The sequence below is a fragment of the Apteryx mantelli genome, chromosome 4 (assembly GCF_036417845.1).
Source record: "Apteryx mantelli isolate bAptMan1 chromosome 4, bAptMan1.hap1, whole genome shotgun sequence".
In the NCBI taxonomy this organism is placed as follows: Eukaryota; Metazoa; Chordata; class Aves; order Apterygiformes; family Apterygidae; genus Apteryx; species Apteryx mantelli.
In genome coordinates, this window is record NC_089981.1 from 73,585,753 (window position 1) to 73,707,648 (window position 121,896).

General features: G+C 37.9%; 1 protein-coding gene across 1 annotated transcript; it reads right to left on the reverse strand.

The window, feature by feature from the left end:
• Positions 1 to 48,409: 48,409 nt before the first annotated feature.
• DICER1 (dicer 1, ribonuclease III) lies at positions 48,410 to 121,143 on the reverse strand. Its single transcript, XM_067294923.1, has 29 exons — positions 121,064 to 121,143; positions 103,167 to 103,232; positions 102,154 to 102,254; positions 95,299 to 95,491; positions 93,531 to 93,693; positions 92,938 to 93,068; positions 90,842 to 90,976; positions 90,118 to 90,278; positions 88,848 to 89,016; positions 86,140 to 86,612; positions 81,961 to 82,093; positions 81,291 to 81,533; positions 81,024 to 81,178; positions 78,835 to 78,967; positions 78,297 to 78,372; positions 77,035 to 77,174; positions 74,365 to 74,544; positions 70,603 to 70,816; positions 70,056 to 70,209; positions 66,840 to 67,022; positions 66,434 to 66,539; positions 66,154 to 66,329; positions 65,068 to 65,851; positions 63,535 to 63,690; positions 58,735 to 59,614; positions 56,423 to 56,691; positions 53,704 to 53,866; positions 53,541 to 53,616; positions 48,410 to 53,246 (listed from the first exon to the last, which is right to left on the reverse strand). The coding sequence occupies exons 4-29, from the start codon at positions 95,440 to 95,442 to the stop codon at positions 53,081 to 53,083; spliced, it is 5,763 nt and encodes a 1,920-aa protein (XP_067151024.1). The 5' UTR covers positions 95,443 to 95,491; positions 102,154 to 102,254; positions 103,167 to 103,232; positions 121,064 to 121,143; the 3' UTR covers positions 48,410 to 53,080.
• Between the last annotated feature and the right edge of the window lie 753 nt (positions 121,144 to 121,896).

Genomic DNA, 121,896 nt, shown 5'->3' on the forward strand with positions numbered 1-121,896 from the left:
AGAAGATCTTGCACTTCGTCCAGCAATGCCAGCGGGGACTGAAAACACCTCGGCGTGCTCCCCATCGCTTCGGATCTCATCCTAAAAAGTCTAGGCCCTTCTGGCTGTGGTCAGTTCTGAGGCTGCTCACTCAGCACCTTAGAAGAGGTGTTGCAGAATGAGGCCATTAGCCCATATTTACATTGCCTGGTAATTCCATCAAAAGTTTTACTTCTGGTCATTAGCAATCCATTCTTCCTGCTTTTCCTTTCCCTGAGGAAGTACTCTACACAACCTGTCTCATGAATTCTATTTTTTCATTATTGTCATAGTTTCCCCAGTTTATCTTGCTCTTTCATTAGCAGCAAACCACAGATACAGTTTCAATCTAACAGCCTGTTTGCAAGAAACTAACCATTCAGGAACAGGAACACATCCCTTGCACATTCTTAAAAATTCATTTAGCTTGATTCATTGCTTTATTCTTTGCTTAAAGCATGTTTCACTTACTTACATTAATAATATTTCAGTGTTCACTTATAAATTCAAACACAAAAGGAATTGCAGCTCTCCGAATGGTCATATACATAAAATACTGGAACATTATCACTTTCCAAAGGTCAGCTTTTCTTCTTTCCTTTAATTAAGATTCAAGATTTTCAACAATAAGTCATTGCAGAAGAAGCATCATTCTTTTATGTTTACTAACTCACATCTGTTTTTTCACTTTGCAAAGAGGAAAAAGGAAATGATTTTAAGTGAGATAAGTATAATTTTTTTTCTAAACAAAATAAGAAGAGGAAGTTCCAAATATGGGGGAAACAGAAGTAATTAGTGATCCAATTCATTAAGAATTTATACAAAAACTAAAACCCATCACTTTTAGAAGTGTTTATCAGTATAAGTCCCACTGGTGTCAAATAATATCAGCATCCGATCCCCTGTGTCTTACATGCTTGGATATGCAAGTCAGAGTTCCTTATAATGGAGCTCCAGTCATGAAATGGATGTACTCACATCTAAAGTGATGATATAGTACTGATATCTTGACAATTAAGTCATTTTATGTGTTCTTGCAGGAGCTGATCTTATTTTTTACTAGGTAAAATAAAAGATACAATTTTATTATGGAAATATACTATAAATTGTCAGATAATACCTGAAAAGAAATAATTATTTTTTGGGGGGTGAAAATGGCATGTTATATCAAACAACCTGCCTGAGAGAACAGAAATAAATGTAGTGTACAATGTTGCTTCCTATACTCCCTACTTGGCTGCATTCAAATGTAAAAATCTCAAGCAATGGGGACCATGTCCTTTGGGTTTCACAACAAGCACCATTTAAAGATAGAGTGGAGAAATTTTGTAAATGTATTGCTGTGAAAAATGTCTGCTTTAAAAAAAAAAGAAATGAAAATGGGAACAAGAGCAAGTAATCCAAACACAAGGTGACATCTTACCATGAAGAATTTTTTTCTTGATATTATTCCTATTTTTCTAATTTCATGCCTATAAGTTCCTGGTATTTCTTCTAACCTGGCCATGTTATGAAAGGAGGGAGTTGTTTGGTTTGGTTGCTTACCTGGACCTCAAGGCTTGGGCTGGATTCCTGGCTCTGTCAAAAACTGCCTGTGTGACCACAAGCAAATGGCTCTGACTCTCCCATGTCTCCATTAGCCATCTGCAAAGCAGTGACCATGTGCTGCTTTGTATCCCTGGGCTGCCCAGGTGGGCAGCAGCCCCCCCCCCAGGTGAATAACTCTCCTTTAGGTGCCATCCCTGCTCGCGGCAGCGGGGACACCTGCACCCTGTCTGCTCTTTGGGGCTCCCTGCACCCCAAAAAGCCAAGCTCCTGCTCATTAGTTGGTTCAGTGCGGTTGTCCAGACATGAGCATGGTGTTTTAGCAACCACAACTGCTTTCTCCTTCTCCAGCCCGGGCACCAAGCATCTTGCAGGGGACGGCGGCACGGTGGCCCCTGCTCCCACGTGCTGAGGTTTCCAGCCCGCAACAGGGACTGTGCAGCTGCTTGGGAAGCTGTGTCTAAACCACAGCAGTTTACAGCCCCATGTAAACCAACCCTGGCTTCAATTTACCTTAACATACCAGTCAAAAACTGTGCCAGTTCTGATGCGAGTCAGAGCCCTGAGTCACCTCTTCATTATTTCTTAGATACAGATTTTAGGTGCTTTAATCCTTGCTCCTAATTCAATTCCCCTGGATTCCCAGTCACTTTAACTTCTCCTCTTTGAAGTCCTTCCAGTTTATCTAGATCCACTTTGGTAATAGGGTGCCCAGCAGTGAATGTAATTTTGTTTCCCTATATATTTTTTAAATCCTAGCTCTTAAAGCATTAGGGTTTTATGTACACATATATATTGTATTATATATAATAGTATATCATATTATATATAATGTGAAGAATTTGCCTTCATATCAGTGATACCAATTTTATTAGGAGAGAAATATTAGCAGGATTTGATTTTAAGTCACCAGCTGTTTTTTCTTTAAAGATGTTTCTTTCCTCTTGGTGTCCCAGTGAACGTCTAAAATGTAAACTTAGTTAAGACTTAACAAAACACTGGGATGATTCATACGAGCATAAAATTATATTGGTCTAAATTTTTCTGAAGTCTCTCCAGAATGGTTTGAATTTACTGGACAGATTTCAGACTGCCATCACAAGAATCCAAAACTGGGCTAAACCTTCTCAGGGCTAAGGTATGAGCCATCTCAAAGCTGCCGATGATACCCATTTCTTCTATCAAAATACTCTTACAGCTAAACTTGGGCAGAGGGCAAACAGCAGCAATGGTCACAGCACCACCTACATTTTCTAGCATCTGCGTAAACACTTTCACTGCAGGTCTGAGGCAAAGATCAGTGATATTAATAAGAGAATTTCAAGTGATGTCAGTGGGAATTGGCCCTTATACACACAGAAGAGAAGTGTATATATGCATAGACATGCATCTCACTACGATATCCAGCATACACTGACCCAGCAGAGGTTTGTGCCCTGATAAGAGAGCTGTGTCAACATGGGCAATATAGGTGGGAAGGCTTAAGAAGAGCTATTTTGGGGGGCAGGAGGGTGGGGATTAAATATGTGACAGGGGCCTATAGGTCAGTTCTGAAGGCTACCACAGACTTCCTTGGTGATACTGGGCAGTCTGTTTAATCTGTCCCCAAATCTCCATGATAAAATGGAAGTTTTTCTCACTTCTTCCAAAGGGGAGAGCAAAAGAGGACCAGCCCTTGCCGGCTCTGACTGCGCTGATTACGGTAATGGAAATAACTGACTTCAGGGTCTTGATATCTGGGATTCTTCATTAGCTTTTCTGTGGTTGTTTGGACAGAAAATTTTCCAGGAGAGGACTGTCTTCTACTGAGTACCTACACAGTACCAACCACACAGAGGTCTTGACCGGGTCCTACCCAAAAATGGGGTTTGGTCAGTACTGTATCAGCCAGGCAGCCCCCAACACAGTGAAATGACAGCAAGGGCCCCTCATGCACAGCCCATCTTTTGCTGTAAGAACAGAGCTCTGCATCTCCTCAGGCTGCCAAAAGCCAGCAGGCAAAACGTCAAGGGACATTTCAGTCACTGAGGAATGGCTGGGAGGTGGAAGCTGTCCTGGGCTCCCTCTGGAGCAACCATCCAGTCAAGAGCAATAACCGACAGCCAAAATTCACCTCAGGTCATCTCCCTGGAGAGAGCTTTCTGCTGGTAGCATGAAGCTATTACAAGCCTTGCTGTGAAGGTACCCTGCAATGAATTGGAAATGGAAACAATTCACCACTACACAGATCTACAGAAATTTGGCTGGACTGTCCACACACCAAAAACAAGAGCAACTTGCTATAAACTTGTAACGTAACGCTGGGAAAGGACTTTACAAACATAGTGATGTATTTTAAAATAGTAGCATTTCATTTTCAGTTAGCTGAAAAAAGTTTCTCAGTTGTCCTGGACCTTGTGAAATAATCCACCCAAAGGCTGACCGAAAGCAGTTTACACTAGTGTTTCACTGGTGTAAGTGACAGCAGAAAGCAATAGAAAAATCACACCATGTACCAGTCTAAAAAACAGACAAAAGTCCATTCTTCCATTAAACAACCATGGCTGTAAAAAGGGATTTGTATAACCTCCCCAGTCCAATAACATGCTATATGAGGTAAGTATTATTATTTAGGCTGGAAATGTTCATCAACCAGAGATAACAGATGCTGCTGTAACCTCTGGGAGATCAATTGGTGCTGAGCTAGGTATATTTTTTGAATGCAGGCTCCAAAGGATTTAAGTGATTATATTAAAAAAAAAATACCTCTTTCCTTTGCAAGCTGCACAGCTACATACTGTTGCAACCCACTCTGGAACTATTAGGCTACAGGCAAGAAATAAGAAAACATGAGGGCTTTTGAATAGTGAGAATTTGCAGAGGGAATCAAAGAGGTTTCAAGTTCACTTAGTGCAGATGTTTCTATAATTGAGACACACTAGAAAAATGCATTAATGCACAATTCAGTCTTGCCTACAGTTATCTGAACCATAAAAAAGTGACTATAGTCAGGATATAATTCCCTACTAAATCCTATAGGATAGTTTTTAAAAAAAATCACATAAGTTGTTTTCCTGTTAAACTCTCTAGGACTTGATTTCAACAGGGGAGTCCAGAGGGAGTACAAACAAACCTCAAATCTGTTGACCAATTCACCCCTAACCCCCTTTCATAAACTCACCCACAGATATTAAGGACCTGAATTTTAATGAGGCCAGCTAAGTGCAGCTGGTGACCTGAAAGGTTGTTTCAGGTTCTGCTCTCACTCCCATTTAAACCAGTAAGACTTCCTCTGGAACTGGCTTGAGCTCCCTTTACTGCATGTGCCCAGTTAGCCATCCAACTCAAGCACAAATTCCCACGTGCAAGTGCAGGAATTGCATCTGCAAGTATGAAACCGATGCAAAATGCACAACCATTACACAGGGCTACACAGGGAGAAGAAGGGCTCTCTCTGGCTTTGGATTTCTCAAAGCTGTAACACTTCAAGTGTGGATATTATTCAAAGGAAAGAAAAAGCCTCATGCAAATCTGATGCAACCTTAAAAGAACAACTGGGTCCTCATCTTTCAAAATATGACATAATCCCCCACTTTTATAGTCCCATATATATAAAGAGAACAGGCACGTTCTTCTCAGCAATAAACTGTTCCCTGCCAAAATCAGCAGGGACCATCTATGCCCTGCTGCAACATCCTTCAGGAAAGATTTCCTTTCTGGAAGGCTAAAGCACCCCCAAGGAGCTCCTACTTGCACACCTAGTCACTCCCCAAGATCTCCTCAGGCGCCCAGGCTCCCATTGGTACAGTAAATTTTAACAAGGATCTCCTAACCCCAAATCCAGAGATTAATTAAGATTATCAGGTTCTGGTTCCCAGCTGTATCTGTTTACCCTGCATTACTGATCTAAAAGAACAACAAACATTACACTTCTTTTTTTTTTTTTCTCTTCTTCAAGACCCTGATCGCCTTGATGGGTCAAAATAATTATACAAAAGAGAAAGAAATTGTGTCTCTCTGTATCTTTATCTCAGCCCAGCAGGAGGCAGATGGATAAGTACGAAAAACAAATTATCTTGCAGTGGATTCCACTAATCAGCCCCAGGGCTGGGCTGGTTTACCATGAAGCAATTCTTTGCTTTTTGCAGTGCTGGTTTAGTACTTGAGCAGAGGACCTATCCGTAATTAAGAACCTGAAACAAATTGAAAACAGCTGTGAATAATTAGACAATTTAAGTGCTGTTAAGAAGGAATAATTTTTGTAGCTATCGTAATAAATCTTATGCTGTCCGAACTCATACGTTTTACGTGAACTTTTTTCTTCTGGTGGGTTAGTGCATTACTCATAAAAGCAACAGTATCCCTTTTGTTTTGATTGGGCCTGTTTAATAACAAAAGAGCATATCACTATAAGTGGAAGCATGATGACAAAGAGAATAGCCTTTACTTTCCTTAATTTTCAATCGTTGTGGTTCAAATCCTGTGTCAGATTCCTGGCATGTGGATTTGGTGAAAAAAAAGAATTCTTGATTTGCGCTGTAAATAATACCTGAGTCTGATCTACTTAACATTTTTTAGATTTTCGTGGAAAACTACATGTCAGGAAAATACTTAAAAATTTAACAAATGACCCTTTAGCCTTCTGTAACAGATAAGTTCTTGAAGAATTAACTAAGACTTCAAGAAATCTATTTTTCTCTGAAAATGTTCACCCTTTTCTTAATCTTCCCACTTGTCTGGAACTCAGTTAAAGTGTTTCACAGAAAGTAATTTACAGAAGGAAAGCTTTCATCACGTACTGTCAAATTTTACAGGGCCTGATTCAGGAACCCATAACTGATTTGGCTAGAATTTAGTTCTGCAAACACTTAAATATATATTTAATTTTATAGATTATGTGCAGCTTTTTTGAAGGCAATGCATCTGCTCACACACTTATTGCTAACAACATTCTTAAGTCCTCACAGGATACAGGCTTTGCATGAATAATAGCACTACCTGCAAACAGGATATGGAATGAAATTGAGTATTTATAAGCATGTTTTGACTTTACTACTATCTTAAAATAACACACATTCCTCTGATCATTTTCATGGGCTTATATCACTTAATTCAGCTCTGGATACAGATTCTGAATGCCCAGTTGTTTTGGAGGATTCATGTAATGATGTTTTGTTTTGGTTCCACTTTCAGATAGCAGAAAGCAGAGCTCATCAGAGCAGCCATAGGTTTGCAGTATTTGCAGCCCAGCCTGCAGAAATGCAGCTGTGATGATACACCTGAAGATGCGAAGTACCTGGCTCTGCACTCCATTACTCTAGATTTAAGTATAAAAAAGAAAACAAAATAAGCATTGTACAAAGCTTCAGAAAATGAGCTTTATGGAAGGAGTCTCAGTGCGGGTAAGGGATGTAATCTTTCCAGCTGGTAAAGCCACAGTTCAGCCCCTGCTATACCCCTTTACGCTGCACGTCCTACAGCACCTCTCGCTGTCATACCTCTGCCTGCAGACGAGATTGTGGCAGTTTCTCCTGTACTTGAAGCTCTCCCAGCTCTTGACAATAATTAGGCAGGGTTTCAAGGACCATTTCTTTGAGTCTGAATTACGTCTTGTATAGCTTATCCCCAAAGTACCTACTCTGTACAACCTCATCAGGATGCTGGTGTGTGGTGACTCCTCTTCTTTTCTTTCCAATATTTCCTTGAATCTACTTCTGTTCTCACACTGGTATTTGGGTTTTCTTCATGTGTAATCAGTGGCCCCTCTGGGTATGTGGAGTTGAGATTGACACTGAAGATGTCACAGCACCAAGAAGCCTGATGACTGTGTTTAGTAATTACAGCTTCATCCTAAATATATTTCAGAATTCTTGTACAGAATTTAGGATGTTGCAGATGCATGAAACTGAGGTCTTTGTTAGATTTGTTGAGTAGAACCAATGTAAACATTTCTATCACTATAAAGTTATTAACAACATTCACATGCCTTAAAAAAAAAAAGAGCAATTATGTTTTAGATCCTAATGACACTTTAAAGAACAATGGCAATATAAACACAGTATCTCTAATTTCCCACATTTCATTTTTCTTTCACATATTTACAAGGTCATGTATGAATTTTCTTTTTCTGAGAAGAAAGATTCAATGTCCTCTTCAAACAACTCTCCAGCAACTTTACCAGAGCGAACTAGTGAACATGTGATTAGGAAAGAAATGCTAATCAGCAAGGAAACAAATTCCAGTTTCCAGTTTTAAGGAGTTATTAATAAGTGGCATGACAAGGGCACAGGAGAGAAAGATTCTGAAGATTACAAAGATAACTTTGCACTTTCCCTTAAAAGAAATGAAAATGGAGTTAAGGGTGATCTAATGTTTACCAAGGTCTGGTCAGAACATCTCCATACTTAAAGGCCTATTAAGCAAGTGCAGGGACAAGTCACAGAACTGGTGACTTGGGACACTGACAGCCAGAAAGGACTTAATATAATGCTCCCTCATCAGGCAGGAACACAGGAAATGTCAATAGACAATATCTATCTATTCGTATATGCTTCTTCTCCTCTTTCTTCCCTATCAGGTTAGTTTCCTCTTTGAAGGACTGGTTTCAGATGAAGAATCCTAGAGGTTTTCTAATTTTGACCTGGAATATGGCTAGACCTTACAATGGCCAAAAAAAAAACATTTAATGTCTCAACATTACATCCTTTGGCAACCATTTCAGAACAGTTCCCACAAAGTATTTGGTATGTGGACATGGACACATCAGGCGATGGGGAAAGGAATTAAAAAATGAAGTGGTTTCAGAATGGAAGTACAATCCTTTCTGAAGGAGTTTAAACCCTGGGCCAGGCACCCCAGCTACCAGTGGAGAAGACCTGGGGCTGTGGACTTCAGCAGAAGCTAATAAGCTGAAGATGCAGCTGGAAGTCCTGGCTGTCTGCACGGCTGTGCTGAGGGCACTGGGCCTGCCCAGAGCCCCACTCAGCCATAGTTGCCTGGTGGGACACCAGCTGCCACTGCCTACCCATGCCCCCATGTCTGTTGTCCTCACCCAGGAGCCCACCAGCCCCAATGGAGCCCTCAGTCCCTGTCCACCCTGCCTCAGCTGCTTACCTGCCCACAGCAGCCTGACCCACATTTCCACCCTGAAGGTGGCGCTATGATGTTCATGTGCAGAGTTTAACCACACCGACCACTCGGCATGACTAAGCTGGGCCTGGCCTGACCCCCTTCACCCCATGCCGGGGCAGGGGCACCCTGCAAAGGACAGCTGCCCTGGCACGGCCAGCACCGGTGGCATGAGCCACGCTGTTGGGTCTCAGCCAGGCTCAGGGCTCACCATTACCCCCAGGGACAAGTGGGGCAGAGTTCTGGGTGGGCCAGGCAACTCCTTGGGGGCTGACAACCAAAATTAGTGGGAAACGGATTCAAACCAAAACCAGCTTGGGGAACGTGGGAGCCGCTTCGGCCACCACATCTGCCTGCAAGCAGCTGCCTCTGGCCCTTAGCTTCTCCTTCTATAAAATGGGGCTAATAGTTGCTTCCAGTATAAGTGGCTGCAAGGCTTAATCAACAAAGGTTTATAAGGTGCTTTAGGAGCCTTGACTGCAAGGTGCTGCAGACTTGCTAATTACATTATTCCAAAATAAAGTAAACACATTTTATGCAATCTAAAGCAAAAAAAAAAAAAAAAAAGCCAAAAAAAAAGAAAAGCCAAAAAGCCAAACCCACCCTAACATCAGCTCCTCACAACTTCTCCAGCATACATTATGCTGTACTCCATAGACAAGGTTTTACAATTAGACTTAGCTGGTAGGCCAAGACTTTTTTTTAACCCTGGTGTTTATAATTCCAATTGGTGTAAAATTTCCTGATGGTTAACACATCCCGTTACAGACACTTTTGAATGAATGACTCATTCCCAAATAATTGACTAGCTTTGTAATTTGGGAAGTAAAAATCACATTTATGAGTCCCTGGGGGGAGGGCCTACAATGTTGTGCATAAAAAGTAGATAAATCATAAAACCTGATTTTTTTTTTTTCTTTTGTAAAAGCTTCCATTAGCCTTTGTGTGCACATTAAAGCAATGCCCTCTAAATGTGTGCAGCTGCTTTAAATCACTGGTGCATTTTAAAATCAAGTCTTTTTATATCTTGATGTTAAAATTACATGTTGGTTACTGTAATTCTGTCTTGTTTTTTGTGGGACATCCTTGGATCAGATCTGCTGCTGGAAAGACCTCTCCCTTTGCACTAAGTTTTCTAATCCATGTAAGCAGAACAAGTCTAAGCATTTTGCAACCAGTCTAAATGGTGTTTATCATGTAAACAAGACAAACAAAAAGGACCAGTCACTGCCAGTGCAATTAAGGACCCCATCCTTACTTAGCAAATGCATACATTTCAGATTGAGGTTTCAAATAAATGTGCAATGTGATTCTAATGGGATTTGACAAGGGTATGTGATGGCTGCAAGGCAAATCTATTATTATCTACAAAATATCTGGTTACAAATCTAACCCCCCCCAAGGTGGTACTGAAACTGCATAATATTCAGTCTCCTTAGCGAAATGGCCATGTTACTTGCCTTGCCTTTGCAGTCTAGAAGTCCTGTATACCTTTATGCAAGCAAGGTCTTTTCCCACATTTTCAGAGTGCTGTAAATTAGTTTAGTATGCTTGAAAGAACCTGTAATTGTAACTGCTCTTGTTGACACATCAGCTTGATGCCACACAGAGCACGACTGGGACTGTATCCCTTGGTTTTGCAGCTACAGTGCATTTCAAGTGCTTGACAGGTCCAGCGCTAAGATGTTCTGAATTAGATTTGAATTACAACCGCTAAATGCCCTTGTCAAAGCTTGTTATGCCTGAAACTAGCCATATACATTTAACTGACTGTTCCTATGGAAGGTATACTGCTTAAACAAAGACATACTCCAAAGTTTCATACAGAATTGTCAAAATATAATTGAGTTAAAAAAACAACTAAAGCATAAGAAGAGCAATCTTTACTGCCTTTTTTTCCCCCTTCTCCTTCTTTGAAATAAATCCAAAGGACAATTTAGTGGAATCTTAGTATAAAATAAAAAGAGCATATGCAGTTTCCAGAGACATTGAAACCTATACGAATACCAGATTCATCCATACAAGTTGATCCTAGTGTCATGAAAGGTCATGGCAAAACTTCAGGATCTTGCCCTGTAAGAAAAATTTAGTATCAACTTGCTCACACTGGAGAGTATCTGATGCTTCAGGAATACAGTGAACTAAAACTAATACATGTAAGAGAACCAGGATCAGGTCTTGAACTCCAAAAGCATCCAAACTTGTGCTTCATGAAATAAGGGAAGCAAAATGTTTACATACAAGTGTGTGTGTGTGTGTGTGTGTGTGCGCGCGTGTGTGCTTATACCTTTATGCACATATGCAATATGTAAGCCACATATGCAATGTTTACATAGTTTAGCCACACATAGATAATAGAAACTTTCTTCTAACTTGAATATTCATTAGCTATCATGTACTAGTTGTGCGAGATTGTAATCATACATTCTCAGGCTAGAAAATAGCAACAAAAGAGCATGAAATAGATTTAGTCTGTACTCATCTATAGATCCTCAACATGGAGATCTTAGTAGCTAAGGGGGGGGGGGGGCTGCATTATGCTGGCTCTCAGGGGAGCTCCTCGCTGAGTCCTGGGCAGCTGAAGCTGCCTCATGCTTGCCAGTGTGGTCTGGTGACACTGCCTTGGCTGGAAGAGAAAGCGCTAGGGGTAAGTGTTAGAGGCAAGAGAGCTGGCCTAAAGCTGAAAGAAAAGAATGAGGATGGCTCATGCACTAGCCAGCTATCTCAAACCTTAATCGAGGTAGCAAGAGAGATTTCATTAACCTAAACCCACAAGAACCTCACACAGCACAGAAGAGGAGCAGATTAACACATCCCTGGAAGAAGAGACAAAAATACACATACTTAGGTATGTGACACAGACACAGACATCTTTGTGAACATCATGGGCTCCTCTTCCTCCAAAGGTCTCCTTTGGAGAAGCTGACCATGCATGAATGAAACAAAATGTCTTGGGCAAAGAGCTGTTGCTTCATTACAGATTTCCTGGTTGATTTTGAAAGACATCATGATCTTGGAAGTTGTCTAGACTGGAGGGCAGTTGTATGCTAAGATGGACTTCTGCATCTTAGTTCCTCAGCTGACCTAAACAGGGATGTCATCCTGGCTTGCTGCCCTTCCCTTACCACCTCTCCTTCTCTTCTGACGGGGACCACAGAGCACAGGAGGTTCTGGAGGTGGGTAGGTGGGCCTTCCCCATTAGGGAGACAGTAAATGGCAGAGGCATATGTTCAGAAGGACTTTCATCTCTGCTGATTTGGATGTAGCCTCCACCTCAGTCCTCTGTTTCCAAAATAAGGATAATGGTACCTCCTCTGTTTGCCTTGGTTTATCTATTCAGATTGTGGTTTCTTTGGGGAAGAGACTTTCCCTCGCTGTGAGCGCATAAAGCACCAGCACAATGGCATGCTGTTTCATCCAGGGCCTCTAGAAGGTACTGTAACACAAATGGAGAGTAATCCTACCTTCTAGATAGACAAACGTTGGACCAAGACCAGGGCAGCTGCCTAGGTCTGTGTCTCTGGTGGTGTGGCAGTGTAAACATATTGGGATTGCACAACTAAGATTTCTCTCATCTGAAGTTGCCCTATGTGTTACCCCAAAAGATGAATTTTCCAACAACAAAAAAATTTGAATGCCATTCTGAGAGCAAAATGTGGCCTGAACTGGTCAAAACCTGCTGACAGCCTTAAGCGGCATGAGAAACCTGTTTCATGATAGCAGTTGGTTATTTTAAAAAATGAGCTGAAAGATTAATGGTGAGATTTTCAAAATATGTAGGCTCCCAATGACAGGAACTGACAATTTGCTCATGCAATTTCCCATCGCTATGTGTGCAATAGGGAGAAATGGGTGGGCAAAATGACACATGGCTATTCTGTGCCTATACTTTTGCTGGAAACCTTAGCTCTAAAAAGCCTATAAGCAAATAAGCAGAGTGTTTAAGTGAAAAGCACAAAGACTTAGGCTAAGAGATACATTGATATTCTTTGTTAATTTTTTTATTCAATTAAGAGGCACATGCTGATTATTTTTAGCAGTGTCCCCCTGATACAATTCAGATGTAAATCACATTTCTATAGTCAGCTGCTGCTGTTTAAGCAGAAATATTTTGACACAATAATTATAGGGTTGAAACTATGCTTTACATTAGTGTATAAAACACTCATTAAATTAAAATTCTTCCATGAAATCATGAAAATAAACAGTCTGTCTGAACTAGCATCAACAAATTCACAGGATGCTTCTGCGTTTTCTCAGGGCTGGCCTTCAAGTGACTGTATTACAAGGCCCTTATTTAATCGTGAAGTGTTAAAGGTTCACATTCTTTTGAAGGTCCCATTCTGCTTATTTTTAAAATTATTGCTTTAACTGTTTTTACAACTTGTAAGATTTTAAAGCTATTAAACCTCAAAGTTGTGGGAAAAATTAAAATGGTGATTATTATAACTTGCATAAGTCTGTGAGATGGCAGTGGCACCGCATTTTTTTCCTGAGTGGATTAAATCCAAGAGGTCTGTGGCACCGTATGTGCCATGTCACCCTGGTCTATTATGGCTGAGAAGCAGGATGTACAATGTAAACACAGTGCCTTGTGGGATGGAAAAGAAAAAAAGGCTCCGGGTGGTGGATGGTGTTAAGGGATTGTTCTTGCCCTTTCTTGCTCCCCATCTTCCCCCTGCCTTTCCGCCCCTTCCCATCCATCACCCAGCTGACAGTAGCGCAGACTACAAGGCCAACTGTCTGTGCCCTGGAGCAGACAGGAGTATTTAGCAGGAACTGTCAGAAAAGAGTACACCGACTACTGCAGGTTTTTAGTCCATCCACATCATGAGACAGGGAAACGGAATAGGCGTCATAGCTCTGCCCTTCCAGCACCAGAATTAATTCCTCGGTTCTGTCCGCTTTCTTTTACTCCTCTCCCAAAGGATGAAAGTCCCTTCCTGGTTGACCATCCAGGTGTCCCAAACCACAGTCTCCACACCACCAGCCACGTTGGAAATGTGCTCTACGGTGCCTGTGAGAAGTCTCTGCAGAGGGACCCACCGGGGTCCAGCGCCACGGCTTGGCTCTGCCCGCCCCAGGGACGAGGGCTGGACCTCAGCCTGCCGGGGAGGCCACCAGGGCCCAGACCTGCTCCCCGGGCGCGTGCGTGAGCCTGAGTGCACGCACACTAATCCTTGCATTTGGTTTGGGTCTTGTTCATCTGTACGGTATCATTGATCTCTGCCGTGTACCGAGCAAGCCGTGGTTTTGCTGGGATCGGGGGTGAACGGCACGGGATCTTCAAGACGCAGATGATGTAATCACAGCGGTCTGAAACATTTTTGTTACATCTATATTCCATTGAAATCCACAATTATGGTTGACTTTTCTTTGACTGAAGGGATTCCAGAAAGATGGACTGCAATGGTAATTGCACCGTTTTATCTTAAGATACGAATCTGAGACTGATCCCTCTGGTCTTATGAAATTACAGTCAACATGTTATTTTCTCCATTTACACAAAACGTGTATACAACGGTGGTTGCAGCAATGTATATTTAGTCTTAACTTGTCAGAACCATCAGCTAAAAAATATTCAAACCCTCCAACTATTTTATTAACCAGGATTATGTCCAAAAAAATCTGTTTCAGAGTGTAAGTTTTCATACACATTGTAATTTAATAGTAAAGATTTTTTTTTAATGCCATAGTTGTCTTTTCCTTCAGCAGCCACACTGATGTTTTTTTGTCCAGCATTACTGGTATTATGGTTATCCCTCCTCTCCCACAGGACAAGATTTTCCACATTGGTTTGCAATAACTTTCTTTTCAGAGCCTGGATACTATAGTCCAGTGAATTCAATTAAAGTTTTCCCTGAGGTCAAAAGGCATAAAAATATTTTATCACTGAAAAACATTAAATTTTGATTATAGCTTCACAGAATCCTGAAACTTGTGGGGGACATTTAGTGTTCATTTGAAAAAGCCCACTAACAACTGAGTAGAAGTTAGCCTGTTATTTCTGTTTCAGATCATTCCATAAAACATTTTTAGTTCTCAAATTAGATAACTGACAGATAATTTTGTTATGTAATATATTTATCCAGATGAATTATTGTAACTCTTGATTAACTGATTTTTGGGTCCTACTCTGTATCTCATGAGAATTCCTTCAGATTCTTAAGTATTTTATACAGAAAGTTTAGTTATGGAATAGGAAAAAAGGCCAAAAAACAGAATCATTTATTTTTGTTAATATAGGCTTTTTTAGAAGAAGGAAAATTAATTAAAAATGTAAATGTCCTTTCCCTTTAAAAAATCATTTTCAGCACAAAAAGTCAAATATTTCTTATGAGCAATTGTAAATATCCAATGTTATATTTACTGAACTCATTACATATTACTACCTCTATTCAGATTAACACAGGATAGGCGTTAATGCATATTCTTACAGTTTACTTTCCATTCATATTCTCTAATATCTGCTCAACACGCATTTTTCCTGAAAACATCACTGTTAGCAAAGTTAGCACTGTAGCACTGTCTACAGTATTTGTAGAAAGCAAACACAGCTGAAGTGAACTCAGGATTTGGCTTAACAAAAATATTCTGCTAGAAATTATTCACTAGACCCATCTCTTATTAAGGGATTACATACATAAAGTGTGATTTAGTGACAAGTAAGTGGTGACACATTAGCATAAAGTGAGTGTAAGCTCTGAGGACAGGGAGACATGAAGTGACTTAAGATGGTATAACTAAATCCAGAGATGACAACATAAACAGACACTAGCAAACACTTGCAAGGACCAATTCCCAAATAAATCAGGTTGCTCTGCAGTGTGTATGTTTATACAAACAGATGTTTTGGTGAATTTAAGGCACTTCAGATATGAACCTTACATTTCAGAGCTGCATGATCTCCTGTCTTTGGTAAAGGAGTTAACTGTCTGGCCCTACCTCTTCTGGCAGAGTTTCGGGAATATTTTTTGAGTAACGTAAATGGAGGCCACAAATGAAACTCCATACGTTCCTTTTTCCACCAGCTATTCTGCCTTCCCATTCCCCCTCCCTGAGTCCAGAGCAGCTCCGGGGATACTCAGGGAACATGGAGCTACTCCCAGGGGGAAGGAGAGTGATCACTGGTCACCATAACCAAATACCCAGCACCACACATTTCAAGAAAGGGACTTTGGCACCCATTTTGTATTTAGTTTCAAGTACCTCCAAGTATACCTTCGCCTCCCTTAGGCATCCCCCCACCCCATTCATTTCTTCTACCCTACAGGGTCAGGCTGGTCCATTTTTGACCCCTCACCTAACTAATGGTGATGGAAACATCTCAATTCCTAGCTGCCCAAGATCAACAGATGACACACCATGATCACCATCATAGGCTCCATCTTCTTGCCCATAATTGTCTTACAAGTGGAAGTCCAGCAACTTGCAACCTTCCCAGCTTTCCCACAGCTGGGAGGCACCGTGAAGTCCAGCCCTTATGGTAGTATTACAGCTTCACTTACTTCCTGCACGTCCTTTCAAGACCTGAGCCTTTCCTTATAGCCTCCAGAAAGAATTGTCTCTCTCCTACCATGTCATGTAGAAGACTTGAAGGAGTAAAGTGGGGTCTGATTCCTCCCCCTAGTTAGCATTCTAAATTATTACAGCTGCAACTGAGTGGCTCAGGCAGATGGGTCATCACCATTACCTGTTTTTGCTCTGTAGCCAGCCAGCACAAGAGACAAATAGCTGAGATAGGTGGGATGAGGAGCTATGACCAGCCAGCTACTCATCCTCTCAGCAAAGTAGCATTCCATAGGGGATCTAGTTTTACTTTTTAAACTTGAGGAATCAGCTGCTTCAGTCCTGCAGCAATACATCCTCTAGCCCCCACCAGAAGTGCTTGGTAGAAGCCTGAACCAGTGGTGGCCAAGCTGACAGTCAGTCTCTGGAGAACATAAGCTTATGGCCCTGATTACCATGACAGCAAAGACTGTTAATAGATGACCAGATTTCTGGTGATCAGTTTTACAAATGGTAACAGATTTAAATTTAATGCTCAGTTTTTTTCTGAAGATGGGAGAGGAGTCCAAGGCACCTCTTCTTCAGAGGCTCAGGAAATATTCTGGAGGCAAAGAGGACAACTCACTCCCTCCTGTGCCAAGGGCTCTCCGTGTGCTCGCTCCAGGATATTTTCAAAGCCAAAGTCCCAAGCAGAAACTCTGCCCAAGCATGAGGGGAGAGCAAGGCTTCAAACAGACAAGCAGTGTTTTTTTCCTCTCATTTGATTACCCATTGCAAGACAACAGAAACAACCCAAACATTGGCTAACAAGCTCTTAAATGCCACTGTTTGTCAGAGAGGCCAGCAAGGTGCTTGGTCACAGGGAGCGAGGCTGGCAGTGAGACCCCGTGACATCCTGGACAGGCGGAGCCCAAGCCTTGCATGGAAGTGGTGTTTGCCCCAGGGGTGCAGGTCTATCTGCCAGGGTTGACCCCTCCCAAGCAGACCATGTTGCAACCCTTCTCCAGCCTGAGCATGGATTATGAAGAGTTTTCTGTGTAGCATCCAGCAAAGGTGAGTATTGCCAAGGTTCTGCTGGCAGGTGTTCAGCAGCAGGACTTCAATGGCCATGATCATCTCAGCTCACTGTCTGGTAATGAGAGTAATGAGTTCACACCCCGACTACAAAATAAAAGATTAGATCAAAACATTATTTGTTCTTGTTAGCAGCTATTGAGAATCCCTTCTCTCCACTGCCTCTGTCTGTCTTTCTCTCACACCTCCACACACTTGAAGTCTCTGATTGTTTTATTACTTCTGGGGGAAAACGTGACTTGCCATTTGCAAAGCTCTCTGTGCCTTCCTTTACATCTCCCCTTCTTCGCACCCCCAACTCCTGAATATGTTAGTAGTACTAAATAAGCAGTACTTCAAACGTTTTTGAAGCTTCCTCTGGCAAAACCATAAAATCTGTACTGGTAAAATATATATATATTTCTGTCCCAGATTCCCAATCTGTTTCCTTTAAATCCAATAAAATTTATATCATAGGGCTTAAGGGCAGAGCGCTTCATACAATTGAAACTGATTCAGTAAATGCAAAACATAAAAATAAAGTATTGGTATTTGATATTCCTATATTTCAATATTGCTTTGATATTTCACTATGAAACTTAAACTGTTGGGGTTTTATGCATTCTTTCCCCCGCCCCCCGCTTTGATTTCCCCCATTTTTTCCTTTGAATCTGGTCTCTTTAATCACTGGACCATGGATCAGAAATACTTGCAACTTGTTTGCGGAAGGCCAGAGTCTAAAGCAGCAGCTTGTTTAGAGAGTTATTTCACCATCTGTTCTCTCTTTTTCCATTAGATGACTGGCTTTACATAGAGATTCATTTTATCGAGACCTCATTCTCTCTGTGTAGTACATCATTCTTATTCATTCACACAAATGCTTACCTATCTTCCTGTTTGTATGCAGTATCTATTTATACAATGATACATTGAGAACACGCATGCCTCAACAGGCAAAATTCTCCACCAACTTTCACTGATACCATATGTACCTCTTTGAAGCCAGGGTACAATTTTTCTAAAATTGTATAATAGATCCAAAGATCTGATGGCTAAAAAAAGCTGTTATGATCATCTAGTCTGACTTCTGATGTAACAGAGGCCATAAAATTTCATTTCATTAAGTGATTCCTGAACCAAACCTATACCTTCTGGTTATGCTGGAGAACTTTAACAGCGATCTCCAGCTTGGGCAACCCACTACAGCCTTGGATAAATTGTTCCACCAGTTCAGTGGTAACTGACTGTTATAACCTCTGTTCTGATAAATTAAAGAGCTGCCTGATATCAAAAATCTCATCCCCCCAGGGACAGTGTGGACCACAACCTCATGGTCTCGCTGCTGGGCTCGGGGAAGGCACACAGCTGGGCTGCCTTCGTAGCAGCTGTGAGCTGCAGGAGTTGTTCCTCTGCCACCTGCCACTGTGGCCCAGACTTCTGTTTGATGAAATAAATAGATTGGATTTCTTCTGACTTTCACTATAAAGCAAGTTTTCAAGACCCTGGAGGGTTTTGCTAGACTCTGTCACCCCATATTGCATTTCTGAACACTTCCCAGTCAAGGCTTGGTAACGGATAGGTAAGAACTGATGTAAAGTGCTCTCCACACTGGATTGAAGAGGCTCTTTTGACATCAAGGTGAATGAATCACTTAATTCCTGCCTATATCACTGGGAGACATGAGCTCTTCTGTCTGAAAACAAGGAGAGATGGCAATCTGCACAGATCACGCACTTTCTGATTATTTCAAATCGTCCTCCTCAGAGCTAGCTAAAAAGAAGTAGATTGCACTTCATGTAATAGATAAAGCTGATCCCACCTCAGTGGAGAAAGCTGAAATAGTTAACTTCTTGAGTTTCTTTCCAGCCCTATTTTCCATGAGTTTAAAATATATAAAATTCACAAGATTGTAATCAATGCTTTTCATCCACCATCACTTGCATTCAGTAAGCAGCAATCTCCTTATAGCTTTCCCAATCTCTAAACAACTTCAAACCACCGTTTCATATATATATACACACAACATATTAGAAAAATCTTTTCCTCCTTTTTTCCAAAATTTGGGACTCTATACTAATACAACCATTTCTTGACATCTAATCTTGTCAAGATTTAATGTGAGATAGTGACAGTTTTTCCATGTGTAAAACTGTCATAACCAGAAAGCTTGATAGCTCACAGCCCTGCAGGGCCAGATGCTGGAGCTTTGTACTGCTGAAAGGATGGGTAGAGCTTTAGCATACCAGGGTGCATCAGTCTTATCCCAACCCTGGAACCATCTAGGGGATTAGACATTAAAACCTAAATGGTTTTAGGTTTAGAAAAATTAATTTTAGTACAGTTATTTTATTTATTTACTTAGTATAATTTTCCACCCAAAAAAAGCAGTATTTTTCAGTGAGCTTTTTCATAACATCTAGGTTTTATGCTTCTCAAGGAACTCTTGGTAAGGGGAAGATTTGTATTGTTCACTGCTAAAAGGGGAAAGAAAAATAATCAGGAAAGTCCTTCTTCAGATTTTTTTTCCCCTATTTTTTAACTAATTCTTATTTCAGGATAATTCCCTCACATCTCTGGTTTATTTAATGTAACTAAGTATTATTAGTGTTACCAAGAACGGCTTTTGGACTATGATTTCTTCTTCTGTGGCAAAAGGATATATGTCACCTTCCTTATTCTGCTAGGTGGGTGTCAGTATTTTTCAGGGTTTTATCTGATATACATTTAATCTTGGCAATTCATTTTTCATATATGCACAGGCATTGTAGGAGGGGAGCTTGAAAGGGGCAGAAGTCATGTGGAAAATCACAAATTCTGAAACATCTTTTTTAACAGCCAAATGGCTGACACCTGGTTATTGGGAAGATGCTCTGGATAACTCAGCCCATTCTGTGGTCCCACTGTCATTTCTAAGTCATATCATGCCTGTTTGTTAGCACAAATTGCTTAACACATCCACCCTTTTTAAGACAGCAAGAATCAGTTTGACAAGCATTCATTATTCTGAAATCACATATTAAACAGAGAAACATTTGCAAAAGTACCACAACTATTAAGGGAGAAGAAGAACTTATATGAGATATAACCTTACTGTGCAGTGGGTAACAGAAGCATTAATAGGAAAAAACTAAGTGGAAACAGTTGACAAAATAAATTAACGCACAGCTCTCCCTTGAAAAGTGACTAAAAATGGCATCCTAGGGTCCCATGTTTGTTATGTATTACTGACTCCAGATCAGATTTTGCTCAGTATACAAATAAGAGGTGAAATTATAGCTGGGATAAATTCAACTGGAGTTTTTCAGATGAGTTCAACTGGGCCAGGATTTCATTTTAAAAGATTTTTTCTTTTTCCTTTTTGAACAGCCTTTGGAGATTTGACTTGGAGGATCACAGAGCTGGTTGAAAAGTAAAACAGAAAAATCCTAAAAAATTTTGAAATTGTTTCCATTTTGTAGAGTTGAAAATAGGCCAGCTTTTCAGTTTTGTGTTTTATGGCTGAAAATTTTGCATACAATGTTTTTAATCAATGTTCTTATCAAAAATATCACTGACATGTTTATGCATATTCTTTTTTTGCCAAAAATACAGAATTTGGAAAAATGAAAATGCAAATGATCATCTTGGCATTGATCTTAATAATGCTTGTCCATGAAAATATCAACAAAAAAAATAAGCCAAAACATGAAATGTGAAAAAAGCCAGTTTCCCCTAATGAGGTTCGTCTTAAGAAAAAGTCAGCTTTCCGAAGAAAGGAAGAGGGAATGGCTTTCTGAAATGGGAACTTGCTTTCCCCAAGTGTTTCGAGCACCAGGACCAGTTTTGTGGATGCCTCAGGTGACTTCTCGTCCCGAAGCCCATTGGCTGTTCGCTCTGGGCTTTTTTGGGGCAGAAGCCTGTGGGTATGCATAGCGGACTGCGATTCCCTCCTTGCCTGCACTGACGGGCCATGGGAGCAGGACTGTAGAAGGAAGTTTGTTTTGCCATTTCCCATGCTGTACTCATTCTGCAGTTAAAAAGAGACTCCAGACTCCAGAGCTGTCAATCTGGCACTTTTCACTAGCACTTTAAAACAATTTCAAAATCTATTAAAAAAAATTACATCCCAAACCTGCTATATCTGAGCAGACAACAGCAAAAGCTATATCAAGGGCTTTGATCGTAGGCGAGGCTGCCTGGAGAGAGGCAGTGCTGTGTGGATATTACATTTTATTTTTGATAGCAGAGGACCTCTCTGCTTCTGTCATGTCTAAGCTGTCTGTTCCTATCAGGGAAAGGTCTTACAAGCACAAAACACATGGGCAGCCTTTCGGCCCTGTTTCAAATTTCTGCAACACAATAAATCCGTTTGTTTTTATTTCTTCTTTCTGTAAACATTTCTCCATCTAACATAGTAACTGCTGTTTATGCAATGCAGTAAAAACACTGGTCAGAGAACAATAAGATTATAGTCTTACTTCAATATGTCCAATCCATAATAAAATAAAACCTTACAAAATATCCAGAGGAACAGTTTGGGGTTCTCTGCGTGTTAATGTATGTCGTATGGGAGGGTTCTACTGGGGCATAATATTTTCCACAGCTGTCAGGACTTATTTAAAAGGCAATATCCTTTTTCTGGGATTTTATTTAAGTTTTGTTTATACCATGTGTAGGATTGTTAATCCCATGATGTATGACTCAGTGGTGTATGATTACTTGAAGGTAATATGTACAAAATGAGCTAAATATTTTGGGACAGATCCTTGGGATCTGACACACTGGGCTCACAACCAAGGAGAGGGGGCATGATAGGGAGGAAGCAGAAAGGTAACTGCAAATGGCTTTTATACTGTGTGCCTAGCACAAAGGAAAACTGCATCAATCCTACTCTAATTTATTCTCAGTTTCCTATGGCTCCTGCGAGTTACTCCACAGGGAATAGCTGAGGGCCAAATACTTTGGTCTTGAGTCCTTTTTCTCAGTCCAGTTACATGTCTCTGTGCCAGGGAAGGAAAGGGCTCTTAACCTCCCACCCTGGCTCTGCTTCACTAGTGCATTCATGAACAGGGGAAAATCCCTCAAAGGCCAGCGATGTCAACTTTCATGGGTGGATTGCACCACGAAGGACAGAAGCAGGCTGAAATAGCTTTACAAGGCTATTTGATGTGAAGTGTGAAACATAGTATGTCTTCGGATTTAAACAGCATGAAACGGGTTCATTTCACGGACTGTGTGAATGTACTGGGATGTGCTTTCTATCAGCTGTGAGTCCTTTCACACGGAAAACAGAGGCATACGTAAACCCACTGAACTAAATTTGTCCCAAGTGTAACTTCATTGGCCTTACATCAGGAATGTGTTTGGCCCAGTGACCCTATATGTATTTTTTTTTGCCGCTTTTAGTCAGGTTCTTTCCAAGCGAATGGAAATGAAAGGAAACCATTAAGAGACTATAAAGAATCCATACTATTAGGTTGTTAATTTTCTCTCAGTTATTTAGTATGTTTGGTAACTAGGTCATTTGGTTACCAAATTTGCAGGGACACCAACATCTCTTGTGCTTGCAACCTCTGCGTGTTCCTGGAAATAGATCAAATATTTAGAGATGAAACTTGTTAAAGTGCTGACAAACCAGAGTTTCATAAGTATTTAAATGCTTAGAGAAGCAGATAGACTCCTAAGGGGATTTTTAAAAGTGCCCATATGCCTGACTCCCCCAAATTACAGGAGTGTGAGTGAAGAGGGGAGGAAGAGGTCAAACATATGAGTAAGATGGCAAACCAGGAAGATTTAACAGCTGAGATCCAACTAAGTATTTCTGCCACTTGAATGCATGTAATACCCAGTTTTGAAGGGCATGAAGCAAGGCAAGCCTCTCTTGAAACAGAGGACCTGAAAAGGACTTCTCAGTTGCCGAGTGCATCTCCAGGAAACATTAATGTGAAACCTTGAAACTTCGGTTCTTGTCAGGCCTACAGTTATCTTGAGCCGTACTTTTCAGCCCCAGACACGTTGCTATTCTTAATGCAGTTAGCAATTGCATTAAACCATGAGGAGCTACACGTGCTCAGGTTCAGTGGTCAAGGTCTCCTACGAACAACAACATGGCAAGAGCCGTCTCACCACATCAAACTGTGACATGGGGTTCACCTCTGCACAGAGAAATGCCTAAGCAATTTTATTTCTTTAAATCTTTTTTTTTTAGTGGCTTAAGCAAGAAAGAAGTTTTGATTTTCACTGGGGCAGGCACGGACTCCAAGGTAGTGTCTCTTAGCACCCACCCCAGCAGCCTTCACAGAGGAGTCTGGCCAATTTATGTGACTCACTATGGAAGAGCCTAATGCCATGACTCAACCAGCATCCCTTTTGTGGAGCTGCTGTCCTGCAGAGCTCCCAGGTCCCCCACATTGCTATTTAGTCTTACCCTGTCACCCATGGCATGTGGGGAACATGGCATGGGGAACTCCACTGCTTTAAACATAAGTTGGTACAAAAAAGTGAGGACATTTTTAAGCCAGATCAGTTGCTTGATGACCTCATGACCAGCCTCAGTGGCATAGCCAAGGGGCATGTAGGCCAGGAGCAAGCCAGCTTTGCTTATAAGGACCTAGCCTTTGCAGGGCTGATGCACAGAGCAATGGAGGGGGAAGAGAGGAGAGAACTGCAGGTGAGAAGGACTCACTAACCTTGTGAAATACCAGCGAGGCTTCTTCATGGGAAGACATGAGGCCAGGATTCTCAGGTATGTTACATCAGCGTGGAGAAGCTGGGAAGAATATGGCCCTGTTTCAGAGAAGATAAATGGCATTTAGGCACCTTAGTCACTTAATGCCAGATTCAGCAATATTTATATATCTCTAGATGGAGATGAAACCTGACTAGAAGGGAAGGTTGGAGGACAGCCAACCTTACACAGCTGTTGTAGGCTGTGTTTGTACACATGCTGGATGAAAATTAACAACCAGACTCGGATCTTCTCCACCTCAGTTAACTCTGCTCTAGCCATACATGTAGCCTGGACAGCATGCCTGAGGACAGTAACTGTATAAAGTGGGGAAGATGAATATGAGAGAGGGTGGGGTGGTGAAGGGCACTCAGTTTGATGTTCATGGACATGGACAGCTATTTTGCCACAGCGTTACTGTAGACACTTACAACCAGTGCTTAACCAGCAATGGAAGTCTCAACCTTAGTTACATACTACAGTATTGACCACTTGGATGAAAAAGCTTTTAGTGGGGTGAATTGGATAACTGCAGTTTTCCTGAAAACTATCAGTAGGCAACTTATTTAGCAGAGAAATGGCTGTTAAGGGGAGTGGTAGAGATTTTCTCATATAGGATATTTAACATTATAGTATGCTGCATGGGATGCTACTGAGTTGGCTGTAGGTGAAAAACTCAACCAGACTGTGTGTCACTGGCCACTGGTTATCTATGGGGCACCTGCTGGCTCCTGCAAAAAGCTGGCTGGTCACACAGTGAGGATGTCTTCCTTCCTTATTCCCAAACGCTATGTTGCATTAAAAGAAATATGCGAAACGTGAAACTGTGCACAGTATTACTTTTCCCATGTCAAAGTGTTTGCTGCAAAAAACACAGGGAGGCAGTGAGATTCCAGAGAGGGGGCAACAGTCAATGGAATTTATCCCCCCTATTCAAGAGTAGCAGTGCAGCCCCTCAAAAATCAAGACAGTGACTTAAAAATAACCAATGAGATTGATTTACTTCTAAATGCAGAGCTACTGCTGGCTGCTCTTCTCCTCTTCAATCCTGAGTAGCAAGCTTGCTTCCAGTTTTTAAGCTGTGTCACCATGACATCTAAAAATGTACATTTCTTGATTTAGAGGAAAAGGAATATTGTTTGGTTGGTTTTGCTTTTTTTTTTCTCTCTGCCACAAAGTAGGGCATTATGCAGTATACTGAATATCACGATACTGGGTAGTTTTTGGCATAGTGTCTCCATTAATGAACAGTCCACTGTTAGAAAAAAATTGAGAAATCTTAGGTACACATCATAATCTGACAGACCTTTCCCATTTCTCATTTCTATGGGCCAAATATTGAAGATATTTATTAGTTACAGATAAGATCCTTGTTTATTTTTTAGTGTAGATAAAAGACCTTGTCTCAGAGCAGGCCCTTCTTTTGGATATGGTACAAACCTTCTTTTTAATTTAAGGAAAAGAACATTTACGCAATGTTCTCCAGGCAAACATCAGCTCACTCCACACATGCTCAGAGTCGGCTAAAAGCAATGGGGTCAGATTAGTGCAATGTTATGTCTATGCTAACTGCTTTCCTAATAATTAACAGAGCTTACTGGTGCTGCACTAGCCATAACTTCCAGTCAAGACAGGCCACGGCAGAGAAAACTTGCATTTCTCCAGAGTAAAGTTAAAATTATTCAGAGCACGGGCAGACCAAGCCCACATGCAGACAAGCACTACAAGTGGTTTGCAGAAACTGGTAATTTAAGTAGGTGAAGAATGCAGGATTTTGTGCTGTGACTTAATAGCCTTTACACATAAAACAGGCTGAAGATGTTCTGAAGCCATAAAGGTCTCTGGTGAAATCGGTAGAAAGCAACAGAAGTTTTGTCTAATCTTGCTGTGAGGACTATTTGAGGATGAAGGGAAGACCAAACTGGCATCTAGGGTTGCTAATTCTTGTGGGTTTTATAATGAGGCCTCACAAATCTTTGGAGTTTTCTATCCTCTAAAAAAAAAGTTTTCTAAAAGAACACTTCCCCATGCCCCCTACTGCCCTTCCTGCTTTTCAGGAGCTGATTTACCTTTGATGAGGAACTTGCCTGGAGAGCTGATAGGTGGAGACTGACACGAATGACAACGCATTAGACCCAGTGAGGAGACATAGCTTTCAATTTTCTGCATTGTGCAACACCTGAGAAGGCAAATTAAACCTCCATGTTTGTATTTTTGAGGGAAAGAGGTTCCTTGCCAAGTATGGCATTCAATAGCCAGGGCTTTCCTCTAATTCTCATTATTTGTGACAAGCTCTGGCTGCATGTAAATAACTCCTGCACACCATAACACTATTATCCAGTAGTGTCTTTTTCTTGCCTTTCTATATCATTGTCAAGTTTATTTTACACACTCCCTTGCTCTTCAGTTAACACCCTTCCAGACATACTATTTTCCTGCTCTATAATTATCAAGCCATTGTAAAGCTAAATTGGCAGACACTATATTGTAATTCTGGCACTTTTAGCCTAATTGGGGATAACCACATCAAAAGAAGATGGTCAGTGTCAAATGAGCTTTTTTTTTCTCTAAAAGATAATAGGTAGATGCTTCAATCACTTTTTTGACAGCTCAACATTTCTTTATCTTTTTGAACATTTATTTCCACAAGGAGAAAGCTATTACCAATAAACCGCACAAGCATCTCCTGAGCTATTTCATTATTAAACCTATTTCATTATTATGAAAGAGCTTTAGAACGTATGGGCAATACGAGCAGCCTTCTGGGTTAATATCATTAGCACATTCAGCAGGACCTTCAGCCTTCTTCGCCCAGTGAACCAGGACCAAGCCCTGCTAGACGGCTTGCAGACCGCCAAAGGAATCACTAAAGAGCTTAACAGCCAAACCAGAGAAATCAGAGACTTCTTGTGGGGCTCAAAATAAACATATGATAGAAGCACTTTAAAATCCAGGGCTGCCATCCTGGGATTAAAGGGCTTTTTCACACTTTGAAAAATATTTCATATCATTTGTGACATATGAACCTCGAAAGGCATGCAAGTCTTGTGAGACGTTAAATTTAAATACGTAATGCTGTGTGGTGACAAATGTACCCAGGTAATGGGGCTGTATCCCCCACTAGCACTGCCCAGGCGACTCGTGTGATGCAGGTCGCACTGTGGCAGAGAGGACATGGCAATGCAGACCTCCTTGTCTGCCCACACCATGGCTGCCGCACCAGACAGCTGGCCTTCTTTCTCTGCTGCTCCCTAATTCACTTAGCCACAGATGAAAGGTATGGCAAGAAGCTGCTGATCACTGCTTCTTTTGTACTCTTTTGGGAGTTCATTGTGAGTGCAGCACTCAGGGAGGCTCCACAGACTCGAAAGCCTGGAGGAGTCAGTGGAGACATCTAACCTGACCAGCAAAGCCACCATGTATCCCCATGGACCGGCAGAAAAGACTTCAGATCTTCTGGAAACTGCTCGTGACGCTGCAATGGCTGTCGGCACGCAAGGAATCTCCTGCTCCTCTTCTTGCCTCAGGCCAGCTTTGAAACCCCTTCAGCCTGCAGGAAGATACTCCAGGAACCCAAAGTGCTTTTGATGAGCTGCTCTTTCATTTCACTGTTGTTTGCTGTCTAGAGCAGGACAAGAATAAAAGAGCTCAACTCTTTCATAGGTTTTTAAGCCAGGGTTTCAACCTACACGTGTTTGCACCTCTCTCAAAGTGTTGCTTATTCCATCTCCAAATTTCTGCATAATCTATCCATCCGTTACACTCAATACCAAATGTTTTGCCTTGTCATCTCCTTGTAAACAGAGGGTGTCAGATACATGGCCAGCTCATAGGACACAGCTAGTGAAATAGTTTTATCTTCCCAGCGGAGTAGTTAAAGAAACCATCCCAACTAGTCAGTCAACTCTAGCCACACACTTAATCAGCACGACTGGAAGCAGGACACTTGCAATACACATGTACTGGGAATGGGAAGGACATGCAGGACCTGGTCATGTGTTGGGAATTCATGTCTTTGGCAGCTGTGTTGCCAGGAATCCAACTGTGGGACTTCGCCTGAGAAAAGTGGCCCTGAATATTAGGAAGACATTAAAAAGTCTGTGATGGACTCTCCTGGTGACTGCTTTGGGGAAGACAAATCCTCTGGGTTGAGTCCAACTGGAATTGTATTCATTTTTCTTCCAGTTGACAAAATTACTACTATGTTTTGGGAAGTAGCACTACAGCTGCAGTCACAAGCAAGGATCCCTGCCTACGAAAAGGAGAAAAAAGTTGTCCATGGAAGGGAAGACCACTTTTTTGTAGATAATTTTGTAGTATTGTTCAAAAGGTACTGTATTGCATTGAATCCCACCATGCACCTGTTACAAATTCTGAGTAAAGAGGGTCTGATAACCTAGATAATGGAGATTCTTCTTTTCCTGATCTTTGAAGAAGTTTTTTGCTGCATGTTTCTCTTTAATCCTCCTGCAAGCAAAACAACTCCAAAGCAAAATAATCTATTGCGACAATATTCAAAATGCATAACAAGCCTAGAATTTAATTAAAAATCATTTATTTCAGTACTTCTATGCACAAGATAGTAATCCTTGAATTTTTCATGAATTAAAAGGCTTTTTTTGAAAAGCCTGGGGATTTGGTAGAGAAAAGAATGGCAATCACTTTTCAGCACTGAGCAGTGCAATGATACTAGGTTTTTTGCTGCTGTCTTCAATGCTTAAAGGGAGACAAAACTAGACCAACAGTGAGAGACAACACTCATTTTCCTGTGTCTCTGGTGACGGTGCAGAAATTATTTCCTTTCTTGTCTTTCCTTTAGTCCTAGAATTGTAGTGGACTTCCCTATTTTTCTTCTGCATCCCTACATGAAAGAGTATTTATTATCCTTCCCTTTATATTTATATATATTATATAATATAAATATATTTTTATATACAGTATATATGTGCATAATGCATATCATATATGTATATTTTATATAATATATATAATATACATTATACATAATATATAATATAAAAATAAATATACATATTATAAATATATATGTATATTTTTTTCATATTTGCCTTACCAAAACAGCCCTGCTTGGAAGAGGAAACAACAACAAAACTGTTCTTCCTAATGTGCTTCAGGGATGGTTCCATACTTAATTATAAAGAAGACTTAATTATATTTGTGTTATCTCCTTTAATTAAGTCAAAGTGCAAAGTCCTACCATATTCAATAGAAACCTTTGGTTTGGAAGTGTGACCAGATCCACAGAAGGAAGTAGCATCTCAGAGTCTAGGAATTCAGCATACTAATCAGTGTTCAACAACTCAAGCAACTGCAACAGAGGTGCAAAAAAAGTAATATTGAGACTGCAACTGAAAGGACTTGAACTGCTTCTTCATTGATGCTCAGCCACGTTTCTGCTCCTACCCATGTTCAGGCCAGGACTTGAGAGGGGGTGAGGTCAACTGGATCAGGGAGCTGATCTGGCTGACAACAAAACTTACGGAAAAGGACAGAAAAATCCAGCATAAGGGGCAGGAACACATTGCCAGGGTGAAGAGGAGGAGGCGGCTGGTTGTGAAACTACAGCCAAGTACCACATGGAAAATCACATTTAAAATATCTGATCCACAAGTATTTAATGCTGCACATTGGCAGAATATCCTGCTAGCAGAGAATAAATTCACTCCAGAGTTCTCCTGTCTCAATCCACCAGAACAATTGTATTTTTAAATTCCCAAGCACCTAAACACAAATGCATTTCTTTGAAGGGTGAAGTCTGCTTGGAATTCATAATACATGTTCTTGTATTCTGAACTCTGATATTTATTTTAACTTTTTGGAATACCAGGAAAAAAAGGTTCATTTATCAAATGATTTGGTGCATTTCAGCAGGAGAAAGCTGCTTCCATAGAGGTGTCTGTCTGCTGCTGTTAGGAGCAGAATGGCAGCAGGTCTCAAAACCCAGGGAGTTTTGTCTGTTTATACTAGAGGTCTCAATTAGGTCAGTGTATCTCATTTGCCAAAACAGGCTGCAATGAGATTTCCAAGCTGACATTACTAAAATGCTGTAACAGAATGAAAAATTATCTGACTTGTGAACTGAAATGAGGCTTTTGATAGCTGCAGACCTAAAATACATCCTATTCATCAGTAACATTCAGATGGGCTACATGATGGACCACTGCATAAAACACATGTCAACATCGCTGATTAGACTTCTGCCAGAGAAAGGCAAGCAAACCTCATAGGAGAAGACATTCTTCAATCAGCAGGGCTCATAGCATTCCCCGTGGAAGCTGCTCCATTATAAACAGCTCTGTTTCCTCTAATGAAGGTGTGGTGGAAACATCTCACTTCTATTTAGCTAATCAGACAACCATTTCTTTGCAAACTGAAATGTAGCATAAAATATTCAGAATAAGGTCTTTAAAAAGCTTTCTTGGACAATTTTTAATTTTAGACCTCTGAGTCTTGTTAGTATCCAGCCAGAGCTTGCTAGCACTTTGAGAGTGCCAGTTTCCTTAGTGTTTGAAGTGACAGCTACATGAACTGTGACATTTTAAAAGCATGATGTCTGCTAGGCATGTCTCAAAAGTTGTATGTGTTTGTTAAGCCCATAAGTCTTGTTTGCTCACTTGTTGCATTACAGTTTTAAATTCAGATTCCAACTTTTGCTTCTTTTTGCCAAAAAGTTTGTATATGTCAGTGTTTAATATTTCACTGTAAATTTATTATAACTGGAAGAACTCATGTAGTGTGACACTCTCAAACGGAGGGGGTGTCTATACTGCAGCTTGGAGGTGTGACTGCAACTTGAGCAGACAGCTAAGCGAGCTTTCATGTAGCTGCTGAGTACTGATAACAGTGTAGTCATGGCAGCAGAGGGCTGAATAACCCACGAAGAACCATGCTCCTTGTCATGTTCCCAGGCGGTCTGAGGTAGCTAGTTTCAAGCTAGGTTGGAGGGCTTTCATGAGCTGCAGTCCCCTTGGGATTATTACATGGATAGACAAATGGACAAGGAAAGCAAGGATATTATTCAAAGAAATTATGCCAGTGACTGTCATGGCTGTCAGATGAGCGAGTCTGGAGTTTCAAAAAAGGTCAGAAACCAAGAGAAATCATCCTCTTCCCCCCACAAACCTAGGCTCTTGAGGGATAAGAGCCAAGCTGCTCTTGTAGGTTAATAAATGGCTAAAATAAAAGACATTCAAAAATCAGTGAGAAAGTGAATGGACGAAAAATCCTTCAAAGACTATTACAACAAAAGATACACATGCAAACTCCCTGCTAAGAAGTTTCCAAGACACAGACTGACATAAAATGGAAAGTATATACAGAAAATATCACAGTATATCACCTGATTCTTTCCCTAAGCATTTACAACAAGCCACTGTCAGAGAGGCAGAACTGTGGGTAAGATGCGCTTCTGGTCTGAATCAGAATGGTTATTGTTTCTTTCTTGTGAAAAATGTAGAAGAAACATTTTCCATTATCCCAATGAAGAGAAAATACCCACAGGGAGTTGCCTGAAGGAGTTCTTCCTGGACCTCAGCTCCTTAGCAGGCTCCAAAGCCGTTTAGGAAGGACATCCTGGACTCATTGTGGTTTTGTCCTCTGAAAATATCAGCTCTGCGATTAGCATTGGTCTGAAAGGCAAACACAAAAGGCAACAAGAATTATGAGGGCAGAACTAGGGAACACAACTGCAGAGCTCACTGTCCCGCTGTACAGATGTATGGTTCCCCCGTGTCCCCACATCGTGAATCCCAGATGGTGTTCTGACCCAGTCTCTAACAGTATGCAGTAGAAGTACAGAAAGATACAGGGAAGAGCAAGAAAGATATGGAAAAAAAAGTCCACTGAAGATAGTAAAACGCAAAGATGGATATTCATCTTTCATATAAGGAGACAGTGGAAAATGTTCCTTTACTGAAAGGAAATGACTGTGTGTTGGGGTTGGGCGTTGTAGGGAGATATAATAGAAATGTATAAAATCACAAATGCTACAGAGAAAGTAAATAGGGAAAGCTTAGATCTGTAACAAGGGCAAGGAGAAAAGAGAGCCAAGCCTACTGCTCTTGGGATACAAGGCAAAATAGAGGTAAATATTTTCAAGCCCCTGTATCTCTTGCTGAGCCCATCCAGGAAGAGGTGCTTTGGCTTTTCTTTGGAAGAGGGGAGTAAGGAAGCACCCAGAGGCTCTAAGATGTCCCATCTGCAAAAAGAAACTGCAAAAAGAAAGGTGATAAGTTGGGAAGAGGCAGGACACAGAATGTGTAGGAGATGCCCCTGGGGCAATAATGAGCTGTGGCAATGACCATTCACTATCATTCTACCCATGGGAGCTAAGGAAGCAGGCTGAGTAGGCTCAGAACAACCAAAAGGAGGCACCTTCTCACACAAGGTCTGATTACATCAGTGGAAGTCACTGCCACAGCACACACAGGAGGCCCAAATATGAAAAAGGTTCAGAAATAAATTAAACACTTTAGTGGCTATTAGACACAATGTTTTGGACACAGCCTCAAGCTCCAGGAGTCCACAAGCCACCAAGTGCCAGAATCAGAGGTTTACCAAGAAAGATAATGCTTACTCCATTGCTTATATTCTTTCCCCAGACACCTTCTACAGATCACTGCATAAGATGCATCCTGGGCTGGATGGCCTTTCAGTTTGACCTATTCTGGCAGTTTTATGTTACACCCTTATGTAGTTCACTTGCTAGACAGACTCCTTCCTTCACACAACCTTTTTCTTTTCTAACGAACAACTTGCCAGTGAGATGAAGTGACAATGAATCATTCATATAATGACAATATACAAGAGTGACAGATCTGGGATCAAATAAGATTTTTTTAATCAGTTGAACATGCAATTATTTCCTGGAGCACAGTAGGAACCAGAGTGAATGCAGCTCCATTAGCTCTAGAGCACATCTGCAGTACTGAACATTTAATAGGAAACATGTTTGCCAGAGTGGATCAGACCAGTGCTCTAACCCAGCCTAGTATTCTGCCTTCATCAGCTGCTATTCCCAGAGGGACAAGACATCCAATAACAGACAACTAGGAAATAATTTATCCATAAGAAAATCATCTTCCTAGCCCATTTTGGTTAATGATGTCCTCCTTACTTTGAGGGCTGATACCTTTTCCACTTTGGACCTCTTATTATTCATATAAATTCCTAACCCTGCAGAGCTGTTGGCCTCAGTAATACTTCCTGGCAGAAAGTTCCACAGGTTAATTATGTGTTAATTATTTCCCAAGTTCCCTTTAAAAACCCTGTATCCAAGTCAAAGAAAATCCTCACCTCCCTTTTGTTTCAGGAGACTCAGGGGTTCTCATACCTTGGCAGTTGGGGGTGGCATTGACAAGGTGGTAAAGAATCCAGCTATGCATGTAGTTTGTGTTAAATGGAGCATACTACAGCTGCCCCCATCTTTGATAGAGATCTGAGAGCTGCAGAGATTTAAGGTTCCCCACAGTGATCCATCGTGATTTGAGAAGCAAACAGAGCTGCTTTCTGGGATGTGTAGCTCTCCATGGAGCTTTTTCCACTGCAACAAAGAAGTCATTGTATAGGTAATGGTTGGGCAAGGAGGTGTGAAGGAGCGAGTTACAGCACACAGAATTTTATCCTCCAGAAGTATTAAACAATCTTCTATCTCACCACCAAAGCAACTTTCCAAATGTTTAGTGTATGTGACATGATCACACCAAGACAGCAATTCAACCTGTGCCTCTGTGCAGGCTCAATTTCACACCACGCCTAGTCTGACCCAACCACTGACTGCTTCTGAATGCAATAGTCTGGCCTTCCCTCTCCTGTTCATGGTCATCCATTTCTGCTGCTTGCTTTGTGTTTGGGACTGTGAAGCTGCACAGAGACAGACCAGCTCATTGAGTAACTAATGCATCAGGTCACAATCTGATCCTGTTCATTCTCTGATATTTAATGTGATAGAAGACACAGGGTGCAAACACATGGCCGGGGGTCTCAGCAGCAACTTGCAATCAGAGGAAGCGCAGATGGGCATTAGCCTGTGTTTGTCAGCAGCCCTACGTTCCCCCTTGTGTTGATGCCTGTGCTCCTGAAGTTATGCAGAGGGTAGATGAAGGACCTGATCCAACTGAAAGCTTACATGACCAGAAAACAGGGAAATCCCAAAGATACACCGCGATGGGGATAGTTCCCTCCTCTGGCTCAGTGTGCAGTCTGAAGACACTGCTGCTGGCACCAGGGAAGGAGCAGGAGCACACAGGTGAGGAGGGCAGGAAGGCAGCATTGAGCAACAACCTACACAGACGCTAGCTTAAAAGCATTGAGAAACTACAGCTTTTTTCACCTTTTAGTCCCTACATTTGGGAAACCCTAAACTTCTTTCTGACATAGCCAGAAGGCTTGGGCTTGCATAGCAGAGGATGCTGGTCCATAGCTGAGGCTGAGCACCTCCATAGAAAGCATTGCATTACTCCCACACACACTCTCCAGCTGAAGGGTCCGAATGCAAAGGGGAAAGTGAGAATCAACAGAAATCCAGATAAAGGGACCCTGCAAAGAAAATGAAAACAAGCAGCACAAGGGTTTTAAGGGACAAAACATGAAACGAGAAGAGGGAAGGATGAAGTAGAATAAGATTTATATTCCAGGGTACACAAACTTTATCACAAGCTCCCTGAAACTTTTTAAGTTCCCTGGATCCCTCCCTAAGGAGACAGTAGCCACAAGTACCTGGGGGAAGGCGACACAGTGTAGACTAGAGTCTCCCACACAGGTCTAAGAGACCAGACACAATGTCCCTGCTAGACAGGATGGACTTTTTTTGGAGACCACAACACCAAAGCTATTAGCAGTGCTTAATGTCACCAGCATTTCAGTCTTATCTTAATGGATAGGAAGGTCCTATTTTTAGAATCAGTCAAAAATCTAAAAGATCTGCACATACTACAGTTTCCTTTAACATTCAGATTACATCGCTTTGACTTTGAAGAAAGAGTAAATCCAGAAACCACATTTTCAAAATAGAAACAAATGAACAGGGATATTTTAGGATATAATTTTCACAGGTCATGGAGTGCTTGATGGATGTGACTGAATGTGTGCTAGCATTAGAACTACTGGGTCCTGACCCAGTAGCCATTTCCTTCCATATTTCCAGATGCAGAATATTTTTTCCATAGCCTTATTGCTATGTTATGGAGGGCAACCCAAGTACAAGGAAAACTGACTGTGCACCTACTGGAGATTTCCTAGGGAAAGAAGCAAGGACAAATTCACCCATTCTAGCCTCCAGGATAACAGGACAGAGTTTGAAAATCTGTCTTTTGTTCTTTCCCTCACTACATGTGAAAATGGTTTCTTTTAATAAGTTAAAAATTATGGCACCTAAGTACTTGGAGTAGAACAGTCATTAAGAACGTTATAAGCACCTCTGTTATACCTTGGCATTAGTAATGACCTCTTTTTTTTTTTTTTTCCCCTTTAGAAACTTCTGAGTGGCAGAAAAGTGGATATTAAAGAAGAAGAAATAGTTAGAAATTGTACAATATTTAAGCAGACTGTAATAATGTTAAATACCATTTTAAAGCCCCTAAACTACTTTAAAAACAACAAAAAAAAAGGACTGATTTACAACCTGATTCGCAGTTGAAGGGTGGAGTTCAGTAGTATTTGCCTTTGGATATGCTAGTAAAATAACAAACCTATATTAATCCAGCCTTTAACATAACTGCCAACATTTTGAGTGTATCTGTCTGTTAACATTATAGCAAAGCAGTCAAAACAGACTTTGTTTTAGGAAGGAATAAAAATATGAAGGCACCATGAAGACAGAAGTCAGTTATTCATTATAATGTTTTTTGCAGCAGTGCTTAATGTCAGAAGCTGTGGAGCTGGTTGTTTTCTTTACTTTGTCATCAGATGGCTTGACATGCAATTGATACACAAACATCTACAGTAAAGATTAAATTAATAAAACTTCTTACTCCAGGGAAGAAGAATAAGGTATAGATGCACATGCCAATGCACAAAGAAAATCATACTTGGGTCTTGATTCATGGGCACACTGACAGAATAAGATCCCCTACCATGTATCCCATTTTGACCAGCTTATCCCTGTGATCTAACTCTGTCACTAGTTAATGGTCATTAAGCAGGAAAGCAGCTGTTTTCAAAGTCATTAAATGTAATAATATGTTCAAATTAAAATACTCCATGGTAGGGCAAAATCACCATTGGACAGCGAGAGAAAAATGGGGAAGAGTTACCCAATATCAGCTGCTTCAGCATTGGGAGACTGCCCCATAGCAAGGTGGGAAGAGCCATGCGGCTATGAACAAAAGAATGACTCCAGTGAAGTTTCTCTGTGCAACTCAGCTGATCAGACCATGGTGCTAACAGGCTTGCACAAAATTGCTAACAGATTCGTTGATTATTCACACCACACAGAATCTTATGGGGACTGAGCTGAGACACCTCTTATGGAAACCATTATAGAACAAACAGTTGGGCCCTATCTTCTCTGTGTAAACGAGCAAAGCTTGACCGAATCAGCAGAGCTTCCCCTTTCTACAAGGGCAGGGAATGTGGCCTCCCTGCTTTGAACACTCAGAATATGCCAAAACTGTCACCTTCAAGAGCTGAATGATCAAGGTTTGGCCTTTGCATCCAAAAATGATTCTTTCAGCAAGTCCTTGAACACAGGTAAAGTAAAATACAGTAATTGAAACATTCCAATCCATACTTAAAGAAAATTCAAAAAAAAAAAAAAAAGATGACCAACTTACAGCAAGGAAAGAGGAATGAGCTTGATTCTTGGTGCCAAAGTTGTCCTCAGCTTCAGTGAGAAGTTTAACTTCTGCATGTTTGGCAAGCAATTGCAGACAGCACGGCTGAGACTCAGGCCTGCCCCAACACCAACCCATGGCAGCTTGCACAAGACACGGGATAGGAGGGAAACACCTTTCTGTGGTACAGTGACTTATTGTTGAGCCACACTGCTCCATCATTGCTATTCGTTTGTGAATAAATAATAGTATCTGGAGATGTCAGACAGTAATAATTTTTCACTGCCCAAATGCTGTACAAAACATGAATGAAGAAACTGTCCCTGTGCAGGATAGCTTAAAACACAAAAAGCAGAAGTCTAAGAGCGTAAACACAGGCAACTATAAAATAAAAATGCATTTTATAACAAACAGGTGACCTACCCACCTGTTCCAAAAATGAGCTGTTGGTCAACCCACATGGTCCCATGCAGAATAGCCACATTTGGGGTGGAAGACTGCCATCAACATGCTATTGGTTTTCCCTCCTAGTAACAAGAAGTAGCTCTCCACCTCAGCACCAGTCAACTTTCTACTGGTACATCCACATTAAAGTCAGGGTGACATGGGCACCGGCAGCTAGGTAGCTCAGATTCTGATAACAGTGACAAAGGTTTCAGCTGCCAAGGAAGTCCTCAGGCTGTGTGCTGGGCTTTTCTGTTCCTCACTCCATGCCTTGGTGGAAACAGCACAAGACGAGATTCAGCATCTCTAATGGGCCTTCCTTGGGAGGGAAGGACCTTTTCTTTTCTTTTTTTTTTTTTTAAATCATGTGCAATAGAGCCCACAGCACTAAAATAGGTCATAAGCTAGGCCCCTGTACCAAGGCTGAAATATACCCCTAGAAATGTTTTTTATTCCTTCCCCCCTATTTGTCCTGATTTTTAATGCTCTTTGGTTTCCCAAAGTGTGTCAAGAGTTTCTATTGCAAAGCCTTCTCCAATCCTGAGAGGCCAGAATGGGAAGGTAAGCAAGGACTCCACACCTCAGCCAACTTCTACAGTCTTTTCAGAAGCAGTTTGAAGTCCGCAAGCTCTACCAAACCTTTGAATTTTCTTGAGCAAAGGTGTGCTTCAGTAGATGCTTGCACCATTTACTGAGTGAGGACCTGGATAAGCTCCAAAATTCTCTCATTTTAATGAGGAAAGCTTATAAATATATGTTAACTCATCCATGACTTGGGCTCCTGGGTACTATCTTCATAAAAAGCAAAAATTATGCCACTGAGTCCCTGACAAGTTTGGAGTCAATGGGAGTTTTGCCATTAGCTTCAAAGAGTCAGGATTTCAATCCTTTTTTCAGCTCATTCTGCATCCCTGTCTGGGCAAATCACTTAACAAACCATTTAACAAATTTTGCCTTTTGAAAAAGTTACTTATTTCTTGCTGCCTGTGTTTTCTCCTCTATGTAACAGGCATAATAACACTCAGAGCTTTATGAACCGTAATTAGTATGTTTTAAAGGTACTCTGAGATCCTGAGATAAGAGCACATTACAGGTGCAATACTGCAGGCCAGCGGTCCCTGACCTAGGAGCTGCAAATCCATAGCATACAGAGATGAGTTGCAAGCCCAATAGTAGTACAAATGGCAAATTAGTGCTCGCAAGTAGAAACTGTGACACAAATTCAGAAGTGGTATTGAAAGTGACATCATGAACCTGGCAGGGAAACCAGAAGGGTCATCAGCTTTGCTAGTTCCAGAATGGCTAAAAAAGCATGCTGATAAATATGTTTCCACTCAAAGCTATAATGCAAAATCTCACAGACCTGTTTTTTTTTTTTTGAGCTCTCCCTCAAGAACAACAACAGAAAGTTCCGTCTATGCCAGTGATTTACTCAATTAGATTTTACTTCAATATGTGTTAAGAGATTGAAATAAGATTTTAAACAAATGTTTACTCTGAAAAGGCCTTAACAGACTCAAACCTATATTCACCATGGGTATACATAATCTGAATAATAATAATAAAAAACCTCTGGGACATACTGTGAACATCAGATTGGCTACAAACTTCACTACATGGAAAACTTTCCAGCAGGTGGTTGTAATCCTTCTAGAAAAGATCAGGGCAGGATCAACAGAGCCTCAGGGAGTTAGGTGCCCATCTTTTATTGGATTTACACAGTGATAATCTAAGCACAAAACCGTTGCCTCTTGGGTTACTTCATTAAAAATTGAATTTTTGTTTTACGACGCTAGGTCTAATCTAGGCACTTTACTGTAGTCATTTTATTATTTTTTTAAATTAATGGTAAATGACCATTATCTTCAACTTTTATAAAGCTTAGTAGTTCTTCCTGGGCATTTGACTCTTTCTTTGCCCTAAAAGACATATTTAATTTTTCAGAAACATTGTGTGTTCTGGAAAATGTTTTTTCATAGGGCAGTAAAAAAAAAAAAATCCCACCCCCTAAAAGGTCTTCGTTTGTCAAATATAATTTATGCCCACATAAGATTCATTCCTTAAAATAAATACTGAACCCTTAGAGAAAACCCTTGTGCAGGATTTGTAAAGAAAAAAAGTACCAAATAAATGGAAGTGGTGGTTAACTTCGTCCTGAGTCCTACTGGTATTCTCAGTGAGTAGTGTAACAGACTGGGGGTTTTTACTGGCCTCTATTGTGTCTGTTGAACTGTTGCTCTGTCTTTAGTAAAATCTCAAGCAACAGAAATCTTCTATTAAAACCACCTGCACGGCTTTGTCAGCTGAGCTCTACGCTGTCAAATAACTTAGCTTCTTAAGCCAATACAAGTCATTAAGAAGAAGGTGAATTAGAGATTTAGACATTGCCGATAGTGACTATCTATGATCAATTGATATCTTCCTCTGATAAAGTGGCGTTCCACAGCCAGCCCCCTCCTTTGCCTCATCCATATAGGCCTCCACCACTGGATCTAATTATGACTGAAGAATACCAGGCCCTAGTCAGCGCTGAAAGGCCATCAGTAGGCCTATCCATTAATAACTCTCCTGTGCGCTGTACATTGTAATTGTCAGACTGCAATTTACAGTAATCCTCCAATGCAAAAACTTAAATAGCTGCAGCTGATTTGAAATTCATACAACCAGTTGAAAGAGAGAAAAACAAGATGCACGGGTTAAAAGGCCAAATTGTGCAAGTGTGTGCGCTGAGTGACAGACATTTTAGTACTAGCCTGGGACCATATTTTAAAAGGTCACTGAAAACTTTTGGCTTGGGCCCTCTGACAAACAATGAACTTTCCATATATTTATTTGCCATCTCTTTGTTTTTACAGCAAGCAGAATAAATGAGTTAAATGACGTTGTGCAGGTCTGCACATTGTCAGCACAGGTTATAAGTCATTATTAAACTCCATCAAATCAGACCAAACCCAGTCTAGGCAATGAGACTAAAAGTTATTTGCATTCCTTCTGTCATAAAAAATCATATCCCCTTACCCAAGACTTTCGTTTCTTTATTAAATGCAGCCACAAGAGTATTTCAGGTCTGGCAATGTGAGCTCAGGAAAACCTACTCTGTATAACTCAGTGTAACAACTTAGAACCGATTCCACTAAAATGTCCCAGTTGAGTGTATCTGGGCACTCAATCAAGACACACATATTACTTTTAAATAAGATTAGCCTTTATATTTTGCTGCTTAAGTTAAAACTTTTCATGTCATTCTCTCATTTTATGTAAACTCCAACATAATTCCGTTTTAGAGAATACTTCAAACAAATTAAAACCTTCAACTTGAACGTGTCTAGCAAAACTTGCCTAATGGCATAGCAAGCTGTTTGGTGACACTAAAACACTTTTAAATAAGATGAATTTTCCCTGCGTTGCCCTGGCTTTGTAATTACTGCTGCTGAGCAGCATACGCCTTTGGTTACAATGGCAAAAGTAGCGGCTTGTGTTCTGAAACTTATTTGACAAATAACTTACAAGTGACCTGCAACATCTGTTTAAAAAATCGTCCTTTGGTATCTGCCTCAAGTCGAGTTCAGCATTAATTATGAAATGCAAACATATCGTCTGGGGCCAAGGGCAGCTTTTACACATCCACTAGTCACAGTACGGGGAAGGGGAGAACTGCAAACACGTTCCTTATACAAGTCAAGTGGAAAAAAAACGTTTAAGTAAACCTCCATCTGAGCTACCAGCTTGTAACGCTGCACTAGTGAGGTTCAGTGCCGCTTACTGAGGGGCCTGGCGCTTGGTGAGACATGAGTGTGCTCTGCGCCTTGGAGCCCGCGGCACTGCAGGACGGGGCTCGGGAAAGCCTGGTTGCGATGCCGAGCACCTTCAAGGATGTCAGCTGGAGCAGTGGGAGCAGCGTCTCCAAAAACCCAGCCCTGAGCCTCATTTGCCTGGAAAGTGCCAGTAACCTCTATGGAGTTTATGGAGCAAGTCATAACAAACCCCCAGAGCTGCAAACACCTACGCAAGCGTAATAAGCAAAGGGCTCCAAACCCCAAAGAATTCTAGCAATAGGCATTAATAAAACTAACGACAAGTGAATTTACACTCCCCAAATCCTATAATGATTGAGAAGATGTGTTCTTCAATCACTACATTTTAAAACCTCTACCCAGCAACCTATCTGGATAGTTTACTGCTGTACTGCTTGGTGTAAAGTCAGCTCAGGATGAGATTCAGCTTGTAATACAAAAGCAGATGGAATAATGGAGCAGATTTCTCTTCTTCAGAAGAGGGGAACATTTTTTCAGGACCTTATAAGCCTTTTTTTTTTTTTAAATAAGGAAGTCAGTAAAAAAATACAAATAAGAAATTCCAGCCTTATGTAATCCCGAATTGCATTATTTTGGAATTTATTTGAAAACTATCAAGCAAGATTTGATTCAATTAACGTGTAGTACAGATATCCCTTCACATCAATAAATATTAATACTGTAACTATTGAATATAAACTTTTAGAGAACTATTTCATCATTGGAATCAAAATAAACTGCTTCTAACATATATGGAAGCACACAAAGTACTGTTGGACAACACTAAAGCTTTTGATTTCTGCTACTTTAAAAGATACCTGCTTATAAGAGATCAAAAACAGATCTAAAAGTTTACTTCTGCAGGTCTCTCTTTTCTGCACTGTTTTTTCATTTACCTTGTTATATATGGACTTAATCACCAACCAAGCTCAGTCATTAAGCAATAACATTTCCGCAGCTAATTGTAGTATATTGGAGTCCAGTATGGAATATTATTAAACTGTCTTATAATTCACATTTTGTGTGAAAAACTGGGACTTGAAAAACACCTGCCCAAACAATTCATAAACACACTGCATAGCAAATACCCATGGTAATTCACTGGATTTACAACTGTCATATTATGTTAAACATACAGTATCAAAATTTATCACCCATTACATGGATTCCTGTTTTAATAATATCTTGTACTTGTACAATAGCACCTTCTTTCCCAAAGGATCCTAATGCACTTTAAAATCATACATACAGGAATTGCTTCATTTGCTGTGGAAATACAGCCGCCTCTGGGGTGGAATGCGAGTTAGCAGAGCAGAGTAATTGTACACAACAGTTATAAACACTGACAGTCTAGAGAGATGGCTTGGGACAGGGAGTGGAGAAAATTATACCTACGTCTCAAGAGCATAATATAAAAAGCATAACCCCGTTACAGGCTAGGGAGATGTGTAGCCAGCCTCGCTGGGACATGCACTGGTTCAAGGCACCCTTGCGGTAGCTGTCACTAGTGAGTGGTCCCAACCACAGGTCCAAGCTACAGGCTTCTGCCCTGCCCCATAGGGCTGTGTAGGCTCTGTGGGTTGTGAAACAAGGCTCTGCCTCCCGGCACAGCGCAGCCTCTGATGGCTGAGGGAGTCGAGCTCTCGGCCGCAGCCCTCGCACTGCCTTTATCTCTGGGATGCGGGTGTGCAGCATAACCCACAGCACTCCCAGTCTCTAGCACTGTCACGCTGAATCCTCCAGATTCCCAGAAGATGATCCCAGCTGCACTTCCAGGAAACCAAAGGACAATGTAGTGGCAGGGGCCAACTGACTGAAGATCTGCGTGGCAGACAGCCGAGCAAAATTGTCCAAAAATAACACTATATTAGAGAAAAATAAGGCAAATATGTAGATTTATGGTTAGGTCATTGATCCAGTTAGAACTTGGCCATCAAAGACCACTGTTACACAGACTGTTGAAAACCGTTCATGTTCCTGGGTTGATTGTAATCACAGCTTCTATCTACTTCTTCATACTTGCTGTTTACGGGATTCAAAATAACCTCCTGTGGCTTCAAGTCAGCACTGAATGCCTTCAGTCTGGCCTCACTCAGGAACTTCTCAGAACCTCTTTGATCATGGTGAGGTGTCCATTTCTTCTGAGCATTTGGTTAGATTTAGCTTTGCAAGAGGATCAGCCACTGGTTAAAAAGCTTAAAGCTGTCCACCGAAAATAACTACAAACGGACTCAGTCCTGCCTATTAGACTTCAACCAGACAACTGAAACCCTAAGCTGCAATTGCTTCTCTCTAGTTTGAGCCACATAATTTGAGTGAAAGCTCGGCAGAGTTGCTTTTTCAAAAAAGATAGAAGATTATGCCAGTGTAGGGGATGCTGAAACATAGCCTTCAATATGAGCACTCACAACGAGGTGAAAATCATTAAAGGATTTTGAGATGAGTGATGCCGGAAGGGTACAATTGGACTCCTATCTGTGACAGCAAAAACACAGTTTCCAGCCTATCCAGTACAATCTTTACCATGCCTGCTGACTTTGAAGTGGCTGGCACTTCTCTGATGTTTAACCAGCCACAGAAACTATACTTTTACTGTTAGCACAGCGCCCAGGCCACAGCTCTTCTCACCACAAGCTTCTTGGCAGCAGGTTTGCTTTGGATGCAAGGCAGAGTTTTCACTATTGTAGTTAAGACTGAGTCTACACAGAGGTGACCTTTCACCAAAAAAAAAAAAAAAAAAAAAATCACACACAAATGCCTTGGGAGAAGGCAATGTTCGGGTAAGATGGCCTCTGGACAACAAGACATGTTCTGGACTTCAGAGGACTAGGTTACATCTTCAGAGTCAATTGAAGCTTACAGTGTGCTAGAGATAGCGAAAACTATTAAGTTACTTCTGCGGTAGCCTGGTGGCTGAACTCTACCTCTCTGATTTTTGCAAGACTCCTTCAGCTGGCTTCCTTCTTTCCAGTCTCTCCTAAAGTTGGCTAAAAGCTTGATGCTCGAATAAGTGAACTTTGGCTCTGCATGTTTCCACTACTGTCTGTCCCTCATCCATGAGGCTCACCTCTTTCTGGGCAGCTGATTTATGAGCTGAGTTGCCCAGGTCTGTTGCTTTTCCTCTCTGTATTTAAGCTGTCTCCAAGTCTTGGCACTTCTTACTTAATATTTTCAGCCTACAACTTTCTCTATTTGTTGATACACCTCAAGCCTTTATGCAGGCCCCCCATCATTCCTTGCCTCAGCCTCACTGCCGTTTCCAGGATTCCCTGACACACATCAATGCACTGTATCCTATACAAAAAGCAGCTCCTATATAACTAGTATAGATTATATACTAATGTTTACCTTTGTTGCTGTAGCTGATATGCCATAGGCTCTTTTGGATGTATTTAACTGCTGCATTAAGTAACTCTTCACGTTAGCTAAATTGCCAATAAACCAACGTTACTTTCCAATGTAACCTCTACAGAGGTTGCTGTATGGTTCTTTTACACTAATTTAGTGGCTTGTAACTAAACCCTAAGTAAAATTAGGAGTACCCTTGCAATGCACACATCCAAGGACTGTGCACTTAATTCAGCTCTGCAAGTTGAGTCAGGAAGATCTCAGTTCCCCATGCCCTCTGCCTTTCTGTATCTCCTAGGGAAACTGGATCTCTTTGGGAACTGAGCCCTCTGTGGGCACACAGCATTCAGTACTCACATGCAAAAACCCATTTAGCTGATGGAGTCCACAGAAACAGCAACTTTTTAAAGCCCAACAAAGGACTTTGGCCAAGGACAAAACAGTTGCTACATTTCCCAGGCATCACAAACCCCTTCCCATCTCCACCACCAGCAACCACAAGGCCATTGTTGGAGCAGTCTTGGGGAACTTTTGCCCTTGTTTAAGTGAGCTTTTTGCTGGCACAGCCCTGCACCACAGCCAATTGGCTAGACAGCGAGTATGGTCTCCTATGGCTGCCCACGCCACACGTATTTATATAATGAGATCTCTTTTGCCTGGAGCACATGTAATTATGTAAAGCTGAGAGAAAGGTGATGAGTGTTGCTGGCAGGAATGTACTTCCCTGCTATTCCAGTTAAAATCACCCCGAAAACAGTAATTTCTTAACTTAAAATTTGTGCTTCAAAAATACTATTGATTACTATGGGTGTGTGAGGATAGGGCAGATCTTAGCAGTCAAGACGCTGAGGTTCTACTGAATTCAGGGAGAGTTTTGTTCTGAAAACAGGATTTTGCCTAAATTCAAATTACTGGAGACTGAACAGCATGGAAGCAAAAATGACTGGCACAGATATCTGTGGCATAAGAATGTGAAAGCATATACCTATACATAACAGCATCTATCTTCACTGATGCTTGTGTTTAATATTAGTAGCTGTAAGCTAAGGCTGCTCCTAATAACCAAAACTGTTCCTCTGCCTATGTTGCGCAGATTCTCATTTAGAAAACAAAGGCAAAACCCGTACCCTAAAATTGCCAGCACAGCAGCACCAAATTATGCACATGAAAGCTACTTTCTTAAAGGAAAGTCCAGTTGGGGACTGGACTGATGATGTTGTACTCCCTTCAGATAACTCAGTGCTTCAGAGCTAGGTAAGTGAAGTCCACAAACTTAGCATCAGTTTATTACAAACACTGGAATAGCTGCAATGGTTCATACTCACCCCCCTGCTTTAGGCCGAGTGGCAGTGGACCAGAGGGGGTATCATCCTTACCTTGGCAAGAGATAGGTGTGATCCCACCTGGAGTAGCTAGTGTCTCACTGGCCATATTGCAGCTAGCAGAAATGTCTTCTCCTCCTTGCCCCATCACTTTTCCTGAGTGGAATATTTTCAGCATTTAGCTACAAGTTGGGATTCATCTGCTCAGGTGAGAACCAGTCCCTGAGTGGGGAGGAAGGGGCCCCTCTCTCATTCAACTCACCTAATTTTAAAATGGCCATTAAGGTAAACTGAATGATGCCCTGCAGGTGCTGAAATGTCTTCACTGACAACAGAAAAAAGAGGGGGGAGTTAACCCAAATGTAGCTCTCGGCAGTGTGCACACCTGAAGTTAGCTGAAAAATCATAGGTGTTAATAAAAGCTCTGAGGAAGATGGGCTGTGTTCCTCACCTCTAAATCTCTTCCACCTGGCACAAGAAAAATGGAACAAATGGATAGATATTCACCAAAATAAAAAGGTTATCTCAAAAGATGACAGCTGGCTAACATGACACCCTTTGAATTTAAGGGCCTGAAAAATAAAAGCAAAACATGACAGGTTGCCTTTGCATATTGCTTAACTTTTACTTAAAATTTGGAATTTACATTTATTATATCTGAAGGACTTTTGTATTAAGCCAAAATGCACAGAAATTACAGAGCCCAAGTGGATGTCTTCTCAGTGACTTCAGTGGGAGCTGGACTGTTTTCAAAAATTTTCAAGTCAATAGAGGAAAATTACTTCAATTTAAGAGTTAGCAAGGGGCTTCCAATAAAAAAAAAAAAAAATAAAAAAAAAAGAGTATAAACCAGGTAAGTGGAAGATGGTTTAACTACAAAGTAAAATACAGTGTTTTCATAACACATGGAAGGTCCTTGGTTATTTTACTCACCGGAAGGGAAGTATTGTTCGTATTCTACAGTAAGGATGGACATAGTCATAGTTACGAGAAAAATAACTCACATGTCAATATTATCTGCATCCATTAACACTGAGATTTCCTCTAAGGAACAGATCCTGCACTTGGACCCTAGCAAAAGAGTTAGAGGAAGCCCAGCCAAACACCAGCTCTGCTCCTCTATGTTTCTGGACTCAAAGTTACTATTACTTTCTACCTCTTTTCAGGAGAAGCTTATTCAAGAACTTACTCCTCTCAGTTTTTACTCAAATTCCTTTTTCTGTATAGTTTTATTTAAGAATAGCAGCTAACCAAATACCTATCCTAGCTCTATTGATATAATTATAAAACACATGCATTCCTGTATTAAGGAGCACGAGGAACCAGTATCTGTAAACTCTTTTAGATAGATGCAGAGGCATTTTTTTTTTCAGTTCCTACAGATCAGCCACTAAGGTTTGTCAGGATGTAACTATCTTTCATGTTTTTATCTTGATGTTAGCTCTAGTACCCAAAAGGTTAACTTTTCCAGAGAACTGACTAGAGAAGAGCAGCGTCTCCATTTGTCAGATTTAAAAATGGCCAATCTTTAGATTTGCATACCGTAGTGATATTTTGTGACTGTCTTGAGTCTGAGAGTTACTTGGATGCTCTCATATTGGCAAAACAATACCGTCAGCTCTGTTTGAGGCAGAAATATTCTATTGTTTTCACACTTTGACTTTCTGGAGATCTTTGGATGCTTCATATTACTACCCAGAATGGGGTGGATGACTTCCTTTGAGACTCAAGTTTGGATGGCAACCCCACATCTTACTCCTGCAGAATGAACATGAAGATTATAATGACAATTATATTTTCAATTGTTCTTTATTTTCAGGCACGCTTTCTTGCAGAAATTTTTGTGAATAGAGTTTACTGGTTTGACCAGCTTATTAGAACATGGGGAGCAGTGCCCTCATTCCTTACTACAGCTTACTAGCCTACATACCAGAGCTTAAAGGGCCTTACCTATCAGCAGCAGTGCCAAAGTGGAAACTAGAGGGAAAAAAAGCTAGAAAGCCAATAAAACAAACAAGCAAAAAAGCCCATAAGCTTTCCTCAGGATTCTCAGCTGAGACTTGTTTGCTTCACTACAGCTGAGACAAAGAACAAACTAATGCTGTTGCAAGTCTTGGGCAATTGGGCCCTCTTCCAGATCCCAGAAAAAGGCAACACCACACCTATTAGCAGCTCACAAGGCTTTTCTCTATAATCTAAGAGAAAATGTGGAGTAGTAGGAAATGCCCATTGCAGATACCAAGAAACACATTTTATTGGGAAGTTTTTCTAGAAGAAACATTGACATTGGTGCAAAAGTCAGAAAACTGTAGAAACGTTTTTAATATTCAGGATAAGCAAAATACCAACATAAAAGGAAAGAAGTAATTAAAAACAATTTTATTAATTTTGGGACTATTAGCAAAGATTAATAGAGGTTATTCTTAAAAACATGTGCCGATTGTGCAATCAAACCTGTGTTTCTGAACCCTTGTGCTCTGGGGCCTCCCAGCTTCAACAGACATTTTGCAGGTATAATGGTCAACACAGAGATCAAATTGTAGTAGGCATGCCATTTTTAACCTGAGTGTCCCTTAAGAGTATTTTTACATAGCTATGAAGAGAGTCCATTCAGCAGAGGAAGGAGACAAGTAGGCTTGTATTTAAACAAGGCTAAGAAATAATGTTTTCATAATTTTTTTAGTTATTAAGACTGAAAAGTAAATTCTTGTAAACTACAAAAGATTTTTGAAAAGATTAATGGGAACTAAAAACAAAAGAAAAAAGACAATACAAGGTGAACAGACCATAACTTTATTGGAGATATACTCAGCTACAATTATTACAAAAAACTATTAAAGGTAATTGTGATCCATAAGGTGCAGATTGCAAACTTCTGCAGCATGATTACAGTATGAATGAATTACATTTTATGTCCCTTAAAGACAGCTGCAGCATGTGATGGTAGGTATTTTATTGTCCATCAAATTATTCATTATTCATTCTACAATGTTATTCATTCTGCTTGATTTTAACCATCTTTTCAAACTATTTACAATAAAAATGCCTGCAATTTCCAATTCTTGTTCACAAACACTTTTTTCTCTATAACTTGCTGCTGCAGTAAATTCTGAGCGCATCTACAAAGCAATTAAAGTAGTCTGTGGTTGTCAATCAAAAAAAAGAACGAAGAAACCCAAGGGACTTATTAGATAAAATTTATTTAAAAAGTGTAGTTAGCTTTGACAGAAGTTAATTTTAACTGCTAGTGGAGTATACTACAATGACCTCTAGATATTTGCTAACTTAATTCAGATTGAGTTACAGTTGATATTTAGATTACATTTCATGGTCATGAACTGTAGTGTTTAAAGTTTTAAACCTAATATGAAAGAAAAGAAATTTAACTTTAACTTCTTGAAAATTAGAGCAGTTTAAAAAGGATCAATGTCAGTAATTAAGTACCAAAATTCAAATTCCTTCTCACTTTACTCATATAATAAATAGAGATTTCCATGAGAATGCTTTTTGAGGGAACACTGTCAGACAGAGGCAAGTGTAGTATCACAGCAGATCACAAACCTATTTGCCATTTTCAGATTATGCGTGCTGCTGAGACTGGAATACATGCATTTATATAGAAAATAAAAAATCTTTGTAACATACTTATGTCGTATGCAGCAACATAAAAACCACATTTTTCCAGTTGATGATTCTTTATTTACTTACAAGGCGAAAAACCCCAAACTCTGCAACATACATACATAAGCATGAGATCTTCAGATAAGTAAAATCAATTCACTTCTACAGATTAAAATGATACAACATCAATTTGCACTAGCTGAGGATCTGGCACCTCATCACTGGGCCAGCATTATATTCCTCTCCAGCACTGAAATTGGTCTGGATTCTTGTTAAATTCTGCACTCTACAGTTAAAACACACCATTGTGTAATGAGACTAAAAAATAGTAGGCTTTTTCGGTATGAACTTCAGCAGCATCAAGCTGAACAAACACTTCAGAAGTCACTACTGGGCACTCAATATTCAGAATGAGTGGAGATTTAGTTGAGGTTGACCAAATTACTACAGGCTGTCTTCTTGCAAAAACTACATTATATGCATAATATGTTGGTTTGTTCAGAGATAATTACAGGAGTGTCAGAGGTCATTCTAATTTTAATTACTTCACATAACAGTAAAAATGATGTCATAAAAAAACAATAGTTTAAAAATACAATCAAGAGTTTTGTTACACATCTTTGTTGTATTTTTCCACATACAGTAAAAATGCCACAGACATTAAAAATGACCTATTTAAGTTGTGCAAGTAAATGACACATTGCAGGCATTATAATTTTCTTTTTCAAATTCAGTAAATCAAAACAGCAGCAAGGCCAAACCACATTTTTCCTCTCTGTTAAGCATTTTTTTCCTTGAAATGAGGTAAAGCATGGTACCAAGTGCAATGCTTATTTGTGCTACATGAACAGAACAGCGCAAAAAAAGCCATAAAAATAAAAACGCAGCATAGTTAGGAGGACTGTTTAAAGTACAGTATAATAGGATTAAGAAGATAAAAAAAAACAAATTAAAAAAAACAAGGTTCATGCCAACTAACCCCCACACTACTTATGAGGAGCCTGTGTGGTTGCTTTTGAAGATGGGTTGCAACAGTTCACTTACACTTGTGCTTATAGCATGTCAAGTGATTTCTATCCCAACCTTCAAATGATCAGATTTAGGTCTTTAATAGCATACATTGTTCAATATCAAAATCATATCAACTGAAGGGTAAAACACACAGATGCATAACATGGAAACTAATATGACTTTTCTATCTCAAAGGATACAAAGTATTTCAATGAGGTCACACTGGAAAAAAATGCGGCATTTAAAATACATTTAAAAACGCATCAGCAGCAGAAACTACTTTATAGTCAGCCACTACACATTTCAGATTTCCAATTCATAGGCTCTGTCTAGTAACAAAGCGATCATTAAACAATTCTGAAATACAGAACAAATTCAGTTAGTTTTCTTTGCATCAAAATACTCTGCAGCACTTTACTCCTAACCATTACCTGAAAACCCTGAGAATCTATAACCTTCTAACAATCAGTAAGAAATTTTAGGTGTTAAAAGAGTAACTTTTAAATTTTACAGTTGTTCATAATGTAGTTAAAACTATGCAAGACTTAGTCTGATTTTATCTGCTAATTGATCTCTGGCCAGAAAGACAGATTGTTAACATTAATGATCATGTATTTTCCCTAAGAATTTCACTCCTATCATGAAGAAATAGCTATAACATAAATCAGCAATTTTTAAACAACTAACTCAAAGCAATTAATCTTTGAAAACTTAGTCTGTATGTTTTTACTGTTTCATTTCATTTACATTTGTTTTGTACATATAAAGACTTGTCCTTTCCTCATATTTTTTTCATGACTGAGTACCAAAGAAATGCTAGAATTTGTTTACAAGCTAGTATTAGATTTCTTGGTTTGACTCCTATAATAATGCTGTTTCCAAATACAAAAACTGCTCAATTCGCAAAACAAAAAATGGTTAAAATAGAAAATATATAAACTTTTGAAAACTGTATTTCAGAAAAGCTTAATGCCTACCCCTTGCCACTAAGGCATTTTTATTTTCTTGTTGTTTTTTAAGAAAGCTAGAGCTGACAGTTTTTGTTTTGTTTTAGTGTGCATTTGTGAGGAAAGGAATAGGGTTTTAAAAGCAGGAAATACAGTATTTATTTGTAATTTAATACATAAGACACAGCATCAAGTTCAAACTATTGTGCTGGAAAACATTAAAACACCTTGCTCTGCTTTCTCAAACTTCAAGCATAATTAAACAGGGCAAAATTGCAGCAAACCTCTACTGATATTGGTGGGAATACGAGACCCACAGCTTTTTAAAAAGGTAAATTAAGAGGTATTATAGTTACAGTGCAAAAAATTAAAATTTCAAGCATAATATATAAACATAGCACCAAAACAGAAAAAAAAAAAAAACAATGCATGCAACAAAAGAAAGAAAAAGAAAAAGAAAAAAAGAGAACTGAGGTATTTAAGTGAAGAGTGCCTACAAAAATCTAATTAAAGAAGTATAGGCAAAGCCTAAAAAATAAAAGTATGATTTCCCCCCACCCCCAAGTAGATCAAAACACCAATGAGCTAGTTTCTCTAAATTAAGGACCTAAATCACAGATGTATCAAAAGTACGGCAGTTTTATCTCAAACATCAACTTTCATGGCATTTAACAGCACAGCTTTGGTAGGTGAAATATGCATGCAACTCTGAAAAGTACAGTAAGAAATTTACATGGAAATATCTCTAGGTCTAAAGGTGCTCCATTTGTTAAATACATAACCAACTGACTATAAAATCTGCAGCATATTTTAGGTGTGATATGTCTAAGGTTATTTTGTTAGTGACAGTTTGTACTGTGCAATTATTCATTAATGTCTCCAGTATCGGAACTATCTAGCTTGCAGGTTTGTGTAAAATTGGAATTTTAGCCAAAGACCATATTTTGTTTATGGTAAAAAAAACCCAAAAAAATCTGTAGACTAACCACCTCCTCTGAATTGTTAAAAATAACCTAATTACATATATATGAATACAACTTCTATTATAATCCTGTAATAAGTCACAGCTATAGTAATGAGTTGTACTGTAAATATAGAGCTGTATCATTGTAAAATGCATAACAAAATGACGGGAATGTAAAATAGTTTGTTCCAAAAAAGATCAGAAATTAAAGATTATTAATGAGGGTTTATTTATTTTTAAGGCAAGAACCTTTTTTTTTTTTTTTAAATGCAAGACTATGTGGCATAAGGAAATTGAAATTTCATTCTACCAGTATGCCAGCCATTTCAATTAAAATCTGTCCCAAACAAATAAGTGCAATAATGATTGGGAATATCATCTTAATGCAAAAAGATGACATGGAGGAAAAAAAAAAAAGAACAATACTGGCACACTTATTCTTTCTTATACCCAATCATCCAGTACAGTTTACCAACTGCTTTATGACTGGCACTAGTGCACAGATTGAAGAATTTCAAGATTACTATATATAAATCTAGCAACTGCATTAGGCATAAGCTCCCTGGCCTTCTAACACTAAGCAAAGCTGTACTGACAATAAAGTAAAACAAAGACCTGACAACAATTATTCTGAACACTTGCTAAATGTCATCATTAAAGCACTCTTGTGATTAAACAAAGCAGAAGTGAGGAAAGAAGACAAGATTGTGTTTGCGCAAAAAACTATAACTACAATTAGTTCCAAAATTTTATACACGTTAAATGTTTTGTTATCTATTCTGTTATCAAACAAACTTTAAATTCTGTCTTCAATTTGTTCCTCTCAACATCAACTTTTTTAAAAATTTGTTTTATTTGTATGTTTTTTCCCTCCCATTTTATTTATTTTTAAGAGGCGTCTCAGCTGTTTGGGACCTGAGGTTGATTTGCTTTGAGGCTTCGTAGTGCTCTTCTTGCAGCTGCAGATTTGGCAATCCTGTAGCTTCTGCCAACACCTTTAAACTTGCCCTTTCCTACAACTTCCACTGTTACTCTGACCTTTCCATCATAAGTTCTTTCTGCAGGGCTGCAAAAACACACACAAAAATTACTTGCTACCTGGGCAAGTTAATGTGAAATAAGAGACCTACATTCTCTTTTCTACAGCAGTTAGAGCAGTATAGCTAAACAGAAATCATTACTTTTCTCAGAAAGTTACAACTAGGAAAAAAAAACAAACAGTGAATACAAAGATCACCCTAAGTGCTTAGTGAAGAAGAAATTAAAAGTCATTCATGACATTTAAAAATCCTCAGCAGTTCATAAAGCATAGCTTAAAAATGTTTTATAGCACTGTGTACCAAAGAAAATTTATTCTTACCTAAATTTGGCTGTCTCTGGCTCCATCTCCAGCAGCTCTCGCACTGGGGAACGGGGCACATTCGCAGAAAATTTTTCTATTAAAAAAATAAAATTGATTTTTGTTCTCTGCATAGCATATGGTACTTAATTACTAAATTTTTTTTCTAGAAAACTGACAATACCTATTAGTGGCCTCATCATTGGATAGTACACTTGCCAAACCATTTCCAAAGACATTCCACTGTCCATATAAATGGCACCAGCAAGGGACTCGAATATATCCCCCATGGCCTTTGGTACTTCAATGTCTTCTTCTTTTTCTTCATCTTCTTCAGATCTTCTGAGCTGTTTGCAATTACAAAAAGCCGGGGCGGGGGGAGAGAGGAGGGGAGGAGAAGAGACAGACATTTGCTCCTTTTAAAATAAAACAAAGATCTTCAGAAATGTAAGTTCTCTTACACCCTATCCTGAGCTGCTTCCTTTAAGTTTTTCATTGACAACTTTCCAAAGTGAAATCATTCTTTTATTCCCCAAGGAAACCAAGTTGTTGGATATATCATTTTTCAAATGTGAAAAAAATTCCCCAAACACCATTGTGTACAGAGACCTTATATGCTTTGTGAATTCCTCCTGTAATAATTCTGTAGGATTTCACCACAGGTCTGTTTTTTTCCAATAAGAAACAGACTTGGCTCTACCAGTTAATATTAGAAAGCCATTCACAATGAAAAAAAAAAGAGTTCATATTTTAAACAACTCCTAGAAGGAGGCTTTGGAAGAAAATAGGACGTACCCTTTCCATGCCTCTTCTACTCCAGAAGATAAGCACAAGGTAAGTATTAGTAAAATAAGCCATGAGTAGCAATGTCAGACTGAGATAATATGGTATTGTATAGGCACACTTAGGTACTTTTAATGTAGCAAGCAGAGTTTTCTTCTATACTGTTAATTTTAGACAATAGTCTATTCCCCTTATAAACTTTCAGTCTATGTCAACAGGTCTTGTGTCAATCTACTCCATTACTAAAATATATTTCAAATACATATAATATACTTCCACCTAAGTGTAAACAAAGCAATCTGAAAACAAAAAGAAGTGTCAGACCATTACTCCCTTCCACAGAAACAGAAACAAGTATCTGCCTATCTTTTCTCTTCCTGCAGTGGCCAGGCTCTCACTCCATTTGGGTGAAATCCAGTTCAGGGTTTAAAAGTCTATGCTATGTCTTCAGTCTTTTTAATAGTCACCATAATACATCATGAACTAGTTCCACCCCGTATTTCTACCTAAAATAAATCAAACAAGGAGTCACTTGGTTTGTATGCCCTCCAAACAGGAATTTTGATGGTAAGAAACAAATTCAACTATATTTTGAATAGTGTATTTCATTCTTAGTGCATATTCAAGCACTTTAGAGTTATACAGTACTTAATTTCTCTCTCCCTCTGTTATTTAAGAGCTATACAGCAAGGGACAACAGATGTTTCAGGAGTGAGATTTGAAAAAGAAAAGCAGATGACGTGGAGACACACATGGAGACCAGTCTAGCTGGCATGAACTGCTGAAACAAAGACTCTTGCATTAACTGTGATGAAATAAGAGTTTCAGTAAGTCAGTGCCAGACCAAGATAGGGAGCAGGCACAGGGAGAGTGAAACAAGAATTTTATTTGAAACAGCTATCTTATAATTTGGTTGCAACTTTTGTGAAGTTTTGAGGCAATCTTTGTGCATAACAGCAGAAACTGAACAAAGGTAAGAAATCACTGCTATGAGCTCTTATAATTAGTTTCTAGTCTTTCTACTTATAGCATGAAGAATATTCTAACATGAAGAATAGAAGGATAACAGAGTTTGATCCTCTGATGTAAAATAATTCATACTATCTAAATTTCAATGACAAATTTCTTAGTCACTGTTTTCTGAAACTTCCCAAAAAACATATGGATTTCACTCTGTGACAGATGCAAGGGTTGTAAACACATACATACACTGAAGTCTTCCGATTCCCAAGATTTTAAATTGCATATCAGAGAGGAAATTATTAAAGGTGATGATAACATGTTTATTTAATGATAGAGTATTCTCACACAGATTATTTCTTAAGAGATTAAACCACAGTTTTTAAGACAAAAATCTACTATATAACATTAAAAAAAGGATAATTAATCAGTGAGTCCATCTCTTCCTAGTTAGAATTTGACATAGAAGGCCCCTGCTTTCATTTTCTGAGCAGCTCATTTAAATGAGTTGGTTTTAGTCCATTCTCCAGCAAATAAGTGTTATCATGAGCTTTCCTGCATAGCACAGATATGATCTCTATTTTCAAGCTTTCAGTTAAATTATTTTTCAAGTGGTTTGTTTGAAAGATGCTCATAATGTTTCCCTGGCTAGCAGAAATCATCCAGAATAAAAACAGCACAGAACTCTGTCACAGTGTACTACATTAAATAAGCCCTGCTTTGTGCCAAGATAGTGTTGTTCATGGTGTTGCACTGATGTCCTATCCCATGTCACTATTATGTGACCTAGTGCCTCTTTGCCACAATTATTTTCATGGTATAGTAATGCTTTTATTCAATCAGTGCCGAAAACTAAGAAAAACGTGTGGGGAAAAACCAACAACACTAAGGTAAAATACTGACTGAAATCAGGTGTCACAGAAAAAATCTGGAGGGCAAACCTGGTTTCAATTTAATTACTTTGACTGTTTTTATTCACTTTAAACTTTCCGAAGATTGTATTTTATTTTGCATATTTAGTGCTTTATTACCGGGAGCCACCTGCTTCTTTGGCTGCTATGTGCATAAGGCTAAAGCACTACAAAAAAGTGCATCATGTAAGAAATCCAATGACAAACTTCAAATCAGGTACCGAACACATTTTTTCTACTACCACTAACCTCAGAATCCATTCCTTGCATTTCATTCTTTTCCATTTGAAACTGTACAAAGTCATCAATAACATGAAACAGTTCAGGAGAGACAGCTTTGAAGTACTTGTGGTAGTCATACTTTACAGCTAGTGATGCAAAAATGGTATTATTGACTAGAGCAGATCGTAGGTCAGTAAGAACTCCTGGAGAGTGTTGCCGTGGGTCTTCATAAAGGTGCTTGGTTATGAGGTAGTCCAAAATTGCATCTCCCAGGAATTCTAAGCGCTGGTAACAATCTTACAGCATTGGAAATAAAAGAATGTACAACAACACAATTAAGTTTAATGCACGCATTCTTTCCAGGCCTTTCTGGATAGGAAGTTTGGTACACTGCCATGTAAATACCACAGACTTACCAAGAGTCAAAAAAAATAATGTGTGTTTTAAAACAGGTATCTTTCTGAGTTTATGTTTAGAAAGATTTCTAGTGGATTACAAAAAAAATACAAACCAAATTTATATTTAGTAATAAAGCCACTTTTGAACCAAATGTTAATTTATGTCAGGCTAGCAAAAAAACCCTGTGTTCATAATGAATTAACCCTTGTGCTCAAGGTCTTTAAATTGTCCTGAGAAAATAAAATGTACAAATAAAAATCAAGAGATTCTTCTACCAGGCTGATCTGAAACAGACGATAACCAAACATCCAAAAATGAATAAAGAAATCAATATAGTAAAAGGAATATAAAACCTGAGATTTTTTGATCCAATTTGCCACACATTCAGATTTCTTGAAGTGCATTGAACAAAGAATCCCATTCAGAATGGATTATTTTAAAAAGAAAACTGAAAGTGGGAAGCTTTTGCTGTTCAGATAATTGACAGTGGTTAGAGAGTTATGGAGGTCTATTTTTAGAAAATAAATAAAACTAAAAAAAAAAAAAAAAGCAAACAGGGATAGGTGGGAGGAGAGGAAGGAAGACAAAATTACCATGAAAGTAATATGGCATAGTGAAATGGCTAGCAGGAAGCTGCTTTTATAGTAGCTGAACCTAAGATACTGCTAGATCTCAACCACTGCTCCTTGTGAAAAAAGGTACCTATAACAGCAACTCAAAATTGTCTTCCTTGTTAAACAAAAAAGGACCCGGAATCAAAAGTTTCTGCTGACAACATAATTTTATCTAGATATTATACCTTACTGCTCTCATTTGTTAATCTATATAAAAAAGGAATTATCTACCTTCTATAGATTTTGTGAAATATTTGTAAAAAGTAAATATGTAAGTAGGTAATGCTACCTCGAATAAAAAAATGAAAGAAATAGTTTCAGTGTTTTGTCAGAACTGTTTCTTAATGTATTAAGATTTCAAAATGACTTATTTTTTTAATTAAAGAAGAGATTTCTTACTTCTTGGAATACGGAACCAATTCAGTATGGGGAAAGATTCAGACTGCTGACTGCACAGGAATTTGCTGTTCACTTCAAATAGGGCTGAAATTTTACCTTGGTTTGGTTTTAATTGCATATTATTGTAGGAAAATATTTAAAGCTTAAGAAAGAACAAATACTAAATTAATAATTTAAATAGAATAAGCAAACATAATTGAAGACATTTGCTAACCTAGGAATGTGCATTTGTGTCAAATCTTTTGTGAGATCATGTATAGAAGCATTAAGCAGTTAACCTGAAATTAATATTTAGTCTGACTTAGTAAACTGCTTCAGCTTTGACTTTAAATATTTACTCTATAATATACTTGGACTTAAATTAAACCTCCAATTCACAACTTCAAACTGAAGTCTCTATATTTTGCTATTACATAGACTATTTGGCTAATAAATGTTGTATGGTCTAATTTTACTGTTCAGAAGTACAGTCAGAGTAAAATATTTGGGATTAAATTATGGGAAAATTTTGCTAAATATATTTGCAAAATGTGACAGCTACACTTCTAGAAATACACTGTAATTTAGAGTTACATAAGAATATATGTCAGCTAAATGGAGATGTCACATCAGCTGTATACAACTAGTGATAGAGGGTTAGAGATGAAAAGTGCTCTTTCCTGAAGCTTGGTTAAGCTTCAGTAAGTCTTACATCTGTATCAAGACAAAATATGAATTATTCATATATCAAGATACAGCTTCAATAAGTATCCCCCTCTAAATCAGTAACGATATTCTTTTCTAAGATTCTTTTTGCATTCAGAGGGCACTGACTTCTTAATGTGTTAAAATAACAAGGCATATCATAAAAGGACTATGTATGGGAACACAACATACACTGCCTTTATTCATAATATAGGGAAAAATAGTTTCTTTAAGACAACTTACCAGTTATGGTATTATAATGGTAAGAGGCATGAGTAAATGCCTGAAGAAGATAAGCCTTGTTCTTAAAACTGTAGTTTATTTTCTTCTCAAAGTTTTCAAAGCCAGAAATAAGATGATTCAGGGTTTTTTCAGCATCTGGGTGATCAAACATACACCTTGGTGGAATCTTCAAACAGCCATACTCCAGGTCTTTATACAGAGAAGGCTCTGAACTAACTACAGAAGCAGAAACAGAGTTTGGTGAAAGATTTTTCTGCTGACTGTTACAGTTCTCTCCAGTAGCACACAAAGTGCTTTCCCAATCAGTCTTTTTAATTACAGGGAGCACCTTCAGCCCCAATGAACACAGGAAAAGCTGAGCAGCTCTTTCACCACAGCTGGTCAGATAGCAGCCCAACAAGGCTTCCACACAGTCTGCAATGCTTTTGTCAGCAATACACTGTTCTGTATGCAAGTCATATGAGATAGACTGTTTTCCTGCATCAACACCACAGTTTTCTTCTGATGGGTTCCAGAAGCCCACTACAAAATCATCCTCTTCAACAGCCTTGCTAGGATCCAGATAGCACATAGCATCCCAAGAGCTATAGTCAAAATCATCAAAATCTGATGAAAACTGAACATTACCCAGGGAGGACTTTTTGGGTGCTTTCCATTCATAGTTCGAATCAGTGGTTGAAAAAGGCGAGAGAGAAATTTTCTTCACAAAAGCCCCTGATCCCATTAACATATTATCTATGAATTTGATATGTTCCTGATCATACTCCAAAAAATCATCTTCAAAGTCTGCTTCTTCCTTGGGTAACCTCCACATTAGGTCTTCATCCTCCTCCTCATCATCATAATCTTCAAGTTTACCATTAGCCAAATTCTCCTTTGTCTATGAAAGAACACACATACACACACACAAAATGCAGTACAAACAAGGAAAATGATAACCTTTGATTAAGGAAATGCCGTAAGAGCAGGATGTGGATAGTAACTGCTAATAATAAGCCTGAACATTTTTTTAAAACTATTAACAATGTTCCTAATTATATTGTCTAATTAACATTCTAAGACTAAAATAATTGCCTTGGAACACAAAATCTTAACTATTAACCTAAAATAAGTAGTATATATTTTACATACAACACATGCTACATTTCACAGGAATACAGACTCATGCTTATATTTGCATCCTATGCATATACCAATTAAATGATATATACTTGCACACCAAGGTAAACTAAGGAAAAAAATTCTAAATTAACAAATTTAGAGAAGTACAAAGAAACAGATTTGGGTGCATTTTTCTCTCTAGCTGCTAAAGTAATGCTATTACAAATGTTTAATCAAGGTAATTTAAAAAATTCTTTCTATATTCTTCCATTCTAAATAATAAGGTGTTTGCAAGGGTTTACTATAGTAACAGTCACCATAATCTTGGTTTTGGGACACATAAATGGAAAATGCACTAAGTGAAACAACTGTAAGAACTTCCTTTACCCTAGTGCTTCTATAATTATCACTCAAAAGCAGCAAAATATATTTCTCTACATTGCCAAGTACAGTTAGTTACAAATAGTTTGTAGTCTACTTGGCAAACTAATAGACAATAAGTTTAGAGAATCAGTGTAGGTAATTTTTATATTACAGATCAAAACCAGGAGTCTAATACCAATTAGTTGGCAAGAATTTAATGTTTATGTGGGTGACAGTCTGGATAGCATGTGTCGGGATTCAGTAAGTGATCTAGCTATTTGAAGAAATCAGATATAGACCAATTTTTGGTTCAACATTAGAGCCACAATACAAGTTACAATACAATACAACTTAATTTTAACAGACATGATATCCCTCCAGTTCGTCATACATTTTATAATATTGCCAGGATTTGAATAGAGCAGGTCTAAGAATGGAAGAGCAGAAACTACGACACACTTTGGTAAGATTGGGGTGTTACTTATTTTTACTAAGTATTAACGTATACATTAAGTCATAAAGTAGAATAATGTAATGCAAAGGCAACTAGTATTAATCCTATCTCTTTAAACAAGTACATATTTGTTTTATTTCAGTTATACTGAAATATAATTTAAACTTCAGTTTAAAGTTATAGCCTCACCTAATTAACAGAAAACTTTAAGTTTTCTCTGATTTTCTAATACGTACATACTTACAACAGCAAAGTAATGACATCTCATATCTCTTCCCTGCTCATCTGGAGCAAATTGATAGGGACTGAAGTAAATTATAAATTGAACACAGATATGCCCAAGCTATACAATGCTGTACAATTTGCTATGGCCCCAATCCAGGAAAGCACTTAGACATATTAACTAAATGCACAAGTAGTCCTCCTTACATCAAAAGGACTACTCAGAAGCTCAATCCTGCATCACTGATATCAATGGGAATTCTGCCACTGAATTTGAAAGGAGTAAGATTGGATTCAAAGTGCTTTTCTGGATTGGGTCCCGAAAGCTAACACCATTTTGAATCAAGTGAAATAGTCTATATCTGCCCTCAAACTAGGCAAGTCAAACTGTAGGTCTCAGCTATCTAATCCTGAGAATCTGTGAACCAGATGCTAATGTTGGGGACCTCTCCCTTTGGGCTAAACGCACGACCCTTTAGAGCTGTGGATGTGTGGCAGCGCTAAGGCACACCAAGCAGTGCTCAAAACCATCCAAGGGTCAAACAGATCACAACCTTATCACAATGGAGCAGGTTTAGTAATGAGAGAAAAAAGGGTGGCTCTAGAAAGCCATAGTTCCAGCACATCTTGCCAAAAGATTTTCTGCTGCTAATTAATTATCCAGCTGACACATAAAAAATGGCCATTTCTGTAACTTTAACTGTTCAGTAACAGATAGCAAAATTTGATTTAAAGTAATTATTTTGGATATTGGTGGCAGCATGATGCTCAAGGCAGGATAATTTACCTAGTCCCAACTAAAGCAAGTATTGATTTTTGCATATCATACCCCACTGTTACATCTGTCATTGAAATGAAAATATAGTCCCTGAATGAGCAAAGTCCACGTGGAAAATTTAAAAACAGATTTCAGTTTCAGTGTCTGTTTATGCAAACTTTTAAAAAATTAACTGACAAATTTCATTTTCACTACAATTTCATTCACAAGCTTCCTAACTAAAATTAATTAACAGCATAGCTAAGTGAACTACCTTAACATCACCTGCACATCATTTCTTGCATTAAAAAAAAAAAGTAATAAGAATGTGCTGTAGTAAAGAAGCCAGTTTGGTTTTTTTAAAATCATTAGACAGAAGTTCAGAAATAATCAACAATGCAACCCAAAACAGACAAGCTTTTCTTAAGGAACACCTGCTTGATTTTTAGTAAGTTATGGCCACTTTCATTTCAAGCTGAAGATAAAATATATTTAAGTGTTTCTTTCATGCTTCTTTGAAATTAGCTATTTGATAAAATCAACAGACTAGTTTATTAACAGGAAGTTCCTAATGCTTGATAATGCCAAATGTACCAACATTTCTCTAGGATGTTTTAGCAATAATTCAAAGAGTTATGAGATTTCTAGCCCCAGCTATAGACCATCACCCCATGGACTAAAAATGAAATTTATGTGAGAGATGGTAAAACGTCTGGATTGTCAATTGGCACAAAAAGCACATCTTAGTTAAATCACTGTCTGAATTTTGGACTGGAATTGTGTATTTTATTTACAAATAAACTGTGGCTAGCAAAGCAGAACAAGCCATTGAAGAGTTATGGAGAACTGAAAGCTTTTTAAAAGCAAAGACTAGCTCCTGTCCCAAATGCGCTATTTTATTTTTAGAAAGGTATAACAGTAAGTCTCTTTGAAATTAAATCTTGGCACAATAGAAAACTACAATAATCAGGTTGTTTTATTCTGCAATAAACATTTATTTGCACAGTACATCTACCTAACAGTCTTCTCATGTGCCCTCTGGTGGTTCCACAATCTAAGCATGGTCTTCATAATTGCAAAATGGAAAAAAAACAAAAAAACAAAAAACACCTCACAAACAGAAAACACCAAATCATTTTCAAACACTTAAAGAATAAGTTATTGACTGCTGTGATCAGTGATATTTCTTAAACATTCACTTTAACTCTCAGCATACAGTAAGTATAAACAGTAAATAATTTGAATAGCTTCTCATTAAGATTGGTCATTGTGAAGCTATTGCTGACGGACAATGACGGCGTCTATGTCAGTATTTTTTTTTTTGATGAGGAGTAGCTCTCAATCATTCCCATGCCCTAGCTGACAGCTGACAGAATTTTCTCAAGACAATTATAATCCTCATTCTGCCAAAGCACTATGAAAATATCAACTCCTGTTTCAATTCACCTTCTACAAAGGTGAATTCACTGTTGACTGAAAGGCAGACACAGAAAGGGTCTTCTGCATACACACATTACACCAAAAATACTATTTATAATTCAGTTTAAACTCTGAGAGAAATTTCAGAGCATGCTCTCATGAGTTCATCTGGTAAGAACAAAAAGCAAAAAGGCTGCTTCTCTGCTCTTCTATTAATACATACACATTCGTTACCGCATGATGTTCAGTAAGTTTCCTTACTTTGGGTTCTATTCAGGATCAGTTTTCCTCTCATTTTCTGTAAGTTACAGTGAAGTTTTACAAAGAAAGGAAACAAAGATGTAGAATTATTCTTTCGACTGAAAATATAACAAAATATTTGGAGGGAGGGGAAGGTAGGGGAAAGAGAATACAGACCACAGTCTTTGGAATATACTGATACATGGAGACAATTATTCCTCAACATAGTTAAATGAAATCTTACCATTTCATCTTTCTCCCATTTATCAGTGTTGCTCTTGTCCTGGTTTACTATGTAACCAGGTGGAAGCCAATTGACAGGGGGGTCAAAAATTGATACCACCATACGACTAGGCAGTCCTTTCTTTTTCCCAAGGCGATACAAATTACAGTTGCTGACCTTCAAGAAAAACATTCTGATAAACTTCTGGACATACATTTATATAAAAATATTGGTTAAAATACAAAGAACCAAGTCAATTTGATGTGATCTTGTCCCATTATATATTTCCTCTAGTTCTCAAAAAGGTTACTTTTCAGCTTTCTTAATATACTACAACCAATCCACAGCAAACGTATAGGGTTTTTTTTTGTTTGTTTCTTTTTGTTTTTTTGGGGGTTTTTTTAGAGCCAGGTATATAAAATGTGACAATTTCAGTTAAAGAAATCTGATGGATTAAATTCTCTTTGTAAAACAAAATTATTGCTGACTTCAGAATAATAGTAAATACAGTCTAAGTGTCATTAATTACAGCATTAATAATCAACATTCAGACTAGATCTGGAATAAGAAATGATTCCTATTATGGTAAATTGACCTGAACCTTGGCAGCAGAAAGCATTAGAACAGTTCTGTACAGCAAATCCTATTTTAATCAAGTCATAATCCAGATGTTATTTTGATACCCTCTCAAATTCTTTTGAATATTTTAAAGGGAAGGAAAAAAGCACTCACATACACACACATTCTTCCTTTCCTGTTGAACTATCAACTTCTGATCTACATTTTAAACACACTTTTCGTGTTTCTTTAAGTCTTGAAATTTGAACTTGAATATTTAATGAATTTTATATGAACTGTGCAAGTTATTTAGCCTTTCTTATTTTCCTCGATTAAAGAACTATTCAATCATTTAATTCTCAGGGTGATGCATTTTATTAGAAAAAGGCAGTCAAATCCTTAGCATTTGATTCAAGTCATTACATTATGTGGAATAAAACTTTCATATGATTGATTAGTCCATAATTTTAAAAAGCAGTTGAAGAAGAGACTCTGCTCACTACTATTTATGTTTTCATTAAAATACTTTTAACAGTTTTGATGTAACAATTTTGAAAGGTACTTTTTATTTTGTTTGTTAATGCTCCTGTAGGATGATGCAAAAGCTTTCATGGAAGCTAATTTATTAAGGAAACAACTGAAAGGTCAGTAAAGCTACAACCTAAGGCTCTGTATGGCTAACTCTCAATCCTTCATTCAAGGGTTCCTGTATGTCCTCACTAACCCAGAACTTTTGGTTCTGTTTACTTCTATCTCTCCTTAGGCTGGTAATCAGCTGGTTTAGATTTAGAAATGAACAGTAAAAAAGAGTTTCATCAATGACAGTTTATGTAACATTAACCCTGTCATCCTGTATTTTTACTCCTAACATGCATGCTATCAAATGTATAATCAGTAAGGCTGCGGACCTAAATCACCTTGGGGCCATTCAATCTTCACGTAATTTTTTTATACAGCCAGCATTTTACCCAGTATCACTGGATCATTACTACTTACTTTTTTGCTTCTCATATATGACAGCCGTCCCTCATGAGCATCAGGATAAGTGCAAAACAAGTATGTAGTGATGGCATGCTTTAAAAACGAATCACCAAGCATTTCAAGCCGCTCCAGATTAAAACCATCACTAGCGTTTGAAAGAGTCAAAGCTTGAAGAATGAGACCAGGATTGGGGCCGAGAGTTTTTGAGGAGTACCCGCTGGAAGGGCTCTTTTCAAAATCCACTCTGTCTATCAAAAGATTAAGAGCTTCTGAAGTACTGGTGGTCACTGCCATTTTGGGGCATCCATCTGAGGTAGATCTGTTAGCATTTCCATCAAGGTATTTATTACTCAGTAGAGTACATTCATTGCTGGGCTTGGGCTGGTTCTCACTGCTGTATAAATTCTGAATGGGACATGAGGTAGTTGGTTGTACAGGTATTTCCTGCCTGCAGTAATTCAGCTGATTTCCTTGGCAAAAATCTCTGTTAACTAAATCACAATTGCCATTGGCAAGATTTTTATTATAAGAAACACCATTAATTGCTGCAAGTTCTGCTGAGACATCAATTTGGAGTTTACTGGGTGACTCATTGAGCAATGTTCTGTAATTCACAGACATTTGGTCATGCTTTTCTGCAGAAGAGGTTCTATTAGCACCTTGATGTGCAGCATTTTGAGGGACTACAATTGTGCTGTGCTTACAGTAATTTTCATTCTCTACCAAAGAGGAGCTAGGAATAGAGATGAAGGATTTGCTGTCAATAGACTTTTTCCATCCAAAGTCCAGGTTAGGATATCTGTAAAGATATATATTGATTTTGTTAAAAGAAAATATGACAAGAGAAGAAAGCTGTTATGCACATACATGTTTTTAAAAAAAGTAATGTTCTTCTGAAAAGAACAGTGACTGCAGCATCTTCATAGTTAATTGAATAACCTTATTATTCACATCAAGTCTTTTCTAACTATATCCTTCACTGAAAGCTGACATGGGTCAAACAAAGGGTATCAATTTTAAATTCATGCAATAGTGGTATATTTTCACCTTGTTTTTCAATAAAGTAAGATATCAAAAGTGAGATATTAGCAAAATACATACCTGAAATCTGCAGGAAGTGATTTAACCCCTACACCGGCATCAGTGGCTGTTTGAGCTCTTAGTTCCTCTGCTGTCAATAGGCAGTGCAGGCGATAAAGTATGCTGGGGAGGCAAACTGCTTTTCTCCACAGTGATGCTGGAATAGGATGGATAGCACAGAGCTCTGGAACCAGTATCTGGGGTGGGGTTGGGGAAGGGTGAGAAAAGAATTTTACTTTTGAAGGTAGACTTCAGAACACTGTTAGAGAGAAACAACTTGAATCAAGTACTTCTATTTCACCTGCTTATTCTGCAGACTTTCCCACTTTGCTTTCCTCTTCTCAGCACTGCTTAGTGGAAGTGCTTTCCCCTTCTGGTTCAAATGGCGAGGAGTCAAAAGATTAAGTCTAAGAACAAGTGAAAATACTTTAATATAAATACATAAAAAAATATGAATAGCCTAAATTTTCCAAAATGATGGTTTATTCTGAGTATTCATCCTTAATGCACTGTAAGGTGACAGCACAGCTACCTCCAGAAAAAAATGGACTCTTACCTTACAGTTGTTGACACAAGCTAAGCACCTCCTCTAAAAATCAGTAATTATTTTGGAAAACACAAGCCTTCAGCTTTATCACATTATACCAAAACAAAGAAAACGGTGATTTATTGTCAAACTACAAGTGTCAAGCAAGTAAGATTGTTACCTTGAAGATGTGTGGTCCACATCCAGCAGTGGCTGGTTGAGATTGGTCAGGTCAAGATTATACTTTGTTTTATAATATTCAGCAAAAGTTTCATATTCAGGGGAAGGGAATTTACTGAGTGGAGTAAGATCAGTGTATACATCAGCTACGTAGAATCGATGAGGCTGATCAAAATTTCGATACCTAAACAAAAACATAGTTTGGCATATGTTATATCCTTAAGAGTAAAGCCTGTACCAGCTTCCTGATGCTGCAATGTAGTCAAGATGCTAAACCACCAAATAATTCACCTGATTTTTTTGTAGAAACCAATTTGTTTAACTAAATCAAATACTAAGTGAAATGCATGTTGTAAGATAAGGAAGAATAAAGTCAAGCTATACTCTATGCAATGTCTTGTGGAGAGATATTTTAATAAAATAGAAGACTCATGTCTTCAAAATCTAATATATAATCAAGTTCTGGACAACCACCTCAGAGTAATGCTGCAAATGATAATATCTAACAGTTAAACTTAATTTTTAAAGTCTGGCCTCCTCAAATACTAGAATCAGTAGAAATGGAGTTCTACCTTACACTAAAACTGCACTACCTCACATCTAAACTGGCATTTTAACTAAGTCATCCTTCAAATAAAGTTAAAATAGAAAACCCCAAATACCTAATAAGGTAAATTTACAAGCCTTCTAAGGAGGCTAAGACAATGTAGTTCTTTAAGAGAATGCAGAATTTGGGCGGGAGGGGGGGTGGAGGCAAATTGCTGCAACACCTTTATCATTGTTAATGATGCTAATTGGGTACTACAGTGAAAAACATGAACAGGAAAAAAAAATCAGGAAATCAACATTAAAAAAAAAGCAACCTGATAAAGTTTGATGGCAAGACTATATGACAGAAGAGATCCTGACATTAGAAGTTCAGACTTTCAAAAAGAGTCCTTCCATACCTTATTTCCTAGGTATCCTCATCATATTAACACAAAGACCTATTGCTATTTGCTTATCTGTACAAAGTGTATATTGTATTAATTGTGTGTGTCAAGGCTTCTGTTAATCTTGGTGGTTCTGAAGAAGTTTCCCTTCTCTCTCCCTTCATACATAGCCTGGCTTCTGGGTTGCTGCTTGAACTAGTAACTGTTCTTCTAAAGCACTAGAACAGTCACAAGTAGAAACATAATATATGGAGATGTCCAGTATGTGTAGCAAGACTGAAATTTCTCAAGTACTTTGTAGGTATAATTTGTTGACTGTTACACTAAACTACTTATTAGATCTGGGTTCAAGAAGGAATTTTGTCCTACATGAAATCACTAGGGTCTTTGTTGTTGTTATCATATCTCTCATAATATAGGTACGGACTACTGACTAGGATTATTTCAGAACCTCAAACAAGCCTTCCATTATTGGAAGAACCTAGGAACCTGGCAATACCCATGATCTTGTTTTCCTTCCTGCAGCACACTATAGTTTTGGCTTTTGGCACTTTGCTGTATGTCTAAATTTTGCTGCAGACTCTTAGCATTTTGTAGCATCTAGTGAATGGGAACATGCAGACCGAGTGTTCTGCAAACCATCCTGGTTTAAAAACCTATTTCACAATTGTCCTTAACTGGGGGGAAGCTACAGTTGACCAAAATAACATAGACCATTTTGTGTAAAGTACCTTAGAGGATACACTCAGTGTTCGATTTGCATATTATTTTTTAATTTGATCTGCTGCATCTATCATTTTCAGCTTCTCTTTAGATTTCTAAATAGACATTTCTAAATAAAATTAAAACACTATTAATGATTTTTTTTTAGCATTCCTGAAAAGATGAGACCAAGAAAACCATATCCCCAGACTGTCTGAACATCTAAGCTCTGAAAACCAGTCTGGTTAAAGGAGCTTTTGGGAAGTCCTTTTATCTTATTCACAGTCACGTCTATCCCGAAAAATCTCCAAATAAGATCAGAATTCAGGTAGAATTGTACCAATGTACAGACATCACATTATGCTTCTCCTCTGAGGAGCTTATAAGAAGTGAGAGAGAACAGGATAAGCCGGTATTTCCACTGTTGCTATGTTGACTGAATACAGAAGTACTTGAAAACTTGATGAGACTTCTTAATGTACAAAACAAGGTCAAAACTCCCCCATGCCTGAACATTATCAGATAGCAACTAATGAATTTTCGTGCAAGATGTGTACTCAGCAGCCCTCTCCCTCCCTCCCTCCTTCCCAATAAAGAGGGTGGGGGGGAGGAGAGGGGGTGGGGAGGTAGGCAAGGAGGGGAGAAAAATACTGCTGTAACCAGATCTTCAGATGCCATAGTTCCACCAAGTTCAGGAATTGTGCTAATTTACACCACCTATGAGCTGCTTCCATGGTGTCAACTCTGACCATATGAAGTAGTACTTATACAGCGATGGTCCCTCACTACTTTGTACACTAGCATTTTTACCACTTCAGTCAGCTGCAGAGGTGCAGTGATAGGAAGACATTTGGCGGGGGGGGAACCACAGATGAGACCAAAACAAAGTACTAATATTTATTCTCCAAGTATATTCTAGAGCTATTATTGTTTACAGTGTAGTGGGCGCAGGCACAAGTCAATCAATCCATTTCTTTTTTTTCAAATTATGTCAAACAATATAGAGAATAATTAAGTCTCCATAAAGCCTACCAATTCTGGAGAGCCTTTGCATATCCACTACGTAAAATTCTTCAAGTCTTTTCTCTAAATACCATTTAACAGAAAGATTCTTTTAGTCTTAAGTCTTAAATGATCTTTTTTCACTTGTTATTTTTTTCAGCCACCAAATAGCATGCCTTCCTTTGGCAAGTCTTTGCTGTGAATAACCAGTAACCAGAGAACAGGACACCCACTCAACCTGTTAAGTCAAAATTAGTTTCAGTAAGCCAGCTGGTGGTGGTGAAGTTGCATAACTTTTTACCAGACTACTGTGCAAGTTTTGTGAACTCTAATATTCCTAATAAAAAGGGAAGGAAGCTTGTGAGGCCTAAACATTGTGGCTAAAACACACTATATAAAATTATATCTATTGATAAAAAAAACTTACCACAAACCTGAAGACACACGTTGGTATCTTAGCTAATTTAAGAATGTTTCTTACAAGCAAATCTTCTGTTGCAAACACTGACATCCCATTATGACAAGTATTTATATAAATATAATTTGTACATACTTAAGGTCATACTATACACAGTACTCACCTTGGAATGATAACTGCATCCTGGTAATCTTCTAATTTGAAAATAAAAGGCATTTCTTTTGTATATTGTGTACTGGGAATGCCTGTACGTGCTTCAGATTTTTCAATGTCTTCCATAAACTTAAAGTCAATGTCCAAAGTGCTGGAGTCATCAACTTAAAAATAAAGTGCATAATTCAGTTATTCAGGGAAGTGTTTTCCAGGCTGAAATTTTCTGGAAAGTTGCAAATTACAGTACTTTTTTCTTATTCTGTATACATATTTGATTGTTTTCATTTCACTTGTTTCATTCATCCCCCCAAAATGTCAAAAGAAACTCTTCTTGCCCACATATGTATGATTTTGTATTCTTGTTCAGTCAGCTGAAGTCTACTATAAATCATCTCACATCAGTAAATTAAAACTAATTTGGAATTGTGAAGAAGAAATAAATTAAAACTAACATAAATCTTCATCCTGTTGCATATGGTATCATTTCTATAGCTAATACCTGAAATTTAACATAAATAAGGAAACTCAAAGTAAATATTGAAAAACTCTGTTCTTACCAACATTAAGAGGTAGAACACAATAGGCTGAATCAGCTTCTGTGGGTTTGAACTCTAGTGCAGGTTTCTCAAGACGAAGAATATGTGAAAAAATGTACTGGTGGAGTCGTGTTATCAACTCAAGCATTTGCAGAGACAAAGTAAAACCAGATTTCTTTAGCTCAATAGATATTGTAACCTCTCCAGAGCGAGTATACACAGGAAAGTGAGGAATCTAAGCAAGAAAAAACAAAAGAAATCAAAAGAGAAAATTCCAGAACTGGATTCCTCTACAGAGTACTGAATGTTTAGTTCAGATACTGTATATGAAAATCTAGGTATGCAAAGACCAATGCTGCCATTGTGCTATCAAAATAGTCCTGAAATCAATTTAAATATTAGAAAATAAAGCAATCTGTTAGCCATTTGAAACATATGACATGCTTGCTCTAACTCATGCCTCTTAGAAGGCTGGAGAGCAGACTATACACCAAATCTGCTAAGGTCCCAACCTCTTGAAAGAGTAAGACGTTACTCCAAGGGTACCATTCCACAAGAGTTTAAGTTCCTTAAGTTGGCATTCTCCTGCCACACTTTCCTGTGCTCACCTTTGTGTCACAGGTAGTGCTTGCCTGACCCCAGAGCAAACCGGTCAGGAAACTATATTAGCAACAAACCAACCACCCTGCCAAAAAACTAACATTCCCCCCTCCAAGTTTTGACAGTTTAGCTGGCTAACTACCTCTCTGCACAGTCATATGGGTGACTGCCAGGTATGGGAACAAGCAGTGCTGATGCATCAGCTTACACTGTTGTATGTACAAACATGCCTGTAACTTCTAAACTCTGGAATTATTGGTCTTTGCTAAAGAAATGCAGTTATCAGAGTCACAGTTCCTAAAAGCTTTTTCAGAATATTTGACCTTTAGTGACCTTCAATTATACAGGAGATTTTGAAGGCTTAAGGAATGACTTTTTTTTCATAGCTCATTAAGAGCTTTTCTCTTTGTAGTCAAGTAAAAATGTTTTTCCCCCCCCATTACAAAAGAAGAAATGTGAGAATATTCTTGAAGTATTTTCTTCCGAAGACAACAGAAAATTTACTTTGAAAAGATTTTCCTTAGCTGAGTCTCATCTACAGAAGAAGTCTTTTTATTAAAAACTTTCCAAGATATCTAACAGCAGGTACAGAATTTCAACTTCTTCTCTGTAGCAGCTCTGAAGCCTGACGGTTCTTCCCATTTTGGTTAAAGCACATGTACTGCCAATGCTTCAGGTATTTTTTAACATTGAATCCTCTTTATGCTGCAACATTCCAAGGAAATGTTCATTACAGCAAAATGATTAGGAAAAGAGTCCTCTAAGGAATGGTGGAAATAGACAGAACTGATCTTGAATGTGAAAGTTTCTCAATAACACCAGTGTAATTCTTCCAGGAAGGGGAACCAATTTCAAAATCTGCATCTTCGGGAAAATGGTGGTTGAATTTAATCACAAACTTGACTAATCCATCATTCTGATGCTCCTGGGCACTTGGTGCACTAAAATGTTATGTTTGTACGACCACAGCACTGTATGGCAAGTACCATCATGCCATTTGTGCTGGCCACTGTATCAACTAAAGACCAGGTCCCACCCTGCCCTGTTTTGTTTCATCTTCTTTTCACCTGTAATACATATTTGATTCATTTGATCTGATGAAGGAATAAAAAGTCTTCCTAAACAGACTAAAAGATTCTACGCTGAATTACACTTCTTTTATAGCTAAAACTCTTAGCCACTATTTTCCAAATCTGGGGGGAAAAAAAAAAGAAAAAAAGGCAGGATCTCTACCTCAAATAATCTAGACTTGCATACTGGTCAACCAAGGAAGTCATGACACATTTGCAAGTCTAGCATAGTTGTGCAGGACCAGGAGAGAGAAACAGAAAGAAAGAACTTCAGCTACTATATGAAATACCATGGAAATCCCAATATCAAAATGCCCCATGGTTCAGAGCCACGTAAAATATTATTCTTCAGTTGTAACTTGACTGCAAAACAGAAAGAACAGGGCAAATCTTCAATGAGCACCATTAGTGCCTCCTGTTTCTGCATCTTAATGTGACTTAGCTGCAGATCACAGAACAGGACATCTGATTTGACTGATTATCACTAGATTTCATGTGGCTACACATGGATAGTTCTGAGAATGATTTCTGTGTTTTTATTTCAAGATATAACTCTGAAAGCAGCTGAGGTGAAGTGGAAGTAGATGCATAAAGAAATTCTGGAAATCTGTCTCCCAAGCATCTATCTTGTGAAACAATCCAGTCTCAAAGATCCAGTCTGAAAACCAAATTGTCTTTCAGTATGTTGCTTCTTCTTCATTTTTTCCACTATATTATATCCAGGTAAATCTCCAAATATCACCTAATTTTGCATTGAAGTATGTGGTTTCCATCCCCTTAGGAAAGATTACTCTTGGCACTTTTGAGAAAACCCATGCATGAAAAAGAAACTGATACAGAAAACTAACAATTTTATTTACAGCTAGAGAATTTATATAAAAGATGACAAGGAAGTTGCACACAATGATATTCTAATCTTTGCAAATCTTTAAATAGATAATGTTTATTTTGACCACCAGGTGAACGATTCTCTGGCAAAAACACCCAACTCCTTCCCTCCTCCCCCCAAAAAAACCACTTTTGAAAAGCCAATTGGTATAAAATGTTTTTGTAGTGTCTGCCAAGATAAGAAAGCATTTGCTTCCTTCATCACAACTTTGATTAAAATGTTAATTACAAAGTACTTTTCTGTAAAAAAGGTATTACCATATTTCTTATGATTCAGGTGAAGACCTGAGATCAGAAAGCAGTTTTTGTCTGGATTTGTAAGATCATGGGCACAGTCTTACCATGCTCAAGATTTTGGGGTTTTTGGAGCAACACTCTTAAGATCTCCTTCAAAACTTTTCTCCCAGATTTTCCCATGTACCAGACTAACTGAACTTTCCTGGAGACTTCTGATGCTAGGAAGTGCTAATGGAGTGTGCTGGTTTTGGTAGCAATGGCTGAGGTTATTTTCAGTACTCATTTCTCTTATGCTTCCTCTAAAAGCTTCTCATCTTCAATAACTGGCACGCCAACCACATGCTTAGATTCATCCTGTTGTAGACTGGTCCCCAGCATAGTTACCTTGTAATTAATCAATTAGGAATTCATTACCCTTGGCACAAAAGATTTTTAAATCAAAATGGAAATTGAGAGTACTCACTTCAGGTAAGGGCACAGTTACAAGATGGTTTCATTTATACTCTGATCACATGGAACCCCTCCCAGAGATGACTATCTTTTAGGGCTTTGTGCCAGTTTTGACTAACATGGCCTACTTTTGCTGCTGCTGCAGATTAGGAATGCTGAAAGAACTTATTACCATGGCTTTCATATGGATAAAGTAGTGCATTAGGCAATCTCTGTAGCTGAAACCCCGCTCCTGTCATACCTCATACAAAAAAGGAAGAACATTTTGAATTTGCCATTGCAAAAGAACATAAAATAAAATTACAAAACAAAAGCGCCGCAGAAACAGAACAGCTTGTTGCATTACTAAAGACATGAAATAGTGATCAGACTAGATATTATTACTCATTTTATGGAGGATACTTGATATAAGCAGCACTTATCACGATATGGTCATTTCCAACCCTTCAGTTTGGGGGAGCAGGGTGATGGGGAAGGGAACAGGGAGAATGACAGGTTGCAAGGCAAGCAGAATAAGGAAAGGAGCTAGACTCATCACCTGAGGTATAGGTTTGGCTGTCAATATTCCAAAACATCTTGTTGTATCTTCAGGAGGGTACAGCTTTCGCCTCCTGAAGTTGAGCTCATCGGGTAGAGGAGTAGTTAACACCATTCCTATTACATACAGGTAACAAGGCTGATCAGGTTTGGGATAACTATCCCTCAAACATTCTGGAATCTAAAATCAAAAAGAGAAAAAAAATATTAACAGGGTTAAATCAGCAAAATTTACCTAAATACTATTCCTTGAACAAGCCTTCATATGTTTATTAGGAAAGGTGTTACTAAAAAATGAGGAATAAGAAAATTAATAAAGACTTAAGTAAAAATGTTTGGTCAGTAGCCTGGTCTGTCTTGGGAGCAATGAGATCTGATTGAATAGTAGCATTAAAGGGAGCATGGTGCTCCCTGAACTTCCTGTTTGCAGAGTCAACTTCCACCACTTTATCCAGGCTGTGTTAAAAACCCAAGTGCAACAGTAGAACAGACATAACTTCACCATCAATACAACTGAAGTTTTGATGCCGATTTCCACATTTTGTCAGTAACTCTGAAGCACCCCTTTATGTCCAAGCTCTTTAGACCTCGGCAGAGAGTGTGGGAGGAACACACTCCAAAAAAAACCCCCAAAACAAATCATAACAATTCAGTTTTCACACAAATTTTGCTGAATTATAATTTACAGATTCAGTAACACAGATTCTTTTCTCCAGTAAAACTGTTTCAAAACGTCAAAAACATTTTCATACAGTGGGGACAAACACACACAGAATTCTACACGCTGTCCCTATTGCCCAGGCACTACACCACAAAGAAATTTTCTTCTAATTCTAGCTTGTAGAGTTTGAGTACTCACAACAGCCATGAGGCCAATTTAAAACATTTTTAATTCTGCAGCTCATGTTTGTCACAGTTCTTAAGAAACTGCATTTTATGTTGGGAAGGAGTTCATTACTTCATGGGTCTCAAAAATGATTCTTCTGTTTATCTAAAAAGAAGCTGCAGTACATACAGCCCTGGATTTTATACTGTGGCAAAACTGTGGCCCTGGCTTAAGGAAAAATCACTCATAAGTTTAGTAACTATATTAAGCCCAAGAGGATCTTGTAGACCTTAAACATTTGCCAAAGTTTCTTTTCCAGATGTGAGAAGTTGGGACAAAAGCAAGCGAAAAATATTCTTGAATTCGGTAGAAAAAAAAAAAAAAACAACTGAGAAAGAATGATGCATCACTTGACAAATCAACTCCTCTCAATGAGAGATACTACAATTGTGCATTTTAATAGCAGCCCCCATTCCAAAAATCACCAGTTGCTGACAAGAAGCACCAAGAAACACCTTGCAAATATTCAAACTTATCAGTCTGACATCTTGCAAGAGAAAGGTTTTCTCACTTATCCTTCCTTCTATAATATTCTTTATGATGCTACAGTATGCTTCCTAGACTTTTCTAATAACCAATTAAAGTACTGAAAAATTGGAACATGTGGAAGATGCCAAGAATGGATTTACCTAAGGGTTATCACCGTAAGTGAGGCTGCATATCAATGTACAACACAGCAGTATAAGCTACTACTGTGAGCAAACGTGACATTCCTATATGTGACCAAAGGCCACATATCTAGGCCATTCTTTGTGAAATATGCAAAGAATACCCCACAACTTACTTTGAACAAGTTACCTGTACCATTCAGAGACTCTTAGGTGGTTATGCTAACTGCAGGGGAAGAAGGGGGGGGGGGGGGTTCCCTAAACAGTTACAAAAAACTGACAAAGATGCTATCCTGCAGTTTCTCTTACTTTTAAGAGATTTAACACTCTCCTGTTATTAGTGACTAAAAAGTCCAATCCAAAACCTAATGTAGTTATAACGGTGTGTAACAGATACATGGATAAATTACTTAATAATGCAGAGCTATAAAAAGAATATTATGTAATCCCCTTGGAGTATTCAATGTAAAGTTTAGAATTTTTATTTAAAAATTAAAGTATTAAAAGTATATTTGATATTATAAGGTTCCAACCAAAAATTCTGAAATTCTTCATTTGACCAGTACAGTGACCAAACTAAACCAAGCACCTAAAACAAAAAATGAGTGGGTAAAGGTGCAAATTCTGCACTGAGGGCCTGGAAGATAACTTTGAACCCTGGGCACCTCAGTCAAGCTTACAACTTATTTCTCTAGAAAGCTAGTATTTTTTTCTTTGCTCTAGTATATTTACCAGAACACTGAAGTTCTTAATAGATTACTAATGCAGGACCTTATTTTTGCTGGTATAGCTGGGAGAAAAAAAAAAAAAACAAACAACTATGCAACTAGGAAAATACAGTCAACAAGCTTTACAAAAAGTATACTTTCTTTTATTTCAAAGTTTGTTTCACCTTGCAGGTCTACACAACTTCTCACTCCCACACTTGTTCTTCATCTTCTTAAAAAGAAGAACCCATTTCTTTGAACAACAGGTATTAGGAAAACGTATTCCCATAAGCTCATTCAGGAAACAGTGCAAGTTTCCATACAGTTAATACTGCAAATATTTTGACTATAAATGCGAAATTGGTCTTAAGGATTACGCATCATATAAGACTAAGACTAAGCAATTTTCTCTTCTTGTTAGCATATAAAGTATTAGACTGGAGATGTGGACAGCACTAAGTGATACTAACAGCTTTAGGATAGCACTGTCTCCGTTTTGTAGAGCCCGGCCTTCCTGGAACACTGGTTTCTTCTTCATCATGTAAATCAAGCTCCTCCTCATACTTAACCGTTTCTTTCCCAACTGGCATCAAATGATCATCCAGTTCACCTGATTATTATGAAAGAGTAAACAGAGATAGCATTATGAACAATCAAATCTTGGTCCCTTCAAATATTATGCAGCAGATACAGTAGTTCAGTAAAACAACTATGTTTGTTTATTTTTTAAATACGCTTATGGCAGCAAGGCTTCCTAAGTAAGAGTTGCAATAGATTACTTTTACCTTTATTATTCTTTTTCTAAAGTTTGTTTTCAGCAAAAATACTTTCATAATTGAAATTTCTGAGAGAATTTGACTAAAATTTGAATTATACAATGAAAATATCAAAGAAAAAATCAACTCCTTGTGCCAATAAAAACCAACCAGCAACTGAAATACTTGATTAGAATGACTTACACAGTTACTGCAATAAAAAGGAAACAGTTATATTTCCGTATCATTCCAGAAAGGGCAATACTACTGTTGAATGTGCACTCTCAACCCCGAATTGAGCCACTACAGTATTATTCTTGGATACATTTATTGGTATGAATCCAATGATCAAAAGGTTTAATTCAGATAGTCTTCCAATTTTTTTTCTTAAAGATATATAAATACCTCTGTACTGCTTCAAAGAATCCATAATAATATGGAATACTCTTAAAAACAATCTACAATAAAGAATATGCTCCAGTATTTTCATTAGAGACAAGACAGCTGAAATAATCCTGAAATGTTCTATTTTTGGACCACAACATACGATCATATAGAGAACATAAAATTCATAAAATTCTAAAAAAATTCAGCCCAAAGTTTATTCTTTGTTACAACTCACTTCAAAAAAAGGTTATTTTTTGGCTGCAATATAGAGTTCCCAATCTATAACCACAACCTGCTAGAGAAAAAGATCTTTTTCCCCTTTATGTTAAGTACATTCAACATCAAAATCGGTTTTCAAATACAGTTGCATTCACTGTATAAGGCAATGTATGTTCAGTAACAGTATTTCACCAGCAAGCTAGCTAAATTATTAATTACATGATCACATGACAAAACATGGTGAAAAGAAAAAGGAGATTAGTAATTTCTAATAGCTAAAATGGAAATGTATCCATAGCTTCCATACAATATTAAGTTTCTCAATTACAAATAGTACTTGACCAAAGAGATCTTGCTTTTCAAATTCTTACCAATTTTGTGCAGTTTTTCACAGCAAATAAGAGCTACAACTCTCTCGGCCAGTCTTGCACAACTCATTGGAGGACCCTATAAACATTTAAAGTTTTGGTTGAATAGTACATTACTTACTACACATTATATAAACAGTTTAACATAAACATACATATTATATAAGCAAAACTGTCAATAAAATATTTTACAAAGATACTCTGGCTAACATTGCTTTTTCATGGAAACCACAATTACAAGTTTTTGAACTCAGCATAATATTGACCACAGAACAATAAAGCACATTCTTACAACTCATAAATGGACAAGAAATCTAAATATTTATGCCTTTAGAATAAACAGTAACTGCTGGAAAACAGACTACAACAGAAAACCAGTGATCTGAAAACAGTTACAGAGCAGCACAATGCAGGAAAAGAGAAATCATGCAATTTTCATTAGCAACACTGAAAAAAGCTAGCTCAAAAAAAAAAAAAGCACATGTACACCTATATAAACATATTCACTTATTTCCATGCTTTTCTTTCCCCAAATACCTACAACAATTGAGGCTCGAAGAGGTGAGTTGATTGGCAGGTAGAGAGTAGAGTAGAACGTATGATCAGGTAGTTCTCGGGTTTTACACTTGGGAGCTAGGTGAGTAAATGGATCACTTGGTAATCTAGCGCAGTACCTAAGTTGACAAAAGACTTTTCAAATCAATACCTGCACATTGAAATCTGAAGATATTACACAGAGTTTTGCCTTACTGTTGTAAAAACTACAGAAGATTTTGGGCTTCAGTTTCCAAACATTACTATTTAATGAAGCAGAATAATAAATAGAATCACAGAATAATTTATTTGGAACAGACACTTGGAGTCCAACCTCCTACTCAAAGCAGGGCTAATGTCAAAGTCAGATGAGGTCGCTCAAGGCTTTGCCCATTCAAGTTTTGTATATTTTTAAGGATGGAGGCTCCATACCCTCTCAGGGAACCTGTTTCAGTGCTTAACTACTCATTAATTATAAGGAATAACATTTACTGACTGGAATTTCCCTAGTTACAACTGGCACCTGTTGCCTTCTGCCCTTTTCATTGCGCTAAGCTCCTAGCTTTGTCTTCTGTAGCTTAAACAATTATATCACCCTTAGCTATCTCTTCTCCAGGCTGAACAAACCAAGTCCCTCAGCTACTCTTCACACCTCACATGTTCTAGCCTCCTAGCCATCTTCATGGCACTCTGCTGGACTGTCTCCAGTTTGTCAGTACCCCATTTGTCCTGACAGAGCCCCAAACTGGACACCATGCGCCAGATGCGGCCTCATGAGTGCTGAGTAGAGGGGAATAATTTTCAACCTGGTGGCTATACTGGGCTAAATCAGCAAGAGCATACAGTTTTTCTTCCTTAACTGAAGATATCAGCAATGTAGTCTTGCAGTAACTGCCAGCGAGGAGACCTCCAAGTCCTTTTCTACAAAGCTGGTCTCTAGCCAGCTGGTTCCAAGCCTGTAATGATGCACAGGGCTATTCAATCCCAGGTGCCAGGCTTCAAATTTATCTTTGTTCAATCTCCAGTTTACTGTTGACTCATTTCTTCGGTTTGATATGGTTCCCCTCTGAATGGCAGCCCAGCCCTCCATCGTAGCAACTGCTCCCCCAACAAGTTTGGTGTCAAAGGCAAATCTGCTGAGGACACATTCTATGCTACTATGCAGACCAATGATTATGAAGTTAAATTGTATTGGATCCCATAATGGCCTATAGGGAATGCTACTCATATCCAGCTGCCAGCTAGACTTTGAACCACTTACCATTACACCTTTTGAGTTCAACAGTCTTGCCAGGTTTTATTTACCATGTAGTTCACCCAGCTGGTCTGCATCCCAGCAATTTGGCTATGAGGATGTTACAGGAGATTACATCAAAACCCTTACTTTAGTCAAGTAAATGATATTCATTGCTTTTCCCCTGTTCACAGAACGAAGCACTTCACCACAGGAAGCAACTGGGTTGGTCAGGCAAAAATTGCCCATAATGAAATGGCTGGCTGCTTGCAACCACCTTCTTGTCCTTTACAGGCCTGGAAACAGCTTCCATGAGGACTTGGTCCATAATACTCCAAGGGAATGAGGTAAAGTTGACCACACTGTAGCTTCCTGGATCCTCTTCCTTTCCTTTTTTTGAAGACATGCAACACATTTACCTTCTCCTGTCACTCAGGACCTCTAATTGCCGTGACCTTATAAATATGACATTGGCCAGCTCCCTCGGAAGCATCCCATCCAGTCTCATGGACTTGTATATATTCAGTTTACTTACTGTATTTTTATTTTGTTTTCAAACAAGACAACAATTTGCTATTACAAATGTGAATATTAGAATTGGAGGATTTTATTTCAGTGTAACAAGCCGTGTAATTTTTTTTTTTTCTTTTTTTAAAGCTAGCTTGGCACGAGCAACAAAATCTTACTACCTATTTTGAAGTTGAATGTTTTCAGGACAGCTTTCAACCAAACAGGAATCCGTATCACTAAATTTATCATCAGAACTAGAACCTTTGTAGGATAAAGACACACAATACAGACTATCCCTTTCAAATCCTTGTGACAATTCTCTTGAGGACAGAAGATTCTGTCAAGATTTCTAAGAGGAAGCATATACAGTACCCCAACCTGTTGTGAGACAGACTAAGAAACTTCTTATTCAAAGACAAGAAGTAAAAGGAAAAAGTGAACATGCCTCCTACCTATTTATGTGTCCAATAGCAGTGTTAATTGTAACTCTTGGACTGTTCTCGTCTGGCCTCAAAACATAGGGTGGAAATACATCATCATCATCAACAATGGGTTCAGTTTCAGTTTCACTGGTATCGACAGATTTTGAGCATTTGTTTCTCAGGATCTTAACGTTTTAAGAATAGAACATAATGAGAAGGGTTTTTTTCCCTCTTAAAAACAAACAAAAAACTATGATAAAAATAAAGAAAAACAGGCACATTCCTTCAGCTTCATACCTTCTCAATTGCTTTATATGTCTTAAGATCTTCCTCAAAACTTTTGATTTTGTCTGTATCTGCTAACATGATGTAATTGGAAATTGGTGCTCTAGCTCTTCCTTTTGACTGCACATAGGAACGGTATTCTGTGGGCAAATCAAAACGCACCACCAAGTTGCATTTTGGTATGTCAACACCCTCTTCTACAATACTAGTAGCAATAAGTAAGTTGGTCTCATGTGCTCGAAATTTTCTAAGAACCTGCAAAAGTAACCAAGAGAGATTAATCTGGCTCCTGTTTGCATCATGCACTCGATTAACAGCTAGTAAAAACAGAAGAATGGATCAGTCATTCTAAAAACTTGCCTAAATATGCAGTTATAAATGCACTGATTTTCTGTAAAGTATTACTGTATTAACCCAACGGAGAAAAGTTACATGGTTGATGATCTGACAAGACTCAAGCACGATTTTACAAGCAGTTTTAATCTCTATCCATTAGTGCAATGCGACACAATAATTTCTCTAACCATCTGTTATTTTTACGAAGAACATCTGTATCATAAGTATGCATATTTGTTAAACCAAGGGTACTCCCTGAACTTCCAATGACTGTGCCCAGACTTTGCCTGTAAACAAAGGTTCTGAAGGTAGTGCTAGTTTCAATTATTTTTTTTACTGAAGTTACCTCTTCCTGTTTTCTGAATTCTACTTCCATCTGCTTGTTACGAGGCTGATTCTTGCCAATGCCATGTCCAGTTATAAAATTGCTGCTGATATAAGCCAGTTCTGGATCTTGTTTGCCAGCTTCTTTTATCAACCTAAAAATATTTATTCAAGTCACACAACACAGAAAATGAAAAATAATCTTCTGCTTGTAAGATATACATTAAAAAAAAATGGAAGCATGGCAGTTAAATATTTTGCCAATATGTAAATAAACTGGTCTGCGTGTTTTCTAAAGACATTAGTTTCTAGTGAAAACTTCTGTAAGGATAATAAAAGATAGAATGCATACATATGCAGTATGTGTGTGCATGCATCACAAACATTTTAGACCTATCATGCAAAAAAAACCAAAAAACCACTGTTAAAAGCAAAAGTATCTTTAAACCAAGACATTACTCTAAGGTTTCCAGTTGTTCAACACCCTATTCAAGACATCTGCAAGTTAACCTCATTTTCTGTAAATGCTGGCTGAGTGACTTTAGCAGAAAGATCTTTTAATTGTGCCCTCAAAAAATACGCTTCTCCAGTATGAAGTGTTAAATTTTTAGGTTAAGAAGAATAAATTATGTTTTAAAATGCACATTCTGTTCAGGTATATTAATGACAAAAATATTGTTGAGCTGTTTTTCTAAAAAGTGATCACAGCCCACTTAGTAAGATACTTTTTAAATTATTTTTAAATAACTTTTTTTTATTTACTTATTTTTACTTAACTTTTTTTTTTTTTTTTAAACTAACACAAACGTATCTACAACTGGTGGATTTAATCAAAGTTTTTAACAAGGAACACTAAACAGAGAGGTTAGGATCATTCATGCTCTCACTCTATTCCCCTGCATCTTTCTTTAGGTTATAGGAGCAGAAAAGGCTAGCTTCTGCAGTGCTTTGATTTCACAGACAAGCTAGAAGATTGCTTACATAAACAGTGCACTGAACCTAGAATTTGGCATTGATGGATTTTAAAGCATAATTACCTTGTGCGACCAAAGTAATTGCTTATGTTGTAGCATCCTTAGTTGATCTGTTTCCAGCATGGACAGAATCTGGGATTTCTCAATCATAACAGGTTTATGAGCAGCAGAGCCAATATGAATCAAGGGGTCACATATTAAAAAAAAAAAAAAACCTTGCATCTCCTACACATCTCTCAACAGTCATCCCAAAACCACTTTTCCATTTGCCCCTGGCATATTCATCTTGCTATCACCAGGTCCTCCTCATATCCACAGGACAGCCTGCCATCATATACCTCTGACAGTAATTCAGACTCCTCCCCATTACGTCTCCCAGTGCTGTGCCGCACAGAAGACGATGGCACTGTGATAGCTGCTGCCAAACAGAATGGAAAATGTCAAGTTCTCCCCTTCCTCCATTGGAACACTACTGAAGTCTCTCCCTTTTACCTGGTCACAGATTTTTACCACATTCATGGGAACCTAAAACACCTTAAAGACTTCTACCCTCTCCCTTGAAATCTATTGAAACTGGAATGGACAGAGGGAACCAGCAAGAGAATGTGGCAGTGGCAAATAGTTTAGTATCCTTAGGAAAAGGGACTAAAAGGATCCTCTGGTATTAAAATCTGCAAGGTTTGTTAGTTCAAAGGCTTAACAGATTCACATTTTGGTATGCAGTCTAGGCACTCAGAGAGAGACATACTAAGTAAGCATGGGTTATAACTGGACAAAATTCCTAAGTTCTATTTTCTCTTTCCACATGACATTTCTGTCAAGTCACACAGCTCCAATTTGGGTATTTACTAAAGACTTCAGATAGTCTTACCATATCTCACTACAGAAGCGGACAACAATTAAAAGCATCTGAATAAACACTTTCCTGTGTGCAGCGCTGGCAAGTTCTTGAGAAAAATTTAAGATTTCTACTTTGTAGTTAAAAAGGAAGTAATATTAATGGTAGTTCCTAGGCCTTGTTTTTCAAATACATACAAAAACTTGCACTTTCAGACATTTCTCTAAGGGTGGTTTGCATGACTGAAATGAGGAATTAGGAAAAGTCTTCTGTTCTAAAAAGCAGTTTACAGAAACTAGAACTCCGTCGTATAGATCAAACAAAAGAATTATGAAGATTGTCCAGGAAATAAGCCACTTAAAATCTTTGACTATTATTACACATATCTGATGAAGTTTTAAGCAGCTGATCTGTAGCATCTACTATATGTGCAGTGGCTGTTGCTAAAAGTCTCTAATGAAATGGATTAGCTCCAATTACTGCTTCAGAAGAAATTCCTACCCATTTCTTCCATACAGTCCAACACATGTCACCAGTGTTGCCCTTCTTCAGTCACCATGAACTACAGACTTCATAAAGTGGGATTCTAGTCACTAGTACAAAGAAAAGAGGTGCATGATACCTCTGCTTTAACTTAGTTCTACACAGTGATCCATGCTGGATTGTGTTACACATGAAAGCTTGAGTAGTTTTCATATATTCTCTCCAAACCATCTTGTGACTTCCTTATTTGGGAGCCAGCCTTTCCACTTGTTCAGCATCTACAGCTGCAATCAGGAAAGGCCCTTGAACTAAAACCCCTCAGTTTAAATTGAGCATACAGTGAGGCTCTCCAGTGAAGGTCTTCAGCCTTGTTGAACAGCCCAGGTCTGCTGATCATCCAGGTATTTTGATACCAGGTTTGCTTAAGGTAAAGGAGCATTTTGCAAGTCTGCTGGAGAGCTAACTTTTGGAAGGGGGTAAAATGTTACATACAAGGGTTTTTTTTGCTACCCACAACTTGTTTCAAAGGTGCCTAGAACTTAAAGATGGTACCAACTGGTTACCTATTCCATTTAGAAATCATATTCTCTGTCAAGTTCAACAGCAGTTAGGATATAGTATAGGGTATAAATCACCGTTTTCAAGAACACACAATGGAAAAACAGGGTATCATTAAAAAAAAAAAACCACATGACTAACAGACAAGAAAAAAGAATTAATTTCACAATTCTGTTCAGTCTCTGTAGGGTGGTGAAATGCTCCTTTCAGTTCAGCAAAAAATTCATCAGAATACGTTAATTTTTTTTTTTTTTGAAGTTATTAACAGCACAGGTTCATTTCACTGAAAGGTTTAATTTGCACTATATAGTATGTTTATGTAAACACACATTTAAGGGTGCAAAAAGACAAAGAAAAGTGAAGAAGTCCATAGAAAACAGGCAAGTTTGCAGATCAAAGAATATATTAGGTACTCAAACAAGCTATTTGTTCAGGCAAAAGCTAACAACAAAATGGTCAGATTCAGAGGTCTCTAAGGTCAAGACCTATCTGGAATGCAGTAAACAAATCACACAGGACATTTAGCATGCTATCAAAAAAACCTATCCAGACAAAAAAAAAGATATGCAAATAAATGAAACATGTCATTCATGGTTTGCGATAAATAGCATTTAACAATTAAAAAAGGTATATATAACTAACACAGATCCCATTGAAGAAAAAAATCTGATAAGGAACTGAGTACTGCAAAGTGTATCTTGGCATATATTCCAGGGATCGTATTTTTCTTGGTGGAGACTGTAAGAAGTGCTTAATGTTTTACTCAAAGTTTTACTGAATAGGCGTTTTATAAATACCAACTGTTAAAGCAGTACTAGTAAATCTTAAAAAGAGATATTTGTGCAACATAAATTTGATTTTCTTTAAACTTGGCTCATAAAATAATGTGATTTAGTAAGGTAAGAATAAAAATTTCCAAAATATTGCACTCGGTAGGTTAAAAAAAATTCCAGTATCCCTCACAAATATGAATTTAAAGACTGATTAAGACAAATCAGTATATGTCCATTCTACAGGTCAAGTACAACAGTTCATATATTGTCTTGAAAAGAAATCAAATTACAAACCAAGGTCCAAAAATCAGCTATTGAGTACAATTTTAAAAATACACATGGTCTTCCCACCCACCCCATATGCACACAGCCTGAATATTTCACTTTTTATTATTCTTTCTTTATGCAGATTCACTACGATCTCCTAAACCAACTTTTAAACAGAGTTCTGAAATATATGATACAATCCTCTACATAGTCACAGCATTAACATTCATGGGCCGGCTGCTGAGTATGACTGGGTTTTTTTTGTTTGTTTGTTTTAAAAAAGGAAATTTTTAAATAAGAAGATTTACCTATTTAAGACAACTGCTGTGTATCTTCTTTCCACAAAAATAATTCCACATAAAATATTAGTAAAAGGAGATGGGAAATTAGTCTCTGGCTTCTCTTTCTCCTCAATTTCTTCATCCTCATCATCATCTTCAGAATCACTCCAAGATACGTAATTATCCTGATTCCTATTGTTATACCATTCAACACTTTCAAACTGCTGCCGTTCATATGGTTTATATTTGCGCAAGATTTCAAGCAGCTTTATTACTTTTGGGGTTACAAATTTCAGGTCAAGTGAGGCAGGTGAGAAGTGCTCTTCACAGAGTGCATGTATTTTCCTTAGGAAAGTGTCTGTAAACAATAAAAATTTCCTGTGCAGCTCCTCTTGTTCATGTTTGATATACTTCTGTAGCTCTCTCACCATCATCCCAGCTACCTTATCTGCACACCAAGGTCCCAGAACAACCAATACAGCTCGACAGTCTGACAGTATCTACAAAAAAGAATTCAAATATCAGTTCAAAGAGTACATTTATTAACTATTCACTTTAGACTGGAATCTTATTTTTCATGTAGCACAATCTTCATAAGTATTATGATGACTGTTTTATTATAAAGACATTAGAAGTCAGCTTTTGTCATTCAGTAGACCTTGGGAACTTGTGCTGCTGATGAAGCAAGATGTTGAGTTTCTTGTTCCTAAATTATTACAATTAAACTTTGAACTTTGTACACTCCTGTATCTCAACAAAAGCAACTTTAATTACTATTTTGCACTTTGATGGAATTGTCATTTGAAATTTACCTCAAGATAATTATGCTAAAAAGCAGAATACCTCAAGAGGCAGCTAGATAAACATAGCAGAAAATACTATCCCCTGTCATTAACGCTGAAACTAGTAACAATTTCAACAATTACAATAACAGTTTAATAGACATTTTTACTCTGCTATTTGTTATTGATACAACATTTCAAAGTATCTAACTAGGAAGTTGTGCAGTAGCCTTAGGCTAATCTTAGTAAGTCTAGCCTCTCATAGGAAAAAATAAGGCTGTGGGTGCATATAGTAAGAAAATCTGAAAGAGAGGGAACTACCCACTTTACAGAGAAAACCACCTAGGGATTTGAGTACCAAGACATTATCCAATGGAAGACTCCTCCCCCTCCCAAGTCAAGTGGTCAGACATCACAGTAGAAAATCCAGAAAGGGAGTACAAGGATACCACTATTCAAAAGACTCACAACCTGGCTGTAGTGTTACAAGAGAAGTATCACAAAACAGTCAGGATATTAGAGTTTTCAGTGGCTCTATGAATTTCTCTTCTTGTTCCCTTCTGTGAGGAAGTATAAAACAGGTTATCAACATATTCTCTACACTATCCTTCTTGAAGTGTGTCAGTTGCAAGACTTAACTAAGGCCAGAATTTATCTAAACTAATTGTAATTGCATGTAGAGCTTAGACTCCATAGCCAAGACAAAGAGCACCACAAGTGTAAAACTGATTTCTTTTTCTTAATATGGGTGCCTCCATCTTCTTGGAGAGCCATTGGAACTGAGAACAGGCACAGAAGTGGTACATATATTAGCAGCATAGAAGTTAATCCACTTTTATGGACAACTTAAGTCATGGGGATTGATCGCTGCTGCCAGCATTCCTTATATGTTTTACTCTATTGCATTTTAAGCTTAACACAGAAGTAACCCAGGATTCCCTTTGCCACGCAATTGTGCTATACTAAAAGGCAGAAAAATGGCTGTTCTACAAATCAGTCTTCTCTCTGGACCTAATAATCTTTTCTCTGGCCAGTGCCAGAGTGCTGTGTTTCCAAGAACGTTAAAATAAATTGGAATAATTTGCATGGAATAGAGAAATATATTCTCCAACTTCTTCACTGATTATTTTAAGAAATATGACTCATTACTGACTTCTTGTTAAAAAACAAAAAACAACAACAAAAATAATAATAATAAACCACTTATGCACCTGCATAATTGTACCTGAGGAGGACATTTCAAATTGCAGAGCTCAAGAGCACAAAGATGATGCCTGGACCCCAAGCGTGACAGATCCATGCTCAATAGGCCCTATGTTCTGGATTCTATTCTGTCATCCCATGTGACGACATCCATTGTACAAAAAATGCAGGGGCAAGCGTGAGGTGCAAGATTTCATTCCAGCGAGAAGGTGTGGATGTACTTACTGGCACTAGTCTAATATTCTTCTGATTAAGATAAATTGTGGAAACTGCAGAGCTATAGCTGGAATTTATGCCTCAATTCTTACTTTATCATCTTGTAACACAACTAGGTACAACTTTTCAGAATACTTCCTGAGTTACTATTTCCTCTTCTGTATTGAATTATTCAAGTATCACTGGAGGTCATGAAGACATCAAATTCTTGACCTCAGAAAAAGCACCCACAACATAAATGTACAGAATTATTTTACTGCCTTAAACAAATACGAACACAAGATTCTCAAAGCAGATGAAGTTCTAATCTAGGAATCAAACTGTTGACATTCAAGGTCTACTCATACTTATGAAAAGCTCTGCAGCATTAGTGGAGAAAAAGAAAAAAAAAGTTAGAAGGTGGTTTCCCCCTGCCCCCAGATACTCCAGGTTGGCTGCTTAGAAAAAGTTTCAGTAATGTAACATATACTGCAAAGAAAAACAATGGTGAAGATTTCAATTCCCCAGGTTTTACATACAGCTTAAAGTTCTTACCTGCTTAGAAATTAATGTAGAATCTCTCTCTTTTGAATGTACAGATATGTTGCAGTCATTTAGAAAAGTAAGTGCTTCATCCAATTCCTTTAATAGTCTTCCATACAGCCCACTTTTGTCAGTATATGGTCCACAGTCTACAACAATCTCACATGGCTGAGAAGTATATCTTAATTGAGGGCAAAGATCAAGTCAAATACAGCTTTTGAAAGTCAGTTATTTTTAGCTTGTTAACATTATACAGCAAATAGTAAGGGCAATAAGAAGTGGGCTCAAGTGCATTTCCCCCCCATGAGTGAAACAAATGATGGTTCTCCAAAATGTGGTCTTTTGAGATGCCAAATAATATATGTAATATAAAGTTAGCAAATACGCATATTTGCACTTACACAAGTGACTCTTCTTAAATGACAAAGCTATGAGAGAAAAATTCTTAAAAGCAAATAGTTCCCCACACATTCACAAAAATGCATTTTAAAGAAAAGAACTGCTCTAGAACAAGAGCAATCATCTTTGTTTAAGATGAAGTTCACACAATGCAGTCCAGCTGGTGTGAGAAAACATGCAACATATTAATCACTCCATGTTAATTCTTCCTCTACAGCAGTCACATTATCACCACTTTTATTTATTTTAACAATATTCACAGCATTCCACATTCTGTAATAACATAGGGAAAAAAGCCCACTTGCTGTGGTATGTCAGTATTGTTTTTACTGCTTCCTCTCGTTCCCCAATGTCTTTCATTAGTCTCTAAACACAGGCTACTCATTAAAAAAAATATATATATATTATATATATATATATATATAAAAAAAAATATATAAACTTTCAGGTATTACAGATATATCTTTTGTTGTATGCGCTGCAACATTTTTCTAAATTAGATAGTAAGATTATGGCATATACTGGAAATGGACCTGTTACTCTTCAAACATAAAACTGTCAGTCTTACAAGTTGTTCAAAAACGTGATGTGGAATGCGAAGTTTCCAGTTTTTTTAAAAACTATGCAAAAGCTCTGAAGATTCCAAGGCCAGGTGGCCTTCATACTTCAACCTTAAGGAAAGCTATGCTTCAACGCTGGTTACTCAAAAAGCAGTTTAACAGTTTACCTTCCCTCCCCATCCCCAGTAGAAGTAATGGCATCACATACACAGAAACTTTCATAGGACTCGAGAGGAAATATTTCTAGTGGTTTCTTTCTCTGATGTATCCAAAATGAAGGACACAGGTATCAATTTAGCAGCCGCAATTATACTAAAACATACCTGTCCAAGACCACCAAATCAGTTGCGGTTTCAGCATTGCTCTTTAAGATTTTCTCCAGTTTCTGAATCTTCTCCTCTAACTCAGCAGGATCACATTTCCCATTTAAAATGGAAGCTGTTAATCCCAGGATTCGAGGACATGATGGACAATCCTCACAGATCTGTGAAGTAAACCAGAATTAAATGCCTTAGTATAGTTACCTTCCGTCATTCTGCAAGTTTACCATCAAGCTAGTAGATTGCAAACTTAGACACTTAGTTGAAAGCTATTATTTCAATAGCAGGTTCTGGACAAGGAACCAAACTTGGATATTTTCTGTTCAACCTTACAAACATATTTAGAAAACAGTATTTTAAAAATAATAAAAAAAATCATCGGTACATCCCATTCCCAACCTCTACTAGTTTCTCTCAAATATTTTTACCAATGAATTTTAAAAATTCCCTAAGTCCATAAGTTTGGCTTCTCTTTTCTGTTAATGTCAGATTTTTCTATAATCGCCACTGTACAACATGGTAAATACACTGTTTTTCTAACTCATAATGTCACTGAAGTGTTAATTCACTGCAGTAAATTCTCAGTCCCAGAATATGCTAATATATAGTTCCATGCATGATGTTCTCAGTAGCAAAGCTGGCTTAATCATTTCCCACTCATCCGCCCCTTTCCCCTCACTCATGCTCCTTAATCAATTGTCACAGCAGTCACACAGTGGAAACCTACCTTCATAATTTCACGATATGGGTGGTCCTGGATTGCAAGATGGCACTCATCAAACACCAAAAGATTAATGTTTGACAGGGATAAATATTCATTTCTCAAAACAGTCAAAGCAACATGACACGTCATAACCAGAACCTATATTAAAGGAAACAAGGAAAAGAAAATGCCAGTATAAAAAAAAAGCAGGCCATCTTTCATGACTATGTGAAGTAGGGAAGCTCTTCTGCAAGTCTTGTTAAACAGCACTAGCAGACACCAACTCCTTCTATTCATCTACCCACACCACCTTAGAACAAAAGGGAACAAAATAAGTACACCTTGCCTCCAGTCATATGCCTAGAAAAAAAGTGAATACAAACAGATGATATTGGACTCTAGCCAGACTACACAGAACAAATTTCATGGAATGCAAAACCAGTTAACGTCCCTCTCATCGTCTCATCATTGCGTCTCTGGCAAGAAAGATAATTCTTCATAAACTCATAAACCATCTGCAGCTGCAGCAGAAAAGCAGCGTATTATCACAGAAGAATTATTTAGGGAAAAGATCACTGCTTCCTGAGTCCACTTCTTGGTGATTATCACAAATCTATGTCCTATGTGCAAGTGTCTTTCTCCCCTATTCTAAAACTCAGTTAAAAAAAGTGAAATGTATGTGCATGCAGCAAAAAACAACATTGAGATTAATGACAACAATAAAGATTTTAGAAAGCACATCCTTTAACTCAAAATTATTGATCAAAAACAAACCTACATATTTTTAAAACTGCATCCACTCCTCTAACAGAGGATTGCAAAACTTTTTGCAAAAAGTTAGAATGACTATTTATTATTTTAAGATGGCATTTCAACTTCACAGTTAAATTTTAACAACACAGAAGCTTCTGGTAAGTCAGAAAGGTATATTATACAATACAGTTACACATAAATTAGTCTAGCTTGTCTTATTTCTCAGACTTTGGCGTTCCGAATCCATTATCGGGCAATTTCTCTGTAAATACAAACACCACAATTAGGCCCTAATCATGAATCCTAACATCTAGAGATGAAGTAACTGATAAGAGAAGTGACTGAATGAACTAATGGAATAATGAGAAAGTGTCATCGAAAATAAACTTAAAAAAAAGTTTGTTTTTGTTAAAACACCTTTAACCAAAGCATTTGAAGAAGCAGTTACTTTAGAGAATAAAATATTCTGCCCTACTACTGGATGATTCAGTGCTGCTATATCTTCATGCTATTGTCAGCAAGAGCTGGCCAGAATGGTATCTCAGAGTCCTCAGTTCAGGCTTTCTAGAATTTTTTTTTTAATTAATTATATATTATTAATATTTTAGTTTAAAGATTTAAAAGATGAAAAGATCAGCATGTGATTATAGCAGATGAAATTGAGTTTCTTGATAAAAATTATGCACTACTTTATGCTAACACCGTACTACACTAAATATAATAGCCCTTTCACTTAACGGAATTCTTCAGACATTTATTTCACAGGCCTCTACACTGCACACAAACCCCACAAATTTCAGAGAACTAAAAGTCTACGCTTATATTAGTGCAAGATACTTAGGTAGACATTGGAAATAGATTACAACAGAAAGGGTCAAAAAAATCACCTAGGAAAAACTGTTCCCAAAGTTAACGATTTTCCATATAAGAGTACTATACAGAAATAGCTTTTCCAAAAAGGCAGAAATAAAAGGCATGTCAAAGAGATAATGCACTGCTTCCCCAGGGAGCATTCAACTTCATAATCTTTTGTTGAGTATTCAGTATGCTATTTATTACCCAATATTAAACATCATGTAATGGGATTTAAAGTACACTGTGCACACTCAAAATTTCTTCTGCAATCGTCATGAACCACAAGGCAGAGAGACTGCAAACACAGGATTAAAGGCCAGCTTTTTAACACAACCCGAGTACCCCCCCTTTAAATGTTTTGCCTCGAAAATTCATATGCAAATACCATGGTTATGCTGAAATTCTATTAGGAGAAATGTTTAGCTATAATTGTAAAGAAATCATCACTCTGATCAAGCTTAACTTAGTTTATACTCATTATTTATATTTATAGTTTATACTTAACACATTACCTGATGCTTAGAGAATTCCTGACTCCATTTCTCTTTTGTCCATGATTCAGTTATCTCTACACTTGAATACTCTCCCACTTTAAGATCTGAATGTGTCCTGACAGCTGACACTTGTTGAGCAACTTGATTTGCTAAAGCAAAAAAAAAAAAAAAAAAAGGCAAAAAAAAGCCCTTAATCACAAAAGCAGCAAAAGGTCTTTACATTAATTTTGAAGATATATGTCGTATTACTTAGCACAGTGTTTCACAATATGACCTTTAGGTTATGCTAGTGTTAAATGAGGGGTATAAAGCAACTCCATATTTGTACAACTACAGTAAGGAAACAAATTGATGATTAAATTGCACTTCAAATTCAATGCCTTATTTTAAAATCAGGAAACAGAAGGGGTGAGAGATAAACAGGTTGAATTAAATGGGGTATAAGGCAAGAGATTAAAGTTATCACTTTCTATAATCAGCTTAGCATCCTTGTCATTTGTGTACTATACCCAGAATTTTCATCCAACATTACTTTCACACAACTTCTAATAAAGAGCATTCCATTAAGATGAGTCAATATGTTTGGGAACTTGGTACATTTTTGCTCTTACCTGAGTTGACCAAGAACACGGTTCTTTTTCCATTTTTGTTGAAATCTCCCCTGATCTGATAGGACAGCTCTTTAGTGAGTAGTACTGCAATAAAAGTCTTCCCTGAGCCAGTGTTTAAACAGACTATTGTATTATGATCCAAAGCTGCTTCAAGCAGTTCAACCTAGGTTTAAGAACAACAATGTCATTACTTGCAGCAGTACAGTAAAATACCTGATAAAAAAAAAAAACCCACAGAAATGGTACATGAACTCTAGACAAGTCAGTAGTACCTGCAGAGATCTTTCTAGTGCCATAGAATGAACACTTTTCTTTCATAGTAATGTACTATCATAGTCATTTAAAATATTAATACACACTATATTGTCTAGCTTCTAAAACTAAATTTCCCTAGTATCGGAATTTGCTGCTATTTTAAATAACTTTCTAACTATGTCTTTTTAACAGATAATGTTGCTACATAAGCTGTCTGAACAAACAGTACCTTGAGATTTTAAATCTAATTGTATACATCATTTCAGCAAAATAAATAAGTGTATTAGCTCAAGGTGATCTGACCTTTTTGGCAGTACTAACCAAATGCCAGCTTTAAGGCACCTCTGTAAGACAGAGAACTGAAATCTAGAACTTAGAAACAGCTTTCCTTAATAAAACAAAAATCAGATGGGCCTGCCAGGGTTTCTGACATTACTAAGTTGCTTTGACCAACACATGAACTAAAAGAAAGATTTAGTCTGCATGAGATAAAGTCTGAGAGGGAAGGATAGATTATGATTGTATGCATACAATCTAGAGACACAGCGTAATGCTTACTACATTTGTCCCCAAGAATATTTTGCAGAGAGCAGTAACCTAAACTCTGTTCAGTTCAACAGAGCAGACTGAAAAGAGGGAATGGTGGATATTAATAAAGTTTAATGCAGCCAAGCTAAGGGAAGAAAAGACAAAATTAACTCCCAACAGGTGGAGCTGTGAGAGAGACTTGCCTAGACTGTGCGCAACCTGCACTTCTCTGGTTGTTCTGTTCTCTCCTCTCCCTATGTTAAGCAGACTGCTGTTGCTGCAAAATTGTGCATGACCTGGCCCAGCACTGCTGCCTACGCTGTGCTCACTAGCAAGGGGACAGAACTGTGACAGGAACTCCAGGGCCAAAATTGCTCCTTGGAAGCAGCTACCAGATAGCAGTTATGGGAGACAAGAGCAGCCATCCTGCCTCCTGCTTTAAGCCCATGAGCTAACTGAGCCTTCTCTTGTCCAATTTCATTCACAGTAGTCTTATGTTCAGTATGCACTAGAAAAGGGCAAAAATTTATACTATGTTAACACGCACACAGCTTCAATACAGATATCTTTGTGATTCACACTAATGCAAAGTGTGATGAAAAACTTGAACCAGTATAAAGCACTAGTTAGTCAACCACTGGATAAGATGCATTCAAAAATAAATACAGCTTTTCAAATATAAAGAAACTGTTTGAAGGCATGTACTCATAGAAATAAATACAAGTCATTGCTCCCTAGGCCCTCCCTCATAGATGATCTGTTTCTTTGAGAAAAAACATAATTTGGTTTGAAGCATGCTGTGTTCCCTGTTGGTCAGGGATAAGTCAGCACTGCTACACATCTAAACATTGAAGTAGGAAGACTATACTGGAAAGTACATAATAAAAATTACACCTAAGCATGAAAAACTATCTTCTGAAGACAGATTTCTATTATGTATTTAATTATTTTTTTAAAATTAGCATATTAGTGTTATCATTAGTACCTGATATTTTCTTGGCGTGTAAATGTTATCATGAATTGCTTCTTGTTGCCATGGTAGTCCAAAAAACGGACCCATCGGGGAGGAAGCAGGGGTCATGAGCTGCAGTCCTGCCATGCTGAGGGATTGCAAAGCAGGGCTCTTCATTCATTCATCCAGTGTTTCTTTCATTGCATTTTTGTTCCAGCACAGCTTACTATGAGAAGAAAAAGAAACAGTATTAGACACAGTTACAATACAATAAGCTTTCTTCTTGATGTATAAGAAAAGTACGTAACTTTACTTGATTTTGCTTCCTGCAAGTGCTAAATCTTGTCTTATTTTCTTTAGAATATGTACTTTTTTAACTTTGTAGGCACTTTTCCACATAAAACAAATGAGAGCATATCAAAGTGCCAAAGAAATTCAAAAGAAACTGCATTTTACAGGGTAAAGTTCATTCTCTGCCTTTGAATTTACTCATGTACACTTCAGAATAAAGTTCTATCTATATTCTGATAGAATCACATTTAAAAATATCTTGAACATTAAAAAAAAAACCCCAAACTGTTTTAGCTTTACTTTAGGAAGGAAAAAAATGATTTTAAAGAGCACAGGTATAAATAAGTCTCTCATTTTCCATTTTTATTTCCAAGCAAAAAGTCCCTAAGGCCTGTCAAAGCTTTACCCATATATATACACACACAAGCAACAAAGGAACGGGGACCTTATTCTAGTCTGAGGTAAAAGAAAAGGAACTACACAAAACCTTGATATTTTCAAATCGGAGTCCAATAATAGTTATCTGTTTAACGAACTGGCAGAAGTACTATCAGCATCACCAGAAAATATTTATAAGAACTAGTGGAGAATAGGTTGCTAGCCAGGTTAACTTCCAATTTCCAGAAAGATATTCTAACTGATGAACATTTTGTACATACCGGGAAACTAGAAGTTAAGGTGACCAGCAACTGATTCTCCATCACTAAGTTAATTGGGAAGATTCTCCCCCATGGGGTGATATCTTTCCCACTACCACCCTCCCCTGTTTTTGATCCAAGTAATCACAGCCAAGTCTTGGTCAGACATACAACTAACTCCCAACTGGGCAGCCCAGGGAACCTAAAGAGAAAGAAGCTAACTCACAACCCTGGTTTCTGATTTCCCTAAACCCAGTCATGCTTCCTACAAGCAGGTGCCTCCTCTCTCTTTTCCCAGACTTAGAATTTGACCAGATGCTCCTGTCTCTGCCAGTGGTATTAGAGATGAATTCTTACAACAAGATCTGATGCCACAAATCTCTTAGATACAAAATTTCTTTATACACAGCATCATCTTTCTGCTCTGCTCTTGATAACAGCTTAGGTAGAGTGGTGGGGTACAGATGGGAATAAAAAAGGACCGGAACAGTTAGACACAGTCACAAGGAATGTAGCTAGAACAACCACAGCCCTAGAAAATGTTACTTTTTTTTTTGGGGGGGGGGGGGGGGAGGGGGGGAGCTAAAACCAAATAGCAGCAGTTTATTCCAGAGAAGAAAAGACAAGGTAGCTGAAACAATATTAACAGAACATATTAATACTTGCAAAAAAACCTGAGAATTTGAGCTCCAAGTCCAGTTTAGGTAAATGAATGAATGTTTTGGTGAATGAACAGGTTGGACTTGAATTACAGCCAGAAAGATTTAACTTATATAAGAGAAGGAAGAAAATAATAATAATAATAATAATAATAATAATAATAAAACTATTCCCAACTTGAGGACAATTAGTAGGAAATGTTTTCCTGTGGATAAGGCTATGAAGTCTCCTTCACTAATCAATTCCCCCTTTTTCAGGAGATGGACTAGGTAAGATCTGAAGATACACTTCAGCAGTATTTTCTACAATACAAATATAGTACATCAAGCTGAGAATCCTTTCTAATACTCCCTCCCCCCCCCCAAAATCAGATAACACACCCTAGTCAAAGGAACATTTCTAAAAGCCAATTTTCTCAAAACTCCCAAATGCTCTACATATTCATTTTAACATCAATCTCAAAACAAAAGAAGAAATGCATTAACTTGCCCATGGTTTCAAAGTTAAACATTCATTAGGAATAAATAAGGAAAAGCTAAACAGTATTCTATATATTTTAGTATGCTATTCTATATAACAGAAAAGAAGTTGGTTAAGTTTTACAGTGGAATAGCAGGAAATAAAAACTGAAATTCTGAGGCAAATATGAAATAATACCTAGTAGAAAACATTAACTACTGAAGGTTATAAGAAATAACTGCTGCAGGAGATTACAAATAAATCAGCCCTGATTTAAAAGAAGAAAAAAAAAAGTATTAATTTCTTTTTGTACCAAGACATATTTTTCTTCTATTTACCATAAGGTTTGACTAGTATAACATTGTAGCAATTTGTTGCATAGTCATATTTCTAAATTAAATATTGTAACCGGGGCCATGACTGAACACTGATTTACATTATAACTTAACTAATATTAAACCATTACAGGAAGCTCTCACAAATGTGAGCAATTCTCCCTGGCTTTCCACCTCAAGTCCATCCTGTAAAACAGAAAGCAACACATTGAATTACATGATCCCTCCTTTTGCAGATTCATGCAGAAGTAATGTCACTTTACAGAAAGCAGTCAGAGACAAAGCTTTACCTCAGTTTTTTTCTTTAAAGGGATGGAGGAGTCCCAAAGGACCATAAGGTTAAGTAATCATGTTTCATTTCATTATAAAGAATTATTTGTATTTTGAAGAAAGACATTCAGTCACAAATACTACTTAGTGAAAGAAGGTAAACTTAACTTCATGGTCTTTTGGGTCAGCAAAGATCCCATCAAAAATACTATTTCTTTACTAAAGGAACTACGTTAATATCGCTGAAATCCAACAGAAAATTTGAATTTGAATTTCAGAGAAATTATCAGTTTTAGAAGAGAAGACTCCTGAAAGAAAATAGGTATTTCAAGGGGGGATGGGGAGAGGGGAGGACAAAAGAAATGAATGTCCGAATATTCGAGGCACGTGGGTACATTTTCACAGGATGTACTAAAGAATGCTCTTGATTGTTTTTTTCCCCCCATCTGATTTTTTCAGTTGCTTTTGAACGAATTTCCAAACTCCTCCAAATCTTACAAGTGCTTCTCATTTACTTTAGTCCTGTAACCTAAGTCACTGTTTGAGCCCGAGTCTTTTAAAGAATTTAAACAGACAAAATGGATCAGTGTGATATTGCTTTACATAGCTACAAATGCAAAATAGCGTAGGTAGAGTCACCATACGGTGGCTCAGGTAAAAAGAAAGAAGTCCACCTCCCTAAACCGTCAATGCTACTTTCTGCTGTGCTGAAGTTTCCTAGTCCTGGCCTTTATTTGTATTGGAGGTATGTAAGATCTGACATGACCAATATCAACGTTATTACAGAGTAAGCCAGAATAATGAAGTAATTACATCATTTTAAGTCCCTATTTCAATAGCAAGGAAAAATACCAAGTTCTTTCAATAAAAGAAAAGTAGTACAGGACCATCTAGAAACAAAAAGAAAAAACCCATCTACTTGAAAAACAGGTTTTAAATTCAAAACATTTGAGATGTAAGTACTTGTGTTCAGAGTCTGTGGACAGAAATCAACTGAATCCTGAAACTAGCTAAAAGGGAAGCAGAAAAAGGCCGAAAAGTAGTCTTGCTAAGTCACTGTGAGCAACAAAGATACCTGCTAAGATGTTCCATCTTTATCCGCTGCGTTATTTTGGAAACTGAGAGAAGGATCTGCTCATGTCAAATTTGGAGTGAGAAAGGTTTTGTTTTTTTTTAATTTATCAAACACAGGAAACAAAATTCTTGGGTAAACTATTAGACTAGCCCACTGAAGCTGAACAAAGCAGCACAGCAGCACCTTATCCTACTAAAATACTGGAAGTTTAATTTTATGCCCACAAACCTTGAGAGTTTAAGAGCAAAGGGCATAATTTGATGCTCTTACTTTAACACACACATTTAGGTGGACAGTGAACTGCAAACTTAGCTTGAAACTAACCCCTTGTTTTACCATTTAAAGAAATATTTCAGAAGGACACAACGGTGGGAATGAACAGTCAGCAACATTCAATAGCAGCTTCTTCCAGTTTACAGTAATTCTGAAACTGGTGTAGATTTTTCCAACATAGGACAATACCAGAGTTGAAGCTGTCCCTCACTGCACAAAATAAGGAATACATTAAGGAATGCATTAAGGAATACAAGCCAAACCAAACAGGGCACTCACCTGGAAAAGAACATCTGGATCTAGGCCTGCTACATTTTAAAAGCATTTAGAGGATGATGCTCTAAAGTAAATGGAGAAGGAACTAGAGCCCAGAAGAGGCATCTTTCAGGTTTTTAAGCACAGTTTGTGTGCATAATGTGTTACAGTCATATCAAGTTAATAAAAAACTAACTACCTCCAATTAACAACACCACAAATTTAATACTGTCATGTACTATAAAAGTCACTAACATTGATCTATAAGTTTCTACCTGACATTATTCTAGTGATGCAAAAATTATTCCTGATGCTGTAGTTCTATCTTTGTCCAAGAATTTTTAGTTTATCCTCTATAAACAACTTCAGTGTCAGAGACAAAGTGAACTTTAGATGTGGGGAGAAAAAAGAAAAAAAGAAAAAAAGAAAAAAGAAAAAGTGTTTTGTAAATATTACTCCTGTAACTTTAGTTCTCTTAGCGAACAAAAAAAAGGGGGGGGGGCACCAAACTGATTTTTGTTTAGAACAGAAACAAGCAAAGAAGTTTCATTTCCATGGAAATAAGTAATTTTTTCCCTTTCCTTTAGTAGACAATATCTAGGATACTTTAGAAATTAAGCATTGAGATTTTTGCTCCCAACTCAAAATTCACAGTTTGTAACAGATGGCATTTTTTAAACCAGAAGGTCCAGAATATGGAAATCCTGTCAAAGACTGGTACCCAAGAGGATCAATCAGAAATCTTTTGTATCGTTTATCTTTAACATCTACAACACAGCTACATGAAACACTCCTTAGCCGTTATCCATTAAAGCCATTCACCAGATGTATTGCCTACCACTAGTTTTAGTATTTGGTCTTACAATATTCAATAAATTCAAAAATTCAGATCTGTTTCCTTTCAAGAAGTGCAAACAGAATGCATAAACACTTATAATGCTCAAATGTAAGAACTCCTCCAAGAACCAGTGTCTGTGGGGCATTCTTCACAACAATATGGTGCAATTATCAATCTTCATTGTGAATGCTCATCTTGAGCTAAAAGAATTCTATTTGTTGCAAATTTATTATACAGAAACAGTCTAACAGCACAATCAGAACACTGGTCTCTAGCAGCACACCAAAGGTGTCAAAGGTTACTTTTTGTTGTTTGTAAAAGTTTTACTAAAGAACTTATTAAAACGAAGATTACATCGAGGTTCTCTGTTTGAATGATCTGCTTCTGAAAGACTTCTGTGAGCATGGTACAGTAAACGACCGAAATTTCTGGTATGTTCCTCCTAAGCTTCTGAAAATTAGAGAGAAGTAGGGTTCAACATGACACAGACTCAGAAAACGAGCAACTCCTTAAGTCTTTCACCCAGCCTTTAATCACTAGTACACAGAGACCTGGATTTGAGAAGAAAGCCTAATAAACACTTTCTATTGTAACTAATCTAGCTCTATCAGACAGACAGAACTGGTGAAAGACAGCTCACACCAACAAAATTATGCTGCTAATGTTTTACCGTTCTCTAAAGCAAAACACCTATAACACTATACATTAGCATAACATAGCATGCAGTAGTGCATTTGCCTAGAGTACAGAAATAAAATGAGAAAACAAATGTATTAGTCTTCTAACACATCTATATACTGGCCCCAGTACCTAAGGCAAAGTAAGCTTAGAAAGGGAAAGTTTCTACTTTAGCAAACAGCACCATACAACCAGATTCTGAAACAAACTGCATTTCGTTTTTTAAAAGCTTGTGTATAAGGGTCTATACAACAAGTCTAAGTACGTAGCTGATTAATCAGGGGTGCATAACTCGTGCTATGCAGATTCCTCCTCTTATTACCCCCTCTATTAACACGGAGAACAAAGACAAAACGTGATGTGTATGGCATCAGAGATTCAAGGTGACAGCCACTTGAGGTGCAGTGAAACTTAAACACATGCCTCACTATGACATAAAAATACACACAAATTTTCCTTCTACACAGTTTCAACAGGATATGCTCTTCTCCTGTTTTTTGGATGCATAACTCAAATTGAATGGCACTATTAAAAGTAATACCTTAACTAACAACCCTCCTCACCCCAACCTCTTAGTTACAATCATATATTCTCCCATATTTGTGCTATTTACTTGTCTATACCTCCTTCTATCTGGAACATACCAGTTCACTTCTAATTCTAAACCTTCACATCTCCTCTCTTTCCATATTTTTCTCCTATAAACAAATTTCTTTTCTGACATGATTTAACCAACACAACCACCTTTGAATCAAAAATACAAGAAGTGTTTAAACACAAGACAGCCTTTCAATTTAAATTAAAAAAATACATGTCTAATCGTATCCAGTTTCCTAAGAAATACCAAGGCAAGCATTTCATGACTAACAACCTTTATTACTTTTATCATTTCTGCAATTGCTTTATCTAATAATCTACCAATAAAAAAAGCAGCTATTTTCACTATCCTTCCAACTAAATTGGGGTAGGTGTCTCAAACCTCACACATACAAGTTATTTTACCTTAGGCTCCCAAATGTAAGCCTAAAAATGCTTTAAATATAAAATAGGAGACTAGAGTAAACTTTTTTTTTTGGTATCATTTTATTTCTGCCATACTACAAAGAATAGACTTACCGTTTTAATTTCTGCAACTTCTGTATTTATGCTTCCCGAACTGCATTTTGACATCATGATATCAGCTTGTAGATTAATCACATAATTTGCAAGCTTTGGCTCTTAAAAATAAAAAACAGAAACAAAAAACCCCACACATCAACACCACCAATATGAACAATAAAAATGATCTGGTAAAAGAGAACTACAGCATGAGGGTTATTTGTGGAAATTCAATTGCTTACAAACATTTCAGCTGTCTCAAAGTGCAGCTTTGGTCTCCCTTTGGAAAGTGAACTTTTCAGGTCTATCCTGAATGAGAATTATTTTAGTTCAGTAGTAGAAATAAAAATTAAAAGAGTGATTTAAAGAGCAGACATTTGGTAGTTTAAATATGCAAGGAAAAGATACTTCCCTAAAACCTGAACAATAGTTCTATTGTCTATATAGATTTACTATGTTCTGTATAACTGCAATGTTTTTCCATGCACACAAGTATTTTTGTTTCACTTAAGATTTAAACAAATGCTAAAAAATTGAATTTGTCTCTTTATTGTGGCTTCAAATTTAAAATATTTTAGAGTCAACTCATGAAAAAGCAATAAACATTTAAGATATATATCTATTAATGTACTTAAGAAAAGTAAAAATATTGTGCAGTTAATAAGATGGTGATTTGCATAAAAATACACATTTAGCTACACTAGTAAAATTAGGAAAGACAGTCATTCATGACACTCACAGGATTTCATACAAACATATTAGCAACTCTACAAATCTTGAAACATAAAAAAAAGCATCTAAGCAGATCTATAATATCTTCTCAAAAGTCTAAGGAACAAAATTTATACAATATACTCACCTAAGTATGAGCTTTCCCAGACCTAAAGAGATTTTGAGGTCAAATTTTTTTTTAAATCAGTACTGAAAAGTTAAACGCAAAATGAATCTTGATGAAAATTTCTACTCCAATCAGTTCCATACAGTTAACAAGAAGGACACTCCCAAGATTACTTCAGTATGTTCATTTTTACCTCAAATGCTGATGCTGAGCTTTTCCAGAGTTTCCAATCCTGTAATTTTGTTTCACCCTAGGTAACCTAAAAGGCAATATAAGAAGAGAGCATTTTAACATGAACGGCCATAAAAACCAATTGTGCCATGTGGTAGTCTGCTTTCTTGCATTTTAATATTTAGCTCTGTAGCAACAGCACATGGTCCTTCAAAATCTAATTATCATATGTCCTTTTTTGGCTAGGGATACAGACAGTGAATGTCTGAAAGATCAGCCTTAAGTGCTCAGAAGATATTTGCATATTTTCTATTTTATCTGTTAAAGTAATTGCTAGCTGAGTCCCGTTAGCTTTACTCTTTTCTTCTCCTGTGCTCCCCCCATGCACATTTCACCTAAAACAGTGATGAAATCTTAAGTTTCTTTAAGACTCAACACATCTGAAAAGCTTAAAGAATGTGTTTTGAGGCAGCAAAGTAAACAATTATTGTTTCATTTTTACAAGAAAACGTAGGGAGTGCAGCATACAAAAATCCAATGAGTACTGTGTTCATGTATCAAACAGAACTAGACAAATTTCATCATCAGGACTGTTTTTTAAATCCGTGTTTGTATCGTATACACATCCTTTTATCCAGAATACTTTTTCTGTGCAATATGCAGCAAATCACTAGTTACATACAGGTAGTAGCATTTAAATTTAATGTAACACATTCCTGTTATGCCTAGGTTATTCATTTATTCACCATCTTTAAAACAGGAGCCAGAAAACATATTCTCTTGAACCAGAATATAGCCTAACAACAGAAAATTGCCATATCTGCTGCAAAAATACAGAAATATACCTCACTCTACAAGTATAAAAGGGACAATCTAAAAAGAGCATTTAGTTACCCTACCACATAACAAACATGAACAGAGGGAAAAAAAAGCCTCAGTTTCCTGTCAGTAAAGCTAATGACATGCATTGCTTAATATATCAAATTTACTTTATTCCATAATTGCAGATGGCAAACAAAAAGCAACCAAATCAGTAAGTAAGATTTGGGAGAACCAAAACAGTATGCAATTCTCCACCAACCCCAATTTCCTTTGGCATGTCAAAGCTGTAAAACAGAAAAATCTCAGCTTTAATTGATTGGCAGACATGAATTACAGTAGACCGTTTTAATGCCGAAACTAACATATAACCAGACAGGCCACATTCCAGAGATGCAGTCAAGTTCTAGTACAAAACAGCAAGCTTATATCACATTAGCATCTAAATGGTGTTGGTGCACCCACTTAGACAAAAGCTTGTTGCAGTAGACAGCCAATCCTTCCTGCGCGCAGGCCAAAGGCATGTGCAGCTTGCCAATGATCCTTGCCAAACAATGGCCACAGTTAAGGCTTACCACGGCAAACAACATAACCAACCTATCCAGCATTTAACAACTTTAAAATTGGACTGGAATCTGACAAGATTTTTTACCACATTAAAAAAATAAAATAAAACCCCCATTTTACTGTACAGCAATTGAGGACTTTTTTTTTTTTTTTAAAGAAGGTAAATAGGGAGAGGGGAAACAAGCTGACCCCCCCCCACGACACTTACGTTGCTAATGATAGAAAACATTTCTAGAAGTCTAATTTAACAATACTAATTAATACTAATTATTTTTAAAGGTTTCAACAGCTCAATATTATATCAGACATTTTATCTAAAGAGAGAATATAAGAGTTTGAAAATAATTTTGTGGTCAAGTCATTTGGAGTGTCTAACTGGACACATTGCAAACACATCATATACTCAAAGTAAAAAGCAGTAACACAAACACACACAAAAAAAGTCGGATCCTATAAAGATGTCAAAAGAAGCATCCAAGAAACAACACATTCAAGGACCACTAGTCATTTCTGCAAGTCTCAGCCAAAATCATCAGGTGTCTTGGCTATTTGAAACTTACACATTTACAAATACAAAAAACAAGCAGCCAACTATATCAAGCCAGCTAGAATAGAGTTTTGATTTTTATTTTCTTAATAGTGTAGTTTAAGTTAGTATTTAAAAATAATCATGTTTATGCGATATCTAACTGTCACAATTAACTAAAAAAAGATTGTCAGGAAAAAGGATAACTAAATTTTTAGAAATAAAAGACCTACTGACATACCACAAGCAACAGGACACTGAAACAAATTATCTGTGCTGTTGGTTGTTCTACGTCCTCTATGGTGTGAAGTTAAACCATTTTTCCCTCCATCCCAATAGCCATGTTAATATTTAATTAACCCATTATTCATGAATTGTTAACAGCTTGCAAAAGGAACTTCCTATCTTTCAAGGAGATCTATGCAATTAGTCTCTTAAGCTCAAAAACAGCGCTATGATGAAGTGACTTATCTTCATGCAAATACAAAAGAATCCCAGCATGAATCAAAGTCCTCTATGACGAGGAGATGCAAGGTAAAACTACCATCATGATTTGGAGAAATGGTCCTTCTTGGCCAGCATCCTGTCTCTAGTAACAGCTGGTAACTGATGTCAAGAAGAGGGGGTGGGGAGGGGGGCAGGGCGAGAAGGGGGGAAAAAGTGTTATAAGACAGAAGTCATCCTTCTCTTTAATGTATTATGCCAGCAACCTTAGATTTTGATTTTGCTGTTGTTCTTGTTGTTTTTTATGCTATAGACAATAAAGCTAGTCAGAAACCACATTACAAACTCCTTACTGCCTCAGGTTAATTCCAAAACAAATCCTTAACAACCCAGAAATTAAGCCTTCTCCCATGAAAGTCAGCAAAATAAACAAACAAATAAATAAAAAATCCACACAGCCAGGGCACAGCTCTTAATATAAAAAGAGTTTGAGCTATAAGAGCGCTCTAAAACACATTTAATAGGTTTAGTAGTAACCAGAATGTTTACACTTGCATTCCATGCAATACTTAGTTCACTTCTGTCATGTTGCTGTTTATCACGAGCACAATTTATCCTTCCCCAAACAACACATATAAAAAGAACAGGGTTAAATGTATATATTCTAATAATATTATATCAATATCACAAAAAGTGATCAATATTCATAGATAATATGTTCTGTTATCATTTGTTCTTCACTTTGGAACCAAATTAGTCACTTGTAATGATTTAGTTTAAAGTTTACATTCAAGCCTTTCAGGCACCTAAGTCTTTGGACATAAAGGCAATTAGGCAGACATTAGGGGAGGGATTTCTCTCTTTTGCTCAATCCGGGGCAAGCTGTTTGGCAAGTACAGTTCCAAAGCACTGATTATTCTTGCTTCTGATAAGTAACAACAGCAGCTGCCCTCTCAAAATATCCCCATGTGGGGATTTCAAGACCTTTATTTGCATAAACATAAATCCAGTTTATTCTCCTTGTTAGCTGTTTCACAAAGCAAAAAGTTAAGCTCCCCAAAACATGGGTGTTTGATAATTGTTATCTCTCTGCCAGAACATTCAAAGTTACTACCAGAGCTCTACAATACAAGAGGTCTGCTTTGAAGACATTAATTTTACAACGCAAGAACTTTGCAGATATTTGCATTTTAAGTCACTCTCTAGAATTTTCACCAACCGTCAATGAGAACTCAAGTCTCCTATAGTTGGTCTTAATATTAATTCATCGCCTAAGAAACACTGTACAAATGGTAGGCTTCATTTTCCAAAAGGAATGCATCCATTATTAATACCACATCAAACTGTAACCCACCATAATGCAACACTTAAAATATGGCAGTATTATGTACTGATTAGCTCATTATCTACTTAAATTACACTTTGGGCTTTGTAGTTTTTAATCAGTCTTCCTTTATAAAGGGGTAAAATAAATTAATAAATAAATAAAAAAGAAAAAATCCCCCCCCCCCAAACCAACATAAAAAACAAGGCTTCTCACTGATTACACTGAGTCTGCACATGTGCTTCCCCTGCCAACAACTTGTAGGCACACTACTGGATTTTTCTTTCATGTGAAGCTAGGATGAGTCAATATTAAGTGCATAAAAAAATGTAGCCTAACAAAGAGACCCTATTATTGCTCCCAAATTCAAAAATTCAAAGCTTATCAGATGCCAGGGAATCCAGTCTCCAGATACATAATGAGAGAAAACCAAACATCAGTTATCCTTTCGTTTTACTGAAGAACAAGACTGAATCATCAGTAAGAGATTTCTATATGCCCACCTACTTTTTTTCAGACTATGCAAGAGTATCTAAAGATGTGGATGAGAATGCTATGTGGAATATAAAGAGCGTTTAGAGAACTCATAATACAAATACACAGAACAGAATTTCCCATGTTATGATTGCAAGAAAAGAATACACACGCCTGTTCGCAAAATGGTAACATTCATTCCAAAATGAAAAAGGATATTAGAAAATGAAATTCTCTTAGTATCTTAGCTCACATATCTGGCTGACTAACCAACTTACTGTGTATGCCACTATAAAATTAAAACTCTTATGTTGAGCCATTTCTTGTTTTAAGAGCTGAGAGCCAACTAGGTTAGCAAAAATCACCTGTGACAGTAATCTCAGTCAACAGAGGAGTGCAGTGCAAGTTTTGCAACGCTAATGGAACTAACACTAAGAACTTGGTATACAATGAAGCACTTCACATAGAAAATTCAAAACATCTGGAATCTATTTATTAAAATAATAGTAATACTTATAGCAGTTATTAATACTTTCTATTTGAGTCAAACTGGAAATAATGGCAATCTTTTTGAAGGCACAGGCTTGTACATCCTACTAGAATGTTAGGCCTTAGCTTAGAAACAGCTACTTAGATCATACATATTTAGTTGAATAAAATGAACATCAAAAAAAGTTACAGCATTTTACAGATAGTTATTTCCCTCCCTACAGAGATACACATTTAGAGTAAAACTCAAGCACTCCTTTACATTCTTTACAATTAAGCATGAACTAAAAATATTAGATTTGTATAAAAAGACAGCCTAGTAAGTCTGATATTTATTTTCTATACCTCTCCTGCAAATATTAAAAAGTAGAAAGATAGGTATGGTCATAAATCATTAGGAGGAATGATGCTAGGAAAGCACAGGAAGTCCCAACAAATGCTTCTTTCCACATCTTCAGTTATTTTGCCAAATCTTTTTTTGGAAGTCATCAACTTACATTCTCTCAAACATTTTTAGCAAGTTACAATGAATTAACTATTTTTGGCTATTTTAATGCATCAATATTCACATTTCAATACTGTCCAATAAAGCAAATGTATTTGCACACTACCCAGGTGTTCAAAGCTAGTCAGAAGCCTTTAACATTACATTACAACACTATAAAGCTGGAAGTTTTCTGTAATATTTTCATATCAGAGGTTATTTGTAGCTACTGTTGGCTCCGCAAGATAACTGACTTGATCCCGAAACTGATTTTCGGATATTTTAAAGGATTTATTTGGGGAACAGCTGGTGAGGGGGAAAGCTGAAGTCCTCATCTGATTTCTTTAAGTGTCCTGATTTTCCTTTTCTGCCGAGTAATTTACTCTGATCAGTCACTGTAAGAGGATCCCAATTAAAAAAAAAAAAAAAAAAAAAAAAAAACTAATTTAGCAAGCGTAGCAGAACTTAGGAAAGCCCAAACATCTTATATTTGTACAAACCCCCTTTTTATTGAAGAAAAATACCTATGTTTTTAATAGGTGCCTCAAATGGTGGTCTTAAATTAATATTTATGCTCCTAGGCCAATGACTGACTTACAAAATAAAAAAATTTAAGATCTACAAAATACAGCTGGAATGACTTCCCCCCTATTTAAGCTTTTTTTTTTCTCTCTCTCTACTTTAAACTTTTTTCACATTCTGATCAACTATGAAAGATAACACAATGCCAAACAGAAACACCACAATAGAAGAACTATAAAGTGTCCCATTCAATAAGGATCCTCAAACTCCAATAATGATTTTAGTGCCAAACTTCTAAAACTTTACAACTAAGCAGCAATAACACTTTCAGCACCAATCCCCCATCAGAAGAAAAAAACCCACAATCCTGAGTCAACCACCTGTAAGTCTTCCACAGTAGCAGAATTAATATAAAGTGAACAATTTTTTGGTTTTATATTAAATAACAGGTATCCTTGAGACACCTCTCTGATGGAACATGTATCAGTAAGTATTTTTGGCTAGTACAAGTCTACACTGCAGTTAAGATTCATTTTTACTGCACAGCACAGTCCACTGCAGCATATTAGTCCAGTTTTTCAAACTAGCTTGGCACATTATGTGGTATACTCATACTGTGTGGCTGAACAAAGAAGTATCCACGTTGCTGCTCCTTTCTTAATGAGAAAAGTTGCAAAAACTGAAATCAAACTGTTCGTGTTTTGTCACTACCTACATTCACCATTTCAAAAATGGGGAATATAAGCACATTTTTACCCTTTACTTTTCAGAACTGGACTGAAGGCTATTCCTGCATATGAGAAAAAACATAACCCAGCTATGCAAATGACAGAGTGGTTCCAGACATCAGGGATATTGTGTTTTACTGAATACTGCATCACTCCTTTAATGAATATTGAGGCAGGTTAGAAGGAAAGATAATGGAATTTTGCTAAACAATTCCACATTTTCAATATTCTTCACAGTTGTTTTGCATCTTTGGCTATTCACAGCTGAGAAATAGTGTTTTGAGAGTTAAATGGTCCCTCTATATGGTGTAATTGAGGGTTTCTGAAACTAGCTTGGGTTCTGGAAGCAATATAACCAAATTGAAACAGTACTGTACCTGCAAATTAACCGTGCTGCCATGTACAACTGAGAATTAATATATTCCTGTAATACTTCCATTTCCAGAACTAGCTTGGATAATTGGCACATGGGAAAGATAGTTGCAGCAAGTTCTTCTCCTCTGCAACACTTAAGTACAGTCTTGTAATTCAGTCAGTTGAGAAGTGTAACTGTATTTACAGGGCGAAAGATAAAGACACTAGTTTCAGTAGAGCTTCTTTTCTAAATGTATTATTCTAGGGTTCGTGTTACCTGGAATTACCAGCTCCACAGCACTGGTTACCAAATAATGGTAGTTCCTGCTCTTACCACATACAGTTGTAACTTGTATGAAAGTTGTCAACCCTCCTGTCTTCCTGCCTAATATCATCTAATTGCCAGAGGTTTAATAGAAGTTTTACAGGTTGCTTGATTTCAGCAAGATTAGGTAGCCAACAGTTGGCATCAACAGCAAAATATCTTGAAAAGTTTTTGTGATTTCTCCCATTCTGGACTTTTGGGGAAGGAAGAAAAAAAAAAAAGCCTAATTTTGTGAGGTCTGAGAGCTGCATCAGCAGAGCCTGGACTATCTTCCCTTTCTGCTGTTGTCCTAAGCTTTTATTCTGGGTATATTAGGGCCTGTAAAATGAAGTGATAGGTTAGCAATTACTTTCACTGAAGAAATCCCGGTGATGAAAAAGAGAAGCCAGGAGAAAAAAAAATAAAAGAGCAAGAACCAGATAAGCAGTAGAATGCATCGCCACCATTTTCAAACTAGGAAAAGAAAATATAGATTCACACACAACCTTTTGCAAAAATTTGCCAACACATTCTTCAGATCTGGGTTAATTTGAGAAAATCCAGTGTTCTACATTTTATGACTCATTCTAGGGCTCATACATTGTGGAAACACTCCCTGACAGCTCGTTGTTATCTGACCCTTAGGCAGCATTGAAAATACTACATTATTTTCACTTAGCAGTGAGACTGTATTAAGAGTACTTTCTTGCCTTCATTTATCCTAATGATGCCCTACTGCTGCCCAATTCCAATAGGTCAGACGGATTGAATATGTAGCTCTCCAGAGGACAATCAAATCCAGGCTCTCTAAAGAGATCCATGAAGCAGCACAGAAGATGATGGAGGGCACAGCAGCTATAACAAATACATAAACTTTTAAGCAGTATCAGAAGAAACACTGCCAGCATTTAAATGACAATGAACAATGAAAGCTCAGTCCAGGTATGAGGGAAAAAAAAGGAGAGAAACCGGTTTCTAGAAGCAAAGCAGAAGAACATAAATGCAAACATAATCTAGGAAAAGTAGAGATATTCCTGCTTCAAAAAAAAAAAATCTTACTAAAAAAACCCAAAAACCTTAAGACACCAAAGAATTTACTTTAAAAAGCAGGAGAATATCGCATTGTAGAGCAAATTAAATTAGTCCACCACACTACCCCGATAGAGCAGGTCTGATTAAAGCAAAGGCATTAACATCCCCTATTTTTTTTTTTTTTTAAATCAGGAAACCTTAGTTTAAGTTATCAGTTATAAATGTATTATGTTTTTGAAGTTTTCTTTAGAAAAAAACTTCTTTATTGATATCAGTTATGTTAATATTGATAGCTGGTTTGCAACTAAATATATCTTCGTATTGAACCCTGGCCTCTGATAAGTGAGGAGGGTACTGTTGCAGCTATTATAGATATTCACATAATTACATTGTTTAGGTTATTAATTGGTATACCCTACTACATAGAACAGATTTTTTTCCTGCTTATTGTGAGTATTAAGGTGTATTTGGGAAGAATTTAGAACTCCATTAAATGCAATTTTTTTGGAAGCTGTACTATTAAACAGAACCTTACATTATCCTGAATAAATATTTGAATATATTTGGCTTTCAGTATCATTAAATAATCATTTGATTTGATCAGCTATAGTTAATAATATGACTTAATTGACTGTGCATAAGCAGAAGCACAGAGATACCTAAAGATACAGATTATGGGCTGGTATGACTTTCCCAAAGCTGGGCTATTTGTTCAAAGCTGGGAAAGAAGTTGTGAGGAAGAAATGGAAAATGGAAATGGAAAGTCTTTCTAATTTCCACTGAAATTTAGGCATGCAATCTGTTTAAATTATTCTGAAAGTCAAGAAAGTTACTTTGTATTTCATCACTTTTCTTCCATTTTCATACAGCAGTAAGGAAAAAAAAAAATTATCTTCCTGTCTGATAGTCTCTCAGATCATAGCTTAATATGCATTTAAGCTGGCACTGCCATACACACAAGAGCAGCACTCTCTTATTCACTCCTCATCCCACATGCTGCTTCCCACTCCCGTCACATGCTGCAACAAGTGTTTCTATGTAACTTGTGACCAGACTTGGAGATTGACAATAATAGCAAGAAAAATAGTAATAAAATAAATCACACGAAAAGAAAAGTTATTTCTTACATTAATCAGTTTCCCTAATCTATTTCACCATACAGTCTCAGAAATGCTTGCACCAATAAGGCTTGACAGCAAATACCACCAGCCAGGGTACATGCAGGTATTATCTTTCTAGGCAAAAATGCCAGCTAAAATGCTTGTCAAATTACAGCCTGAGACACAGGCTATATGCTTCAGATGCCTAAGAGGAAAAAGGATTTATTATTTTGAGTAGTATCTCCATTATCTTATCTTCCCTAGTTAGAATGCAAAGTTTTAAAGAATAGGAATATTTTATATAAATCTTTCTGCTTTTGTCTTTTTAATTAGACCCTATAAACAGTACCATAACAAACTTGTGAATACTCCTGCATTAAGTATTGGCCACGATAATTTAATATGAAACTGTTATACATACAGTCAAATGATATTCTAAGCAGAAATGACTGTAAATTCAAACTGATGAATGTAAATCCAATGGGATACAAAGCTGCAGCCCAGATTTTAAGTGCTAAACTTCTAACATTGAAAGTCACACAGTTTATATTTTTGGGGTATTCTTGCTCAAAGTTTTAATGTATTTTTAACTGCACTCCCTCTATTCATTTTTTTTTTAATTGCAGTCAAATTTCACCATAAGGATGAATTTAGCCCATCAGAAAAACTAAGGTCTTGAAAATTTGCATAGCCTAATTTTTCCCCCAGTTTTACTCTGAAAGCAAGTTAATGGGATGGGGGGAAAACAGAACATTATTCAAGTTGGGGTGGGGGGGGTAGGGGGGAGGGAAATCAGGAAATATTCTTGGTTTACAAAGGTGACTTGTCTGTCCCAGCTAGTTCAACTTGTTACTTTAGAATTCCCTACATAATTATTTAAAAATACTTCTGTTGTGGACAGTCTGGGGTCCTAAAGCTTTGATTCCAAATTAAGAATTACAAGTCTCTACATCACATTGGTGATAAAGAGACTAGGATTTTGTGTATTTGTTTTTTAAATTCAGGACAATGCTTTGCCCTTCCCTCCCTGAAGCCTAACCACTACACTTCAGGCTAACCATATTGTGTCTAAAAACACAAATACACACAGATTACTAAATATAGATCAGTTTCAGAAGAATGCAAAACTGGATAAAGGAAAACATTCAAGATTTAGGCTATTAGACTTTGATTTGTATTTGTTTATATTACTACCCTGGAATACATAATTGTTAGATTTGAGGAAAATAGTAAATGATGCTTTAAAGTTTCAAGTATATTCTTGTGCAGCTACCTAATTATGGGGTCATGACTGTAAACTACTACTAGATAAAAATGGGAGGTTTTAAATTGACCATAGCTTTGAATCTGAATTTCCCAAACTAATAAAACATAGCCAGAGCATATATGTTCCATCCTGATTATTACACTTTCTAATCGTTATTACCTTTGTTTAAAAGCTGTTGAAACCTCAGAATATTACTCACTAAAAAAAATGTGGTTAAGTCTAATGAGGTATTTCATTTCATTTTCATAACAGGCTACAAGTTTTCTTATTTTGATCCATATCCAGGATTTACCCCAGATTCTCATATAAGAAAACCCAAGCTTACTAAGCCTGTATATATCAAAAGCCTAACAATAAGTGCAAGAGTGGAAAGTTGAGGAAAATAATTTAAAAAATATTTTAAGTGACAGAGAAGAGAAACCACTATTCACACAGCAAGCAATCCAATCAGCTGAGAGGAAGCATTTTGGGATTAGATTTCAAGAGACTGCTGATCCAATCCAATCCCCTAGAAACCTGGTGCTAGATGAAGGAGCCCTACTTCCCCTCACTGCTCCTTGCCTTCTCTAAACATCTTTGACATTTGTCTGATTTTTTTTTTTTTGAGAAAAATAGTTCAGCTACTAAAACAGCATTTTTTTTTTTAATATTTTTGGCTAGGCAAGTTTTCTGCTGGTTCAGTGAGCTAAATTAGCTAGTTGAGGGGCTCAGATGAGTATTGAGCTGGCATGAGGACAGTAACAGAAACAGTTGTCATCCATTTTGAGAGCAACAAGCCATTGGATTACCTACACTACAGGGAACAAGCAAACTGGATTCAAGAGGTTTTTGACTGTCACTCAAAACCAGACACTAACTTGTTGTCTCTATTGGCAACTGTTGCTAAACTGTGTTACAATACACGATACAAAATACAATAAACCTGAAGTCCCAGAGGCATGATTTCTTGCTGTCTGGTTCAAGACCAACTAATTGAAAGCAACAAAAGGAAAGGTCTGGTGGCAGCAGAGAGCAGTAAGAAGATGAACTGATAGAAGGTTTTAACAACAATTAATAGCTGGCAAAGTATATGTTAGTAGTATTATTGCCATGCAACCTAAAGCACTTGGCAGAAATCAGCACCTGCTTCATCATTATGCCTGTCACTACATCTCCTTAAACCATTCAATAGCTCCTTGTAGATCCTTATCCACTGAGATAAAAAACAAGAAAAAAAAAGAAAAAAACCCAGTAAGTAGTTTCAGCAAATCATGAATTCTGTTACTGAAAACTCACCTTCTATTCAGTTTAGGTAACATGTAGTTTGGAGAAGACCATCATCCAGAAAATTCAGTATTAATCAAAACAGGTTTCACATCTCAACTTCTATATAGCAGAGCATTAGCTATGCAAAGAAAACCATAGAGAAAATTACTCATTTCCTGGAAGTTCATCGTGTGTCTTTCCAAGACTTAGGGAGCTCAAATGTTTCTGGCATTCTCCCAGTCCTTTTCAATGAACTCTTCAAGGTAAAAATGAAGGTAATGGGCACCATAGGGCCTGCATAAAGCCTACACCTGGTCCTCCAAAATTTTGTTACCTGTCACAACTCAAACTCTTTCCTTTCAAATACCACAAAAGAAATTCCAAAGTAAGTACTCCAGTCACACCTTTCCAGAGGAAAGTTTCACTAAATTGAGGTCTTTCTGATTATACAGAAAACAAATCAACTGATCTATTCAACATACTTGGACTTGAATACCTGAATGTACATGTCTGAATTATCATACTTATAATCCTTGAAAGTATACAAATAGACAGCTTTTTCTTGCAGTAAGAGTTACAGTTTGATATATTCCTTTATTCCCCAAACAAGCAAAGCCAGGGGGTTGATGTTGACTATATGTTCAATATTCTTTGAAGACAATGAGGAAAGGAAAAAAATATATATATATATTTTTTTTACTTCTTTACAATCTTTACAAAATAAAGAAGTCAAAGGGATTTTATTTAATTTTCATAGACTCACAGAAAATGAAGGTCTTGCTTAGAATAACTGTAGAAATAATTGAGAAAGGTAGAAGAGGAAAAGAATAATCCCCACGCTCTCAGTAAGATGCTTCTGCCATTTTCCTTACACTGCCTCCGCCATTCATGACTGGCATGCTGACGCAGTTCACTAAACTGGAAGAAATTATTTATCTCCTGAGGTCAATTTTCTTATTTAGCCTCATGTAAACAGGAAAGCATTTCAGTGAAAACAAACTAAATGACACACATGCCCCTCCCCCCCACACCTTCCTGGGGATTCATAGAACTTCAGGCAGTAAGAGAGATTCAAACAAATTTAAAAAGTGTACTTTTTCATGCCCCTTTTGCACCTTTAATAGTCATTCCGTTTCTAAAATCTTGGAGAACACTGAGACAGCACTGTGTTAGTACACTAAGTAAAGATGATCTTCAGCAACAGGAATAAATCTTTCTTTCAAAATCTCTCACATAGATCATATCACTTCCTGATTAATAACTTTATGCAGCAATCTATAATACAGGCATTTAACTTCAGTGGAAAGACAGTAAAAGGGTCACTTAAAAAAAAAAAAAAAAAGAGAGAGGGAGGACAAAGCTTTTATTTATATTGTAAACACTTTCTTGCATTTCAGCGTCCTCTTCCAAGGCAAACTTACTCACCATACACAATGAAGTTAGCAAGGCAGACAGATTTGCCTGCTCAGAACTCAGGAACTAGAAGTCTCGCTTGAGAATGATCCCAGAAACTAATATTCTTATCATTAAGGATGATCAAATATAAAATTAATGAACATTTCATAAAGTCACAATTATTAAGTCAGCCTAAATACATCTAAATATCTTAAGGCACAAACGCAGCATACAAACACAGTAACTGTCCTTGATTCAAGCACTTGAAAGCTAAACTGAAAGGACGGGGTGAGAAGAAAGGTACCTGAATTAACTTGCCAAAACTCTCAGAGCCAGGGTTAGGTCTCCTGAATTCTAGACCATGTCTAACCACTAGATCTCTCAAGTTTTTAAGATCTATCAATTACTAAGCAGCTTAGCCTTTAAGTAAGCTTTGTTCATTTGTTCTTAAATAAGAAAACATACAGCTTAAATACATATTTTAAAAAGATTCAGAAGGAAGTTCATAACAGTACCTATGTGCTTCTATAATTACTATACAAGTAAAGAAAAGAAAAAATGGCCAAAGTCACCATATAGAGCCAGTAACAATGGCAAGAAAGCAGTAAGACACTTGATCTAGATCACAGATAACAAAGCAGACTGTTGTAAACAAAGGAGAAACATGAATTGCAAAGCTAACCAGCCCAGACATGTAGTAATAGCTGGCTATTTGCATATCCCAATCATCTCAATGGAGTCAAAGAAATTAGCTTTGGAAAGTAAGCTCTGTTTGCCTCACTTCCTAAGGAAAGGAAATGCATGCTATCAGTAAGCAGGTAGATCTAAACCTCCAAACCAGTTTTCATAAAGAAAAAAAAATAATAATAAAAATGCTAATTTCCTGTCAGTTTTCAAGGAAACTGAATCTTTTCCCCTATCCAGCTTCTAATTCACATCTCTGCTGACAGAAAGGCTGCTACATGGTTGACCTTTTATCAGGAATCAGAGGTTCCAGAAGAGGAGTGGGCACTGGAAATCAGGTTTTAATAATTCACACTAAGGGGTTTTTTTGGTGTACAAATGAAAAAAAACCCACAAAGGCATAGTCTGATGAACCATTTTTCAATAATACCACCAGCTTAAATAGCCCCCACCTGCCCACCTCTGCCCTCAACCAATTCCTCAAGCCAACAGCCACTCTGCTGCATTCCAGATGAGTGCATGTGTGTACTTATTTGGTGAACCCAGTCAAGGAACTGATCCTTTCTGATGGCAACAGAAGATGCAGCGTGTGGGCAGAAATTGATTATGCCAGGTTACATGGAAGTGTTGTAAGTACTGAGCCATGACCTTAAAGAGGAAAAAGCACATGAAAAGCAACACATTTTTCTACAATACTACTACATACTAGCAAGGATCAAGAGAGAACACTTTTGGTTCTATTTTCTTGGTAAGAAGGGACCCAAAAGTAACACCTATACCAAGCAAAACAAGAACAGCAGATTCACCAGTGTGAATCCCTGAGGTAAAAGCCATGACAAGAGGTACAAGAGTCCCTTGGCTTCAGAAGTATTCATGCAAGGAGAAGTTGGACAATATTATCTTCTTCTGTTTCTACTAGAGAAAGACATTTCATCATCTCCCACATTCCTAAACAGAAGCAGGCACAACAATGCAAATAAATTCCTCGATAATAGTTTGTTTTCTGCTTTACTACTCCAAAAGTAGCAGCAGTTTGAAAGTGACAAGTATCACAGAAATTTTACTTAGCTAACAATAAAGAATAGAAATAACAAGGGAATTTTAGATATAACTTTCAAACTTGAAAATTTATGACTAAGTAGATAAAGCATGCAAGAACTACCAAAATGGAGAGCACTCACTTAATAGATTATCACAGCATAAGGTTTTAAAAAGAAAGTGTGCACTGTTTTGTCCTATGGAATAAACCTTTTAGAACAGTTATTTTAACTACATTCCTATGTCTGCCCACCCCCTCAAACAATTAGCACAGTTTGAACACCAAGCCTTAAAATCCCAACCCAAGACTGCAGTAACTTCAGCTAAAAAACATACTTGTTACTGTGTATCATTTTTTCCTCAATTGGTCTATCACATTTCATATGTAAGTTATGAAAGGCAAAAGGATGAAGAAAGAAGTCTGGAGGGTGTAAGGAAATCTCACTTTCTCCTCTGTTCCAGTCATCGTTGTTACCCTTCAGGGCAGAATGTTCTAATAGTACATCACATGTAGAGGTTACTGTCCTATACAATACTATAATTATACTTTTACTCTCTTTAAAGGAAGCACAGGAATCTTACTTCCAGGAAGCAGCTATCAGCCTGAAGAAACTACTCTTGAACATATGACAGAGATGGGATACAGATGGTCAGTGGCAGCACAAATAATCACTAGGATATCAAGAAAGCGGAGCATAGGAACCATCTCACTGCCCCACCAATGACATATCATGCTCAGTATACTCTCTGGTTTGTAGCACCTAAACAACAGAAAAAAAAAAACACAAATACCCAAATCCTTTACTCCCTCACAGAGAATTATGAAATAACTCATCTCAAAAAAAAAGTTTTGATGTTCTTGTCTGTATTCTCAGTACGCACTATATAATATAATGCTTGTCATCTGTAAGTGTATGATCTGTTTCAAAATTGAAACTGCAGAATATAATTGATAGCAAGAGTTATCTAGAAGAGAAATCAAATATGTCAACTCCCAAGTTTACCATATCCATTTTACTAAGTTACTGACTCTTTAAGAAGGATAAAGACCTTCTTCTATTTGTCTTTGCCAGTAATTTGGCATTTTGTTACAGAGAGATACAAGTTTAGTCAGTTCATACTGAAAGGCAACATAGGTGAAGCAGTGATACTCAGATTTTATAATCAGGTATGCTAAAGCAACTTTGTGCCACCTATGAATTTTTCTGAAAAATGGGAAAAAGCCCTTACAAATTTGTGGAATGGGAAATGAGAAAGATCTATGGAGTATACAAAAACAAACCACAAAAACAGGTTTTTGAGTTACAGGTTCAGCTTTTTTTGTTGTTGTTAATCTTTAAACTACAGCACATTAAGGTGTTTCTCATCAATCAGTGCAATTTATATAAAAATATTTGAACAATATTGTGTCAGACAAAATACCTTTCTAGCTTGTTGGCTTCCCTCTACTGGTGACCAATGGAGGACGCATAGGAAGGAATATAATAGCTGGGCAAGCAGTACCACTTTCCACTGACCAGTCACCCTGACATTTTCTTTTGCGTTTGACAGTCTCTGATGAATTTTTTTCTACAAACTAATTATTTTGACCTTCATGTAAGCTTTTGGCATTGCCAATATGCTGTTACAGCAGGTATTTTAGCTACACAGAATGTAAAAAACTATCTCCTTTTGTTTGCTTTGAAACTGTCAACTACAGAAACCTCAAAAGAGTGGAGGGGAACCCTAACAACTGTTCCCAGCCTGCTTTTTTTCCCACAACTATATTTCACAGATATCTCTCTTATTCCTCTTCTGTCATCTCTTTCTTGGCTGAAAAGTTCTAGTCCTTTAACCACACTAGTCAACTTTCTCTCTTCCTTTTCTTAGTCTAACATAACCTTTTGCATATGGAAGAAAGATACAGGGAAAACACCCAAACCACACGCAGTGTTAAATATAAGGGTCCAGCATGGATTTATACAATAGCATATTGATGCCATTTTATTCTCAATTAATTGTCAATTCTAACATTACTACACAGTATAACACTGTACAACACAGTGTAAGCCAAGTTTTTGCAAAGTTAATTCTTAGCATTTTGTCTTGTTTCTTTGAAAGTGGTAATTGCCTTCCAACCTACAAGCTTTCATCAGCTGAGCCACTGCATATCCTGAAGTTCAATATCTTAACATCAAGAATACTCATAACTCATCATCTGAAGCAGCAAGCATCCTCCAGATTTTTAGCAGTTGAAGTCAACTGGACCAGTAAGAGACTTATCTTTTGGAAACAATCATTTCTGACAAATAAACAAAGAATATCCGATTTTTTAAAAAATGTCAATATTACAATCCATCTTCTATCTATTGATATTGAGGGTCTTCTATATTATCTAACATCTAATTAGTATCAAATCCTACTACAAAAAATATTTGTCTTTTTAACCTTTTGCCTTTTCGACCTAAGATCACACAGCACAAGGTATGCCCTAACCATGCTGCCACTGTGTTTTTACACTCTGTGCAGACAGGCCTCATTTAAATTGGAAGAGGATGGAAAAGAAGAAAAGCGAAGAACTAAGAGTTTCTTATATCCCCTTAACCGTAGCACCGAACAGTGGAAACTCCTGCTCCCCCGCATTTCTTGCCCCACCCCCCCACAACACGGCCCAGCAGCTCCTGGAAGCCCCAGGCCAGACAGGACAGAGTGCGGGCCCTCCAGCGCGCACCGCGGCAGGCCCCGAGCGCGGCCGCCCGCGGGGCGCGGAGCGAGGAGACAAAGCCGAGAGGGGCCGGAGCGCGGCGGCGCCGGGCGGGCCCTGCCGCCGCCCCACGCGCGGGGCCCGGGCGCCGCCGGCGGCGGGAAGTTGCTGGGGCCGATCCCGGAGGCCGGTGCCGGCGGCGCTCGGGGCAGCGGGGCCCCGCGGGGCCAGGGACGGCGGCTGGGGCGGAGGCGGGGCAGGACTACCCGGGGCCAGGACGGCAGGGCGGGCAGGGAGCGCCCGCCGCCATTCCGCCCCTCGGCGTGCGGCGCGGCCGCGGAGAGCGCAGGCCGGCGCGGCCGCTGGGCTCCGGCACCCGTGCCCGGCCGCCATGCAGCTCCCGGGGCGAGGGCAGGCGCGCCTGGGCCGCCATCTCCTACCTGCTCGGACGGGACCCAGCCCGGCGCTTCCCCCCACTACAGGCCGCGTCTCATTGTGCTGCTGTTGCCGCCGCCGCCGCCATTTCCCCGCCGCCGCCTCCTCACTCCCCCCAACTGTCAGGTTCCTCCATTCACCTGGGCCCAGGATAGCCTCCTCCCCCTCCCTTCCCCCTACGCTGCCGGCCCTACGCAAACGGAGCACCTCCCCCACCCCTCCCACCCATACCAACAGGGGCCGCCCAACGCCCGCAACGCAAGCCCGCTCCGAGAATGACACCCTGCGCAGCTCACACGCTCCACATCCCCACAGCATGAAAGGAGCCAGGCGATTGGCGGCGAAAGCCGGGTAAAAGGTGAAAGGTTCAGAGGCTAGCCAATGCGATGGCGAGATACAGCGGCGGTTGAGGAGACGAGGGGTGGTCCAGGGGCTCACATGTGTGCGCGCTCCCCTCCCCCCGCCGGCGGAGCACGAGGCGCTTAGCCCCCGGTGCTGTGTCCCCCCGCGCACGCGCTTGGGCGGGGCTCGCGCGCGAGAGGCGGTGGGCGGCTCCGCTGAGCCGAGGCCGCGCCCGCCATTTTGGGAGGGGGTGAGGCTCCCACGGCTGGTGAGGGCTGTGGGAATGGGGAGGCCGCTGCCAGGGCATTTTTCTTGCTGCTGAGGAAGGGCTGGTCACGGCGAGTGGAATTTGAGGCTCCCTCACTACTCTGTTGCTGCATCCCACTTTTCCTTACGCAGAGGCAGTCATTTCCATGAGGAGTATCCTCCCTGCCAAAGGAAAAGCCCCGCTCTTCCACCACTGGAGCTGGCACCCTCAGCCCTTGCTGGCACTGGC

Excerpts from the sequence above, each read along its gene's own strand:
- DICER1 (XM_067294923.1), bottom strand. The coding sequence starts at position 95,442 with ATGAAGAGCCCTGCTTTGCAATCCCTCAGCATGGCAGGACTGCAGCTC. Across the intron at positions 81,179-81,290 it reads CATATAAAGCAATTGAGAAG|ATCCTGAGAAACAAATGCTC; the intron begins GTATGAAGCTGA and ends TAAAACGTTAAG. Across the intron at positions 66,540-66,839 it reads GTGGACCACACATCTTCAAG|ACTTAATCTTTTGACTCCTC; the intron begins GTAACAATCTTA and ends ACTTGTTCTTAG.